Genomic DNA, 144,179 nt, shown 5'->3' on the forward strand with positions numbered 1-144,179 from the left:
ACAGGCAAATTACTCCCAGCACAACACACGATGACAAGAGCTTCGTGCCACTTACGGAGGGATAGCAAACTTAAAAAGAGAAGGTCTCCTCTTGAAGATAGTCACTGTGTTTCATTGCTCCATCTCTGCTGGTGCTGGGAGAAAAGGAGATGTGCAGGGCTGGTCTTGGTGGGGTGGGTCCCCTGTGGAGGCGTCCGGTGCTTCCCTCAGGTCCTTAGTCCGAAGAGATTGGAATAGTTCCGAGGAGAAGGCAAAAAAAGGAAAAGGGGGGGAAAAAAAAGCTTCAGCTATTCTACTATGTTAGCACTAAACTAACTAACTAACTCCCCGGGGGAAAAAAACAACAGAGCTTCTTTCCTCTTGCAGTGTTCCAACTCCCCCGCTTCAAGGTCACTCCGAGGAGCAGAGCTTTCCTGGGGAAAAACAAACCGTGCTTCCCCTCCCCTTTGCACCCAATAGATGATTGGGGGATACACGGTCACCCTAGGACACATTATTAATCATTAATTAAAATATAAAGTGCTTTCATTTTTTGACAATGCCCAAGGGTCAATATGTGAGCTTGAGATATTAATTTTGAAGAATTAAGGATTTTTAGGAAAGTTAAGATAATAAGCTGCTGAATTAGCTGGAGTAAATAGGTAAGATTTGTTTGCAGTTAACACAAGCTGGATCTTAGATAAGCTATCCCGGATTTAGTAGCTCATTGCTTGTCACCTTTATGTTTGCATAACTGCTTGTAATGAAAAACAAAATGTGGTAAATAAGATGTAAGATAGATGCAGACTTCCTGCTTAAAGAACACATTGAATACAGGAAACTGTAAGTTCTACCAAGGATTTATTTGTCACGAATGCACTGAAAACGTAGAAAGGTCAGAACGAGGAAGACTCATCTTGCTTCCTCATTTTGGGTGACCCCTCCCCAGAAGAGACCCTCAACTCATTTTAAGAAACAAACTACCCATGCTTAATAGTCTTTTTTGCCAATTAGCTTACGAAGCGAGGAATGGGAGGTGACAGGAGTATGAATATGTATTTGTATTTTGGGTATTCAACACTTTTGTAAATAAAAGGCTTTATAATTACCTGTGAATTTCGCAGTGTGTATTAGGGAACTATCCCACGTGCTGCCCGGCCGTAATAAACATACACTTTCTAACTTTAAACTGTTAAGAGAGTTTTTGTCCATCACAGTTGGGTATCAATACCCATATTTCTTTAGTAAGTCAAGCTGAAGTGAGATTCCCAGGCCCCTGAGAAGAGGGTGTGGGTAGGAATCACAGGCAAGGCTGGTCAGGGCCTTAGGACATGTCAGAGTCATGATAGTTTTCTCACAACTTATGCTATTTTCATTTCAAGTTAATAGTAAAGTTTCTTTCCACTTCTAATAGATATGGTTATTATTATTTACTGCTTGTCATAATCCGCTCATACAAGCAGGGGTCGTGATGGTTCATTTACTGATCTCAGAGTGCAAAACACAACACAGAGGGGATTTCAGCATTAAAACAAATGCACCTTTTATTGATTGACCATAGCAAATGTGATAGAGGGATTAAGAGTGAGAGAAAGAGATAGAGAAAGAGAGAAAGGGGGGCATATGACTACCAAACGTGGAGACGAAGTCCTCATGGTCCGGTTGATGGGTCCGCCTGTCACATCGAGGAGAGTCTCTCTCTCGCTGGTTAACTCAGGGGTTTTTATTATAGTCCTCAATCATGAGGGGAACAGGTAAATCTATTGAAGCCACCAAGGGGGAACAGGTAGTCCATGTTCTTAGCAGTAAGCAAGAGCCATTGTCTTCTTGGTCCAACGATCATGCCTGCAGGCAAACACCTCTCTTTGGTTAAGTCAGCCCCACGCCCCCGTACAAGGGTTGTAGGGGCCTCATGTCTCAGTCCTTGGAAGGGGACTTTGATCTCCGTCTGTCACGATGGTTGTGAAGCAGAGGGATTTTCCGTGGGGGACCACCAGAGTTACCTGAGAAAGTCTCCTTGGCCAAGAGGTGGGGAAATTCATAGGCTATTGTCGTGAAGCAGGGACCATGAAGCAGGTACAAACTTCAGGTACAGAACTACGGTTACACTGCTCAAAGCCAGTGTACCATGGCGTGGTGACACAGGAAAATGCACCTGCAGACGATTGGCAAGCATCCACCTCAACGAGGCCAGAACTGCAGTGGGGTCCTCGGGTCCTTATGACGATCATGAGGCAAACGAGGGGAACTTCAGACAGTCACTTACGCTGCTATAATCAAGAAATTATGTAGACTTTCAGCACTAGAAAAAGGATCATTCATTCAGAGTTTAGGGAAAAAAAAAAAAAAAATAAAATTGTCCCTAATTTCCTTTGGGATGAGAAAAAGGGGAAAAAAATTACACTTCTGTGAGCTAGGGGTTGGAACACACACCCTAGAGTGTGTGCCAGACAAGTCATTGAGGTCTGGTAAGTAAATATTCTTTGTACTGTTAATAAGTAAAATAAAATAAACTAAGATACATTTTAAAAATTTTGTCCCAGACCAAAACAGTCTGGGAATGGACAGGAGAGCATTTAGTATATGGATGGTTTGAACATTATGCAAATTCTTAAATAAGGATCTATAACCCAAACATTAGGTATGAGAAGACAATCTTGGAAATACAGTTTTGGGAAAGGGTTACTTGCATAATTTCTCGTAGGGATCAAAGAGAAGCTTCCAGTAAAACATTGCTCCTGAGAACAAACTACAAGAAAAGTTTTTCTCCCAGTATTTCAACTTAGTCATGAAGTGAAATTGTTTTCATCACTTGTCACTGCATTTTTCCTCATAAGATGGCCTAGGTTATCAGCAGTTTCATGTGAAAAACATGTATTGTCTTTTTCAGAAGGGTGAGAGTGTGTGGAGTGATGTGTTACGATTTGGGGACCGCTCCAAGTTAATCCCCAGCATGAATACTGACAGGTCTTTCTATTCTTCCACTTCAGATTTTATCTAATGTGGAAAAACACCAATCATATCTAAGAATCCAAAATCTACCATTTATTATTTTTCCTTTAAAACAGATTCCTGGACAATGATAGAAAAGCTTCTGTCCTTTTCATGTCATGACATTGTTCTAGGTTTTTTCTTTTAAATGGACTTCCTAAAGAAGCTTGAAAAGACCAGTTATTAAAGGCAAATGCCATGAAGTTACTGTAAGTCAGACGCTGCTGTTGTTACTTTTTATCTGTATCTTAACAATCTAAGAAATTGTTAGGAAAATTAATCCACAAACACCAGAGGTTTATGTCCAAAAATGAGACAGAGGAGTCCTTTTACTTTATTCAAATAAAGGGAGAGGCCATGGGGCATTTCCCCTGGGGTCTCTTAGATTTTTAAAGGATCCTTTTTATCCCAATTTCCCGGCCTCATTTCCCTCTCTCTTTCCCCATTGGCTGAGGTACTTGAGAGGTACAGACTTCCCAAAAAGCCCAAGACCTAAGATTCCTCTTTTAATGTATAACCCCTCTAATTTTTAATCCTTATGGGATTTACGGGTTTTTCCCCATTGTTGCTTTCATCCTTCAATATTCAATTTTATTTACAAACAAACCTATGGTTTGTTTGTAAAGGCAACTATCTTCTTTTCCATTCATCAATCAGTAGAATCCTTCCCATTGTTTCTCTTATCTCTCAGTGCTAGTTCTATCTACCAGCAGACCCAGGGCTTGTTTGTAAAGACAAATCTTGTCATTCCTCTCAAAATGAAACTGCTATATAAAATCTTGCACTTTTTTCTGCTAAAATCCGTATGAACAAGTGCCTAATCCAAAATTCAAATGAGTTCAAAGTCTGTTGTAATGCATTAATTTGGTTTATATTGTGTTTCATTGGATTTGTAATCTGTATCACGTGGTTTGTCCTTACTCAGCGGTAACCCAACTCTCTTCCAATCCCACTTCTCCCTGATTGGGTAGTGTCTTGTCCCTGCCTCTGGGCCCTGCCTCCTGGGGAAAAAGGCCCAGCACGGGTGGGGCCTCAGACTCTCTGGCACCAGTGAGCTATCGGAAAAGATCTCTGGCCAGGCAGGGTAGAGTAAGAGTAAAGCAATGTTTTCCCTTCTGGACAAAGAGCAGGCTCTTTCTTTTTGCAATTGGTGGTCATCTGGTCTTGCAAAGGAACTCAATAAGTCATCTGAGCTGGAGACAGACAAAAAAAACTTCCCTTAAGCTGCCAAGCTAAGCTAAGTGTTTTTATGTCATAAAAACTCAATAAGACTAATAACTTCAGTTGTTCCTCTCAGGGATCGCTGGTTTTATTGCTTTTGATCTTCTCAGTCATTTTTGCAGGTTGCTCTCTTACAATAAAGAGATCTTTTCCCTCAGAGGTCAGCTTATTTATTCACTTTTCTCTGCTGCATTTGCCACAACATCTGACACTTTGGGATTGTCAGGCAGCACCTGACAGCTGACACTGTACGAAGATCTGAGCTCTGACCTCCATATTTGCTTGAGAAAAGAGTAATATGGTGATCCATAATTTTTAAATTTTACAGTCTATTTGTATATCCCATCTTTTTCAGAAATATGAAATATGAAATAAATAAGCACCATTCAGGTGGCCAGAGATTCCCTGGAATCATAAAAAATTTCATGTCACTCTTCCCCTACCCAATTCAGAGAGTGGAGGGCTTCTGTTTTCCACGTCCTCAGCAGTTGTGAGTCCTCAGACTAAACTGGAGACATCTTCAAGTGAACTAGTCTGCACAATTCTGCTAACAATTTCAGGCAAATTAAGGGAGTTTTCCAAAAGAAAACACTTTCATCTGAAAGTGCCAACTATCTATTGTCTCTGTTCATTTAACTTCTAGAATTTCTTAACTATTCAGCAGATACAATAGAATCTTATATCAACTTATAAAGTCTCTGGATAGACTTTCCAAGTACATTGGGCTTCAGCAGTGTCAGCAAGGTAATGTATAATACACCAATCCATCAGTTTGAAATGAAACAATATATTTGAAAATATGTCATAACAGCCATGAATGGGCAGCTGCATTACAAGAGTGCAATGAAAGATGAAAGCAGCTGAACGAGACTTAGGAAAATGCAGTCAAGAGATTTGAAAATGTGAAGATTCTGTTCTCTTGGACTTTTTACTGTCTCTAACAGGAAAGAGATTTCATGTGAAACTACTAAAAATTAGTAGTGAGTTACTACTATCTCATCAAGAAACATTAGCTTGATGATCAAGCTTATTTTAATTTTCTGATGCCATCCCATTCTTATTAATGACAAGTCCTCCAGTCCTCCAACTCCCCTCAGTCATTTATTTGTTGTTTTATCCTTCTTACAAATAGTTTTTATATTTCTACCCAATCATTAATAAGTCAACAATATAAATTCATTCCTCTTAATATGCTTCATAAAATAATTGCTCCAACCTTCAGTGATTGCACAGGAGTGGAAGAGGGAGAGAAAAACAGCTTTTCTGTCCCACAGGAATGTGAAAATCTTCTAGCCCTAATTTAGAATGGGAACCCAAAATCTCAGCAGAAATACCAATAGTGAAATATCTCTTAAGTGGTTTGCTGTGTTTCTAGTTTACAAAAATAAACAATTAAACTAAACCTGGCTGTTTAAAGACGTTGGATAAAAGTTATCTGTATGGTCTTTTCCTGTATTTGAACAGTAAACAAACAGTTGTTGAAACTAGCCTTTTCCTACAGGAAATTGACTTCAGCAGATCAACAGTTTCATATGAAAAAAATCTTTGTCCAAGCCTGTCTTGAGTCAACATGTGCTGTAACTGAAACCTCCTTTCCTGGAGGCTGCTGTAAAGACATGAACATGAAATGATATCAAGAGCTACTTTCAGTGGATCTAAATAATGTAGAGCAGACTTTGAGGTCTGAGCAGATAATTTCAGCAGATAAGTGAAAGGCATTCAGAAATAATTGAAATAGAATTGGTCACAATATAAACAATGGAAATTTTGTCAAAGACTTCCAGCACAACTTCTAGCTAAACAGCTAACAAAAATAAACCCCCCAAAATCCCTGTCACTCTGAATACGAAGACTGCAGAGAGTAATCATAGCAGTCTAATCAAGCTGCTGAAATATATGTAAAGGTCAGGAGAAGACTAGCTGTGCTTCCTGTGTCCTAGAAATGCAACAAGGAGTTTTGCCAACCAAGACAGAGTATAAATTTATTTTCTCTCTTCACCTTCCTGTAGAATGGTTCCTTATGGTGAAAGATATTAAAACCAAAATTCTTAATATCACCTCATGATGCTGATAGGCCATCATACACCATCTTCATCAGTGAATCTCTGTATGTTATAGTAAATTTGCTTCTGTGATCATCCCTATTACTCCTGATAGACACAACATATTCTTATCTTGTCTGGTTTTCTCCTTCATTTTTTGGCAAGATGTGTTTCAGTGATGGTCAGGAATCATGCTTCCTTGCATGCCACTGCAGAACTGGTCTAAGCCCTTGTTCAGTGAGAGGTTTAGAGTACATTTTTAAATGTCAGTTGTGCAATGAGCTTCACTTATCTGACCTTTTAAAACTGTGTCAGTACCCAGATGTGCTCATGCTTAAGTGATTCATAGAGGAGGTTCAGGGAGCTAGCTGGTGGCTAGCTTTACTTTAAAATAACATCAAATCAATGGGATTAACTAATATGACATAGTGATTTAATCTGGTTCCACAAATTAGACATTCTCATATTTTAACAATTTTCTCTGCTTTACTGTTACAAACAGAATAAAGTCCAGAGAGGTATATGTAAAGTCTTTATGTGAAATGTATTTAAGCATATTTCAGGCTTTTAAAGGGCTAGTCACAGAAAGCAGGAAAGAGCTGGGAGAATCAGCAGAGATACTTCAAATATTAAAATGTGAATAATCATAGAGAACTATTTAAAATCATTTCTCTTACTACACAAATAACCTCCAAATGAGAAACAGACCATATCACTTAAGAAACTTAGTTTTGCCTGAGCATACTCAGAAAAATCGAGGAATTCTTGGTGCATTACTAGGTGGAAGTGTCAGAATTGAGAATTGCATTAAACAAAGGGTGGAGGTGTACATGAAATGAACATTCTGTGATCCAGTCATAGCATACAATATCACTTATATTCCAACAGTTCCAGATTTTACATGATTACTTTAAGGACGCCTTCTTCAGGTAACAAGTCCAAGTACCTTTCATCTAAGAGCTAAAAAATCTGACATATTCTCTGAATTACTGTTGTTGCTTCTCAGGATTTGATCATCAGAGGAGCTCAAGAGGCCTGGCAGGAAATAATATGCTGATATATAAAGAAGGTAAAAACCTAGAAAAGCTGATCTAGTTACTTGAGTAAGTGATGTGACATAGTGAATTCTGTATTGTGAGTATTGACCCTCTGCATTTTAATATTACAATTCATAACTGAGAAGAATATAGAAAATCATTATATAACTAATTATATACAGGTTGTATGAGACAAAAACTGAAGAAGACTGACTACACATATGGAGAGAGCAGATGAGACAGTTGTACAGCCAGAGAACTCTGACCAGTTGGGAAACTGAATGCAGTCAAAAAAATATTTCTTTTTCTAAAAACAATATGTGGAATTTTATGCATGTATAGGAATAATAAAGGAAATTTTCACTTAAAAGGAGGTTTCCATGTTAGCAGCAATGAATATAAAAGATATTTCGAGTAATGTTTATTGATTATCTAAATACAATTTGTCAGTGTGATATTGTTGCTAAAAAAGAAGAAAGTGATATTTGATACACACAGGGAAAATAATGAGTAGAGACAGAGAATTTCTCATCCCTTTATTACCTCTAAACAATAATTAGTACTGCAAAATCATTTTTGAAACTGCAAATGTCTCTGAGGACGGAGAAGAATATTTATAAGTTAAGGAAACCTGCCCCATAGAGAAAGACACAGAAACACACTAGGTTAAGAAGAAAAACATATGGAAGCCTAAATCCCAGCAAATGGAACACAGATTTGACAGTGTGACACTGCAGCCCAGCACTGGTAAAAGCAAGATGAATGCTTGACAAGATCAGGATTTTCATTTCATTTTTTTTTCCAGAAATCTAATGACAAAGGAGAACAACCTACTGTAGTCTGTTCTGTGTCATCCATCACTCAGCATTTTAAAACAAATGTTAGGCTTTTCTTCTAAAATATATGCCATGGTTAAAAAAGTAATTCATGCTGTAATGATGGAATCACTTGCATCAAGCCACTTAATCCAAAGTATCCTGTTCTTTTGCAATGAGAATGTGTTTCTAGGCTAAGTGCAACCTTTTTATCATTGTCTCCTGGATATATCTACAGAAAATGCATCCACTGCAGCCAGAGGGACATATACAAGGATCCTGTTCTCCTTCATGCAATGTATTTCTGCGTCTTAAATGGGCTTTGTTCCATATGAAACCAAATGCTCAGAGCAAAACTAAGGTTTAGACTAATGAAGAGAAACTGGTCTTGTGTCAGGAAGGGTCTGCATTGCCACCCATTTTACTGAGCACAAACTACCCTACAAGAGCCTAAATCTCCACCTTGGTGAATCTGAAGGTAGATTTCTGAACCTATATGATTAATACCTCTCATTTACATCACTTGTTGATGAAACATTTTCCTACTAGATTATAGGATCACTCAACAAGTGTAGATAGATTATGGCAGAACCATGGACACCATATCTCAAGAGTTTAGTGAAGAGAGATGCACGAAGGTTTCGGCTCTGAAATATCTTGCTGTCTTAATTTTAAAACTTTCGTGCCATTCTCTCAGCTTTATTGAAAATGGAATGGTTTCTATAGCATAACCCTTTCTGATTAATCACTCAATCTCATTTTCCTTTTCTGAATTGCAATAGCTCCTCAGAGAGATTCATTATACCTTCATTTTCATCTTGAGGACTAGCTGTAATTAGTTTTGATGGTTTTGTGCCTTTTTTTTCTGAAGCTGATCAGTTTTCTGTCTCTCTCTCTCTCTTTCTCTCTCGCTCTCTCTCTTTTTTTTTAAATATCAACTCATTTACCTCAAAAGCAATAAAATGAACACTCACAATATTAATTGGACTATAGAGGCATTAAGGCATTTTATTCCTGGTAGTAATGTTTTCCCATTTTATTATACCCATTTCAATAACTGTGGAAACCCTGCAGTACAATTATTGAGAGCTAGAATTCTACAGAAGCACCATTTCATGGGTTTTTGTTTGCATACTGGAGACACTGCTTTTGATCATATTAAAGAATCACAGAATTACTGAGGTTGGAAGAGACCTCAGAGGTCACCTAGTCCCACTATGCCTGATCAGCCAGGGTCACTGAAATTGCATAGGACCATGACCAGATGGTTTTTTAATATCTCCTGGGAGGGACACTCTAACACCTCTCTCAGCAATCTGTGACAGGTTTTGGTTACCCTCAGAGTGAAAAAGTGTTTTTTGATGTTCAGATGGAACCTCCCAAGTTTCAGTCTGTCTGTCACCTCTGGTCCTGTCTCTGGGCACCATTGGAAAGCGCCTGGCTCTCTCTTCTTTGTGCTCTCCATTCATGTATCTATAGTCATTGACGAGATCCCCCAGACCCTTCTCTTCTCCAGGTTGAACAACCCCAGCTCCCTCAGCCTTTCCTCATCCAAGAGATGCTCCTGTCCCTTTATCACCTTCATGGTCCTTCATTAGACTCTCTCCAGCACATCCATGTCTCTCTTGTACTTGAGACCTCAGAACTACTCATAACACTCCAGGTGTGACCTCACCTGAGTATAGGGAAAAGATCGCTTTCCTAAACCTGCTGGAAATACTTTGCTTAATGCAGCTCGGGATGCCAGCAGTCTTAATTGTGGCAAGGGCACGTTTCTTGCACGTGATCAACTGGGCCTTTGTGAGGTCTCCCAGCCCCTAGTTCTGCCACACTGCTTTCCAAATGGATGGGCCCTAGTGCTTGGGGTTGTTGCTTTCATAGAGCAGGACTTTGTACTTCTCCTTGTTGAACTTCATGAGGTTCTTGTCAGCCCATTTCTGTGGGACATTGAGGTCTCTCCAGATGGCAGCAAAACCCTCTGATGTATCACCCACGCCTCCCAATCTTCTCTAGGCAGCAAGCTCTCTGGCTTACTTTTGTCACCTATGTACTTAGAGAAGCCCTTTCTATTGTGTTTGACATATCTCAACAGATCAGTGTAAATCCCAGTGGGGATTTAGCTTTCCTAAACATATGTCTGCATGCTTGTATAGTATCTCTGTATTCCTTCCAGGCTACCTGTCCCAGTTTTATGCTTTCTATGCTTCCATTTTTTGTGTTTAAGTTTGGCCTGAATCTTCTTGTTCATCCACACAGGCTTCCCAGCATTTGTACCTGACCTTCTGCTCACTGGAATGGACTTCTCTTTGAGTCTGGAGAAGGTGATCCCTAAATATTAACCAACTATCTTGGGCCACTTTTCTTGCCGGAGCATCATCCCATGAGACTCTTCCGAGAAGACATTTGAGGAGGTCAGAATTTGCTATACTGAAATCTAGCATTGTGACTTTGCTTTCTGCCCTATACTCTGCATACAGGATCCTGAACTTCACCATTTCATAGTGACTTATCATCCCCAACAAAACCCTCCTTGTTATTGAATATAAAGCCCACCAACACCCTCTCCTCATTGGCTCCTCTTTCGCACGAGTCACCTGTCATCAGTCCTTTCCAAGACCAAACGCTTATGGCCTTTTCTGTTGTCCCCTCAAGAGATATTGGGGTGTTTGAAATCCCCTGTAAACAAAGAATGGGAAGCTGCGTCTGGTTCTCTGTTGGAGACTTCATCCACTTGTTCTTCCTGGTCAGGCATCACATAGCAGACATACTCTACATCACCTCCACTGGCCTGCTCTTTCTCCCTTACTCATGTGCTCTCAGATCGGTCATCGTCCATTACCAGGCAGAGCTCCATGTGCTTCAGTTTCTCTCTCACATGAAGGCCAATTCACCTCCCTCTCATTCTCAGTCTGTCTTTCTAAATAGTCTGTATTGCCCCCATGCAGGCATGGGAGACTCTGGACAGCAGGAAGGAAAAGCTGAGCTATTCTCTGCTCCCCAAGATAGGTATATACTGGGTATCTTGAAGGTAATGACACCTCTTGGCAAGATTTGGGAAAGCTGCAGAGCAGATGCTGGCTCTCAGGTATCTGTATCAAATCCCTTTTCTCTGAGGCTGGATGATTGATTTAAATAATCAGAGCTACCCAGGGAAAGCAATCTCTGAAAAAATAATGTTTCCATTCACTGCAAAACCTAATTTTACTCCTTCAGTAACTTAGGCCATCCTGACCTTCATGGTGACAACACTCAGCTTTGCTATCTGAAGCTTTACTGGTCAGAACCTCGAATCAAATCTATAACTGACTGAGATCTCATGTCTCTGACCACAGTGTCATTTGTGTTCTTTTGTTTTCCTAATCCACTGATTGAAAAAAAAAACATTTTAAAACAGCTATGAAAAAGCTATAGTGTCCTTATGTCTGATACCATAACTGTCATTAGGCCAGGCTGGAATCTATCTCCTAAAACAAGTCACAAAGAAAACCAAGGCAAAGCAATCAAAGAAATCTGGCACAGTACAGCAAGGAAGTCACTGGAGGAAAAAGAGAAGGTTCACATAGAACTGTCAGGACAGGAGGCCTAAAGTGTGCAATTTTGTTTTTCACTGTCACTGTAGAGAAACCACTTCTATTTGGTATGAGTTTAATAATCTCTACCAGTAACGCAATGAAAAATAAAATTACAATTCTACATAAAAACATTAATTAGCAATATGACAGTTTTGCTAAATTATTTTGCATCTTTCCTCTGTTTCCACATTACCTCAGAAGAAAACTTTTTTGAAAAACTCCAGATTTAGTCACAAGTAAAACCAGTGACTGCAAGACATAAATTGCTGCAATTGTATGTGTTGTAAGAACTTCCAGATGCTGTGCTTCTGTTTGGAAGTGAAGCTTTCCAAGAACCATGGAGAGATGTGGACTATTGGGTATGATTGGATATACTCAAGTGGGCAGCAAAAATAAGATTTGCTTAGTTTAATTAGAGTTAATTAGAAGGCACCACTAATGTGTATGGCTTGCTCTTCCAGAGCAGAAGGGATGTAAGAAATGTCTATTAACATTATATTGCTGCTGTCACCAGAGTTCCAAATGTTCCCATCAAGACAATAGTTTTGTAAGGTATTGAATACACACTCACAACTGAGTAACTGAAGTTTAAAAGATTAATTTGAAATTGTCCAGGTATCTGTGGTGCAGCAGACATGTTTCTAACATTCTGGATTACTGTTACAAGTAATAAAATTTTCCTTCTTTTCTGTAATTGCTTATTCCATTATTGCTACTCAGATCAGTTCTCCAATCACCACCTTTTCATTTTGATACATGCTCAGAGGAAATGTGCATAACAGAATACTGCTGGGCCCTTCTGAGTGATGAAAATGGCATGCAAATGCAACTAATAATAACAAAAATGCTTCTTTTTGCTTACAATAAAAAAGACCAGTTGCTCACAACTGAAAGAGCAACAGAAAATAACAGTAGTCATACTCTAGAGGCATTACAAAAAGCTGAAAATTTTCCACTCTCACCTCATCCACAAATGTTTTCAGAAACTGTCTAGAAAGGAAGCAACTTTCAGAAAAATTTCTTCTCCAACATCTTTTCATACAATTGCATAAATATATACAACAAACAAGCCTATCATCCGCTATTTTTACATGATAATTTTAGGGAAAGTTTGTCACATGAAACCAGAATTTGATGATCCTACCTATAACTTCAAGTGCTTTTTACTTTTACTCTCTCTCTTACTTAATTTTTTCTGCTTTATGACTGCTCTGGCCATGCTGTACTCTCCTGGTGAAAACTGATCCACCCTCAAGCCTGCAGGGTTTGTGAAATTATTAGGTACTATGCAGAGTTATACTTTTCGGACATGTAGGAGGTCTGATTATGCTCGCTGATCTGCAGTGGAACTAACATATAGATGACTCATATTGTTTCATTTCTAACCCACCTAGTAAGTCAGCCTTTGTAGATATGTATGCAAACAGTAAGAAAATACACCACACCCTTTTAAAAAGATCCCTTTTGGGAAACAAAGGTTTCCTGTGCTCAACCCTTTTAATATGACTAGGTTCACACAATCCTAATGGAAGTGTGTAACTAAGAAAACAGGCCAGTTAAGGAAACGTTATCAAACTAAAACCAGCAGAGTTTGCCCTGTCTTAGGTCTTTCCTAATTTTGGTTTAAAGAAGGGAGTCACAAGTGCAGTGCTTTAATTCCCAGAAGTTTCTAGGAAGCCAGGCAAATTAAAAGGGAACTGCACAACAGAGCTTTTTGTCTGCTGTTTAACTCTTGCTTTGTCAGGCACATCCCAAGAAGAAACAAACAAACAAAAAATTTTCCAGTTCACTTTGTTTTGCCTATTGCTTTTTTTTTGTTTGTTTGTCCATGTTTTTATGAATAAGTCTTTATACAGGATTAATAAAATTTTTTTATCTACATTCTAATAATTAAAAAGTTAATGCTTCAACTACCCACCGAAGCAGTTCTCAGTGTCTCTCTTGGGAAGATATCGCAGAACTCTGCTATATCATACATTTATCTCAGGAGTGTTACACACATCCCCAAATACTTCTTACAGTACTTTTAATTGGACAGGATGCTGGGCCATCTTGTCTAGACCATGCTTCTGCCAAAAAAGGTTGGACCAGATGATCCTTGAGGTCCTCTTCCAATCTGGTATTCTATGAAATTTTGTACAAACTGCATCATCTTGGCAGTTACAAATGTTATCCAATATTTTAATCCTCCAGAGTATGTTACAGAGCCACTTCCTCCCAAAGCCTGTGACTTATTAATTGCTCATCCTCACTTCTTCAGGAAAGAAATAAAATTTTAGTTGTCGATGGCATGTAACACAGGGATTTTACACTCTTCTTTACAAAGTAAATTGCAGTTTTCCCCCCAGTGCTTCCCACCTATCTTTTCATTCTAGCCCTCTTTTCCATTGCTTACCAGCTTCACTCCTTTTCATTTGCTTCCCACAAACATTCATCCTTTCAGATTTCCCAGTGACCCTGCAGAACTGCATGACTTGTGAAATGACCTGGATTTGGGTGGCCTCACACCCTCTGGAGCAGACTGTCTGCAAGCAAGAGTAACCTTCCAGGAGTCTGTCCTTGTTTTGGTTGGCACAGTGTTAATTTTGTTCTTAGTAGCTGCTACAGGGCTGTGCTTTGGATTCAATGTGAGACTGATGTTGATAACACACCGATGGCTCAGTCATTGCTCAGCAGTGCTTACCCTGAGCCAGGGGCTTTTCAGGTTCCCATGCTCTGCCAGTGAGGAGCTGCACAAGGACCTGGGAGGAAGCATGGCCAGGACAGCTGACCCGAACTGGCCAGAGGGATATTTCAGATCATAGAACATCGTATACAGTATTCAAACTGGGGGAAGTTGGCTGGATGGGGCTGATCACTGCTGGGGAACAAGCTGTGTTGGTCAGTGGGTGGTGAGCAGCTTGATTGTGCACCACTTATTTCTCCTGGGTTTTCTCTTTCTCTCTCCTTTTCATTATTATTTTTATTGTTATTACCAACAATAATACTAATGGTTATTACCATTACCATAGTGGTATTAACATTACCATAGTGGTATTATTATGTTTTATTTTGTTTCAATTATTTAACTGTCCTCATCTCAGTCCATGAGTCTTTTTTCCCTTCAGTTTTCCTCCCTGCCAGGGTGGGGAAGTGAGCATGCTTCTACACAGTACTTAATTGTCAGCTGGAGGAAAAAAATGGCTGAGCCTTATGCAGTGAGCCATCTGCTTTTCTGCCCTGACTTTCCTAAGTCATTCCCACAGGTTCACTTATGAACATTTCTTAACTCATGGTTTCTGTTTCCCCAGTTCCCCAGTTCCTTTTTCCCTACTTTCAGGGATTTTTTTGTCAAATTTACACCAAAAAGTACCTTAAGACCTTTAACTCCTGGATGTATTTGTGCTGCCAGTGTTTCCTTATTGGACCTGCAGCTGAAAAGCAGGACTTACAGGCACACATGCTGGTTAGGTCTTATTGCATGCAAACCTCAGTGAGGCTGGTCCCACCATAGTGACTCATAGTGAGTTTCTGTCACCTCTATAAATCGTGCATTGCATTGAAAGCCTGACTGCCTGATTGTTTATCCATACAATACAAGGTACCTTCTCCTTTCTAAATTAAAATGCTTTCATTTTAAAGCATCTCACCTAAAGGGATTTCACCAGCTTTAAAAGAACCTTTTTTAAAATAAAGGTTTTAATGTGACAACAGCCCATTCTGTGCCTTAGGAAAGCATTTGCAGTGTTGCAGACCTCAGGTTTTAACTACCACATGCAAAACCTTAAAAGATATGATTTAAAAATAGAGTTTATCTGTCATTCTGTAGTCTCATTCTCATTTGCCTGAATCTGTGCTCATAGTCTAGTGTAAGACCAAAGAAACTTTTCCTGCAGAACAGCAGCAACAGGTAGAAATGGTTAGTTTTTTGATTTCTATGAACAATTAAGTTCTCTCACATTCATATAAGAACAGTAGATCTTTAATTCAGGTGTATGAAAAATAACAAAAACTGGGAATTCTACCCTTTATTCTTGCTGGGCATGTTTTTCCTCTCTCCTCCTTTACGTAAGGAACCCAATAAACCAAGAGGTGACTTCCATCACACTAGGGAAGACATCTTAGGTATTTTTAATCAGCTTGAATGCACAAGGAATCCCCTCCCACCTTAAAGATCACAATCTTATTCTGTTGCTTTTCCCTCTAGTTCTAATCAAAGCAACTCCAGACCCTTCTTAAAATTTGTTTGTTCTCAAGCTGATTCTCAGTACCTTTCTAATTCTTCGTTCCTTTTATCTATGTCTGCCCTGCACTTCACAAAGGAAGATCAGAACTTCTTGTTTCTGGCAAACTGTTTTTATAGTTATTTAAAAATAGCACCTCAAATGTGCTAATGTGAACTTTTAGAAACTAGAAGTCCTGAAATAATACTATAATCCTGAAAGCCCTTAACCATGGGGTACCATTTTGAAACTCTCGTATGACACAACAATCGATTAGATCGTCATACATGAGCTAATTTCAAACAGAAACTTCTGCTTAGGAATTAATTTTCATTCTGGAGCAAGAAAATATGTCAAGAAAAGTTTCCAGAAAAAAAAAAAGTTCTTCATATGGCTAGAAATACTTGAATCATTCTGTTCTCATGTTTCCTTATTTTACATGATATTGTAATCTGTAACAAAAGTGTGAAAGTCATTTCGGTACAAAAAGAATAAGAAATCCTTTTGATATAACTGAAAGGTGGGGTTTTTCCCTAAATGTAATGTTGTCATTTGATATGAAAAACTTATTTTAGAGGAACAGTAGAATAATTTTGAGAAAAACTGTCTGTCAGAAATATTTTGACTGCTGCAGAGCTCCACCAAGTGCACCCCATGCCAGAGTCTCTGGGTATGGTGAGTTAGGTGCTGTAATGTCTGGCTCTTTCAGAACACAGGATGGAACCACCCATACTTTTAACAATTAAAAACTGGTAATAAGCAGAAAAGCGCTATGTTTCTCCTTAGAGAAACTGCACAGACCTGAGGTAATTTCTCAAATTATATTAAAAAAAAAAAAAAAAAAAAAAAAAAAAAACACCAAAAAAACCCAGGAAGCAAATAACTGAATACAGTAAAAGTTACCAGAACATGGCAGTATGTCAAGGGTGGAAGCCTACAGGAAAGAAATTACTCAAAGAAAGAACAAATGTGGAAATATTTGTTATTTACAAAAACATGTCCACCTGGACAACAGAAATTCATAGTGAATTACATCCCTGATCTTTCACATAAGTGTGTACCTAATTTTACACAGAAATACAGATTTTCAAGGATATAACTCAAATAAATTGATTTAACCAATTTAATAAATTTATTTCATTTAATTGTTTGGAGGACTACAGCCTGAGCTTGGGATTTTTTGTGAACCCAAGGAATTAGTTAGCTCGAATCCAATTTATGACTGTTATCTTTTAAAAAGCTCATCCTAAACATAAGCTTCAATTATAACTCAAGTTCTTTTTGAACTTAAATTCTAACTAGGAAATGTGAGAGCCTGAGGGTTCCCATACTTCGTTGAAACCTCAAAATCAGACAGCTAACCTCTGTCTCCAGAAATGGCATAGTAATAATGGAAAAATCAGTCTTCCCATGAGAGTTTTTCATTTGGGAATGAAACCAGGAAATGCTAAAAAAGTGGAGGTTTGGAACAACTCAGAAGTGATGCCTGATTTGATCCCGTACTCTCTCAAAAAGCATCAAGTATTTGGTCACTTCATCTACCTATGTCGCCTGCCATTGCACCTAAATGCACCTCATCCATATGCAGCACAGTATTCCCTCTATGTAGCTATACACACAGTTTGAAACATTTTCTTGATCCAATCAATTACAAAAATCAGAGGACTTGATAATCTGATTCTACAGTTTGCCAAATATCCACTCAGTTGCCCAGTGTGGCTTTTCTCTAAAATTTTACAGAACCAAACCAAACCAAACGAAACCAAACCAAACCAAACCAAACAAAGAAACCACCACCAATGACAAAAAAACTCCACCAGAAGCAGCAAGAAACCCCACATACCAAAAAAAGAAAAACACCAAACCAACAAAAAACCACAAACAAACAAAAAAACCTCCACCACATCAGAGTAATCCTTAATTGCTTTCACTAGGGTTACTTTCTTGGCCCCAGCCTCTGATCTTTCCTGCAATGGGTTTTTTTGCTGTAGTTCCAGCTACTTGCAACAGCCTATATCTATTTGAATCAATATTTAGATCTGCCAGAAAAACCTTTTCATTAATGAGCCCCCACTGGATTTTTCCCTCTATCACTTGCACTGTTATGATAAAACAAAAATAATTTTACAAACCATCCCATCTGGCAACCGCACCATTTTAAAATATTTTATTATTATAACATTGAACAATTTAATACCTTCAAACTTTGCATGTGAAAAATTTAATACAGCACACAGCCTCTGGAAGAGAAATAGGGAGGCTACCAGGAGGTAGCAATTCTATTGTGCCAACAGCCAGGTCTGCCAAGGGTACCCAGCCTTGAGGACACGAACACAACACTTGTGCTATTATTTGGAGGTACATGGGAAAAAAGGTGTTTGATTAGGCAAACTTTTAGCTACACATACCAGAGCTGAGGAGTGATTGAGGAGTATTTCTTTAATTTATTTCTGTCCTAGGTTGAAGCCTGTCTTAAAGAACTGCTTAGGTAAATGACACTTTAATTGGATCTGCTCAGTTCAAACTGGGAAGAATCCAGAAGCAGCTAGAAAACTGAAGTAATAAATGAACTTTTCAAAGCCAGCTACAGCTATCAAGCAATTTCCTGATGCATTTGAAGTGGGAGAAGAGAACGTGATAGAAATCTCAAGTGACATTCTGACTGACCTTATATATGGAGAAAATCAAAGAAATTGTCCTGAAACTGTGTAGTTAGGGAGGCAATTTGCAGGTTGTGTCAATAGTACAGTGTAGAACGTAATAAATAGGGGGGACAGAAAACCCATGGGGAGGAGTGGAAAGAATAGGAGAAACACCCATGCATAGGTACCTAACATCATTTCGAAGGCTGAGTCCAAAGTGGAATTCCCTCAGGGGCCAACCTGCCAACCAGAATTTCCCCACATCAAGTGGTTTCGTTAAGTCTTCTGTCTCCCTGGGTCAAAGCTGCCCAGGTGAACTGCATTAGAGGAGTAGAGGCTTGATTTCTGCAACTGAGCAACTGTTGTACAACAGAAATCATTATCTGCTTGCAATACCTACACTTCAAGTAAACTTTCAATTTTATCTTACACAGTGTTAGTTCTGTTCTTCTGTCTACTCCACCTAAAATTCCTTTATTAACTACTTCAAAGAGGAAAGTGTCAGACTCTTTTTTCCAGACTATGAGAAATAACAGGCTTAATGATTAAGTCAGAAGGGTCAATATCCTTTGACAAAACCCTTAAATCTAAAACATGCTTGTTAGGTGAAGCATCTACAGATAGTCTTGATAGAGCCAGATAGAAAATGTCTTTTTGCTGGATAAACTTCAATACATACATCCATCTGCTCTTGCTTTTCTTCCAAAATACTTCTAAAATAGGCTGGTATGGGGAGTTAAGCAATTAATTTTCCATTCAGATATAAACACTTTTCTTTTTTTTTTTTTTTTTTTTTAGAATAAAAAAGACCAGACCGTTCTCCCATCAGGCCCACTAGATCGTGCTGCTCAGGCATTGCTGCCCAGGTGTGATGGTGCATGCACCTCATCTGAAAGGTCATAGCCCAAGGTGACTCAAATATGCCAGGCCTTTGTTGTTCCCATTCAAACTGCATCATTACTGAGGCTCTCGCAGCTTATTGAAAAAAACTACCTGCTATTAGGCAGGGAACCAAGTTTCCTAGGGAACTCAGGAACCATAAATCAGTTTTATAACATCCTTACACCAGTTTAGATCTCATTTTCAGGTCCATATGTTCCAGTGTTTTTATTTTACATAGTTTCACTTGGGTTTGTCACACACACATACACACACATCCCCCCGCAAAAAAGCAAAAACTGTTGGAGGAAAAAGAGTTCTTTGTTTCCTTAATTTCATGGGAAACTCGACAGCTTCCAGTTCCCAAAACACAGTGAAGGCACGACATTGCCTTTGTTTGTGTGTTAGTATTCTTACCGGAGTGTAAATCCCAAAGGAGTGAATTCCGAGTGCAAGGGAACTTGGAAGAGCAGCAGAAATTTTCAGCTTCTTTCTCACTTTTTTCACGAGTCTGCCCATACTTAGGTGTTGCAGTAAAAATGGTGAAGCTTCTTCTGTCAGTATTAAGTACCACCCTCCCTTATGATGAAGGATGATAAGACACCATCCTTTACAGCCTCAAAAGGTAAATCAGTGTTCTCAAACCTGTAGCTTGTCTTCTTATCCCTGTTATCCAAAGAAACAAAACAAGTAGCCTACATGAGACTGACTTCAAAGTAACAAATATTACAGAAGATTTGTTTCCCATTGTGACTGGTCCATACATGATGGTAACATTCAACTTGAGTTGTCAAATCCAAGGGGAAGCTTTCTTAATTTGAGGACCTGGCTTTTCTGTTCACAGTCTTCACTGTAACTTTTGTTACAGATGATGTCCATTTTTTGGTGAAACCTGCATGCAATTCTAAGAGATACATGTAGGGATCACTTGGCTGTAATTTGCTCACTTGCATATCAAAAAATTTGTAAGTGACTTGGCTTTACTTTTAGGTGACATTGAGTTTCAAGCAGGCAGAGTTTCATTATTAAGGCTCTGAAAAGGTCATAATACTGAATCTATAGAAGCAGCAGTCAAATAATATAATCAACTGGCAATATCAATTAACCACTTAATTTCAATTAAGTTCTCTTCTGCAAATTCTACAACATTTAAAAAGACAAAAAAAAAAAAAAAAACCTCATTCTTAAGGCTCATGATAAATGTTTGATTTTCAGGTAATTAAATTAATCATTTATTGGTTTAGAAAACTATTTTTCAGCCTGGGAATGATGATTTTCTAAACCAGACCACTAACATGATTAGCCAAACATCTGTGTAAAAACACAGCATGTTTACTCTTCCCAATAAGCACATACAGTGAGATTATATTTATATGTTTTGAAATAGCTCTATTCAAACCAGCAGAGTGGTAGCAACATAAAACTAATGCAATTCAAAGCACTCAGAGCTTAGTTGCATTATAAATATTGACGTGGATTTCTCCCTGTCCTCACCCTGCTCCTGCAACCTTTTCTTCGGATAGGTAGTGTTGATGGCAGGTGAGGCTACTGAGAACCTCAGTCCCTGAGTGACTGACTGACCCCATCTCAATGGTAACTTTAGTTACACTTCCTGGTGCTGGATCACCTGTCTGTAGAGAATACCAGATGTTTTCTAACAGCTTTAACACAGCTAGCCAAACTCTTAGTCTTCTTAAGTTAAAAAAACTTAATTGATTTGCACCACTCATCTTCTGTATCTTTTTAATAAAAACCTGTTTGGGGCATTCCATTACTTCATTTGGAAACTGCAAAAGGTTTACTTGTCTTTAACTTCTGGGTAGTTCTGTGTAGATCCTGAGACAAAACTAATTATAGTTCTCTGAAATTTCCCCAACATGTCAAGTCTTCTGTGGAAAAGGCAAAATTTAGGTCCTTCATGAGGAATTTCACTGATATTTAGATCTGTCCATATGCTTCCTGTACTCAGGGCATCAGTCAAGGATGATAGGAATCACGTACAATTTACTCACCTAGACCAGCGAGATGCTTCTCTCCCCAAAAAGGCTCTCATGAGGAGACCTACACTTTATGCAGATCATCTACTCAGATGTAAACCTCCAGCTACACCAGTAAGGATAAAATGTGATTTTCCTGACACTACTTTGGAATTCTCTCTCTCAGAGGGAGTGCCACATAACTGCTTCCTTCTACCTGTAAAAGGGACCATTATTGACTGCTGTTCTATAGCCTAGATAGCACCTATCTGTGTCAGCTTCAGAAAAAATGGTGGTATCTGGCTAGAACAGCTTTGCAACTATACTAATATATTTTATAATAGAAAGAGAAAAGTCAGATATGTATAAGAAAAAATATTAGAGGGCTAGAATGATGTCATATGAGGAGAGACTAAAGTCTCTAACAGAGACTACAGTTTTAGGATGAGATAAATAAGAACAGACAGGTATTGGGATGGTAAAGTATTCACTGAGAACCACTCCATCTTATGCAGTTCAGAGCCAAGACACATACAGTAGAAGTCAACACATAGGGAGAAGGTACTGAACTTCACGTTAATTATGTGAAATTTATTGCCTTAAAGTATCACCATATCTACATACTGGAAAAGCTTATAAAAAGATATAAACATTCAGGTAAGACTTATTTAGGTAAATTATGTCAGCATTTGTATTTTGATTAATTAAAAAGACAATAAACCTTTATTTTCAAAGTCATAAATTAGGCTAACTTCCTCTGTGCTGGTTGTTCCCTAACACTTCCCTCCAGCTAATGTGATGTGTTAACATAATTTACTTCTGATCTCTATAGACAGGAAAGCATTTCCATGTCCCTGGAATTCAAACTCGTCAAACTATTTAAAAAAAAAATATTTATTTGAAGATGCAATCAGTAAAATTCTGTAATTGACTGTACAATCACAAACCTTAGTGACATTTAGGAAGTCTTGTTTTACAGCCCAGTTTCATATGGTTTTCTGTGATTATTCAAAGAGATATGCTAAGTTCTAACAAAATGGAATTGTTGATACCCGAAACTTACCCAGCATCAAATTTAGATTTGTTTCCTAGTTCTAAATTTCTGCCCTTGCTCAGTCACAAAGACAATCCTATTTTTTTTTTTTTTCCAGCTGTCTTGTGTATAGGTAGTTTCAAACAGTTGAAAACAGGTTTCTGCCTGGTTTTAGCACAACTTGTTCAAAACTTCCCAAATACGTTAATTCCTGGTCTTTGATATTTAAAAAGTTCCTCATATAAGATGTGTCATACCTCACATCCATAATGTGCTTTCATCCAGGAGATGTGATAGATTTTATAATGTCTGAATCTTCATGCCATAAGCTGGAAATTATTTTTAGCCTCCTTTTCCTCATATTTCATCTAGTCCTGACCAACATTTTACTAGAAAAGCAAAAGGAAATTTGGCAGACATTTTTCTTTCTATCAATCTGAGGCATATAAATGGAATATATATAAAGAATATAGATGCAAAATAATAAAGTATTGCAGACAGAAAATTATGCAATTAGTAGTGCCACTTAGGCAACTTGTGAAGCTGGGATTTCCAAGTGTAAGTTTATTTTTATTTGCCTGCCACTGAGCTACAGAAAATGAAATATTTTTAAAAGTTCTTACACAGCATCCAGCAAACACATGCAATACTCACTGATACTACCTACTTTTGAAAATCTCAGGTGTTAATTGCTGCAGTTTTGATGTGGTGATTTCAGTTTGTTTCAATGTCTACTTTGAATATGGTTTTGTTTGTTTGTTTGTTTGTTTGTTTGTTTGTTTTAATGATGACAGGGTCCTATTTTTGAATATCACGTGTTTATTTCTTGGGGGTTGGAGGATAATTTTCAGCATTCCCGCTTCAAATCCATGTGAGGTCTGTGGATGGAACATCAATATTATTTTAAACTGTGGTTGTCATTAGCTTAGCTGAGAATATGAAATACAAGCTGAAAGTTCAGAAATTAATAACCAGTATTTGTCATCTGAGAGCAAGTAATTCAGTAAACTAAGTATCTTATATCCAAAGAAGGGAAAACACCATGATTAATGAATGTACCTGATGAAGCTGTGTTTAAAGTTTCCCATATGCCGCAAATCGAGACTGTCACATTAAGACAACATTGGTTCCACACTGAACTGCTGATATTTCCGTATTACCGTCTATGATTCTAAAAGGCATGCAGAAGAAAATGGTGGAGGAAAATGAGTAGTAGAAAATAATGTTCTTGCTGAAATTCATATGAGGGGCTACACAGAATCCAATAGTGTAGGAAGTAGGTAGGAGATAAAGTAAACAGTGGGTGAGGGTCCGTAGTGACACAGAGTCCCCAGGCAGGTGCAAAGGAAAGCAGCTTTATCACAAAAAAAAAAAAGGGCCTTTTTAAGCAGTTAGGCCTTTGTCAGTTACATAGCTTTAAACCATAACAAACGTAATTCAACCAACCACCATACACCACAATGTGAATACACGATGCTTATATAACTTGTGTTTCTACCCCTAATTCAGTTGAGTCACTTTCCCATAGTCCTTTTCTACTTAGCTGAAGTAACAAGCCTGAGCCATGATTTTACAAGGCCTTCCTTTTATAAAGTTTTACCTACATACAACAGTAAACAAACTATACCATCATAAATAGCAGACTTTTTGTAAAGGAGAAGTTGTGGAGCAGAATAACTGATATAAAACTACTCAACTGTATGAAAAAAAATTAATTATCTCTTGGCATCTTCCCCACAAAAAACCACATGCAAACTCTTTTGTAATCATCTACTATTCATGTAGGTAGCAAAGCTACAATTTTTCAGGGTTTATAATATCTTAACTTAGTCATTAACCCTGTAATAATTTTACTGTTAGTACTTAACAAAAAAAAAAAAAAAAAAAAAAAAAGGTGGCCAACAGATTTTTATGCTACTGAATTTAAAAAGAAGTTAATCCCACACTGAACTTACACTGCGAAATAATAACTATTGTTATAAGCAAGTCTGAATTGCATAAATCTTTACTTATTCACACACACACACAAAAAATTAAATACAAATGCAAGCGTATTAATAACTTGTTCATGCCAAATGCCAACCTTCCCCATCCACTAAAGAAGTAACACAAATGTTAGGAAAGCTACATATTTGAAGGTTATAAAGAGTTAAAGAAGCAGAAGAATTGTATCAAATATTGAAGCTCTGAAAAAACAGATTGTACAGACCAGTGTATCACAAATAAATGATTATGCATGTAAATAGAAGAGAAAATAGTAAAGGTAACAAAGAAAGGGTACAAGGTACATATACTGTTCTTGTCAGTTGCTGTACAGGCTTGACAAAAATGAAACTAAAAAGAAATGCCCAAAGGGGTAGAAGATTATGCTTCAGAAAAAATGTTACAAAATGGCAACAGCCACAACCTATTTTGCTTATAGGAGTTTTGGCACATTTTAAACGACCACTGAGTGCCACATGAAAGTAATTTCAAAAACATGGAGCAAAGCACATTCTTCCACAGACAAGATGCTGTATAGACTGTGTCCTAGAAAAATGTGAAGCCTGTATAGAGCCATAGAATCATAGAATTATTTGGGTTGGAAGAGACCTTAAATACCATCTCGTTCCGACCTCCCTACCATGGGCAGGGACACCGTGCACTAGACAAGGTCGCTCGGAGTCCTATCCAGCCTGGACTTGAACACCTCCAGGGATGGGTCACCCACAACTTCTCAGGGCAATCTGTGCCTCACCACCCTCCCAATTAATTTTTTTTTTCCTAATATCTAGTCTAAATCTATTCTCTTTCAGCTTCAAGGCATACCTTCTTGTCCTGTTACTATGTACTTTTATAGTCTTTCTCCATTTTTCTCGTTGGCTCCTTTTAGGTACTGAAAGCCCACAGCTTGTTTATCACTTCTGTCCTTTCTTTTCTAAAAGTACAAAATGTCAGAGGTGACCAAGTAACTCACTGTATCAGAGAGCAGTATGGAGTACAAACTGTTCTGAAGAGTTACATAAAGAGTTACAAAGGATATTATTTGCTTCAGAGATTAAAATATTACCCACGGCAGACTGCAAGAAAAAACAAGATAAATTATAACTCCTGCTTAAGGGGTGAACTGATGAATTTTGCATAGGCAATGAAGAGGCATATGCAAATACACTAGCTAAGTAACCAGCTGTGGAACTTGTTCCTTTCTGTAAGCTTCTAACAAGTTGGTTTTTTCAGATATGGAAAGTCTCATCACCTTGCCAGTCTGGATCACAGGATTTCGTTTTTCAAATTCTGTTCTGTGGAAAAGAGACAGAAAGAGAGATAATTTCCCTCTTTTGTTATTTCAAAGTCAGTTTACTATATACATAACTTTGAGTCAATATAATGTAAACACAGTCAGCTGAACAAAGTGAATCCTTCATATCCCAAGCTGGCAACAAAATGGAAACAGAGGAAACAGGAAAGGTATAACATCAGAACAGTCCAAGACACTTAAGACCCACAACACCCTCAATCCCTAATCATTAGCAAATTACTTCTTATGAATATTGCCTCCTTACATTACTGAGAAGAAAGAAACCTTCCTGAGGCTACATTACTGAGAAAAAAGAAGAGCTCCCATATATACAACCAACAGATAGCACAAACCACCAGGTTATTAATTTGTTCATCAGTTCAGCACTGATACTGTAATGTGGTGCTATTTCTTTAGTTTATTTTTTTATACATCCATTATTCACTTCATAAGTATATAAGGTTAAACTGCTGTTCTTTTTGTAATGAGAATAGTGAACATTGAAAAACCTTTTTGGAAAGGATGTATGATGTTGCTGAAGGAAAGGCTTACTTCTTAACTAATGGATATATAATGTCTGCTCCTGAGTGTGCTCCAAAACAATTCTGAAGAGAAAGAGACATCTCTATAAGGTGCAGTAGATACAAGGTAAAAAGAAGATGCTTGCTTTGGGATTTGCTAGGCTTCATATCTTTGCACTTTCATTTTTATAGTTGTCTGTGAATTGCTTGGAAGGAAACATGGATTGCAAGTGTTTCAAATTACATAAAACCAAATATGCAAATACACAATTCCAGTATAACCCGAAGATTACAAAAATGTTCTCCAGTTTGGTCTCTCTTGTTAAGATTGCAATCTCATACATCTAATTGACAAAAATGTAATAAGAATATTTTTAGCTTTTCATCTATCAAGGTAAAAAATCTAAGACTTTTATTGCTAGGTTGAAAAAGCCATTAAAATCTACTGTAGACAGTTTAGCACACTTAGACAAAGCACTAGCCAAAACAAGAGATGTTCAAAACTGAGCATCACAATTTGGGACAGGTCATCAGTTGTGGCATACAGGTAGAGATATTATAAAAGGAAGGCCATATAAAATCAGGCCCTTGCTCTGCTGAATTACCAGCTGACCTGTGAGTTCCCATAAGGAAGAATTAGAGGAATGAGAAACAGTAGCATAACAAACTCTTCTTCTAGAGAAAAGTAAGTTGCACCTACAATAACAAAACAATCTGTCCCATGAGAATCCACAAAGAAATATGTAAACTCCTGAGTAAAAGAGACAGTCTTAGCACATACACACAAAAACACCTTTTAACCAATGGACTGAGTGGCAAGAAAACTACTAGACAGTTGGAGTTGAACACGAGGTCTGTGAAAACTGTATAAAATGAGTTTATGTGAATAAAGAAGGGGATTTTCCTGCATGAAGAAACTGAGTCCCGGCTGCTTAATTACAACAATCAGCAGCTGTAAATCCTTGGAAATCATTTGTGCCAGCTAAGAGTTGCATTGGAAACATTGTTCGGTTCACGTTTGAAACCTTTCCCTCTGTCTTTGGGTTATGAAGCAAAGCACAAACTCTAAGCAGCAGAGCAAAATTATGGTCAGCAAAGTACCTGTTTTTCACATTATCAGCTTCTGATATCGATGGCATCCATTGGTTTCCATTCAGAAATAAAGCTTAGGATGTGTTCATGTAAAACATGAACATCTGTCAGTCATAATTCCAATGCGCAGGACTACAAGGAATGAAAGATACCTAGTCTATGGGCAGAAAGCTGAGAATTTGCAAACAAGATGCATGTTGAAAGTTTCATTTGGACATAGTTGCAGAATTAGAAATAAATCACACTTTCTAAAAAAAGATCCTCTTCATTTTAAGTTGCTTAATGTCTGTAGAGCAATTTGAGGTGATAAGACTATGCAAATATTATGAAAAAAAAAAAGAATAAACTATTTCTATTTTCATCATTACTATGAATTTTCTTTTACTTTCCTTCTGTGTCTCTTTGTGTCCTTTAATTGTCTTTGTCTCTCACTGGTTTTGCCTACTTAAAAATCTTCAAGACAGGAACCAGTACTTAACACTGTAGCTTGATTGCTTAACACTCTGTGGTCCTAACAGCCTATCTAGAATCTCAAAGGTTACAAATATTCTATAATGTCAAGACTGATTCTTTATTTCTGTTTAAAATAGATGCAAGCATTATTTTTCAACTATGTAAATACCTATTGGTCTCTATCACAAATACAGAAACAAAATATTTTGCATTAATCTGTAATTGTAAAGCAAAAATTCTCTCTGATGAGTACAACTTGCATTTGATTTAGGGTTCATATTGAGGTAAATCGCTCTTAAGTGTAGCTAGAGAGACAGGCAACTTCTATATATGGTGGGAAAGATCACAGTGTGGCTCTTCTGCTCGTTTTGCCATTTACAAATCTCAAAAAGGATGTGCATATTTAACACAGTACACACTTTGGATTTTAGTGCTTGCTACTCCAAGAGCAGTGGTTACTTCTGCACACCAATTTTTTCTCCCCATAGTAGTAAGAATACTGCATTCATCTCTTCAGGATGTTTGGATGGGTTTGCATTTCAGCTCTGGCCTTTCCCTTACCTGTAACAAGGGCAATCATACCCAAGTCTCATAGTAGCCCAACAGTCTTCACTCTGAAATATTTGCTTTTGCTAGTGCTGCAGATAAATTTTTGCCAGCCTCTCAACTCCTTAGTTTTCTTCCACATTTGATGACATATCTCAACACCCATAGGTGTGACAATTTATGCTGGCACATGTGCAGGGACTGCCAGGTGCCTTTGAAATAGGCTTCCCCATCCTGGAGGAGGACTTGTTGTCCAAGAGTGAACATGATTTTATGAGGACTCTAACTGTGAATATCTCCTGAAAGCATTAAAATTGAAATAATGTTTCCCTTTTATGTTTTGAAGTTCAGCTTTGGCAGATTAGTATTTTAATCGAGCCAGATGGTTAAATATTCCCAAGGAACAGTAACCACATTACCTTTGGACCTGGATTTTCTGAGAGAAAACATTTCACTTGACTAAGACCATAAAGACGGAGTTAAAGCTGAACTTCAAATATGAAATACGCAGTACAGATGCAAATGGTGATCGAATTCTCAAACCGACTTTGTAATTATGTTAATGATTTGACTGCATTGTTCTAACAAGACTGATTCTGGGTTTGTGTGCAACTGCAGGGCATGTTTCACTCAATTCTAACACTTCCAAGATAATAGAAAATTATGGAAATTCTGACCTTTATTTAATTGTGCCTTGAATAACATACATAGATGTGACCCAGGAAGAAGGTATTAATGAAAAGTCTTCTTACTAGAGAAAAGGAGATAATTTCTAGAAAGTAACAAAGGAATCAAGGAACTAAAAAATTCTCACATGTACAACATACCTATTTTAGAAGTAGGCAAAGGTATAATGTCACCACACTACATTTGAAATAGTTTCATAGGTATTGTATACCAACACAAAATTCTTCAATTATATTTAAGAATTTTAAGTTTTGTTTTTCTAAATAATGCTTCCTTCCTACATTGTTGATGATTTCTCTTTTTTATAGCTCCATAAATAAAGCCTGAAAAAGATGAATAAAATTAACCAATTTATTTCATTCCAGATTTTTCCTAAAAAATCTAATTAGGGGATGGCTATATGATTTGCATATATCTGAACTTAAGTGAAAGCTTACAGTTGAAATGAGGAGTGGAATCAAAGAATCAGTGCATCACAGTGGTTGGAAGGTGTTACAGTGTGTTAATTGGGTTTATATTGTGTTTCATTGAGTTGTAATGTTTTTCCCCTGTTCCCTTTGGAAACTGTATCACATGGTTTGTCCCTGCTTGGCTGCGCCCATCCCCCACACTGGAATGTAACCCAACTCTGTTCCACTCCCACCTTGTCCCTGATTGGGTAGTGGCTTGTCCCTGCCTCTGGGCCCCTTCCCCCCAGGGAAAAAGCCCTGAGAGGGGGAGGGGCGGTCTGGAAACCAGGACGGAAGAAGGAGCTAGCTACTGGCTCTGGACTTGCTAGGGGCTGCAACCCAAATAAAGCCTTGATTCTCCCCTGTAAAGAGGCAGACTCTCTTTTGCTATCGACGATCGTCTGGGTCTCTCAAGAGAACTCTGACAGGAAGGTACCTCTGGATGCTCTCTTGTTGCGGAGGCTGAAGCTAGAAAGCCTTATAAATACGACTGCTTGGATTCTGAGAATGTGAAACCTATAGGTGGGATGGAATTGAAAGCAATTTCGATGTCTGGAGATGTCCTAGCTAACTGAATGTCTGGAAAACAGTTATATGGCCAGCTGAAGGTTACCTACAGATAGGTCCAAAGGTCAAATGGAATGTTCTGCCTCACCCCCCAATGTATGGTTGATCCCACATCTGTAACCCTCCCCTGAAGTATCAGGCATCTGTAACCCCATTGGCCCAAATCTTGTTCCAGCCCACCTTGAAGCCCCCTGATAAGGGGTCCCCAGGGGGCTGGACTCCCTCTTTGCCAGGCGCCTTTCCCTGAGGATCTTCCTCTTGGAATTTCCTCTCCCTTCCCCCCACTCCCTAGGCCTTGCCACGAGTTGTGCCTGGCAACTCTAAACAGAGGCCTCACATCCTTTATAATAAAACCTCATCTTCTAAAACCTAACTTCAGAAATCTCTTGTCCACATTTCATCTATACAGTCCTGGAGTCCAGCAAAGCTGTATCTCCATTCTCTGGTCCAAACTTCTACTTCAAAACTTGATCACCAGGTTACTGAGGTGGTATCAGTAATAATGAGATTGTTTTGATAACTTAATTGTTTAGTTGTAGTTACTTGAATGTCTTGGTGAACAACAGACCAGAATTCACAGCTAAAAGGCTGAGCCTTTCTAAAAAGTAAAATCCTGAAATTAAAACATAGATAATGAAAATACAAATTTGTTTACTTTTAATAGTCACCACAGTTCTTAATGGAATACATGAATGTTCAAGAAGTACTAAATGGAAAGCACTAAGTAAATAGTCAAAGTTCCCTGTATTTTAAATTTGTGTTTCCATATTAAAATCAGCTTTTAATGTGGCCATAATTTTGTTTTATCAAATGCATGAGGCAAGCTTCAAGCTGCAATCAGGACAGAATTTTTATTTATTTTCATGGCCAGATTGTTATACTCACACCTATATATTTACTGATAAAGTAACAGGTAATTCTCACCACAAATTCCATAAGCTAAATCAATCTCTTAATTCATAAAATATTGTTCTTCTTTTACTGGATCACATTTATATACATTTTCTATGTCAAAATCCAGAGATTTTGTAGCACGTATATCCAGACTATGGCAATAGCAGGAGTTTGTACTTATGCACAGAGCTGCCTGTAAGCACTCTCCATGCACCACTGAAAGAGCAAGCCTTACTTACAGCAGCTGCTCAATACAGCTGTGGAAGACTGTTTCTAATTTTAAAGACCGGAAATTTGGAGCTATAAAAAACAAATGCAACAAATCTGGCCAACTCCCTAATTAGGAGAGGCTACGTAATTTAGAGAGAACATACACTTGGATCAGTTGCTACTCAGAAGAGTCATCCTATTCCAATTTAATTTCTGTATTAATCTTAAGTAATAACAACCATCTAGGATAAGGATATACAGACACAAACTTCCATTCTCTTCAGTGAACAATATATGTAGATTCTAATAATAAGGCCTTGAAATAGCCTTGTTTGAATGTGTTTTTATGTTTTGATACAGAGAGCTGACTTTATATACTTCCAAAAGAAGGCTAATCTGCTTTCCACCACAGCACAAAACCTGTATCTCTAATGATATCTTGGAACATCCACATTTACTGTAAAATCTGTTTTCATCTACGCCAGAATAAATTTATGATGTCACAGTTCTACCAGAAAAAGGAAAAAAAAAAAGTAAAAAGGACTGCAGGTGCAGCCATATGAAATCGTGCTATTTAGGTAAGAAACAGGATGGAAACTTCTAGAGATGCAGCTGGAAGTGTAGGGGGTTTACAATTTACTGTAAGAAAGTGAATTGAATCTTCTTATACAGCCTGCTCTTCACCTAACTCAGAATAAGTCAGCTTGTTCTGAAGGTCTGGGCCAAATTATCAAAATGGAATTCGGTCTTTTGCATACTCTTTGTTGGTCACCTCCTATAAATAAACTCAGTAAAAAGGAAACACCCTCTTACCTACAATTAGTATTTTCTTTCCCTAGTTCTCTCATTCAATTCATCTCCGTTTGCAAGGAGAATCATTATGTATTTAAAGAGAGATGCAGAATACATATGTGTCTGGCATTGCTTTGCTTCCAGCAGTAAAAACAATAATTCTCACATTACAATTACAACAGGAGTGTAGTCATTACAATCATTTCATTATTCCATACCCAGTGATATCTGATAAAGAAGATTTTACCCAGTCTATGATTCAAACATCGATTTAGTTCAGAAGAATTTGTTCTTGTTCATAGTGTTTGTTTAGACAGAAGAGCATGACTATTGCTTATCTTTGCAACATTTGATCAAGAGAACAATGGTCTTGGAGGTAATGCACTATCTATCTAACTTGGTTGTATTGCAGGGAACACTAAAAGAGAAAGTAATTGTTTGAGTCTGATGAAGGAGATAATATATTGACATATTGGTTTATTTCCTTACTTCTCTACTAATTCAATTAGAATGCAAACCTCCCCTAGTTGTAAAGCCTAGCATAGGCTCCAGTGCCAACAGCAAGTCTGGCTTTTTGAAGTCACCATGTTATCAGACATACAGAAGAATTGCGTACTTCAAACAGGGATTCAATCCATTGGGATGTTGCTGTCCTTATCTGTAGAATTAAAGATACTAAAATTATTCAATTTTGCTGAAGGTTTAATCCCTTCAGAATTAGTTTTCATACTGAGATTGGGACTTTATTTCTCTTCTAACTTAGTGCTAAAAGGAAACACCTAAGTTTGTTACTTGCCTAAGAAGTATTGATTTTATTCTCTTTTTGACAAGTTTCCTTAAAACCACAAAGCTATCCTTTCCACTTTAATGAAACCCATTGGAAATGTTATTGTGGCAATGCTGTGGTACCAATATACGTAAGAATTTTCCTGTGCTATGGTTCTGAACCTCTGGGATTAATAGGTCAGTTGTAAACATTTGTTTTTCAACCTCCACAGTCCTTAAAGTGGCTAAATAACAATGGGATACTGTCTGTTCGTAACTGGAGTTAAGTGCATTCAGAAAGTCTGGAAGGCTGACAATGGATGAACGTGTGAGCCTGTCTCCTTTTGGGAACAAAACTAAACAACTCAAGTAGACTGAAGTTCAGAGGGATGAGATCACTACTTTGTATCTATATAACCAGAACAACATCTTTATCATGCAGTAAACATAAAGTATTTTCATACAATCAAGTTCTTCAGTTATTTTTGTCCCTTAGATAAGGAAAATCTAAAGCAGAAACTGTCTTATTCAGGATCATACATTCATTGTGAGACTTTTGTATAATCTTCCTGCAACCTACTGAGCCAATTCTAATTTCATTGATGTTGTAAGTTTCTATAAATTGCAATACTTTCCTTTTCTTCTTTACTATATTTTTCCATTGTTTTTACATTTTTGCCATATGGTCTTATACTCCATAATGTGTTGGCATGTACTGTGTTCTTTATTACCTCCATAATCCAGTGGCTTTGATTTTCTGTAGCTGTTTTTAACTTGGACTGTTTCCATTGCTCTTCTAATATGGCAGTATTAGACATACATTAGACACATACATTCCTTGTATGTGTATTAACTATGATAATATCATCACTTACACCTATACATTTGCAAGGCAACCAAATATTCCCCATTCCTTATATGTTGCTGAATTGTTTGATTTTGATTAGAAAAGTTTATTCTAAAGCAGAGAGACAGGAATCTGTGGTAAGGGTACATATGTCTGTGGCCTCTTCATCTGTTCTGTCTTAATATCTACCCCTCAGAGAACCACAGGGGTAATAAATTATGAAGATTGGCCTGCCTAAAGGTTATAGTGGTGTAGTAATACAATGAGAAAGCAAAAAGACATTATTCTAGAACACCGAGGTATCTCTCAACCAAAAACTCAATGATTTTTATTGACTGATACAGTCAGATACATTTTAATCCTGCAATTTCTTGAAGTTACCAATGCTTTACATCTTCTTTCCAACTTTACCCTGTAAAATGCTGTGCTTTAGTAGATCCCAGGTTGCAGATTGTTTTTCTAAAGTCAGATGAAATTGAGATAATTTATTAGTTCACAGAACTGATCTTTAAGACAGATCTTACCCTAAACTTATTCATTCCTGCATTCAGCCTTTGACTGTGAATTTTAAAAAGACTGAAATATTTTCCCATTTCTGGGAAACCAGGATGTGAATCCTAAACAAAAGTGCAACATTTCCACTCCCCATGTGACAGCTAAGAACTATTCTTGGGCTTTTCAGTTTCACATGAAATGAACAGAACTCAAAGCTAAACCATGCTTGTATCCTTATACTCAGAAAGCCACTGAAAACTCTTCCAGAATGTAATGTTATTCCTTGCAGACTCTATAACAAAATTAAAGTTGATCTATACAGCAGTTTTGCTATCCCCATTCAGCAGTTTAAGTACAGGATATAAAGCTTATTTTACAGCTACCTCTGCTCAACTATGAACTGAAAAAATAAAACAGGTGTTCTGTAGCATTTTCTAAAAGAGAATGGATTCCAAAGCAAAAACACTGTAAACTCCCTGAGAACAGTGAAATGTGTCAAATTACATTTGGATCTGTCTTTTCCGTTATAATTCCCATAGGAAATTATGGTTTGCAGATGGAAACTAAATGTCTCAATGAGATGTGATCTAAGTGGTCCAGAGAGGGTTTTTTATTAAAAGAGCAACTAAAAAAAAACCCCAGAGATATTACTGATTTTCTCTTCATTCCTGTTTCTCTCTCACATTCATTCAAAGTCTTACTCTAATTTATAAAGCAATCATTACTTTCCAGGGATGTTTTAATTATTATTTTATAAAAGAAATGCAGTATTTTTTTTATTAATGTGATATCCTTAAGACATACCAAATAATACATTTCATTTAACGAATCAAAAAAAGGTTGCTCTACTGCTGTCTTCACAGTTTCAAAGAAATCATCTTTTGTTGTTGGAGGTCATTGCGCACACCCAGTCATCGTAGCCAGACAAGTCACGTGCTAGAATCCCAATCAAGTTTTCAAACACTTGCATCAAAAATACATCAGGGTTATTGTAAGTGGAAGACCTCAGATCCCTGCAAAGATCTGCTTTATTCAAACTCCTTTAAATGCTTTTGCTCATGAACACCCAAACATACTTCTGTTTGGTACCACCAGTGATAAGGGTGGTAACAACAGCTTCACTTTCCTTGAAGGAGGCTTCACTTCCTATTCTCTTCCTGCTTTATAATTTCTCAAACCATACACTCATCTTCAATAAGCAATTGTTGTATTATATCTCCAAAGTTTCCAAACAAGGGCTCCTCTCTACTAAATAAACATGTCAACAAATGTATATATCACTGCACTGTCTTTGTTCATCACTTAGCTTCTCTTGATTATTGCAGCAATTTCTTGCAGACTAACTACAGGTTTATTTACTTTGGGGGACATAGATCAATTCCATGTTTTTCCATGCAATTATTCACAGTTATAATTCAAGCACCATCCTAGGTATGTATCAAAAATACACTCATGCACATTCATGAGCACATTCATACATTCATGATGCATCCATTTTTTCCCATTCCAAGGGAAAAAAAATAGATCAGGCAGATACAGATAAACAATTCACCTCAGAAGTTGTTAGACCTGACATGTCCTTATTACAGAAAGTCTATTACCTTGCTTTGATGCAAGAGGAAGTGAGCACACAGAAGACTATAACATCAGGTAACCCATCAATACACAGCCTACTATATTCTCAGTCCCCTACCCAGGGTTTATCTGATGCAAGAAGAAGTCACAGCTTTCATCAAGCCAAACAGATTTTTCAAAAGTCCAAATAAATTTTGGGTTATATGTCTTTCATTATATAGAAGCTGACAATGTGTGTGCCTGCTTCAGGAAAAGGCCTGCAACCCAAAACTGCCTCCCAGGGAACACAAAATTCAGTTCTGCTGCAGACTGCAAACTGTGACTATCAGGATTCTGCACCACACACAAAATGTCAAAGGATGGATTTCTCAACAGGTAAGTAAAATGCTGTAAAGAACCGGAACATGAACAAATCTATAAAAATCTTCAGCATGCAACAGAAGAGGACATATTCTAGCCTAAAAATTAATACAAAAACAGGATGTATGCCCTGTAAGACTTACATTTTTAATTTTTGACACAAGACACTAATATTTTTCCTGTGCAGTTTGCAGCATAAATGTGGATGTTAGCAGTTATATCTATTGAAAATATCTATTGAAATATCCATCCAAGTAATTATAACTGTTGTTATTTGTACACAATACTTACTATTAATTATCTGGCACTATTAGCTTGACTTAAGTTGTCATACCTTTACTGATTCCCAGAAGATTACTTTGGTGAAGTAAGTCATACCACATGGTTTTTCCTCATAAATAGCTATGGCAAAGAAGAGAATGTTTTGTTAAAACCATGCAAATATTACCTTTTTTCTTTTAGTAATATAGCACTGTTTGTCAACAGTCCAAGGGAATTTTTATCTTCCTTATATAACTGAATTCATACAGCTAAATAGGAAAATACTGCTGTCCTCTTTTGGGGGACCACCTCAGTAGACAGGCCTGCAAAATTACAGTGTGCTCTTTGGGTAAGCAAAGCAGAAGCCAAATGAGTGTTTCAGTTATTAGAAACATAAAGTCAGCAAGAGTCAATTGTCTTAAGTTTATTTGCAAAATAAAATGAGTTTTCCAGCTGAAAACTAATTCACAAGAGGAAGCTGAATTAGAATGTAAAGGACATGTCTGTATCCAAGATGGAAAGAAAGCATTGGAAGTACTACAACAGGGTAGAAATTTGCGGAGTTAAAAAATTAATTGGAATACACAATGAACACTCAAGGGAAGATGGTCCTGGGGCACTAGGGCTTGATTCTACTATTAGCCTTAAAGGACCCTGGTTTTAGAAAGTACTGAGTGTCCAGACTCTGAGAAGTTGGCCAGTTTAAGGTAATAGTAAATCACACACCACGTCAGTTAATTCTGGAAGTTCCCTCTTTCCTTATGGGAACAAAGTATACAGAAGATACAGTTCTGAATTTATTAGAGTATAATCCCTTCCCTAGCTCTGCTCTTCATACCTCTTTCCCAAAAGATATATTAATTTATTTCCAAAGGGATCCTGAGAGAGGCAAGAACATCAACAGCGATACTGCAAAGCAGATAATTCAGTGAGCTATCCAATCCAACCCTTTACACTCTAATGTTTTTCTTTTAACTGCTGCCAGATTTGCATATTTTACATTCACAGAAAGCAGGTTTCCCCACATAACTACTCTGTGAAGAGCAAACTTTATTTACTATATAACTTTCATAAAATAAAAAAAAAATAAAATTAAAACCCATAATTCATCACCACTTATCTTTATTTCAGAGTTGCTCATTCAAATCAGTGGATTTACTGCAGAAAAAAATTGGCATATTGTGATGATGAATCAAACTGTTAGTCTCTGATAATTTCAGGTTATTTGTAGCCAGTGAAATGGTAACTGCTTACAAAATCACTGTAGCAATCAACTTTTGACCTTGGTTTCCCTATAATATGCAGCATGATTTAGAAGAAAAATAACATGGAAATTTAGGTAGGTGTTAATCTAATGGGAAATGAGGATTATGCAGATTAGGTTGTGTAAACAAGCCTGTGACCAGCCAACAAAGAAACTATCCCCACAATTCATGACAAAAAAAAAAAAAAAAAAAAAAAAAGAGAGGAGGGAAAATATTAAGCCAGAGGAGACATAGAAACATAGAATCACAGGATGGTTGGGTTGGAAGGGACCATCAAAGCTCATCTAGTCCCATTCCCCTGCTAGTGAAGGGGTATATCATGCTAGATCCAGTTGCTTAAAGCCCCATCCAACTAGGCGTTGAAAACTTACTATGATGGGCCATGCACAATTTCTCTGGGCAACCTGTTCCAGGATCCCACCACCCTCATCACAAAAAATCTCTTCCTTATATCCAATCTAAACTCACTTGCCTTATATATAATTTCAAGTATCTCAAAGACCAAAACACATTTTGTTTGCAGAGTACAAAGCATATTGCTTAATGCAGAAAGTACTTCAGATTTACAGATCTAAGTGAGCAGTAGCTGCTTGTCACCAGAGCCATTCCATCTCTATTCTACGGATACTTCACATACACTGCAAAGATGTAAAATGTTTCTTGAAATTAGCTCACTTGTAACCTGCTTGTTCTGTATGAATAAGCATTATGGCAGGCAAAGCAGACTTACAGTAAAATAACTCAGGCAGTTACTTCACAGCAAGACCAGGCTTGGATGTGTCCAGATTTCTATTATTTATTTATTTGTTTGTTTATTACTGTCAGTACTTTTCTTTTCGAAAAGCAGGGGAATGCTTGAGGATATATTTGTTAAAAACCCTTTTCCCCTTCTCTAATCCTTCCTTTCACCCTCACAGAAATCTGCTCCGGCCAATGAGATAAAAGAGGTCCTTTAGAAAATATTTCACTTCAGTTTCAGGTACAGTTTTCTCTAGACTGAATGACAGTTTACTCTTTTCTTCTCTGAGGGTCATACTCTGGAAAGCTAGTACTTCTCAATGTAAAGTTCCTTCTCAAACTCCAGCAGTCAATATATTTATTTGATTAGGTAAAAGAACCCAAATATATTGTGTATTAAAGAGACCAAATGAAAGTTGAAAGTTATACATGAATTAAAAGAAGCATTCACACAATTATTTGCTTCAACTTCAAAGCCACACTCTGCATTATATATTTTTTTATTTAGATTTTGAGGCAGAAACCGACATGGACTCCAAAATTACCTGTGACTCCTGTATGCTTTGGTAACATTATTTTTGATTTCCATCCAGTAAGTCAGTTTGGTTTTTGCTGCTGCTATGCATCTCAAAACATCCATTGGCAAACAAGTTCCATAGTTTAATTGTATTTTGTATGAAGAAGCCCACAAGGTTAGGATTTTGTTCTTGTTAGGTCTACTTAATATTTCCAGAGCCTATGTTACATACCAGGGAAAGTGTGGTTAATAAAAAAAATCAGAAAACCAAAGACTCTTCACAGCATCTACTGTATTTCATATAAAATCTATGATGTATTCTTTGGCACATGAATAATTAATTTATTATTTTAGGGCTTTTTGGTGCAAATTTCCATCCCCTTAGATCTATGTTTCATTAATGGATTATCTTGGTTTGTCTTCCAGTATTCATAACTGTGAGTTACATATGCACACACATGCACACATACAGCACACCTTTCTACTACTCGACTTTTTGACCATGGTTTTCAGCTAAATAATAGTAATGCATGCTTTGCAGTAGCCTTCCCAGTTTACATGCATGATGTGAAAGTAGGTGAGCATGATCAATGTTCCATGGACTCTTTTCTTTTTTTTTTTTTGCCTATGTAGGAAATAGTTTTGGAAGAGTATACTACCAGGGATATAGTCAGTTATCTTCACGGAGCATCCAAGAGGTTCTGTGTGGCTTTAATAACATATGTACAGATGTAGGACTCCCACTGTCCAGACCTATAAAGCCAATAAAAAGTGGCAGGCTCCTCTATTCTATTTATTTACTGTGGGTTTATAACCTGGGTTCCACCCTTAATGTCCTTGATACTGACTGCATTGGAAAAAATCCAAAACAAAGTAACTTATTGAGAAAGGATCAAATCACTTCCCTGAGCTCAACAGTCATATTAGACACCTTAAAGCAAAGCTGTTTTCAGGCACCACAGTGAATAAAGGGTCAAACATACCCAATATGGCCAGTATTCCATCCCAGTCCACATGGACAAACTGGTGCATGGGAAACCTGGGGGAGTGCCTGATTTGCATTCAAACATCAGTGTAAAAAATCCACCAAGGAAGGACATTGACATTATTAGTGGAGCTTCTTATGTACAATACGGTCAGAGTGAACTTTGCCTTGGATTCTTTTTCTTTGGAACCTCCCCTAAAATAAAAGACAATCGAAATAAAAATGACCTTTCTTCCGAATTACAATTATAAGCCAGCTGCAGTAAAAGTGACCCTATGACATCATGTAGGTTTCTTGTAAACTTCATTGTCCTTATCAAATGCTTGACTTCTTGTCAATCTATCCCAGCCTCAGAGGAGGACTATAAATAGAAAGCAGTTACTGCACACTTCTGATCCACTACAGCAGCCAGGAATCCTGCAGTTTCTTAAGAGAGGAACATAACACAGGCACTTTTTCCCAGGCACTTTTTTCACCCCAGAGAGGGGAAATAAAACTGAGGAAGCTGATCATATGACCCTGAGAACTGAAATTATTGCTCTGATATGACAGTTTTTGGTGGGATCCTAAGGAACAGTATGCATTGGTGACATTAACTGCAGTCATTAACTTTTGCTCTTGATCATCAGTCCCAGGAAATATGTGGCTTGCAGCATGCCTCATATTTACTGCTGCTGGTCTAATAAACAGTTGACCACTACAAACTATCTTCCATTTTGGAAGGCCTGTGGCTGTCAGATGCATCATGTTTAGTGGGAGAATTTAGCAGGAATTTGTAGTCAGTTTTCAAAAAAGGAGAAAGGTTTGAGACAGGTTTCTGTGCTTTCAGGTGTATTTTGTGTTACTGTCTGTAAAGCTGTTAAGACAAGATATTTTCGGGGACAATATAGTTGCAGTTAATTCTTTCAGCCCTTTTTTTCCTATGACTTTAAATCTCATGTATTTTTTCCTTCAAAACCAACTTTTTAATAGGCTAGTGTCTATATAATGACTACCAGCACACAGACTAATAATTTTCACAGCAACTCATGACTCATGCAAGAATAAGGTATCTGGTTGAAAGTTCTGCAGCTGGAAATATTCTTTTGCCTTTAATTCTCTTCAGTCACCAAAAAAAGCAAAATATCCTCACAATATTTGGGCCTGAATTTGTGATGGCACTCAAAAGACCAAGTCTGGGTTACTAATGTTGACTCAAAAATTCAACATTAGTCAAAGTCAAACCGTATTTTGGAATTGCTCTTTCTCTTCCATCAGTTTCAGAGCTGGATCCAAATTTTGCTCTATATGTCACAGTTCTGGCATGATCCAGCCAAAGGCAGGTCAGCAGATCAATTCAACTGAATTTACTGGTGCACAAGTATATTCTGAAGTCATTTCAGAACAAGTCAGGAAAGAACCATGGAAATATACAAGCTTACAAGCAACTGAATCCATCAAAGACGCTGAAAGTTTGAGCAAAAATAAACAGCTTCCCAGGTGAGGGATTATATGCCACCCTAGAGTACTGACGGATGGATTGCATTGTAATAGATTTCACTTTAATGCAAGTTTGCTTTCTGGCTTCTATTCAATTAAAACACTCCCATGTTAACCAGGCAATTTAGCTCTACTGCTCTTATTACCATTAACTTATAAACATTAAGTGAGATTTGCCCTGGAGACTGCTCTTATGTTACTTACTGCTAATGTATTCTTTCACTCAGATTTGTAGGGGTTTATTTCATGGGATGGAATGGGACAAAAATGTCTCACTGTTGTTGGTAATCGCAGGCTTGTGAGAATGACATTTCATGTCTTTTTGAGGCATGAAATTGTGTATAATAAGTTAATCAGTATTTCCATGGTGTTCCAGGTGTCAGGGAGCAAGGGCCAGGCAGTGCACCCTCATCCCTGTGACACTTAACAAGGTGTGGTGGCAGGGACCCATCAGGCTGCAGGGACATGCCTGGGATGTAACCTGGCTGGCAGGCTATGTGGCAGGAAAGACCTTCTAGAGAAAACCTTACTCTTAATGTCACACTTAGTTTTCATCAAGGATATATATTCTCTGTCAGTGAAAGGTGAAATTTCCCAGAAGTCATGCTTTAAAAAAATTACTTGGAAACCCTAGTGCATGAATTACAAATGATAATCATCTCCCCTAAGAAGCAGATACATTCTCCATAAATAAAGTGCATTGCACAAGTGCCAAACAGAGCCAACTTTGCTGGTTTTTCATCATACTATATTGTCTGGCCATTTTCAAATTCCATCAGATAGCTAGGCATCAATTACTTGCCTGTATCCTTGAACACTGAAATAAATGCTTCAAAAGGGACACCATGAACTATATATATATATTTTATTCCAAAGCTTTTACTTTGAATAGTACTTTACAGAAGGGTAAAATGATGCATTCCATTTATAACAAATATTTGGAAGAAAAACAGACACTTTTTTTCCCTCCAGCTGCGTATCCCCATGAGCAAGAATAGCATATATTCAACAAAAAGGACTATGCTCTATTTCTGTCTGTGAGCTGGCTGGTCCAGTTGGTTACTGCATTGGCCTTTTTTCTCTGAACACTTTGATTTTAATAATAGCTTTGGGCACAACAGAATATGAGTATGACAAATTCATCCTAAGTGTCCTGACTTGTGTTACAAAACCTCTGTACAATATACAGTGTACTTCAATATACTAGGGAATTTAGAAACCAAGGGAAAACATCAGTCTATAACTTTTGCATAAATTAATTTACAAATATAATAAAAATTTAAATGAATACTTACATTGATTATATGATTTTGACACACTTGTTACAGGTACTGTAAAATGTCTGTCAAGTGTTACATCAGCTGGAAACATTTTTCTCAAGAAAATATGTCTGTTACTTTTTACTTCTCCTTATATACATCTTTCTAACCTATATAGAAATCAAGATAAAGGGGAATAGGTAATATTTTTCATTTGCTAACATTGATAAATACCAGTAACATTTTAAAGGAACTTTTATGCTGCTTGGTGTATTTCTGAAGGGCAAAAATCTTTTAGACTCTGTAGACTGCACTGAAAATGGAAGAGAATTAAGAATTGCAGTGGTGGAAATAATGTTTGACAGACATTTGTTTAAAGCCATCAAATGAAAATGAAGGTTAACCCCATTAAAGGAGACTGTTAAGACAGGCACGTAGCTGTGGTCCAATAGGAAAAGTTCTTATTCTTTGAATTCCCCAGACTCCCGTCCTTGTCATTGGGCTCCAAGGAATTTGAGCCCAACAGAAAGGATGCACTGCTCTACTTCTTACCACAACTTCTCCCTGAAACTTCTCATCCTGGCAACTGGAATGATATTAACTGCACAAAAAAGGACACCTTGAGTCTCGAAACAGAGAGCTGACCCTTTAGTTACATCCTCTGAGAGCCATGGAGTCCAAACTCTGATTTCTTACCATAAAGTACACTGGCAGAAAATTATCATGTTCATAACACTCTATAAATATTATACAATTAGAGAATGTAAAACAGAGTTTGGACCCATACAATTAACCCACTCTAAACAAGTGAAATCAAGACTTTCACGTTTGTGAGCCTGAAGTGAGATATCCAAGTTAAGGTACTTGATTTTTAAGTCCAGAAAAACTGCAATCTTAACCCACCTCTGTTTCAAACTGCTGATAATGTTGTACTCCTGACACAAAAATGCATCATCTTTCAACTGTACTTCTCCAGACTTTGGATTTCACATCATTCCATAGACATTCTGTGGTTAAAACTGTAATACAATAGATAACACTAGACTGCGACCAGTGATACTTGTGGGGAAAAAAAAAAAATCAAAACAAAGCAACACAAAACTAAAAACACAAGACCTTAAAAGACTGATGAACAATGTCAGTTTTTCAACACAGAATTAACTGCTTTATGGTCTCTGGAACACACATTAGTTAAGTTGCACTGTTTATAAATTTTACTTGATTAGCTGTGCTTCTTCTCTTGCATTTAATGTTCTTGAACTTCTGGAACCTAAGACAATTAATCATAGAAATCCACAGCAGGGCAAAACATTTAACAGACTCAAATCAAACAAGTTACATTTGGGAAACTTCAGCAGCGTGATGCAGATTTAGGCCTTTGCCTTTCCAAGATTTCATCTAACTGTATTCCTGCTCTTTACCAGGGTTTGGGTTTCATTTTTTAAATGAAAGCCTCACCGGCATCATAAACTATCATGTTGAATCCTTTATGTAAGTAAATACTATAATGTTGATTTTCCTCAGCAAACCTCTCCTGTTTCATTACTACACTTTTGCAGTATTAGAAGCATTTGTGACCTATTGCTGTCCTTGATTTGGGCACTAAACTGCTACCCTAGAGTATACATTGACAGTACTGCATATTACACAAAACACCATATCTTTCAGTCTTGTAATCTACGACTGTATGCAGCCAGAGCCAGAAGCATTTTCCTTCACATTTTTGCAGCTAAATAAAAATAATTTCATATTTCAGATTATATACAGCGTGTAGATGGAAACAATCCAGTGATCAATCACCACATCTGAAGTACTGAAATTATGAATAATGGTTTGATTTCCTTATGCTCTTTTTGGGAAAAGAAAGTGTATATAGTAGATTTATCAAAGTATTTTGGCATTAAGTATTAAGGTTTTGGTTATTATAAAGGACTTGCCAGTTCTGCTATTCTGCTCAAGAAAGTACTTCTAAAACATGTGATTTTTGGCCTAGTAAAACCAATTGGTTGAAAGACAGAAAAAAACAGATAGTCTGCAGATATTCTGTCAACGTGATTGTCAAATACAGGGTGTTTTCTCCAAATGTTTTAAAAAGTAGTTGTAATGCCTAGATTAATTCCTAAAAAGTGTAAAAATCTGCTGGCAGAGCTCTTCACTTAAAATAAACTGGGACAAATTACGGAGTCCAAGAGAACTGGGATTCACTCCCTGCTGACAGGAAATTCATTGCAATCACCTCATAAGTATTAAACCCTAAGCAATATCTCCTTAGACACTCAAACTCATGGGAATGAGCTTATTCAAAATCCCAGCATGGGCATCCCAGTACACAGGTCTCTAAGATGCTGATCCTATAAAGTTTCTATAAACTGTGACCCTCAATTACTGTCCTAAAAAAGTATTCCCTTCGTCAAAACACAGCAAACTCAAGTCTTGCCAAGTGAGGCTTTTCAGTCTGCAGAGTGACTCCAGATCGCCCCATGTAGTACTTTACTATAGTGCCCCATTAGGACATAACAAGGTTTCCTTATAATCTGACTTGGCTATTCCTTCAGGTCTGCTGGCTCTGACTTGTGACCGTGACACAACTGTGTCCAATATTTTCACCAAAATAAAACACAAAGCAAGGCACTGGTTGTCTGTTGTTAATACCTTCATGCCTTTGAAAAAGTATCCATGCTGACCTTAAACAAAGTAACATACTTTTATACAAAGTCAAAATTGCAAATAAACCAGAGTTATAAAAATAAATAATTTATTTAAATAATTGGCAAAAATCTTGATACTTCAATTTGACTTTTCTTTTTTTCCTTACACTTCTCTCTTCATTCAGGTTAAAATTCATGCAAAAGGCAGAGACCAACTTAAAAATCAAAGTGTAACTTTGCATGCATTACTTTTTTAGAAGCAAACATTTAGTTTAATTAGATTTCTACAGCTCACTCAAGTCCAAGCCTCATTACAGTAATCTGAATAAGAATGACTGAATGAGCTTTCAAATTTAGTCCCTATCCAAGCTCCTAACAAAACAACCTGTTTGTTCAAATCTCATGAAATACTTAGGTTTGCTTTTACAACAACTGACCAATATTACCTATCAAAATCTGAATACTTTGGTGTTACAGGAGTCTGAACAGACACAGGCACACTCCAAGACTGCTATCAGTGCAATATGCTATCTCCCAATAGTTCTTGGTTCCAATGAAGCTCAGCTCTGTGCTCATATGTACCTCCAGTGACTCCTCATGCACATAAACCAGTGGGATTCCCTCTTTGCAGTGACAGGAAGCCATATAACTTTTTCTGGTTTATACAGAATTTCTTTATGCATCAGATGTTGAGAAGATATATCCCTCACACTCAGTCATGGAGTCTCCATAATGTATACAACTCTTATCTGGAAAATAGCAGCACGTTTCCCTCACAGTTATGTTACAGTCCTGTTGAAGAGTAGGGAGAAATAAGGTACATATTTACATACAGTTGTTTTTGAATTACAAACTAAGATTGTTTTTATGAGGTGAACAATTAAATGTATTGTAATTTCCTAGGATTTAAAGTGATTTGTGTCAGTGGAATAATCTGTGTTCTCGCTCACTGTTTTTACACCTATGTAGTTCCCTGGTGTGCTCTCCAAGAATAGCTCAGCTAGTTTCCAAGTCACTCAACATATGTCACTTTTAAGCAGATATGTGCTAAAAAGCTTCAACTGTTGTCATTCTGAAACTTTAATGGTATTGTACCTGTCAAGCAAAAACTGCATTCTCCTGCTGTTCTGAGCAACAGGAGAATGAAGATGACAAATGATCTATGTTAATGTTAATCATAGATGAGAAATACAATGGCACTCTTCAGAAACTTAGGGCTCTGCTTTAATGGGCACAGGCTCCTTATTTCTCCCTTCTAGCCCATTAATTAAAAAAAAAAAAAAAAAAAAAAAAAAAAAAAAAAAAAAAAAGAGAAAAGAAAAAAAAAAAGAATAACTGCAAATAAAAAAGTAACAACAAAGAAAAACAATTAGCCAATGGACTGAATCAGGAAAAATCTGTATTTCCCATTGGTTTTCTAACTGCAGTAATTTCCAATCATTAGATTGTTGGAAGTATGTTCTACATCTCAGTATTTTTTAAGCAACTTGTGATCATTCACTTTCTTATGCTTATACCATCCTTCCAAGATTATTCTCTACTTAGGGCACTGAAGAACAGAGATCTAAGGTAACTGGGAGCATGATCAACATCCTTTATAATTTAGATGTCTACGACATTGTAGCTGAGGCTACAGTGAAACTGTCACTAGGATCCATAGTTCTTTGAGAGCATTTCTGACCATTAATCTCACCAAAACCAAGAGTCTCCTTTAGAATGTGATGAAAACAAAGTATGAGACCCTATTATCTTGCAGATATCTACAACCTAGATACAACACTTGAAAAAATATCCCGCAATGAAAGATTTATACAGAACTCAGTTATATCTGAACGTCAAACCTTAAGGAGTAATTCCAGCTATGCTGCTGCCATCCCTGCAAGTTCCCAGCAGCTTGTTAGTCTTGTCTGTATACACACACTCCCAGGAAACTCTACAAAGGCTCATCTTCTACAAACTCATTTGAAGCTGTCTCCATTCCAGCAGTCAGGCCATCACATTAGCGATGGTTTCTGCATAAGGCAAAATGGCACATCACTCAAAGCCGAGTATGGCCCTGCATTGATGTGTCTCCAGACACTGCTGAGCAGAACTAGCTTTTGCAGCCAGCTCTAAGCAGGGTGGTACCACTATACTGCCTGTGACCACATGGCTCTGCCTCCACTCCCCAAATGTTTTGGCACAGTTGGTGTTGACAGATTATGCCTATTGTGCACCATTACTATTTGTGTCCTTTCAAAATGTTCTGTTGAGAGTTTAGCCAAAGAGAAGGTAGTAGCCACAATGTTCCTCAGATTTCCTACTGTGAAGATAATTTGCTTCTCTTATCAAATCCACAGAGCTGCTTGAGGGTCTTAGCTTCTTATTTCAAAATTCTCTTAGAGTAGCAGAAACAGACCCTTTAACTAAAACTCTATAGCTTTTTCTATGTCCACTTCTGACTGTTAAAACACCAATGCATGCTAATAGGTATTTCTGTCAAAGCACATTCAGAGCTCCATTCTTCTTGTATTCAGAAGCAATGACAGTCACTAATTGTCTTTTTTCTTCCAAACCACCCATGAGTTAAAGAAAAAAGATAATGTTTTCTTTTTCTCCTATGGAACACAGACTTTGCAAATACAGCTCAGGACCTTTCATTTTCTGAAATACCCTCATGCTTTTGATGATCAAGGCTTAAGCAAAATAATGTCCAGCATTGCAGCATTACATCTTGCAAAATTCATACTTTCTTCAGTTTCCAAAAGAGCCAATGTATTGGAGCAGGTGGACACCTGCTCCCAGGATCCACACATGACATTTAGACAGGAAGAGACATCACCTACACCAGATAAAATTGGGCACGCCTGTTAAGCGTTCCTGTGAATGCTCCAGAATTCATCTGGATGCCCAGCCCATGTAGAAGGGCATTTACACTACATACATTCACTTAATTATAGGGATGCCAGAAATGAAAGAGGTTGTTGCTTTCCTGTATGAATGTTGGACAGATGAAGACAGCATGCAGGATTTCCTCACCATTCCTTACCAATGCCCCAAGGGATATTTGCTACGAACCTGCTTATGGTGAAGTCATACTCCTGAAAGAAAGCACTGAATTTTTTGTGTACTTAACCATGTTTGTCCTTATCCTGAAGGAGCTCTACCTCCTTTGGCCTCCTGCTATTTTTCTTGAAAGAGATGACAGTCCTCACTGCCTTTGTCTTGGTCCTGCTAGTCACCATCTTCTTCTGTTAACTCTTTGCTGAAGCTCTTATACCCCATGGAAATACACACTTCCACAGTTGTTACTGAATGCAAAAAAATCCCACAACTCACAGCAATGTCAGCTATCTGTTGCTTCTCTTTTTGCCTAAATATTGCTGGGGATTAACAACTGTTCCAGTTCTAGGAAGGATTTTGAGCAAGTTATTTTCTTTTTTTTTTTAATATCTTTATTCCTGACACTCTGTTGTGATGTCAAATTAATTTGCAATTAATAAATGAGCCAGATTCTTGGTACCAGATGTGATTTTCTTGCCAATGGAAACAGGCTTTGGGGGAGAGGTCCATGCAGCATAAATTAACCAATAACTCTCATCAACACATAGTACAGCCTATGTCAAAAGATTCAACAATTATCATTCTGGGTCTCTATTAATGTACACAACTGTTAAGAACTAACTACTGCAGCTGCTTTTTTCCTAAAAAACACTATAAATATTTCTCAGATTTAAACCACTGAGACTACATTAAATAATAAGTGTTGTTTCCCATGCACTGTTTCAACTTCTTTGCCCTTCTTCAGCTATATAAAAAACAAATGAAAATCACACTTGGATGAGGAAGACACACCTTTTTCACCTCCAAAGCAAGGACTAGTGTCAGAATCCTCTCCCCCTACTCCATGGCACATGAAGTAAAATCTCCTATTTCTATTTCTGTGGATCTTACATTTTTTTAATCTCTTTGAACTAGAGATTTTAAACATGGCATTCTTTTAAAGACCGCAGTACACATCTGGTGGTATAAAGTCATCAAGATTTCCCCTTCGCTTAGTAGCCAGGCCATTTTATAGGGTAATTTATAAGGAAGCTTATGAATTAAGGTGACTGATATCACTCAGACGACTTGTTCATTAGGTGGACATGATTTCAAATGAGTCAGAAACAGTCCAGAATTTAGCCCAAACATAACAATTAGGTTGAAATGAATGTGGTTTTTCAAAAGTCAAAATTTTTGTTATGTGGCTTCCAAACCGAAGTTTTGACACTTGCCTTGAAGCTTGCTGAAGTTTAAGTAAATGAGGATTAAAATGAAACTCCATGAAGAATATAAGATTGTTTGGTTTTGGACACAAAAAAATGCTTAACCAAACAATATTTTGGATAAAATGAGAGGGCTGGGCATTTAAACTGACCACTAGCTTTGGTGGTCCAATGTATTTTAATACAGAAAATAACAGTTAAATAGAAAATTAAACTGAATTGCTTAATACATTATTTCATTCTTCTTTTTTACAAAGAGCAGTTTCTGCAAGAATATAGAGAATTAGGAAGAATCTTTGGTAAAACACAGGAAACACTTTCGAAATGGAATCATTCCAACATCAGAGTAATGAAAAAACAAGTTGGTGCCTTCAACCCTTGTGAAAATGTGAAAACAGACCAGTGCAGCTTATAGGAGTTATTTATCTATATAAAATGTATGTAGATAAATAATCTAGTAAATTCAGCACTTCTAATTTGATTCAAGAATGGAAATGCTTTTAATATTCACAGACCTAAGTGTCAAACATGGAGCCAGATTTTTAAAAGAGAAAATCTAACTATAAAATATATAGAACATAATTACTCGGCCATTCAACTGTATTTTATTCGTGTGCATAAGGGATGGAAAAATGAAAAGTCACTTGTAACAGACATTGCACACTTGTCATAGAAGAGCTCTGGACTGAAAGTCATGTTGTGAAAGGAAGGTTTGCAACACAGAGTTCTTTTGTTTTGAACCTATGATCTTTATTTCAACTATTACATATAATATAGAATAAGAATTCTTTTATTTCCTCCTACTTCTATTCCAAGTTTTGATGTTCATACTTTAGTTCCCACACTCTTCACAGGCAAAGAATTATTTATATAAAATACTCTGAAAGGCACCTCAATCAACATGACACCTTTATATTTATTTGCACAAATTGAAGTGAGAGTGGGGAGTATACAGTGAACACAAGTCCTCAAGAATAATAATTATAAAAGAGGAAAAAATAAAGAGTCTGGCATATGAAAGTTTCTTCATTACTTATTAGTATATTTATAATCAGCCAATTTCCTCTCACATTTTCCAGCTATGTAAAGTAAGACCTGTACATCCTCCCAGAGTTTGTTAGTAAGAAGTAAAATTCTAAGCAGCCATGCTTAAAGGAATTTTATAAACTATTTTATAATGTAGCATGATAATTTCCTTGTGCAGATAGTCACTGGAGACATAAATTGCTTCTTTGCCAGAGCAATACTTCCCAGTTTTGATAAAGATGATTTTGACTAGCTTCTAGGAAAAGCTGCCACCTGGTTACATCCATAATCAGTTCCTTTGCCAGTGATCTCTCCAAGTCACAGGGCTCACAGATGAAAACCTTGAGTGTCCTGCACAAAACCTCAAGAGATATCACTTCCCTCACAGTCAGTATTACACACATACAATTTTGCAAAAGTTTACCAGCCACCTTTACCCACAGGAAAGTAACTTTACCCCCTTTTTCAGACAAGGGGTCCATCTGCCTGGAAACTCTCCTGTTTCTGGAAGCTGTCTACGAATTCCTTGCTGATGAGACTCATTGTAAGTAGAGTTTTCCACCAGCAGCACTCGTGGTCAAGACAGAAGCAGTGACTTGCAGCAGCAGCAGCGGGCAGCTCTTCATTCACAGGAACATCTGGTTCCATTTCAGCAGATCTGAAATCTTTATGACACATTCCTCTCTTTATCCTACTTTCGTAGTGTTTAGGGAAGAAAGAAATGAAGAAAAAAAAAGCCCAGAAAAAGAACTTACATCAAGATATCACTTCTCTTGCTGCACCATACTACCAGTGTTATCATGGCAGATGTCAATGCGACTGGGATCAAGACCAGTGTTAGGAGAATTTCATCTGGTGGATCTTCCCAGTGAACCTTTTCGGACGTACAGTTTGAAAAGAATTGTTTATGAATTCCAGTGATAAAGCCTTCTGCAAGAGGGTTTGGCCAAAAGCAACTTGCATTGTTGGCCTCACGTTCTGTGCACTGGGTAAAGTTGTCATAATATCTGGGAATAGAAGAAAATTAAGAGAAGTTGAAATAGAATGTATATGCATATTACACTTACAGAAAGCTACAGAGGGCACCATACAAAATTGCTATCATGTAGATACTCCACTAAAGGACCTCTAATGGAAGCTATGGCTACTCACTACACAGTGAGACAGAAGAACTAACTCACATGTACTAAGGCAAGTGAGAGACTTCATGTGAAGTTCTGAGATCACAGATGGAGAACAGTCAAACCCTGACTACAGCCAGGACCTCCTAATGCCACTTAAGTACAAACAGAACTCCCTCACTAGAGACATCTACAGGTACTTTTAAAAACATGCACACAAATGCATGAACAGGACACAAGTGCCAATAACAGGACATTTTGAACAAAATATGGATATTTCATGCCTCAACTGCCACTGGACATGATGCTGCAGTGAAAATTATGATGCGACACTAAGACTGAACCACAACATGCAGTACTGTGTAAAAACTTTGGTTCTGTTGCAGTCTCATGCAGTAAGAAAATAATGGGAAAATAAACACACAGAAAGTTAGCTTTTGACAAAATTCCTCTTCTTTCCAACTCCAGCGAATGCCAGCAGGGACTAAATAAACAAATAATTTATAATTACATGTTTGCTTTTGAAAGACTGGGAATTCCTTGTAATTGTGATTTCATGTGATTTCAATGCTGCATGTGCTAAAAATTACCTGTCCAGGAATAATTTATATTTATGAGAATTGGCTACCCCTCAGGGGAAAAAAAAAAAGAGGAAACAATAAGCCTAAATGAGTAATGAGCAATCATATGGGGTTTGTGGTGTTAAGCCAAAGAAGTTCAGGAAGTGAATGGATTTGGGGGAGGAGATAGGAAATTACAAAGATGAAGAGTGTCTGGTCAGTGCATGAATAGAGCAAGATATAAGGAAGCTGAATTATTGTCTGTTGCATTTTTTTTAGTTCCTGAGTGACTCATTAAACTCATTTCAAAGTGGAATTAAAAATAGAGCAGAAGTCCACAACACCTCCAGGGACAGCATCCTATTATAGGATCTGAAGACCCTACAGTCTCCCTTACAGTCCACGTAAATATGGTAACTCCTGATGAATGACTCGTTATGACATTAAGTCCTACAGGGGACTAATGTTTACTCAGTCCTTTGCTGCTAAAGGAGAAGTGACATTCAATGTTTCAGCCAAGACTCAAGTCTACTGTCTATCTGTCAGGAGAAATGTCTGCCTGCCCATACTACAAGCACACAGGTTGGGAACACAGCCTCCTAAGCATCTAAATTCTCACAGCTGTGTGCACAGAAGAAGAGAAAGCCTCACAGAAAGGCCTTCGCATGTTCCTTGCAGTTCTCATTCTCAAGGAGTTTGAGCCAATACTGCTTCATTCATACACAAACACACTGGACAATCTAACACTAAACTCCAGCATGAAGATGCATATATGCACAACGTACGTATATTTTAAGCAAAGTGACTAGAAAGGAAGCTTTTGTGACATTAGTAACCACACGAAAACAACAGGAAATAAGCTAAAAATAAAATACAAATATCAGCAGTCTGCTATTTTAATAGTGTCATTCTTCTGTGTGACCAGATTATATCCAGTCTTTATGTCCTTGGACTAAATTAGAAGCTGGAGATATCTAAGTTGAATGTGGGAGATACAGTCCCAGAGGACCTGAAGAGCAACACATCTGAAGGCAAGGCTACAAGGTTCAGCAGGCTACAATGCAGAGATGAAGGAGCATCCAGCTGCCCACAGGTCAGTGTTCCACCTGGCACAGACCCTAGGCAAGACTCCAGAATGCTGGACTCTGGGCCATGCTCTCATGGGCACCCTTGTGCCATCAATGGCTACTGTTACAGCCCCTGCAATAAGAAAACCAACAATAAATCCAGGTGATTTCTGCATAAAACCACCCTAAGCTCAAAGACTTGATGATGTAATTATTTTTTCCTCTGTGTTTAAAATCCTATAGAAAATTCAGTGTTATACCAAGAATTCTGTAGACTTTCTTTAAACGTTAAATTGTGCAAACAAAAATATTTCCCACTGATTTTTGATTGCAAATACAACATAGGTAGAAAATGCTGGTTAAGTGTTGCCAAAAGACCAGATAAAAATAACATGTGACATACACTGTATTTGAAATACTGAATTCCTAAGAGCTGAAGTAGAATAAAGGTGTTATTGTAGGAGTTGGAATTCCTTACAATTTTTCCTTAAAACCTTCTCTCATAAAAAAAAAAAAAAAGAGCTACCTGCACTATAACTCTTAGTTCACACAATCACACAATTCTGAGAACGTACATAAAGGAAAATCTCAGCTGCTGGAGAATTGCATGTCTGCCTGTAAAGTTGAATTCACTTAAACATTTATGTAGTTTAGTAATTTAGAGTTTATGCACCGCAACAGAAAGTTCATATTAAAAAAAAACCAATATCCTCTGCATGGCACTGTGGAACAGCTGCCTCAGAAGGGAGCAACTGCATTCTCATTACTACAGCAAGGATGTTCTTGTAGCTGATCAATTGGTTTGCCAGTTGTTGGGCTTTTTTAAGAGGGAGATGGGGGTTAATAGATATTTAATTCTAGTTCAATTCTCCTGTGCTTAGTTCTTTCATGCCTTATGTAATTCTCTTTATTCAAATGGCAAAGGCTGGAATATGGAACCTTTTCACTCTGTGTAACAAAATGACTATGACAAAGATGTCCTGGCCTCTGACTGGAGATACTTCAAGAGAAATGCATTAAAGTTACACAACTTCTGAAAGGAAAGAACAAGAAATGATAGCTTCTGTCACCAAGACACACAAAGAAATCACAGACAAGCGCAGACAAGAGATTTTCGCAGAGGTTCCTCTGATCCAGCTCCCAGCTGAAAGAGCGGAGAGAAGAGAGCCCTTTGTTTATTCTTTTACTTTTTATACATTTGTGGGTCTAGCAGAAGATTGGCTTTTTGGGGTTTCCACCCCTCAGCTTCAGTGGCCAGACAAATTGTTAGTTACAATTGTTTTCAGGTTAGAAATATGCAAACAAAAGACAGAGAATGAAAAACAAAGGATTTGTTTATATTACTTCTGTGGGAAAGGTAGAAAAACTGCTCTAATATTCTACAGTAACTAAAAGATCTGACTCCATTTATGAAAATCAAAAGGCTAATAAAGAAACTCAGAAAAACTAGAGTAACAAGCTTCTACTTATTCCCAGAACAAATAACTGGAGAGCACATTGGAGCTCAAGCTCCTTCACCTCTCAGATTATAAAAGGGTGCGGGAACATTCTTATTCTTTGTGCAGAGACACATTTTCATCTCTTTCAGGCTAGCTACAAGGGATCTAGGTAGTACTCAGGAAAGGGATATTGGCTGGGAGCCAGGTCACAAGCTTTGTGACAAATGTGCCAAGAAATTAATATGAGTTTCAACTCAGCCAAGTAGCCCAATAGACAAAACCCAAAGTCTAAGCATAGTCTGAGCAGCAAAATTCATATAAAGATGTGCTTTACCCTGATATGCTCAGACAACTGTACTTTCTATTGAGGGACCAACTCCTTGGTCATACTGCACATTATTGAAAACGCTTTCAGAGAACACAAAAAATAATTCCTTTCAGAGCAATCTCTGACCTATAACACATTTGTCATGAAGGACAATTTTCAATATTCTAGAACAATACTTAATTTTCAGAGCACACACACTTTTTCCTTCCACTAAACCAGATAATAAAAACTGTGTCACTGGTTTGGGTTTTTTGGGGGGTTGTTTGTTTGTTTTTTGGGTTTTGTTTTTTGGGGGTTTTTTTTGTGTGTGTGTTGAAACTGTGGAATATTTTATTTTGTGAGTATTTTACCCATGAGAAAACACATTTTTATGTATTACCTATAACCAAGAACCTGGACAGCAAGCAATTATTATGAGAAATGGTAGTGGACACATTTGCCTTAATGGGACACTTTCATGGAGTGTCCACTCAAACTATTTAAACAGACAGTAGGGTTTATTACATCAGTCTCAGGATACACAGCTGCCTCTCACTCAGGGCACTTCTCAGTCCAAGTGGGGTTTGAATCTCATCAGTAGTTTCTCACATCTCCAGGGAGGAATGTGGTACATTCTTGCTCTTTTTTCCTCAATATCCCTGCGCAGGACAACTGCAGAGATGACTGGTTCACAAAAACACAAAACCCACAGCCCTCTCCTCAACATTTTCATGAGACAAAGAAAACAAATAGATTGTTTAATTAAGAGTTTTAACAAAATAGCATTTTCCAATACAAAATCGTTATTTGAAAGAATTGCAAACAATTCTCAAAAAGCTGAATACCACATATATGCTACTTAAGACAAACATTTGAGGGCATTTTCTGGCTGCAGCCAGTAGACCCACTGTCAGTTCCAATAGGAGAATCTTTCCACCTCTCCAGCACTCATGGATAGACCACCACAGAGACACTCAGCACATAAACAGTAAGGAATGTTTTGCTGAATGTTGCTTAATGAGGAGGACCAGGAATTAAAATCCAAACCATCACACTTCCACTATCCCATTTTAATTAGATCAGTTTCATGATTTCTGATATAATTATAGAAGGGTAATACAAGACACATATAAGACATTGTGAGTAATTTTTATTATTTTGAGTCCGCAAAGTACTCAGAATACAGTGAAAAATCTCTCTAGCATAATTGAGTCTTGATGCAAACTAGGTAATAGATACACCGGGGACGCTCACTCCTGCTACTCTACAATCCCAGACAGCAACCTAGAGACACTGTTCCAGGACACTACAAGTCATATGGTGTATTTTAATAAAGATGCTTTAAAACTATTTGTTTTCCCCCAGGTTATTCAACAAAAATTCCTTTATACACAGTCACATATTAAAATGAATTACCATCCTTGTAACCTCCACCCAGACTGGAATACGAAATGCTGAAATGTAAAAATACTAACAAGAAATATCATATAATAAGAAAGGCTTTTCTTACAACATTTCCACATGAAGTGGAGGCAGGAAGTAGCATAAAACCTCACACAAAATAAAAAAGCCTATTCTTACGTGAGATGCAGCCAGATTGTACAGAACTTCAGGGTGTAACAGCCTGGATGAATTTCAAATAAGGATCCAAAGCTTCAAATGATAATTTCCTGCAGTTTCACCACCCTGTTAAAAAGGACAGCTTTAATTTATATTGATTAGGAGCCTATAAATATGGTGGAATATTTCTGAGATTTTCTCACTCAACATCTCTCCATATTTGTGTCTGTGTTTCACCATTCTTTTAATCACGTATCTTCTGCCAAGATGAGTATTCTGACAGTCACATTTTTACCTCCCTAATCAGATCAGATCTACTGTTGTGCAGCTCCAATACAGAATTCAGCCTCAAGAAAATAATGTGCTACAAAAACATAAGGAAGGAAATGAATGGGGGAGGGGGAAAATTGGTTTAATGACAAAAATAACAAAGTACAGTTTACTCTCATGCCACTAAGTAATGGACATTGTGACAGATTTACTCACTTGGGTCAAAAACAATAAACAGATTCTGGTATCCTTTGAAGGTAATACAGCTATCCACCCTTAATTTCATATCAACAGCTTGTCTGGAAAATGCAAAATGGTTGAATAAACCTAACTAAATACCCAAAAATGCAAAACTATTAATATATTGTTGTTAATTCCCTAAAGATACAGACAGAATATGTAAATATACAAGAACAACTGTAGATGTAAAGCAGTTACTTTATACAATCCAATATCCATGTCTAATGAACAATAGAAGCCACTACATTATGCAGATGTAGAACAAGGAGGTAAACATAGCCTGACGTCAGGTACTACATCATTAAAATCAAATATTTAGTAGCACCAGAATTTTACCAAGCCAGAAACTTCAACTGGCAAGTAGGCTTCACCTTCCACCCACTCCTGACCTAGATTTTAATGATTACTTAGTTGTACATTTGGCCCATTTTTGTAGAGCACCCAGTAAGAGGGGAGGTAGTCTCTGAAGCCATCATTAAATCATGTCTTCAGAAGCCAATCCCATAATTCCCCTGAATCAGACAAAAATCAAAAGAGTAAGGCAAATCCTAATCCCACAAACACTTATATCCAACTTCTTGTAAGCACATTATCTCATAAGTAGCCATCATTGATGATGTGTTGAATTGATGAAGTGCCCTTAATAGCATGAATAAAACCATTACATACCTACCCCTTACAGTCAAACACATCAGGCTTGTGATTCTGTCAGAGAAACACAAGTTTTAAAATCTCTTCTTATGGATCAAGTTTCAACGTTTTGTCAAGTTGGTCAACTAGTGAAAGCCCTTAATTTTCTTAGGCTTCTCACTAAAGGAGACAGCATGTTTCTGGGGGCAAGCATCACGTTTTTGTAGACATCAATATTTGAAATTTTACAACTAAAATTTTAAACCTTGTATTAGGCAAGCAAGAAGCATTCCAAATTCAGATCCAAACTATGAGACCATCTTTCGATCTCCAGTAAACACTTTTCAGTGCTGAAAATGGCAGATTGCACGTCTGCTACTTCATCGGCTTTTTTCTCTATTATAGTCAGTTATTTCTCTATTCAATTCAAATTAACTTCACAATAACAGGGCAAAGGCAATACCTGACTAATATCTGGATTTTTTCTTTCCTATCAGCTGTGCATCTCCCCTCAGTGTCATTAAGAAAACAATTAGGCATTTTCTGGTGCATATTCTCCATCAAAGGCCAAGCATGACAGAGATGAGAGCCCTGAAAAGCCAATAATATCCTTTGAAAGCACATTTCTTCTATTTACGGTCAGGTTCCATTTCAAATCAAAGTTCCGTATGCTTAGAAACAGTCAGGTGGAAACACTGGAATAACTGTAGGGCATGATGCACAAGACAGCTTTCTTAAGACTTCCCTGCCAAGGAAGGGAGTCCAGGACAACTAGTACCTTCTACACGCTTAGTCCCACAACTGTTCTGCCTAGCAAAAAAAAAAAAGCCTCATAAAAAAAAGGAAGCTAGTAAAGCATTACACTCAAATCTGTCACTGTAGTGATGGAGAGACATGCAAAGCAGTATGCTATCCTTGTACCTATCTCAGCTCAACTCCTTCCCAAAAGCATTTCCACCTGAGTCACCATGGGTGTGCACAATCCTCACTCCAGTCAGCATGAGCGCAAGTGCTATTGGTGCATGCAGGCATTTGGGTCAGCCACCGGCAGAGTCACCTGTTGAAGTGGTTCTGCTTTCTCCCAAATATATCAGTCACTTTGTTCATTCACCTTGTAAAGTTTGCTACAAATAATAGCTTATTTGTTTCCACTCTTCTCAGAATGTTCCAACTCCATGATAAAACCATCATTCCAACACTGCGTCTAAAATTAAATGCTCAGCCAGCTTCAATCCAATCATCCAACATCTGGGGAGGAGCCAGAGTCAGAAGGGAAGTTGCTAGCTCAGAACTGCTCTGAGCTCACACCACATTTCAGGAGCACAAGGCTTTTCTTTCCATCCAGATGAACAAAGCTGATAGGTGAACAGAGAAAATGTGGCTCAAATTCAGACTGGTGCTCCACAGCTGCACCTCCAGACAGCCACTCAAAACAAGCAGCCATGAAGATAATAATTTTTCTGACCAATAGACAAAAACTTACAGGAAAAGAAATAACAGAAGAGCCCTTCCTCATTCCAGCTTACATCTACAAAACACTGCTTCATATTCCATTTTTATGAGAATATTAAAGAGTATTAAAGTGGTCATCTGCTGAGTGGAAAGCTGTTATTAGACTCCACTTAGACCAAAGTAGCACAAGCCTTTTATAATATCACAGCACTATTTCTTCAAGTGGAAAGAGGGGAGAGAAATATCTGGTAATATGCAGCTTGTGAAAATAGAAATCATCAGTCAATCCAGGCTTACACTTTGAGAAAACACCACTGTAGCTTCTCCACAGACTGAAAAATTAAAAAAAAAACAAACAACCAAACAAACCAACAATTAATCTCCTTCTAAGTTGAACTTCCATCATCATTTTCATAACCCTCCTCACATAATTTCTATGAGCATGTAAGAATGTACACTTTTCCTGATTATATTATGGAAAATGTTTTACATAAACTTCAAAAAATTCCTGTAATTAAAAAAGCCACTTGCTTGGGGAGGAGAGTGGCTGTTGTGTTCTGCACCAAGCAGATCAGAAATAATGGGAATCAAAAATCAATCACTAATTATAGATCCTTAAACTTCAAGATTATGTCACCTACTGGACTAGTTAAAGAATAAATCCTTTTTGCAGTCTTGCATAATAAATGAATTGTGTGAAATTGCAATCCAGGCACAGATAGTTCACAAATGTGACCAAAACTGATGAAAAATTAACCATAAAATCAGAGGAACGGTAACAACATTAGAAATTGATTTAAAATTAAGCATAAAGACTGCTAAGGAAGAAGCCTAATGTAGAAAAGTTCTGGTTATCTACTATACAAGTACATGATTATGTTTAGCATGACTTTGACAGCAATAGCATGTTCACCATTGAATGTGGTATTTTTTTCCTTCTTATGTCTTCCCTCTTACTTGTGGTGGAAAAGACCACACTTCTTATGTAACTTCATGTTGTGCTTCATGGGCTTCCCAAGACTGTTCCAACATGTCATACACACAACAGAAGCAAATTATGGACCCTAAGGGCCTTACTCCTTATCAACAACTGTGCATGAAAGATTTGAGAGTTGCAACACTCCCTGGAGTTGCTCAAGGGTAAGCCAGCAACCTCCTAAGCAGGTGCAAAAAATATTATATCAGGGGATTTTGGACAATGTCCAGCCAGACTGTCCGCAGACCAGAAGTAGAAGGACCCAGCATGAGATTGTCACCTGGGAAAGGTAGCTGTTTCTCAGCTCCTGGATCTTCTAAGTCCACTCCTCTTCTTCTTGGGCCCAGCTGAACTCTACCTCAGTTTGAGGAAGAAACAATGTAACATGGCACATCACCCATGAAAAGTTACAAACCCTTGACATAAGAAAGCTGCTACAAGGTCTGATAATATTTAAGCACTGTGAGTAGCAGAGTATTTTCTGAGCCTTTATCAAACTCCTCTTTGGCTAATGAAAATGATGACTTATTTTCACAGTAATGGTTAAAAAGCCAATCTGTTTTCCCTGCATAGAAATAGCCAACAGCAGAAGGAACCTTACATTTTTGCACCTACTTTTTATAAGTAGTAATACTAATAGCAGTACCCCTGCATACTACAAATCAGTCTAGATAGATATATATACTCCCCAGCAACAGGAAGCAAAAATCCATGACAGATTACAGTGCAACATGGTAAATTATACCTAATATAGAACCATCTTAAGATCATTGTGCTTATTAAGCTACCTTCTTGCAGGTAAAAACTGGACTCAGTGCCTCACTGATGACTCCCAGTCCTACAGGCAGACATAGAACTCAATTCTAGAATGCTCATTTTAACGTTTCTATGTTTATTGGTATTAAATGGCACATTTTAGCAGTCAGTGAAATGTAGGAAAGATAGTTGCATAACTGAGAGAAAGGCAAAACATCGATTTCTTGAAAGCTGCAAAGAATTGTGGTCATAATTGTTCATCAATGCACTATGCCTTGACAACCTTTGATTTCCTCTCTTTCTATACTTAGCACTTACCTCAGAGAAAATGTTTACTTTTACAAAGCTGCCATATCGCTATTAGTTTTATAAGCACCACAGGCTCCTCATACATTGCCTTCAAGTTTGTCAATGCAGCCAGCAACACGTGTCTGCCTTTTGCAGATTACACAGGATGAAGAAGGTGACTTATCTGTTTAAGCATGCAGAAGACTGTATTTCTTGTCTTGGAACTACTTTCCAGTACTGAATTATATACTATTCTGTAAAGATAAATAGAAACTATAGAGCCTTGGCAATTAACCATGTAAAGTAAGATTTTAAAAGAAGTATTATAACATAATAATCTTCTGTAATTGAAACAAGACTCTGAATACAAGGCTTATTCATATTAATTCATATCTATTGTGTTGTCAACAGTTAACCATATGAATAATACCACATGTAGCCTGGAGCGAGAAAATCTATTTTTTCGTCTCTGCTGAGTTGATCTCCATTATTATATGTTCCTGGTTGATCTATTTAGAAAATAAGAATGCAGAAACTGTTTTGCAAACCAGAAGTATGAGAAAAGTTTGCATTAACTTTTTCTTTTCATAATATTCATATTTTTATTTTCACTGCCTCTAAAAATATACTGTCCATTATATATGCATTGCATAATTCATACCAGTCTATCAAGTTATACCATATTATTTTACCACCAAGCAACTTTACAGAAATCTTATGGTTTTTGTTTTTTTTTTTTTAAATACAGCCTTTTATAATAAGCTCCATAGAGACTGTTTTCAATTATTGATCTTACCATATTAAAATTTTAAAATGTCATGAAAGGTGTTGAAAGGCATATCAGCTGACAGACCCGAGATTTAACAGCAGACTGCTTCCTAATATCACCTCTAATTTGCTCACATTATTTTTTTCCAAGTGACTTAGACGCATTATATTCTTAGATCTTTAACTATTTGTTAGTTGACTTGGAAATACGACGCTGACATACTGATGCCACCTTGTGAGTGTAAGCTATCAACATTAGTCTAAAGCATCAACTAAAGCACACATCAATTTGCCTCACAGCAACCTTGTTAAAATATTTTTACTGGGGTCTCTAGGTGACATCGATTTCACCAATATTGAAAACTCTTCCAAAACTTTAGGAAAATATTGGTATTCATAACAGTGACCTCTTGGCAAATGCCAAGAGATTTCACTCCCTCTTTCTGAAAAAAAAAATATTCAGGGCAAATAAATGTAACAGGTGTTAAAACTTGCTGAAAAAAGCACTTGAAAAACTGAAACTTAACATTAAAAACTGAAAAGTTTTCAGCTCTTGATAATGAAAAGGTAATTCTCTTCCTACTTAGCAGCAGGCTCAGAAGATCCTTCTCTTTTTTTCATACTAACAGAACTTTCACAAAGATTTGCAAAACTATTGCTAAATTGAAGAACAGAAAGATTTGAGCTCTTAAACACCTTGAAAATATGGATAATAGGCTGAAAAAGCACATTATTCTGGCATGATATGGTCATGATATGTTTTTTTAATGGAAGGCCCAATGTCTCCCATGGTTTAACAAAGAAAGAAATATCATCTGTGACAAGTAACAAATTCCAGTTGTTTTGTCTTCTCCCTATTCCACTGCACGAGTGTCCCTGAATGGTGGCTCTTGTAGAATGTGATTACAACATGTATTGTGGCACAAATAACAAATACATAGCTTTAGTTCACCAAATCTGAGTTCTTCGTAGTTAGTGCATATAATTCAAAAGCCTCCCAAAATATTGGTAAATTTCTCCCAATCCTCCACAATAAACCCATTTACCAATTTCAAATGAGCTCTTCAAAGCAGGTTTTGTTTGCAAAAAGCAAGATTTTTCAGTGTCTAAAATGAAAACCCAAGAAGTCTCATCAGACAAAAAATAGTAAGACTTTGCTAGTTTGTAGCATAACACGTCTGTAATATGCTGCAGAACAAACGGATGGTTTTGCATTTATAAGCAAAACGCTCTGCAGGTCATCACAGAATTTGGAAATGTCAGTATTCTTAATTTAGCATTACAATTTAGAAGTCAGAGTAATTCACTAAAAATTCAACATGCATGAATGTTTTTCACCACACTTCTGCATCATGTAAGATGGCCACAGCAAACATCATTTTAGAAATGCATTGCTGTAATTCTGCTCTAAAGAGAAAAAATATTAGAAATTAGTATCCAAAGCATTTCCAATACGTCACTTGGGATTATCAAATATAGACTTTATTTTCACAGCCATGTATTATATAAAATGCCTGTGCCTCTTCTTTATAATAAAGAAGATAATTATAAGTGCACTAAAGAACCATATTTCAGCCTCTGCATCCATCAGAAGAAAAACAGTTACAAGGCAATGAAGTATTCCTGCCTCATGTCCAACCCCGGTGACTGAATTTAAACTAGCCACTATTTATATTCACCAGGACCTATTCTTATCTATACAATATAAATAAAGTCAATACATTTCATAAGAAACTATCTGAAATTCAGTTCCTATGGAAGATATTCTACTATAGCCCCATTACAGGACCAACTGTGCCTTTGCATTAACTTCATAGCAACTACGATAGCTGATCCCAAAAGAGCACATGATTGTACACATTCTCAGCACAGCCCGGTACCTGGCTACTCCATGAGATTTTATAAACTTTAGGTTTCTTTCATTACCAATGTTTTAAATAATAGATGGCAAGCATTATTACTTCTGCAATGAAAAATTGCTGTTTTCAGCTACCAGCATGATGGCAACATAAGCACTCAAATACAATGTTCTTTTCCATTGTTTCACTTCCTCACACCTAATTGATTTATAGACTGCTTTGCTTTTGAAAAGAAAAGCATGAGTCACAGAAGGAAAATAGTATGTTCTTGGTGTAACAATTACCAGTGTTTTTTACCATTGCTGCCATGACCTCTAGGAGTTTTTAGATGGCTTTTTTAGTACAAAACGACTTTAAGTTTTGATATGTAAAGAGGTGAAAGAAATACAAACATAAAAAAGATTAAATACCAGCATCATCTTCTCAGCTTTCACTGAGAGCTTAAAAAAAAGCAGCAACTCTATCTGTATGAGAAACTCAAAGGAAGACAACCCTACCAAAGAAGACAAAATGCTGGTGTCTACCACACCAGTCCTTTTTCTATAGCTCACTGAACACTAAACTGTAAATCAGCTACACTGACATGAGGCAACACAAAGTGCAGGATTACTCAACCTTCCTTCACAGAGACACTAAACTGACAAAGAATATTTTCTGCTATAAAATCTGGACTAACAAAACTGGGAGGACTTACAGCTGGCTAAATGTTGGATTTTGACCACCCTTCTCAGTTAGAGCTTCAGGGGAAAAATAGATAATGCTCTTCAGACGCATACAGAACTTCAGGCAACAGCATGGCAGAAAATTGCCCAGAGACCAGGCAATATGATGGCCTTTTGCTCAAGCACATTTGTGATTTGCAGCATTTTTATCATGACTTTGCCCAAGGTAAACCATAACCAATGTACTAGTCTGTCTACAGGGATATGGTTCCCAACACAAATAGACACCTCCCTCCTACCTGACTGACACAAATGAGGAAGGTCGGGACTCCCTTTGATCAGTACTGTCCTGGATCTAAAATTTCATGTGCTGGTCACTCGAATATCCAGTTTCCAGCAGCTCCAGGTAGCCTTTCGCATGAGAAAATCACATGTAAAAATCCAGAATCAAGACTTTTCTGATATTTAAAAGAATAAACCAAAGGTGTCAGTTTTCTAGTTGTGAGGCCATTACCCTGAGAACATATTAGCCCACACCAATCAATGGCTGACCTCAGCTGCAAAACAAAGTCAGTGGTTTGTCTGAGATTTTCACTAGGGATTTGTACTGCAATTTGATGCTAGGGAATATGCCAACCTTATCTGGAAGGAAATGGAAGAGGTCATTACCCAGGAAATGAGAAGCCCAAGATACTCAATGACTTTTTTGCCTTGGTCTTAACTGGCAAATGCTCCAGTCAGACCCTTCAACTTGCAGACTACAAAGCAGGAATTTGGAGGGTGAAGAACTAGCCACAGGAGGAGATCAGGTTCAAAAAATATGTAAGGAACCTGAAGGTCCACAGAACCAGATGAGAGGCATTTGCAGGTCCTGAAAAAACTGGCAGAGGAAGTGGTTAAGTCACTATCCATCACATTTGAGAAGTCAAAGCAGTTCAGTGAAGTTCCACTGGAAAAGAGCAAACAACCCCCATTTTTAAAAAGGAAAATTAAAAGGAGCACCTCTCCTCTGAAGACAGGCTGAGATATTTAGGGTTGTCAAGCCTAAGAGTAGAAGAGGCTTTGTGAAGACCTTACAGCACCTCCCAGTACCTAAAGGGGACTAAAGAGAGCTGAGAGGGAGAGTAGTGACGGAACAAGGGGGAATGGCTTTAAACTGAATGAGAGTAGGTTTGGATTAGATATTAGAAAGAAATTCTTTACTGTCTAAAACAGATTGCCCAGAAAGCTGTGGATGCTCCATCTCTGGAAGTATTCAGAGACAGATTGGATGAGGCTTTGAGCAATCTGGTCTAGCAGAGGACGTTCCTGTCCACAGCTTGGAACCAAGTGATCTTTAAGGTCCCTTCCAACCCAAACCACTCAGCAATTCTATGGTTTTCACAGTACATTCCTCTTCTGTAGAAGTTTTGTCATTAGCAGCTGGATGCAATCACTGATCAGTGTCTAGATCAGGCTTCGTGCAGCAGTCAGCGGGGAAGATGAAAAAAATTAGATAACCAAGAAAGTTACTCAGTTTGGAGGGTTCTTACATACAGACTCAGCCAGCAGAGGTTCTTAGCTCCAAGCTTTAGGAAGCGTGGGCAGATAATTTAATTTTGGGCTGCTCATGTTTCTTCCATAGTTTGCCTTCCCACTGATGTTAATGTGATGTGGCGTTCTTTTATGTACTATTTCACTAGTTTCTTTGAATACTAGGCACTTTTACAGTTAGCTTAGTTGGGCCAAATTCTAACAGGCAAAACTTCTACTGACTTTAAAATTGAGCAACAGGATTGCTTTTCCAAATTACATCAAATTTAGCCATACAGGGTTTTTTCCTTAATTTTTTTTTTCAAATCTTCAGCATCTGTACAGAACATGTACAGAACATGGGTGGACTTTCTCATCATCTTCAATGACACTAAAATTATTTATAGAATTAATATTTCATGTAAAGTGTTGCAGGAAAACTACGCTAAGGCTGTACAGAAAAAAGAAGTTATTTACACTGGGCACGGACCTTGGACCATGCACGCAGCAAAGCAGCGGATTTCATCAGGTACACGTATACCTGCAATGGATCTGCTTCAGACATGCAGTTAAAGAAAAGGTTTGCCCTCTCCTATTCTGCTATGAATTGAAATTTAAAACATCAGAAAAATTAGACTTTTAACATCTTCCAGGCACTGTAAAGCAATGTCACACAGCCACTGCCTCACAGCAAATTAGGGACTCCTAGAGCTGTGAAAATAGGTAAGAAGAAATGTAGGGATTGGAAGAAGTTTGTTACAATCAGTTCTTTTTCTCAAACAGAAAATCCAGATCTGACACGTGTTACATGCACTACTACTTTGCTAGAAATCCCTTCCAATACACAAATTGCTATTCCACCCTTGGACTCTAAACCCACAGCTATTCCTTGGCTAATAAACACAGAATGACTGACTGGGAGTTCCCAACGTAGCAGGTATGCAACCCTAGACACTTGTGAGATGGGTGCTGCAACAGTAGTAATGGCTTAAAATATGAGAATATCTCACCTGTAACAGATGACACAATCTGTTTATAGATGTAATGAATTAATACAAATATTTTAAATGAAGATTTGGTTCCTTTCCATATTATACGCACTCACTCTTAGTGAATGAGTTTAGAATAGTGGGTTTAGAACAGTGACTACTAGGCAGATTGTGTGGCCTGTATTATGCAACAGTGCAGACACGGCCACAGCCATCTCTCTGGCCTCAAAATCACTGAAATGCTGGTAACTACACTCAGAAATATTTGGAAAATGGTGATGCAGAAGAGAGAAGACTGGTGCTTGGGAGCAGGCCAAAAGCTTAACAAGCCACCAAAAATCATCTTTAATACACTTTGGTCCCACATTTCCATAAGGGTTGGGCCGAGGAGACACAGGGAGATTTGTTTAGAGACTGTTTGTTGTAACAAATTGTTTCGAGGATCCAGCTAGAAGTATTTGAAAAACTGTTTCATGAACTAAAAATAGAAAGTAATCTAAGCAGTTACAGTAAAGAACATTTTTCCAAGTTCATGTTAGACAGCTCTAGGCACTCCCGCTTTCATCTGGCCACTTGCTTCAGAAATTAGTCATACCTGGCCTCTCAACTGTAGTCCCACACCAGGATTTATCACAGCACACTAAAAACCAAGTCTATCTGTTAATAATGAATTTTGGCTTGTGGAGTGTAGTTGATTTTACATATTCAGCTGTAGCTGCTAAATATTAAGAAGATAACACAACAATATAACACATAGTTATTATATGCAATGCAGCACTATTAACATACATGTTAGTATAAGCAGACATAACAGAACTATTACACATGAAAAATAAAAACCTTCCAGCAATTTCCAGTCTTCTGGCAAATGAAAAGTATATTTGCTTTTATTAATTCCCCATATAGCTTTCATCCACACTTTAGTCTCAGTTTATTTGTTTGCCATGTACCATAACTTTGAGTCTTTTAAACAACCTCATTGTATTTTCATCTACAGAGCTCTCTCAATCATCTAAAGGCCTCAGCGAAATGGTGTCTAGGCAAATTCCTCTTCTGTCAGTGAATACCTCTGGCTTGGTATTGAAGTTTTTACCTTTCTTGCAAGCTGTTTGTGGCTGGCCTTTATATTCTGATGTCCAAGCTAGAACCACTGAAATTCACCATGTCTAAATGACTTAAAATATTTCAAAATCCCCACTTTGATCCCTAATCATATTTAAGCTTTCAAATACCTTTGGACAATTTGACCCAGAGTACTTGTACCCTAACTAGCTGTGAATCCTCATAGAAATATGCAAAAATTAATAGGGAAACGTTCACCTAATAGTGCTTCTATAAAACTTGACCTGAGAATTTACTGTTTATATGTGATCATCTAACATTTCCAGCAAGATCAGCTGTGTAGGCTAAAACTCTTATACTGGTTAGCAGTACCAGCTGCCACACACAGAAGCCTCATCTGTTCAAAATCAGTGAAAAGGCTGCTTTTTAAAGAACACAAGTTTGTTAAGAATGTCAGAGATGTCAGAAAATCTTAAGAGTTTAATTGGGTTACAGCAAATTAGAGTCACTGCAAATTCTCTCACAAATGTTTGGCCAAATGGTGAAGCACTACAGATTATTGCTATTTACAATCCCATAACCAAAGGACAGCCATTTACTCTGAACAGCTAAAACTCCTCCATGAAACATGACATTTAGAAAATTAGCACATTTCCATTAACTGTTACATTTCAATATAATTTACAAAGATTTATTTCTAAGTGAAAAGCACCACATAGAAATTACTACATGAAGAAACAGCTTATTTTATACAAAACTCACATTTTTAACCCACTATCTGATCCAGGCTGATTAATTGTTACTGTTGGAGGCTAGATATAAAATCAAACACAAACTAATACTAGCAGGTTTAAACATGTGAATTTTAAGTGCTCATGGCTAGACATGCCTGTTTCTCATTAATTTGTCAGATTACTCCAAGGTAGTAAGTGTTTCTGTCCCATCTCTCAGGGCTCCTCCAATGAGCTGGAATAAATTAGCATGTATATGTCCCTGCTCATGGCAGGGGGGTTGGAACTAGACGGTCTTTACAGGCACTTCCAACCCAGGTGATTCTGTGATTCTATTTGCTTTTCACAGAATGCATGACATCAAACAACAATGCCCATTCTCAAAAATAGTAAAAAGTAAAAATCTTAAAGGTAGAAACACATTTGCTGCTTTTTCAGTGCAATGAACCCTTACGATAAGTTTGTAATCAGACCTCTAATGCTTGATTAATCCTTGATTCAGGAGATAAATTTTAAAACAAATTCCTCCTGCTACTCTCTTCTAAAGTAGAATTTGAAAAATAAATAATAAAAAAAAGTTTTTTAGAAAATGCATATTATATAAAAATGTAAAATATTTTTTTTCTGTAAGAGCCTTGAATTCTTCTGGTACTGCTTTCAAGGAAAAATGAGCAAAGCCTCAGACTGATTAACTTCTTCATAAAAATTTTCTTCTACAGGGAATGAAAACGACATCAAACAGTGAGCACAACTGAAAAGGATAAAATCAAGGTGGATTCTTAACTCTGACTCAGAGACTTCAGTCACCTCCAAACCTTGAAAAATTCATGCACCAAAATATGTAAATTACTGAAGAAGTTTTAGCAGAAGTCTTGCAAAAAGCTGCCTGTTTTTTCACCTGCATTAATAAAGGCCCAGTCTAATATTCTGGCTCCTATAGGTACTTTTCACTGCTGCAAGTAAGCCCATTAGTTGAAGTCACTTATCAATAAAAAAAAGATATCAGCAGAGAAATTTCATGATTCTAAAACAATTGTAATGAAGATAAAATGGAGGAAAATTACAATTGTAATGAAGATAAAATGGAGGAAAATCCCTCAAAATAAATAAAACATCTTGTATCTAGATGAGTTATAAAATTAAAATTTGTTGTTCCATAATTTACAGATACGTATTAAATAAATTTAGCAGTACCAGCACTGCAAGAATTTTCTTTTTTGTTGTATAAACACACTTCTCGGTCAGATTTGACTGCGATTTCTGCAAGCTGGTTTAGAAGAGCTAACCTTCTCTTACTCTTCCCCACAGCTGGAGAGAGCTGCATGAGTGCATCTTTCCCTCCAGTGCCGTAAGATTTATGAATCTACCTTTTAACAGATTGCAAGATTTTAAAGTCATCAGGATGTGTAAATAAGTGTGCTAAGAAGGAATAGCATCTAAACTGACAATATGCTGTCAGATTATGAAACATTATCAACAGGTAGGAAATTTCAACACAGTTGTTGGTGCTAAGAGAGTCATGAGGAACTGCTGTAACACAGCACTGCAGTCCAGCATCTCATTATCTGTCGAGTCTGCTGGTGATCAGCTAGTTAAAGTCTTGCATCACATGACACGACACTAAACAGGACACAAGACCAATGATCCTATGAGTACATATCTGGGGCTCAATGACTCTGTAACAGGTGTGGGGACAGCTGGCTTGGGGCTACTCAGCCTCCACAGCTGCCTCCAGAAACAGCACCAGCACAGTTTCAAATGCAGGAAGATGTTCTGCTTCAGGATGGCACGTACCATACCAGCTCTAGTTCACTTGAGTCTTGTTTTCTGAAGTGCTGAACACCTGCAGTTTCCTCTGATTTCAGTTGGTGTAGAAGATACTCAGCACTTCTAAAAACCAGGCATTATGCATGAGAAGACATGGTCTTAAGAAGCAGATGCTCCACAAAGCCAAAAATGCCACCAATTTCACAAATCCTGTCAGTTTTCTCCAGATCAGAATTTGAAGTGTGCAGCTTTATAGAGATGTAACTCTCCAGTAACTATGGAACCGGAAGAGAAATTAGAGAATAATAATGCCACTCTCACTACTGTCAGCCTTGCAGTATTATAGACATCCAAATAGAATGGGGGGGTGCTCACTCTCTCCATGCTAGCTGGCAGGCAAAGAAAAATATGACAGCAGGTTCAATAGGACAAACCACTTTAAATTTGGATAGGGCAATTTCACATGAGGTGAATTTCTGAAACAGTGTCATCTTACTGAAAAAAAGGAAATCAGAGGAAGAAACTGCATGGCTGTCAAGAGAGAGAACAGCATGATTCTAAAAGCATTATTGCTTTAGTGGTTTCACAGAAAAGAAATTATTTAGGGAACATTTGCTTAAAAGGCAGAGGTATACAGATTAAATGTAAACACAACTGTCTGTAGTAACGTGATACCAGCTGGTATTAAATAGCCCATGGGTTAGTTTTCATTAAAGTGGTTTATTTTGCATAGTTTGAGTTAAGAACTGGGTGTCTCAGTGTGCACATGGCCTTACTGCAGGGCTTAAGAGCTACAGCTTAACCCTCTGCAAGTGGCAACAATATACAGAAGCTTTTCTATTTTCTGGAACAGGAATATTTTATATGCATTAGGGGAGAACTATTAAAACCGAAACTAACTCTTACATGATAAATTCTGTCAGGTTGCACCACTTTCTTGAGTCCACTTTCTTCATCATCTCTTCAAAGGATTTTCCACAGGCAGGCAATTTTTCTAACATGAGAGATTCATTGCAGAGCTCAGTCTGTTGACATACACCTAGGAAACATCAGAAGCACCTTTAATCACAAACACTGAAATAGAAGCACAAATACATCACTCAAATTTGTTCACACAGTCCAACTTGCTCCTTACATTCTCATAAGCTTAGCATTTAATTTTATAAGCAATTTTAAAAAATAGACAAAATATGTATTTACATAAATATGTTAAAAATATAACTTGGTATAAAAAACCTTAAGGTTACCATATATAGTACTGCATTTTAAACCTAGCATAGAGGAACCTACCTGATCATTTTTCTAATCTGACTTAGGTACTACTCATACTAACTCATTACCACCCATTTGCATTTTTAGTTAAAAGCTAATCGGACCTCCCAATCCCAAATTTTAGTGTAGAAAGAACTTTTCAAGCTTACAGAAATGCATCACATTCAACTAAATATGTTACAGTGAAATTACTTTAACATTTGAAATATTTGAATGTCTCACCAGCTAAAGGGTGTGAATTTCCACAATCACAGCTTTTTCTTTAGTATAGCCACTAAAAGAATTGTCTACAGATTAAGTCCTGTGAGGAGCAGCTGATGGACCTCAGGGTTTAGTGTGGAGAAAAGGAGCCTCATGAGACCTTATTGCTCTCTACAACTTCCTGAAAGGAGGCTATGGCCAGGCAGGGTTTTGTCTTTTCTCCTAAGTAACAAATGACAGAACAGCTCCAAGTTGTGTCAGTGGAGGTTTACACTGGATATTAAGAAAAATTTCTTCAACAAAAGGGGTGGAACAGGCTACCCAGGGAGGCGGTTGAGCCACCACCCCTGGAGGTACTTAAAAGATGTGTAGATGTGGAACCTGGGGACAAATTTTAGTGGTGGACTTGGCAGTGATGGAATAACAGCTGGACTCAATGATCATAGAAGTCTTTTCCAACATAAATAATTCTATAATTCTATGAATTAACTACAATTATCAAATGCTGAAATTACAGCATATTGCTACTTGCAAACAAAGAATTAACCTTGACTTGAGCAAGCCTGTAACTTTTTCAGCCTATAACGCCAACTCCAGTGTATTTCATCAGTCAAATGTTTTTCTCATCCAGCACATGCCTGCATTGGAGTACAAAAATAATATTTTGATATTTCTTATAAAATTGAAATTCTGAAAAAATTCTCTTCAGACTAACGTGTTTGATTTTGATAAGCCTGAAACATTTTGTTTTGATCAGGCCATTAAACATGTCTCGATTTACCTCTATAGATGCCACTATTTTGACCATTCTTCTGTATAAAAAATGCATTAACATTGAAAATTACCTGTAAATATATATATATATAAACATCTTTAATAAAAATGCCTAAATTAAATTAGTCAGAAAAAAAAAAGTGTGATATTTTTTCCCTTCACAGCAGCTCAAATCTAAGAATTGCACTTACCTGAACAAAACTGCAACCCTAACAAACTGGTATATCAGGCAATCCCCCTGAGAACTCTGGAGGAACAGCTTTTTTTAAGAATAAAACCAAGGAGAACAGACCATTTACTCCTAAAAAAAATTTTCACTGAGAACACATTTACACCGGTGAGAAGAGATATTTCTTTTGCTTCTAGTAGTTACTTTGAAAACAGGATCCTACCACTGCTGGAAAGAGCTGGTGGTTCTAATTTTGTGTGGTAACAGCCAAACACATTGCCTGAGGCCAACTGAGGCCAAAATCATGCTGGACTTTGCTTGGTAAGAAAAGAAGTCCCCATGGCCCCATTCCTTACTATTTAGTAAAGAAAACCCCAAACTCTAAGGCAAGATTACTAGTCTCACATAACTAGTTTCACATCATAACCCAACCATTACTAGTCTCAGGTTTCACATCATAACTCAACCATTACTCAGAAGCTTGAGTATCTCCATTTGAAATGAGGCACGTGATTGTAAAACAGGCCTGAAGATCATTTCACCTAGGAAGAAGCCGGCTCCTTTGGAGCCTGGGCAGGAGCACCTTGCAATTTAACATCAACTCTCACAGCTGACTCCTTAGCTCCTGATCACTCTCTCCGTGATGCTGTATGACAAATGACAACCATCTCATCTGGCAAAATAAACACTTTGCTGTCACATATTTGCCAAAAGCAGCAGGCCCAAAATGGGACAGCTGCACCTAAAACCTGAAGTCTAAAACTTCCTACAGACCATAAACTTCTCCAGGTGTATGGTTCACTCACTGGGACCTAATCCTTGCTCCTTCATCATGTCTGACTGTCAGTGCTCTTAAAGCTGACATGGAGCCCTCATCCATGTTGGCAAAAAGTCAGAACTACAATCAATCACCACTGATAGAAATGGCGAAAATTACCACACAGGCACAGCATAATTTTATTCATGGGATGTTAACATGATAACAAGGATCCTGTCTACTGAAGTGTTCCTGTCAATTCATCTGGCCACAGCAGCAGTTACCACTTACACTTTCCACAGCTAGACCTGCAGATGAATGCTAAAGATGTGCAGAATTCAAAACCGGGTATGAAAATAGCATAGCTCGCAACTTAAGTCCAGCACCGATGCTTTGACAAAAGTTACACAAAGATGCTTTTTCTGGCAGGTTATTCTAAATAGCCAGCTATCATTTAATTTATATCCAAATCCAACACAGTATAAGCTTTTCTTCCACTTTATCGCATGTGCTGACAATTTACTCCAGCCCCTTCCCAGCAGGGTCTTCGAATGGGGTTTCGATGGCCTTGGTATTTTTGGTTGTCTGTGTTTAAGACTTCAATCTTTTGCAAGGTCATAGAAAAAAAAAAAAAAACTCTCTATCAGTCATTTGAGAGCAATCTGATGACACAAGAGTTTCTGTCTAAACCCCTGGCCAGAAGATTTCAAAATGATGGATAATTCTGTGGTTTCACCATCACTATTGAGAATGACCTTTACAAAACACAACACTCTCTTTGCATACAGCCAATAGACAAGACCAGTTGTAAAAAATGCATGACAGTTGACTAATTGAGATGAGATAGGATGGAAGTGTTTCTCAAATGTCAATCATTTGAAACAGAAGTTTGAATTATTTTTAAGTAAAGCTCACCTGCGAATCCAAGTGTCATTAGACCATTAACTAGGAAGGGAAAAAAACAAAAAGAGATGAGTTAGATACTTCCGCACTCCTATATAAAAGGATTAGTGCAATCACAAGCCAAGTAGATGATAACTAGGTTTCAACAGAATATTCAAAATGTTTATTCAAACATTAGTTTCAGTTTTCTTAAAGAGTGTGTCTGAATGAAATAATGACCATTTAGAGAACATTATGTTTTTAAATTCCTTTTTATCTATCCTTTAAATGGCTGAATCAAACTTGTTATGGGTCTGTATATACCACTCCTTCCTCTAGTTTCTAGTATTAAGGATTGGGGACAGGGTAATTTTCACTCCAAGATTCTTAAGGGTGAAAAAGCTCAAGAAGATAAAACATTCATTTAAAATATAGGTGTACTGCACATTCTAACATGTATAGAAAAAAAAAATCCTTTCATTGTTAAGCAAACACAACCATAAGTGAGTGTGTACTCTCTTCGTTAAAAGCATATTGCTGTGTTTAAGTCTCTAGCTTTTGCACAGTGAAGTCAAACATTTTGAAAAACATTACAATCAAAACCTGTAAGCCTCTTATGCAGAAGTTATGCTAACACAGGTATGTCAGAAGAGCACCCAAATGGAAACAGGCTGTACCAACAGAAGAAGCCTTCTGATTAGTGATTTGCAGTATATCCAAATGGATTAAATCAACAGAAGTCCACTGTGTTTGCACAGCTCCAGCCATACCCAGGATTTTGTAATAGCTAAGGGGGACATGGCTTCAATTATTTTCTATGTCCCATGGCAAATCTTTATAGTGTTAACCTCATATCAGAAATTCAACTAATGATTTCACACAGAGGGGTGCCTCCCTCTTTATACAATACATGGTACCCCAGTAAAATGAATCAAGATATATGTGGCAGAGTATCAGTACCAATCATTAATCTAGACCATGGTCACTGAGATATGCTAAACTGTCAATTGAATTAACTGAAAATTATTGTGTACATGCATGCAAGAAGAATTTAGATCCCTCTAAGGAACGTATTTTTCTTCCAGAAAGCATTAATCTCTGTCTTAGTTACTGATGAGCCAGAACGTACTGTGAAGAGCAGGAACCCACACATCGGAAAATTGTCCTGCATCCAAACGTACAGAGATGAAACTCCATAATACACTCGGATGGCTGTATCTCATTCAAATAGAGCACTTTTCAGGGTATTAGCAGAGGTACTAATAAATATACTTGATTTACTGCGTAGGTTTTCCTTGAATCCTCATTTGAAAATGTGCCTTATTCTCCACAGAAGACTGAAGATCACATTAAAAGCACACACTTTATAGTGAACCCAAACCCACCTATCTGTGTAAACAGTGTAGGGTGCACACAGATACCCCAGGTACTACCCTGGAAGATCACAGACCTCTAATTCTTATTCTATCAATTCCTAACACTACGCTCTAGATCTTTCATAGTTATGGCTGCTGTAATACTCGCAAGAGCACAGCAATACCGACAAAGAGAGGGTTCACAACTAGAAAGAAACAGACTGCCCCAACTATTGGTGAGGAAGGCTATGAAAAACCAAATACTGAATAAAGGTTTACAGGTCAGTGCTCACAAATCCTCTTGCCCACAAGAAAATGTGTTTTTTGCATTTTCTGGTCTGCCCATAACAAAATAACACAGGATGTTTTCCACCTATTCTCAACCAAAAGAGTCCATATACCTTCAGAGAAGAGTAAAACAGCCATTCAGATTACCATGCACCACCCCTCTATTCTCTTTCTGCTGAGATACTCAATTCATAATAAAGATTTAATTAGGAGACTACAGCATGCTGCCCATGATAGTTTACACAAAAAACTTTCCAGTGGCTCTTTTAAGATGGAGCAAGCTTAGTTTTTTTCTTGAAAGGCTGATGCCATGACATCTCTCATTAGAAGATTCATAGATGAAGCAAAATGGGTAAGTGTTGAAAGACCCCAAAATAAAACAGTTGGCATACACTCCCACCTCAACTAACATTTAGGGAGAAAAAAGGAGCTTCAGATTAACTGTACTAGCTGCCTGAACTAGCTGCTCACTTTTTTTCCTCCATACACAGTAGCAGCATGTGTGATCATCCCTAGCATCAGCTGAATCAGATGGGAAGGGAACAACCAGGTTAGAGCCAGAGCAAGAGGTGAAGCAAAGTATCTTCAAATGAAGGCTGAGGAAAAATAGGTTTGAAGGGCTTTTGGAAAGAAAAAGAGAAGATAAACAAAGTAGAAGAGATTAATGGAAAGTAAGAAAACTGAGGGGAAAAAAAAACACATTTTTTTTTATTCACAACTTTCTTCAAGATCTTGTATATGAAAAATCTCATCCTAGACCTTCATTAGAACCTCTTATTATCTACTCTCTATACTCCTTTTGCAAAATGACATCATTCTGACACTAAAAAGGGACTCCAAAATGAGATTCAGAGACATGTAGAATCACAACTGGGATACATGACACAGTAACTGTCATGTAATTTTGTCAAGTATATAAGCTTTTTGTGTGAAATGAAAACATTCTATACTGTTATTATTCATTGATATTTTTTCAAAAGTTTAAAAGAAGCACTGAATGTCTGCCTTGCAAACTACTTCACTAAATCAGAAGCAACATATAAATTGCTGTGTGTCCTCCCTACTCCACCTTTCTCTAAACATGTTTTAAGAACAATTCTGAAAATCTTGCGTAAATATATGAGTGAAATGTCACAGTTTTCCCATGTCTGCATGTTTCTTCAAGATGTTATTACTGACAGTATAGTAAAATATCTTGAGTGGCTCCCATAATTTCTCAGAATAGTTCTTATTTTAACAGATAAAACTGCTGTATGCACCTTTTAAACAGCAATTGTTGTAATGCATTAATTGGGTTTATATTGTGTTCCATTGGTTTGCAATGTTTTCCCCTGGTCTACTTGGAAACTGTTATCACGTGGTTTGTCCCTGCTCGGCTGCACCTATCCCCCACACTGGAATGTAACCCAACTCTGTTCCACTCCCACCTTATCCCTGATTGGGTAGTGGCTTGTCCCTGCCTCTAGGCCCTTCCCCCCAGGGAAAAAGCCCCGGGACAGGCAGGGCTTCAGGCTCTCTGGCACCAGCGGGGACGGGGAAGGATCTTCAGCCGGCAGGGGCAGGACCCCAGAATAAAGCCGCGATATCCCCCACCCGGACAAAGAGCAGGCTCTTTCCTTTTGCCATCGGCAATCATCTGTGTCTCACTAAAGAACCACAACAAGCAATTACAGCAGTCTAATCCTGTGGATATTCTTCAAAACTTGTGATGTTTATTCAAAACATCGTTTTTATGAATCATAATTTTCATAAGCAAAAAGAACATAAAAGGACCTTGAGTTAAACCTCATGTCAAGAGCCTACCACTGTATCTCTTTTTAAAGGCAATCCTGCCAATTACCATCATCTAATCTTTCTCTACATCAGGATAGACATCCATTGGAAGTTATGGACTAACCAAACAGCTACTTCTCTGCAGAACTTGAAGTGTCACTGATAGCAGCACACAGTGTATTGGATTATGTAACCTAAAAACGTGTATTCTATTTCATCTGTTGAAAGCTGCTTTTTAGGAGATGTGTTATGCTCCTTACTCCAGAGGGGAAGGAGGAAAATACCTTCTGATAATGGCCCAGCCATTAAAACCAGGTGGGGCAGTGTTTCTTATTTCTTTCACCACTCCTTCATCCTTCAGGGAGACATTTTCTGATAATGGGCCATTAGGGCCCACCAATGACATGACACGCATTACACCATCCTATTGTGAGATGCTCCACACAGTAGGGGAGGAGCCAACTGTTCCTAGCTAGATAAAAACTAGGACTAAAGGACACAAAGTATCCTGTTTTTCCACTAAATTCCCAGAAGAAGACTAGACCCATCTCGTCATCACCAGACTTTCTACAGGACCATGTCTACTCCACAGAACCACAGCTATTACTCCAGGAAGACTTATTTAGACTCCTTCCAACACCCTGACCACCAGGGTGCCAGGTCGTATCCCTGACTCTGTCAGAGTTTTTTCCAGGATCTTTGCTTCCTTGCTTGTTTGTTTGTTTTTTTTTTTTTTTTTTTTTTTTTTTTTTACTACTACATTTGAATTTTCCTTTTTTTAAAATATTCCTAGTAAAGAACTGTTACTCCTACTTCCCATATCTTTGCCTGAGAGCCCCTAATTGCAAAACTATAATAATTTGGAGGAAAGGGGGTTTACATTCTCCATTCCAATGGAGGCTCTAGTTTTTCCTAGCAGACAACTGTCTTTCAAAACCAAGACACATAGACATGCCATAACTGTCCTGACATAAGGTTCACAAAAGTAAGTAAAACCAGAGGTTGAAATGGGAACTGCTGCTCTGCAATCATGCATATATGACTTTCTGGAAATACAGGTGAGAGACTAATACTCTATTATTAATATAATCTCTATATATCCATATAATTTTGTCATACTGATCAAATCTCAATACCAACATTTTTCAATAAACCTGATTTTAAATACTGAATAAGCCAATTGTACAGCAGTCTAGTATTTCTCCGGGTATTTATACATTGAATGAAGCTACCTGTTGCACAGTTACTACTGAAGATCACGTTAAATTCAACAATCTTTTATGCAAACCCCAAGTCATACTATTATAGGTGCTCTAGCAGGAATGCACAGACACTTCAGGGTATCTAATGCAAAAGAAATTCCCTGTGGAAACTACTTCTCCTACGCTCTCACACAATGTGAAGAGGCATCCTACTACATAAAAAAAACCCCACTCATTACAATTGGCATAGGTGCTGCCTCTTTCTCTTGGAGCCCCGACTCTGTTTTTGCCTCAGCTAGCTTGAGACAGAAACCACAGCTAGAAGGATTTTTCCCTCAGGGTCTTAAAGATCCCAGAGGCTGCAAACCTTTTTCTTTAGAGAGAGCATGTCCCCATCAATGGCAAAAGGAAAGAGTCTGCTCTTGGTCCAGGGGGAATCATGGCTTTATTCAGTCCCTGCTCCTGCCCCTGCAGGATCAGGAGCCCAGTCCAGTTCCCATCCCAGTCCCAAGAGCCAGAGAGAGAGCTTCCCACATGGTCACAGGGCTTTTACCCAGGGGGAAGGGGCTAGAGGCAGGGACAAGCCACTACCCAATCCGGGATAAGGTGGCAGTGGAACAGAGTTGGATTACATTTCAGTGTGGGAGAATGGGCGGGGAGAAGGAGCAGGGACAAATCTCGTGATACATTTTCCATGGGAACAGGGTGGTACAGAAGAAACCATTACAAAACCCAATATAAAAATTAAATACAATATAAACCCAAATAATGCACAACAGCATGCAGCGTTTCTTTATTATCTGTTTCCTGGGCAGTCACAATCTTAAGAAATTCATTTCACTCACGTCTGTCTGAATACAGAAGGACAAGATGAGCTAACACAAGCATCATGTGGTTGCTTTCCAAAGCCTTTTCTAAAACTCCTCTATTGGGGTCAAGTCAAATGTACATGGCCAAAACATGACACACTCTGAACAGGCTAAGAAATCCTACACCTTGATGGGAAAGTCCAGAGGCCACTATAAAAGTGGAAGGAAAGGAAAAATAATACTATTGTTACAAAAACTACACCACCTGTAACTTTTTAAATACCTCTCTGCACAATATACGTGGCTCAGAAGGTCATCTTTTGTTCTCAGCTACCAAATGTCCTTTTGACATTTCTTCATGAGAGGAGTGGAATGGGGAGAGGGGGACAGGGAAAGGATGCAAGAACATCACATAGTGTGAAAGCAACCAAGGAGATGAGGCAACTGAAGTTCATAGAGACAAGCAATGACAGGAACTGAACACAAAGGAAGGATGTGAGGAATAAACAGAAGCTTGCAATAAATATAGTACTTGAAAGAAGTGTTACACTTGAATTCAAAACTGGCCCAGAAAAAAATGTGTCTCAGCATATGGAGTGGCAGGAGCAAGGTAAACCTGTAGGCATGGTGCACTCATCTGTCTCCAGATTCAACAAGCTTTCTTGAGAGCTAGCATAACATGGAATTCAGCTTTGCATTATCTCCTGCTTTGATGCTGAATCCCTTTTAATGCTCTTTTTATCTCCTTGTGTCAATGGTATTATATTTCTATGGCTATATAAGCATATATAGCCATAGAAATATAATTTCCAAAACTAAAACGGCAGCTCAACGCTTATTTTATCACAGTTTGAGGCACTACATTATTGTTTTTAAATTGTGAAGGTAACTTCAGACTGTTAACTATTTTGGACATTAGAGTCTTCTTCCTGCAGATCAAGAAAAGCATGAAAGGAAGCAAATTAAGCTTTTTTTATTTCATCAGTAGAAATCAACAGGGAATGTGTCTGAGGGCATCCACTGTTCCAACCCATTTTGATACAGAGTTACCCAGCTTTCCAACGACTGCAAGGAAATGTGACCATTACTCAGAACTCATGCTTCAACGGCGAATATTTCAGAGTAGCAGTACAAATTATCGTCCTTTACACTGTTTTTTGAAGTCCTCAAATCACTGCTGGCAGCATATTAATTACGTGCCACAATTTCTGAACAGTCTGTCTACTTCCAGAAGTGTTGGATGGGTTTTCTACTTTGAAATTGGTATGCTCTATTTAAATAAAAATATAACCAGTATTATTAATAAAATATTTCTTTCTCTATTAATAATTAATAATTTATCAAATAAATAATTAAACATACCTGTTCAACAACTAACTTGTGAAGGGATTTCTTAGTTGTACATTAAGATCTGTATTGTGCTGGAAGTTGTATGGCTCAGCCTGAAATTTAACCATGTTTTCTTCAAGCTTTTTCTGTCCCATTACATTTTTGATGAAGCAGAATGTAACTGAAATGTAAAATACTCTTTTTTACAACCACTGACTTTCAGACAGTGAATAAACCAAATATTCCAGGAGCAGAATCAATTGCTTGAAGCAAACTTTTTTGACACTTTTACAAAAGTGGCATACACAAATGTGATTCTTTACTTGAGATCCTCATCTTTCTTTCCAGAAAGTAAAACTGAGGAAGGATAAGAGAAGTATATTTGTTTCTAGACTAGAAAGAAATCTGTGACATTAGAAATGGTTTAAAGGTGACATTCAGCAACAAGTGCAGCATCACCAGCTGGTCCAGGGGGGTGATCGTCCCACTCTACTCTGTGCTGCTGTGGCCCCACCTCTGTAACCTTACCTCAAGTCTTACGTGTAGCTTTGAGCACTGCAACATAAAAAATACATTAAGCTATTAGAAAGCATCCAAAGAAGGGTTGCAAAGATCAGCTAACAGAGTCAGATTGAAAAAGACCTCTGAGATTGAGTCCAACCTATGACCTTGTCAACTAGACCAGAGCACTAGGTGCCACATCCAGTCTTTTCCCAAACTCTTTCAGGGACGGTGACTCCACCACCTCCCTGAGCAGCCCAGTTCCAATATCAAATCACCCTTTCTGTGAAGAAATTTTTCCTAGCATCCAACCTAAACCTCCCCAGCACAGCTGAAGACTGTGTCCTCTCATCTTGTCACTGGTTGCCAGGGAGAAGAAACTGACCTCCACCTGGCTACAGCCTCCTTTCAGACAGTTGTAGAGAATGGTAAGGTCTCCCCTGAGCCTCCTTTTCTCCAGTTCCTTCAGCCACTCCTCACAGGACTTACCCTCTAGACCCTTCATCAGCTCCACTGCTCTTCTCTGGACCCGTTCTAGCACTTCAATGTCCTTCCTGAAGTGAGAGGCCCAAAGCTGCACACAATACTAAAGTTGTGGCCTCAACAGTGCTGAATACAGGGCGTGAATCACTTTTCTACTCCTGCTGGCCACACTACTTCTGATATAGGCCAGGATGCCATTGGCCTTCTCAGCCATCCTGGCTCATGTTCAACTGCTGACCAGCAACCCCAGGTCCTTTTCTACTAGGCAGTTTTCCAACCACTCTGACCTCACCCTGCAGCGCTGCATGACATTGTTGTGGCCAAAGTGTAGGACACTTGGCCTCAAACCTCAGACCTATTGATCCAGCCTGTCCAGATCCCCCTGCAGAGCCTTTCTGTCCTCCAGTAGATCAACATATGCATCCAACTTGGTGTCACCCACAAATTCACTACGTGTAGACTTGATCCCCTGATCCAAATCATCATTCAAGATGATAAACTGGGCCCAACACTTATCCCTGAGGAATCCCACTAGAACCAGACACCAACTGGCTGCAACACCACTGACCACCACTTTCTTGCCCCAGCCATCCAGCCAGTTCTTAGCCCAGCAAAGAGTGCTCCTGTCCAAGCTGTGGGCTGCCAGCTTCTCCATGAGCATGGTATAGGAGTCGGTGTCAAAGGCTTTGCTGGAGTCCAGATGGTGAAGGGGAAACCATAGGAGAAGCTGCTTAGGTCACTTGGCTTGTTCAGCCTGCAGGGGACTGAGGAGAGACCTCACTGTGGTCTACAACTTCCTCATGACTGGAAGCGGAAGGCCTGGCACTGATCTCTTCTCTGTGGTGCCCAGTGACAGGACCTGCGGGAACGGCCTGAAGTTGTAAAAGAGGAGGTTTTTAAGTTATTAGGAAAAGGTTCTTTACCTAGAGGACAGCTGGGCACTGAAACAGGCTCCCCCAGGAAGCAGTCACAGCATCAATCCTAAAAGAGTTCAAGAAGTATTTGGACAATACCCTGAGGTACATGACGTGATTCTTGGGGCTGTCCTGTGCAAGGCAAGGAGCTGGACTTCAGCGATCCTTGTGGGTCCCTTCCAAGTCAGGTTATTCTATGATTCTATGATACAAGGTAAAAGGAAGAGAGTCCCAGACAATTACACACATCAGGAGGTGCCTACGGTCAGCAGAGGCAAGCATAACACTTCTAATAAACCCAAATTCACTGAATTAACTTCTATGTATGCTACCTAGGACATAAGGCAAAGACTCTTATTCACCATGTATAGGCCTGCCAAATGCTTTATGCTCCTTGTTAGCATCTAACTTCTGCCTGCAAGACCTGGTCTTCTGAGTCTCAGCATACAGTAGTTGCCACAGAAGTGTTTAACATCTAGAAGAAGCAGACCATAGTTCTTAATGATTTATGACTACAGATAAATGTACTTCTAGCAAATGGAAGTGAAAAATCTTTTTTTCACCCCCTTAAACATCTATACTTTTTCAGGTTCACTACAGCCTTGTCAGGTACTTCTACTGAGGCCTCCATTTTACATGAACTATGGAAATAATGACAGAACTAGTAAGAAGTCTGTCTCAGGTCACAAGCAGAAACCAGCAGCAGTCTTAACTACAATGCGAACCAGCAGCAGTCTGGTGCCAGTACCTATTTCACCACTATCTCCTCTCAGAAAATGTTACCAAAGCAACTGAAGAACATAATCTCTCTGCCCAAAAGATAATTGTGAAATGTTTCAGCTGTGCAATTTATGGGGAAGGTACATCAACTAATGAGATAGCATAATTCTGATTCACTGGATAGCTTGCAATTACTGTTGAGAGACACACACACCCCAGACCACATGAAAACTGTGACAGCCCCTGAAGTTGGACATCTCCATCCAGGACCTCAGCTTGACACTGTATCACCTGATCACCTGGAAACATGTATTTAATCCAACAGCTGCTCATTATTGCAACTCAGATGTCTGTCATTAATCCAAAAGGCAGGAAAACACAAAAGAAAATGTGATAAGCTTTCCCTACAATAAGGAAAAAAAGTCAGCACAATACAGATTTTATTCCATACATAACTACGTGTGAAAGAGTGTGAAACACCAGTCCCTCAAGGCCAATAGAGGCTCCAGTTTGCTCCTGTGAGGTAGCCTGAAAGAGAAGTCAATTTTTTATTTTTTTTTTTTTTTAACAACTTTGGGAAGGGGAAATGACCCTTGAAGATTTCACAGACAAGGGTCACTGCACACTCCCTCCTGAGGAAGTGTTTAAAACCATGGGATACATGAAAACATTCAAAGTTCCTTCTTCCCTTGACAGGCAGAACATTTAAATCAAGATACTACCACCGTAGAAGACCTGGAAAATTTATTTTTTCCTTTTCTGACCAGATGACAAAAATTCCCTGCACATCCACCTTCTCTTGATGCTGCATGTACTCCTCTTCCGGATTCCTAATGCTGTTATATACCATGTTGAGGCATTATATCAACATGATTCCAGTGAAGTCACATTTTCTTTCAATTCTATGCCTACTGTGAAATATTAGGTTGGCCTGCCCATGCAAATGTGGGGGTTTTTTTCTTCAGCAGTGTAGCCTGACTACTAGGGTTCCAGGGCCCTGGGCACTCACCTACATGATCACAGAATATTTTAAATGACACGCTGCCATGAAGAACTCACAAGAACAATGAAACACTAACAACATTTCAGAGCTTCACATGTCTATTTATACTGCTGTATATGTACCTGCACATAGTAAGTATGAGCGGCTTTTTACAACAGCACCCTTGCTCCAAGAAATAAACACTGAAAACAAACCCCTGCATGGCAGCATGATCCCTGGACATCATAATTTTTCCTAGGTGTATACAGGTATATAGGAAACTGCAAAGCAACAGATTCTGGCATAGGAAATGACATAGGCCAATCTACTGAAATAAATCATTCCACCAGGTGCTTATCAAGCCACTCTAGTACAGCCCTCCTCAGCTGGACAGGAGAGAAAATATAATGAAAATCTCATTAATAAAGGACTGGGAGAAATCACCTAACAGCTACCATCATGGGCAAGAGACTCAATGTGGTAAAATTAATTTCATTTATTGCCAGTAAATATCACGAGTAGGGCAATGAGAAATAAAACCAATTCTTAACATACCCCTATCTCTCCTTCCCAAGCTTAATTTCACCTCTAATTTCTCTACCTCCTCCTCCTGGAGCAGTGCAGGGGGATGGGGAATGGGGCTGCAGTCAGTTCATCACACATTGTCACTCCTCCCTCCTCAGGAGGATGGCTCCTTACACTCTTCCCCTACTCCACTGCTGTATCCCTTCCACAGGAGACAGCTTTCCACAAAACTCTCCAACATGAGTTGTCCCCACAGGCCACAGTTCTTCATGAACTGCACCAGTGCGGGTCCTTCCACTGGGTCTCATGTCCTGCCAGGAGCCTGCAAACTTCCCACAAGGTCACAGCCTCCTTTAAGCATCCATGTGTTCAGGAATGGGGCCCTCCAGGGGCTGCAGGTGGATCTCTGTTACCGCATGGTCCTCCATGGCCTGCAGGGGCACAGCTGCCTGACCCTGGTCTGCAGCACAGGCTGCAGGGGAATTTCAGCTCTGGCTCCTGCAACATCTCCTAGCACTCCTTCTGCACTCACCAGAGTTACTTCTGTCACATGTTCTCACTCCACACTTGCAGCTGCTCTTCTGCAGCAGTTTTTTTCCCCATCATAACTGTAATCCCAGAAGTGTTCCCACTGCCACTGATGGGCTCGATCTTGGCCAACAGCAGATTCAACTGAATTATATTGTTTATTCTCTATTCATTTATGGATCAGGGTTTGTTTAGCTCCAACACTATCAGTGGACCTGCAAAACAGTTTACCTAAATCTGCCTGCTTTCATAGTCTCAGAGATGTTCCAAGACTGGTATTTTCTGTGGCTTTGCTCCCACATGGCAGGCAAACTTTTTCACCTAAAGCCTGAGGGAAATCCTCCGAAGGATTTTGGAGTCATGCAAGAAATAAGCAGAGAGGCGAGGCGAGGCGAGGCGAGGCGAGGCGAGGCGAGGCGAGGCGAGGCGAGGCGAGGCGAGGCGAGGCGAGGCGAGGCGAGGCGAGGCGAGGCGAGGCGAGGCAGAGGCGAGGCAGAGGCGAGGCGAGGCAGAGGCGAGGCGAGGCGAGGCGAGGCGAGGCGAGGCGAGGCGAGGCGAGGCGAGGCGAGGCGAGGCGAGGCGAGGCGAGGCGAGAAGAGAAGAGAAGAGAAGAGAAGAGAAGAGAAGAGAAGAGAAGAGAAGAGAAGAGAAGAGAAGAGAAGAGAAGAGAAGAGAAGAGAAGAGAAGAGAAGAGAAGAGAAGAGAAGAGAAGAGAAGAGAAGGAGTATTACCCTCCTTCTAGTTTTGCAAATGTGTCAACAATACTTTTACTCATGAAGTTATAAGGAATTTAATTTATTTACATAGCTGTGGAGTAGTACACTCTGACACCACAAGGAATCCCTCCCATCTTCCAGATCTTTTATAGAACAAGATAAAGAAAGTTTTACAATAATTTCTGGGCCAAGCCTAGAACATCTACTCAAAGACAGATATTCTTCATAAAGGTTTCTAGTGCACATTTCAAGACTGCAAGAATCCCCCATTTCCTACAAGAGGTGTTTATTTTACATTGTTCCTACCAGCACTTTTTATTTCTCTGACAAGTTTTGTTTTCTAAATCCCTGCATGATAAAGTATGAAGTAGCTGGGAGGAAAAGAAATGCCTGTTCAATATTTAGGTTATTTGGCATGGAACAGCATGAGCCATATAGCATCAAGCATCCTTATGGTGTTGCAGTGCACATTCCACCTGTTCTGTACTGTTCCATCCGAAAGGTAAGACAAAGAGGAGTTAGAACCAACTTCAACTAAAACTCACTTAAAATAGTAAGTCTAAAATGTCACATTACTTCACAGAGAGAGATTCCTCTGCCCATTTTCAAAAGTATTTAAATCCAAAAAAAGAGCACTAACATTTATTCCCAAAAAACTTAAAATACAGAAAGAAAACAAATATTTTGAAGAGCCTCATATTCTTTTTACCTTTACTTCACAGCGCTCTGACTTTTTTGCAGTTTCTGGTTTACACTGGAGTGAGTTAAATAGTAATTGTACCGATGGCTATTTCAGCAATATTATCTCTACTTCATTGTGTGCCACTAAGTGTTTATGGTAAAAAATTCCCACCCCAAACATAGCCCTGCAGGTATGTTCAGCAGTCACATTTACTAATGGCAAAGGTTACCATTCCTAAATGCAAATCTATCTAAGTCCACTGGTCAAAAATAAGAGATTTACATTATTTTTTAACACAATACAGCAAGTTCTGACTTTGCGTTAGCTTGAAATACAGACATAGCTTATTAAAAAACCTAAATATTGATCTGCTTTCTAAAAATAAAACAGCAATAGAGGAGATTTCACACATACTCAATGACAACAGATGACTCTATGGAAATAAAGGCTTTGAGCATCTCTTCACTGAAAGCCAAAACAAATTTATTTTTTCTATGTCTTTTGAAAACATAAGCTTAATGGTTTATCACTGTAAGTTTACAATACAATACATTGCTAAATAGATTTAAAGATACCTCTTTTAATATTAAATTGGACAAGTTATGTTCTTCATACATGGAGATCCTTGAGGAGTAAAGCTGGAACAGCTCATGAACTCAAGAGATGTGGAAAGACAGCTTTACACTTGTAGCCACTTGTCAAAAACACGCATGAATAGAAAATCTCTTCCACAGCCCCATGTGGCTACCAGACAGCAAAATCTTGACAGGAAGAGAGACACTGAGATTCCCTTCAAGCAAAGGGCCACCTCCACTCCAAAGCTACAGAAGGTGTGTCTACCCCAGAGACAGTCACAGCTCTTCAGACAATACGAACTGCAAGCTCAGGCTGCCACAATCAGGAGAACAGCCCTGAGGACACTCTCAGGTCACAGAGAGTGATTACAGATCAAAGCTTAAGTCCAAGCTTTTTGTCCTATTGATGACCACTTGAATGACTTCTTAAGGTTTCATTTCCTGTTCCAGTATCTCCCCATCTCTTCACAACATTTTAGAGTTGTGCAATCTCTTCCCCTTTCTGCTAAAGACAGGAGGGCCTCCCAGAAAAAAGGCTGCACACCCCATCAAATATCAAACTATGTATTTTGAGACAACAACTACACAATAATATTTTATAACAATCAGAGTTTCTAGCATGAGTGTCTCTGGACACAAAAGGATGCAAAAAGATTCTTTCACTTGTGACATTTGGAAACAAAATTATTTCACACGATAAGTGACAGTCATTACTAAGCCAGTGTTAATTATACTACTTATTCTGACACTGCCCACAGATGATGTTCTGTAAAATAAAACCAATTTAGTCACATTTATTAGACTGTGAAAATCTTAAGACAGATGCTTTATTGTAGGGCCCAGTGCTTCAGCCCAGTCCTTTGCTCACCCAGCTTAACCTGGTTAGATGCGAACAAGATGCCCTTTCATCAGCCTGGTGCTCTGCTAGGGTCTCAGCAGCGCCTACCACATCTTCCTCTTCAGGTGAGAGTCCCCCTGGCTCAGAGCATGGGGGAGCAAGTGACACCCCATCTGCAGAAGACCATCAATCATTCTCCATACAGGCAAAATTCTGCATTCCTGGAGACAAACTGAGGCCAAAGGCTGTTATGCAAGCATGCCCCTTTTCCAAGACAATATGGTAGATCATGTTAAGCTGCTCTGAAGACAAGGGATCCTCTCTACCCTTTGGACCATTTCTAACAGCGCTGCTGCATTTTCTTTTGAGGTTTTTAGCAAGGAAAAAAGCTGTCTCTTTTTTTCAGACTGGTTTCAAGGAAACCAACATATGAAGGGAGATTAAGCCTAAAAACTTCTGAAAGGGCACCTTTCTCATATTCCACTTTGGTACTCCTTTGCTACTTCCTCATACTTGCACATTTCCACAGAAGACTTAAGAGTCCTCCAAGCAGTATTCAGGTTGCTCTACATATATATTCATATTAAAACAATGCCAATTTTTTCCATTTATATTTTCCAGTTTATCTCAATGCAAGCCTGGCTGTGAAGAGATTCTTATTTAAGAAAAGGCAGGCTGTTTCCATAAAATACAAAATAATACACTTCTAAAATTCTGTTCTGAAATAAAATGGTTCATGTGACAGCTTAGCTTTCACTAAACTAAAAAGGTGTGAATTAAAACAGGTTTCATTATGCTTGTGAAAATTAATCTCTCTGAGCCCTAAATGAAAGCACAGTTTGTTTTCTTCATGTGTCTCTCAAGTACTAATTCCAATAGCCAAGACACAAATGGTAGCAAATGGTGTAATGGGACCACTCATTGCAATTTTTTCCTTGGTAAGGCAAACTGGAAATTGATTCATTTGTCTGCAATTCAAGCCATGAATCATCTCAGTTACGAGCAGATAGGTGGGGGAAACTGAAACAAACACAAACGGTACAAAAACTATTGGTGGTGCAATGCTTAAACACAATTCAACTGACAAAACCTCCCATAGTTCCATTTGAGCTCAGCTCAATCCCCTTTCCTTCAAATCATGCAGTTTGTGTGTTTCTGCACCTATAGCATTACCCGTCCCTCTCAGTGTAGAACTCTATCTCCACTTCATAGTCTCTTGTGACTTGCCTCATATGCAAAACAAACCTACAGGCAAAGCCCTGAGACACCAAAGGTATTTAAAACCTTAATGAGATCTTACTAATTTAGGAGCAAAAGTTAACTAGCTAAATGGTTTCCAGGATTAGATCTCATTGCTATAAATAAGGGGTTTAAGGCCCGTTTTCTCCTCCATACTTTCAGCCTGGAGCTACCTTCAAAAATGAAGTGCCGTTCCTCCTGAGGGCTGGGACCAAGCCAGCTGGAGATTAGCATTCGATGATGCTTTGTGCTACCACCTGCAGTCCACTTGCCACCACAGGGACAGTCCTGCTATTCACCATCTCAAGGGAACTGGTATGAACCTGTCCCCTGTTGCACACATAGATCTTAGGAAAGAAGCAACACCATCCCGAATAAAAGAATCAGGGGACACAAATAGAGTGAAGGGTGGTGGGAAGAATGCCTGGATCCAACAGCGAATTGGAACACAGGCTGCATTTACACCAGATGCTTTGCTTTCAGGATGTATATTGGTGGGGCCTGCTGCCTGTCTTCCTGCTTGCCTAGTGTGTAAAATCATGTCTTTAGAAAATGAACCATCATTTTGGTAGAGAAGTGTTTTTGTTAGAACTCTGTGGTCTGTCTCAGAATAAGATGTTCTGTTTTGCAAAGGTTTATTTGTTTTACACACTCACATTCATCTGGGTCTATTAAATTCAGAACTCCTATGACAGTATTCCCCTTCTTTGTTCCACTCTTTGCAGCTGCAAAACAGCATGATATTCATAAGAAAATAATGGAAAAAAACCCCCTTGATTTGGTTTTAAAACTTTAACCCACTAAAATTGTTTCCTATTGGGTAATTTTTTTTCATCGTTGGAATCCAAGCTCTCCCAGACTTATATATGCCACGTTTCACACAAGTGGAGCTCAGGACCTTACAGAATTTGGACTTTTATACACAGCTTTTTCATTATTGTTTGCAGATGAGGTATAGTCTTTAAAACAGAAAGTAAAAATGTAATTGGGACCAGGCAGTTTCCAACTTTCCAGCTGCTCACCTCTGACCAAAGCACTAAGCTTGGCTAACCCCTGTGAAAACAAGATTATGAAATGCAAAAACTTACTAACAGTCTTTGAAATCTGCATACAAAACTGCTGCAGATAAGGATCATACCATCTCATTTGATATGGATTTATAAAAATATATTAAGAAAGGTTACTCTAGAATTTAAAAAATACCCAGCTTTACTCTGGTAGCGTCTTTTAACTCAAATACAAATAGTACCACTGAAATGCAGGTTTTGCATAAAGAATGAAGGAGAAACGTTTGGGCAGGGATTCCAAAACAATGACCCATGTAAAAAACCCACTTTGCCTGTTAAAAGTCTTGGTCAAGACCTTACATTTTTCCTTACCTCAGTTTCCATACATAGAAGTAGAATAAGAGAATTTGGTATGATGGTAAATACAACACTATTTCTTAGATTATTTCTTAGGTGCTTAGATTCTACAGTTAGTCTTCTAAGTATCTACAGCTCTGCTAAGGAAATCAGAGGATTTCACCTGACAGCTGGTGTTTCCAGCTCTGCCCCATTCTGGATGTTATCAGCATTTCATAGAACTGATGATATGCTTGTGTACCAAGTACCTCAGCTGATGCATTCTTACTTGGCAAATCTCCTACAATCACTGAGTGAACACACTGCTTTTTTTGTCTGTCCTCGCTAAGGATGGACATCACAACAGGTAGTTATGCATAGAGATAATGTGTTAAGAGTCCTAGGCACAAAGATACAGAAAATAGTGGTCTGAGTTTACAGAAGTACAGTCCCACACCCTACCCAGACAGGCTTCCCACTACCTTCAGTGAGCTTAACACTGAGGAATGGTGGTTTCACATTAATGACAGAGGTCACAGCTCTCTGCTTAATCAAAAGAAACCCTTAGGAATGACCATTCAATTAAAGTAAAAATCATTCCAAAATAACTGGTTTTAAAACTGTATCTGTATTCCCAAAGAAGAAATTTAGTTTTCTACCACTTTGGGCTTCTCTTCTTAAAAAACCTGATTTCACATCCTAGAACTCTACGGTTTTTCTACTAGGAAATCAGTCTCATTTCATTAGTTCTTGATTATATCTACCCTTTCCAATTCCACGCAAAAGTAATGCATTATCAGTTAACAGATATTTTTAAAATCTGTTGTGTGGGGGTTATTCTATTAGGAATGGAACTAGCACAGTTAAAAATGTCTAGCACAATTGATTTATCTGCCTCTCTGGTGGAAAATGTCCTTCTGTAGCTTCATGAGGCACAGGGACACTGTTCTTCACCCTAGCAAATCTCTGAAAAGAAATCTCCAGTGGGCAATTTTGCTTTGCAAAAATCACAGCAACATCAAGACTTCTCCCCATACAAAAAGATTACTGCCTAGTTCCCTAAGTTCAAGACTGCATAAATCTTTAATGCATCAAGACAAGTGTTGGTCATTTTTTTATTCCTTTTCAGCTAAGGAATAACAGAAATCTGAGAAGAAGCAGAAATCTGAGCAACTAAGGTTAGATTTTAGAAGTCCTCAAGCCACAAAGAATCAGAAACTTATGCATGTGACATGTCATTCTTCTGACAGACCAGCTCAGGATGATGCTACCAAACACAGTCAATACAACTGTCCATTTGTTTGTGGGTCTTTTTATGGAAAAATGTGCAGTGTTTACCAGCTTTGTACTTTGGAAGGGGTTTAAAATAGCAAACAAAGTTCTGAAGTCCAGATACATCTTCTAAAGGTACCAGGCCTGAATTTTTATCCCTTCAGTGTGATTCGCAGGCAATCAACTATCTCTTGGTTTACTGCTGAGTGAAGACGATCAGAGCAGACTTCAGGCAACCCTGGATGACTGCAACACATTAAATCTGAGAGCCCTAAAACAATCTACCTGAAAAGGAACAATAAAATAGTTTTTCTAGTAGCTGAGGTACTTTGAGAGAAAGATCTGAAGGTCACCTGTGCTTGATAACTACGTGCTTGGAACTCAACTACTCTAACAGGAATCAGCCCTTCAGTTGGCAGGAAAAAACCTTCCACAAACAGACAAACACACCTCCCCAGACTCCATGTGAGATCCGACTAACGCTGGAAGTTTGAGATCGTTTTCCCTGAGGCCTGATCGCCCTGTTCGGGAACTCCCCCCGGCGATGTCGGCGCGATGTTGAAGTGCACCAGCGGCACTGAAGCTGTGCCCAGCCTCGCTGCCCTCCCGGCGCGGCCGGAACGCTCTCGCTGGGAAGCCGCCGCTCTGCTCGGGATGGAGAGCCCCGCAGGAAAAGCGATCCCCGCTGCGTCCTGACCCGCCGGCATGGGACGCCCAGAGAACCAATCCCAAATGGCCGGTCTAGCCAAAGTGGGGGCACTCCCACCTTCCCCGAACTTCAGCCCCATGCCCCAGCAGAAAGCACTGATCTCGGGGACCGCGCACAAACGACAATGCTCAGCCGGTTCCGAGCAGCAGTCCCGGGGCAGCAGTGGCGAGCCCCACCGCACGGTGCCGGGACGCCCCTGGCCAGCCCCGCCAGCCACTTACCCCAGAGCAGCAGGACGGGGAGCTGCCGCCGGCGGCTGCCCTGCGCCTCCATTCCGGAGCGGACGGCGGCAGCGGCGCCGAGCGGCTGTGGAGGACGGAGCCCGCATGGGGCGGCCGGTCGGCACCCCCACAGGGCCCGAACCCGCTTCAGCCCGCCTGCCGGGGAGGCTCCTCTTCGTGCCTCGGCGTCCAGCCCCGGGCGGCGGCGGCAGCGGGGGCGGGCACGCAGGGGAGCAGCTCCCCCGCCCCCGGGTACTCCCAGCGCCGGCGGGGCGGACCGGACCGGGCCGGAGTAGGCGCGTGCGAGTGTGCTCTGTGCGGGGCCACTGCAGCGCGGCCGTGCCTCCCCCTCTTCCAACAGCCGTGGCAGGAACGATGCCGCTGCCAGCCCACCGGTCTGTGTGGCTGCCTAGGGGGAAGGCACCTACCCCGCACGGGGAAGGTTCTGGTCTTAAGTGTCCGAGGGATTCAGGGACTCTTCACCCCTTGTCCTGGGAGCCAGAGCAGCTTTTCCCCTCCCTGGGAGGGTGGGGGTGAAGACATGAGGAGCTGAAGGGCCACCTGTGTAAGCCCAGCCGCAGCCCTTGCACGGCGCCGACTTGTTGGAGTGCTCAGTATTTACAGCTGAACATGGGCTGTGAGCTGATCTGACCACAGACAGACCCCAGAGCAGCCTGGAGTTCCAAGATGCTAAGTGTATTTTTATGTTGCCATTTCATCTTTGCCTGTCTCTTTTCAGACATGGTACAGCTCCTGATTTTCATCAATATTTAAAGGCTGTGTTCATGGGGTTCTCTCTCTAGGAAATTAGCATCTCCATAAAGAAACAGTAGACTGGGAAGCTGCTAAAGGCGAGTTTTCTTACCTAAAAATAATAGTATTGCTCTGTAACAAAGACCCAGAGTGTTCTTCTGGGTACATGGGCACTCCACCTCAATAACTGCCTTTTAGTAGAACGTTAAATCACTGCCATTATTAAAGGTCAAATGTACCATAAAATTTCAAATTTCGAAAGAGATTTTCAAGCCACCCACAAGAACAAAGTATCTCAGGTATCAGTCAGGTTGTTCACGTTGACTTTGGAAACACTTTTCTAGGCAAGCATACATACCCTTTTGGAGTGGGACCATAACACAGGAGCAGAATTATGCACTGCATGTGCCTTTGTAACCACTGTTTTCAGTACACAACCTTTGTCTCATTTGTGCTGTTATCTAGGCTGGAGGAAATGGAAAACTTTGGAAACCACAGAGAAGGCTGGGAATACAATGTTGAAACAGCTCTGCAGAATTTTAAATATGTCACAATGAACCTCCAATCACTTGTGTGCCACTTCTTACACTTAGCTGGAAGCAAATCTTGTAAAATACCATAAACCATAAATAAACCGTAGCTCAGGGAGATCATCCTTCAGCAGAGGGGCTGCCATTTCTGCTTTGTAAGGAGTGTTTGCAAGCTGCTCCTGCCAGAAGGAAATGCAGTGAAGTGACAAGCGTGAAGGCACATACACCACAGACTTGTTATAGCATTTATAGCATGCTTTCTAAGAGTAAGATCTTGATTTTCATCACAAATTCCTTTTCTTGCAAATCTGAAAATACAGTTAGTAATTTCAATAATTTAGACTGGTCTTCAGGAGGTTAAGTGTTGTTGTGCATTATTTGGGTTTATATTGTATTTCATTTTTATACTGGGTTTTGTAATGGTTTCTTCTGTACTCCCCTGTTCCCCTGGAAAATGTATCATCCCAAGGTTTGTCCCTGCTCCTTTTCCCCTCCCATTCTCCCTCACTGGAATGTAATCCAACTCTGTTCCACTCCCACCTTATCCCTGATTGGGTAGTGCCTTGTCCCCGAGTTTAGCCCCTTCCCCTGGATAAAAGCGAAGACACCACAAAAATCTGACCTTTTGGCTGGGGGAAAGGGACTGGGCTCCTGGCCCTGTGGGGGCAGGACCACAGGAGAAAGTCTGAATAAAGCCCTGATTCCCCCCAGTTTGAGTGCAGACCCTTTCCTTTGCCGTTGGCAGAGACCTGATCTCTCTAAAGGAAAAGGTTCACAGCTGCTCTGGAATCTTTAGGGCCCTGAGGAAAAATCCTTTCAACTGTGGTTTGTCTCTCAAGCTAGCTGAGGCAAAAATGGAGCCAGGGGGCTCCGAGAGAGACAGACACCACAGTTAAGCATCATGCTTTATATGCAATATTATATGTTTAAGATGTTTTAAAGTACAGTATATTATGTAGTATAAAGGCAGTATTTTTTGTAACACACATGGAGATAATGCTGACAGGTCTTTTTATATCAATTGCATTTGTTTTCTTCATCTGTTTCAGATGAAAAACTGGCAAAGTGAATGTTACTTCTTTCATCTCTCAAGATTCAGCATGCACTTCCCATTTTGTGCTTGCAGCACACAGTTTGAAGGTGCAAACGGTAGAAGTAGAACAAATGGACTATAGAATTTATAGGTAAATCTACTTATGCAGCCTGTTGCATTGGATCACAAGCCAGCTATGCTAGGTGATACCTTCACCAATGTGGTCTAAAATTAGTAAGTCTGATTCACATTTGAACAAAACCGTGACAGCATTAGAATGGTTAGCAAGATGGTTCAAAAAACTGAGGCTGTTTGCAGTTTTTCAGTAAGACTGCCCACTCCCCCCACCCCCCTTGTATTGCAGTAATGTGAACAGATTCACTCCAGAATGATTGCAAACAACCTTTTTGTTCTGCAAATCTGCCTTGGTAACATCATGTAGCTACACCAGCAGCAGAAATCCAATTCACCTTTAAATCAGAAATACTATAAATGCCCTTTGCTGTACAAAGCTCTGAATCCCCTTCCTGACACACACACTGATAGTGACCTCAGAACCATAGTCTTTTTTAATTTCCAGACATACAGCCTCCAGAGATTACATTGACACTTTCTCAGGTATGCTGAAGATTGTGCTGCAATCACATTATTTCAGGTGTTTTCTAAAATGCTTAAATCTGCTAACAAGACACTGAGTAAAAGAAAATTTAGCGACAGACATGTAGGTAGTTGTTTCAGTATGGAAAGTTCCTGAGGAATCCATGGTGAGAAGAGTCAGAAGTCAAGCTGGCCAGGACAGGTATTATTGCCAGCACTACAGGGTTCAGAATGGTGCAGGATAAGGTAATAAACTTTCCTGCACCAGAGTTGAACTGATTCAACAAAAACTAAAAAAATAATAAAATAAATTAAGAAAAAGCTGGAGATATTACACTACAGAAAACAACATTGCCTTTGCACCTCAAGAATTGGCCCAGAGAGAGTGGCTGCGTGCTTGTATGCTTGACTGCTTGACTTTGCCCAGTGTCAGATGAAGGCTTTCTTTGCCTCTTCCTAGCAGAACAATTTTGTATAAAAGACACATCAGGATTTCAAGACAACGTTTTAATGTGATTACTTGCTAGATTGAGATTTGAAAAAGTAGGCTCAGTTCGCCTGTGGTTTTAAACTAAAGTAGGTCATCCTTCCTATGTAGTGTTCCTAGAAGCTTGCTATTTCTGCTCCAGAAAAAAAAAAAAAAAAAAAATCTGCAGGTTATTAAAATAATTCCTCTCTTTTTACCATCAATATAGAAAATGTAAAAATATGATAAACCACACCCCTGTCCCTGTTAAAAAAACAAACAAACCAGCTTATTTCTGCAACTCAAAGGCCCTACTGTGGTATACTGACTGTACATAATACCCAAATTTAGTTTACATCAGTCAGACCTGATGAGCTGAAACTCTTTATGCCTATATTACCTGAAGTGAAGGAGGAGAAGAAAGAACAATTTTTATGTAAATATTTTAGTCTTTTTTACAGAAGAACAGTCATGGAATACAGAAGCAGACAAATATCTTGCCAGCCTTTTAAAGCTTAAATTTTAAGCCATGAATGGATGTGCTCTGTGATTTCAGCAGGGTTTCCATGTTCAGAGCAAAGCATCTAGGGAGCATTCACATGTTCCAGATTGCACTCTATTTCAAAAGTTCTGAGCTGTGAGTATTTAGCACCTCTAAGACCTCTAAGTACCTCTTATTTTATATACCTGGCTCTGACATGACAGCCTTCCCACAGCACAGCATGTGGACTTTGTTTGAAGGAAGTGGAATATTCAATTACTTTGTTCACATACTAGTTTCTAGTACAGTAAATTGTCTTGATTAAAAAACAAAACAAAAACAAAAGCCAAAACCAAAAACAAAACAAAACAAAAAAACCCCAAACACACACACCCCCACAAAAAAAGGAACTTCTGTACCCTATGCCATCAACACCAACACCTACCAAATAAAAATTACAGAAGTGTCATGATGCAGGTCAAGGGAAAGCAGACAGGTTTTATGGAATGATGGCAAATGCCTCTTCCCTCTCTCTGGAGAGAAGCTTCCTGGTCAAGGGTCCTCCACCAAGGTACCCATCCCTTGTTTTACAGCCAGCAGTGCAAAACTCTTCCATCAAAGGACCTGAGTGCAAATCTGTAGGAACTGGGATAACTTGCTCATTCCCATGTGCTGTTCTTTTACCAAAAAGAGTATCGCAAGACTATTGGTGACTGTATGTCATGCACATCGTAGTTTTCTCTTCCTGCTTTGCACAGCTATTCTTTTTCAACATCAGGTAGAAGCTTTGTTATAACAGAAAATCTCTGTAATTTGGCTGAGATGGGAAACAAATCATGCCTTCATTTTTAATGTAAATGTAAACATAAACAAAAGGCACACAATGCTCTATTCCTTCTAGACTAAATAAAGCCAAAACTAATTTTAAAGGTTTTAAACACTTCACTGTCGGTTATTTTCTAGAGGCCCAGACTTTCTACTCAGAAATTAATTTTGTTTTTCATGACAGGCTGAGAAGTTTGGAAAATGCCAGGAAAGATTATATAGACACTCTCCCATACACAGCTGTGTCTCTGAGAAATAACTCAGCTTGGAAAATCAGGGAGAAAGATGCAATAAGAGAAGTGGAAACACACTGTTGGGTTTTGTGCTGGTTTAGGTTGTTTTGTTTTGTTTTGTTTTCCTTTTAGAAATAATAACACTGTTAGAATTTATTTTCATGCAAAATCTTACAGTGCTGAAGGGTGAGATGCATCTGAAAGAACATTCAAGGATCATAACCATTTATAACCATTGGAACTCAGCTGACTCCATAGAGATTGGTGAGATACCAATATAAACTGCAAGAAAAAGTAGTATAGCCTATTTGAGTTCTGTCTGAGCACAGGATTTCTGATTCCGTATGTGGACTCTGATCAGTGCAGTTCTGAAGCAGCATCTCCTTACATGAAAACAGACTATTGTACTTCCTAGGTGAATGAATGACTGGCTTTAGGGCTGAGCAAGACAGATCCTAGGGCACTTCTTAAATGAGAAATTCCATAAATCTCCATTCCATGGAAAAATGCAGCACTATATAAAATTGAAGATATTGCTATAGTAAATAGAATGTTATTTGGTGGCACAAAATTAGTGCAATAGATAACATTTCTAAGTATCCTGTCCTAATTCTTAGTATAATCCTTCTAAAGTAAAAATTAAAAAAAATAAAAAAATAAATCATAACATGTTTTCATTAAGGCTGAGTTCAACCTGCTACTGCATTCACACATACTGCTATCATAACAAATCATCCTATTTTAATCTTGTCATCTTTACAGCCTCAAGGCAACCCCAGTTTATGCATAAAACACTCACACCTCTTTCACTGACACATCTCACAGCACTTGCTACAAATTGCATAAAATGTGAAAGCAGGCACAAATATTGCCTCCTGTACTACTTCACCAATTTCCCTTGGAGTGCCATGGCGCAGAGCCCCAGCTTCCATTACTTGAGGAGAAGACTCAGAAACCTTCTCCTTCATCATGCATTCACTTTATTAGTACTACCTTCTTTACTCCTGATTGGGAAGAAATGTACAGAAAATGTTTTCACTTATTAATGAGTAATTTGGAGAAAATTTGCTGGCAGTGTGCCTGAAGAACATCACTGATTATCACTGCCATTTAAAAAGGGAAGGGAGGAAAGAAAGGTGGTGTTTCAGAGATACCATTGCTTGTGTTTTCCATCTCTTTCATAAATCTGTCCAGGGATTGCAAATGTATCTGTCCACAAGGGTTCTTTTCACCGTTTGACCACATACTTTCATGTCTTGGGATTCGCTTCAAATGATCACAGTAAAGGAGACCACTTATTTCCCCCACATAGGAATGAAACTACTGTTTGCATTTACAAGTGCATCAATTAAAGGTTTAATTTAATTTATTGCACTTGCAGAAAGGAGAGCATCTGCTCAGGTTCGGCTGACCTCAAATGACAGCATATCTCAGTGTGACAAGTGACCGTAGCTCTCATTTGAAAAAATGATGTTTCAACTGGGGCAGCAGAAAAATAAGAACAGGACATGGGTGGGAAGAATGGGTTGACAATTTATCCAGGTAGCACTCACCATCTTTGCCCTATATCCAACAGCAGTATAAGCTGCTGGGACTGGTGTGCTCAATCACTGATTCACAGAGAACTGACCTAAATTTTAAGGAAATTCCTATTATTATGAAAACTAAAGTGCATATTTATGCATTAGTTAACATGAAATAATATCAATCCTCAAATGAAAGTATAAATTATAGAAGAAAGGAAATATTATCTTTTAAAATGATTACTTTTTATGAATGGCTTTGTTCATCAAAAATTTCAATTTACAGAATATGTAGCCCTTAATATTGAATTGCTGTGAGTATGTCTCAGTGTTTTTGACTCTAATAGTAGAATGATCTGCATCTCATGGAAGTATCAGTTAAATCTTACTCAGGATCTCTTCTTACTATCACTTCTTTTTGCTTTAAATTTAGAAAAGATCAAAAACAAAAAAGTGAGATAACAATAGTTCCCATAAAAAATTTACTAGATTTTTTTTTTTTTTACATGTAAGGGAAGTGAACAAATAATATAGATGGCCAAAAGTGCTTTACATAATCTAGATTAACTGATATAGGCAGCTATTTTGTTGGAAGACACAGATATAAAATATTCCAAAGGTGAGCTATCTTTGTCATTGTCTCCAGAGATTTCTAAGTAAGAGGAAGGATGTGAGTAAGTGGATGACAGACACAGCAGGTAGTGTATCACTGGCCCACATGCACATTTGACATCTCTCCATATCAGCTACTGAGTTGCAACTCAGTGATTTCAGGTGGAATTTACTGCTTGATCTTAGCAGGCATAGTACAATGCTGCACTAGAGAAAGTGAGACCTACCAGAAAATCTGAAATCTCCCACAGTCCAAAAGTCAGATCAAGATATCAAGTTCACAGTAAAGTCAAACAGTGTAGAACACGTCAAAGGTTTTTTACACTGCTGTTGCAAGACCATCATTTGCCTTAATCATACACTAGAGCTTCAAATAAATGTGAGTTTCAAAACCAACTCCAAACAGAATAACCCAGAACAAAAATAATTATAAAATTACACAATTATAATTCCCCAAAAGTGCTTAAAATGCATGTCGGGGGGGAAAAAATAATCCAAAATATTTAACCAGAAAATCAAAACCTATTCACACTGTAAATTAGGCAACTATTTTTAAAAGAAATTATTACTTCCAAATATTTTAAACTTGCTATATCTTCTATACATATGTCCCAAGTCTTCCTCTATCAGAATCAGCACTATTAACTTTTTGTCTACTCTTCAGAATACTGTTATTCTAATTCTGAATAAAGTAAAGGCCTATGACTGAGCTTATGGTGAAAGCTGGGTTCACAGTTTGAGACAGAAAGTCCATTTCTTAAATGAATACATTTCCTTTAACAGATTCCTTGTCATATTTCTTCCTTTCTGGAAGAAACAAATAAAAGGATCTGCCCTGGTTTCAGCTGGGATAGGGTTAATTTTCTTCTTAGCTGGTACAGTGTGATGTTTTGAATTCAGCGTGAGACTGGTGCTGATGACACACAGATGGCTCAGTCGTTGCTTAGCAGTGCTTACGCCAAGCCAGGGGCTTTTCAAGTTCCTGTGCTCTGCCAGTGAAGAGTAGCACAAGGATCTGGGAGGGAGCATGGCCAGGACAGCTGACCCGAACTGGCCATAGGGATATTCCAGACTATCAGGCATCATGTCCAGTATATAAACCCGAGAGAGCTGGCTGGGAAGGGACCATCACTGCTAGAAAATGGGCTGGGCATCAGTCAGTGGGTGATGAGCAATGGTGTTGAGCATCACTTGTTTCTATTGGGTTTTATAGGCCTTTGCCTGTCTTTTACATTACAATTGTCAATAGAAATAGTAGTATATTTTATTTTGCTTCAATTATTAAACTGTTCTCATCTCAATCCATGAGCTTTGCCTGTTTTTACAAATCTCTTTCCACTGAGGTGAGGATAACCGGGTAGCAGCTATATGGCTCTTACTTGCTGGGGTTAAACCACAGCAGACATTTTTGGTGCCCAGTGGAGTGCTCAGATGATTGAGATAACAACAAATGTGATCACAGCTTGTTAAAACAAATTGTTTCAAGGAGCCGTTGAATTGGTTTAATTGTTGCCTGCACGTGTACTCACAGGCGCATTGTAGAACAGTGTTCTTGAAGCGGTGTTCCCACATGGTGATGTTAATGGTCGATGGGGTCTGGGCTAAAGTTATAACTCTTGTTCTTTGCAGGAGTGGTTTATGTCATGGTAGAATCGCGGGTCGTGAACCAAATCCTGTCTGTGTGCTTGGCACTGCATCACCTCTGAACCTCGGGAGCCATCTAGTGGGAACTGTTAAAAAAATCACACATTTAGCTGTTGCTCGTAGCGTCAAAAGGACCTTAATTTCCTGAACGTTTCTTTGTTTTTTTCCGGGTTTGCTGAGTATGAGTACGACAGTTTGCGAAATGAGCTCAGAAAGCCCAGGTGAGAAATTGTTCTTCAGATAAACACTCTCAAGGATTTACATTAAATTCGTATGTGTAAGAGAAGGGCAGGGATGTTTTTTGCAATAATAACACATAGATTTACTTTTCTCAAATATTTTTTCTGGAACCTAAAAATGTTAGTTAATTGTAGTAGAGTTTCCATTAAACTCCAAAGATTCTGATATTCTTAAAGAAACTATGGAATAATGTGCTGTTCAAACAGAAAGTGAGACTTCAGCAGGAAAGCATTAATATTATCTAGACATCATATTAATGAATTTCCTTAATCAAATAAATCCTTTGAAGATAATTTTGTTCACCAGATAAGAGAAAGCAATTATTGGCAAGGAGAGGATGTGGGTCACAGCAGAAAGGATGTCATGCACCAGCAGCGAGGGACACCCCGTAGTAACAGCTTGAACTGTTATTCCTGCAGTCGCCTGCGAAGAAACAGTAGAATTAATCATATACAGCGATTTAAAAAATGCTTATAAAACTATCTCTTTTAATAATACAGGTAACAACAGGACAGATCTGATGTAAAAGTGGCAATTTTGGTTTCCAAAATGCCACTCACAAGTTTAAGTTCATCCTTAAGTTCACAAACCAAAGTGTTGATCTTTCTCATGCCTTCCTCTCCCCTTGCCTGAGGTGTGACTGTCCATGCAGCTAGAGCTCTCATTCTGTCACATACTCTATTAACTCAATTCACAATAACACTTTTGCCATCAGTGCCAGGCACCCCCACCATATCATCACATTAAGAAAATCCTATTGCCTACAGTTTTGGGTTTTTTTCAAATTTCTTGTCTTCACTTAAAAGATCCTTCAAAATCCTCCCTGACTCTGCCTTTTGCTGACACCTTAGTACACTTATATTTGTATACTAGATCTCCTAATTCCCAGACAAAGGTTTCCTGACTATAAGAGCCAAAAGAACTCATAGACTCAGAGGTCACTACAGCTTTGGTCAGGTGTGCTATCATGATGTACACAATCTGCCTGTTGAAGTCTCCTCAGCTCCTCTGCTCTACTCTGCTGCTCCCACACAGGGGAGCCTATGCAGCAGATGTGCCCCAAGAGGCAGCATGTTACCTGATCCCCCCTGTGCCATTAAGAAAGCAGCTGGGCCCCAGCCAAATTGTTCAAAAGAAGTTCTGCCCTCTGCAGAGCAGAGGTGATGCTCCATGCTTTTATGCAGGTGTTCAGAGATGCCCCAGAAACAGGAGGATCAAGTAGGACTGCTGCAAGGTAGGTGATTTTTCCAATACAGTCAAATTACAGCGAGGAAAATGGCATTTTGTTCTTCAGGGGGGTTCCTGATGATTCCCATGTGTGCTGAAATAAACACTGATTGAAGAATTTTTCATTGGATGTGCATGGTGCCTGTAGCTCTGGGAAGGCAAAAGATAACCCTGCTTTACATTTTCTTCCAAATCTACCTGGCCAGCTAAACATGCAGCCACTCCCTTGCCTGGTTTTATCAAAATGGGCATAGCATAAATAGTTTAATCTAATGAAGACGGAAGAAGAAGAGGTTAACCTGGCCTGTGTTCACAGAAACAGGCTCAAGGACAAGCACGTGCTTTTATATTGGAAGCTCTATTGGACTGAATCTCAGGCTCAACTGAAACCAATTTGATGGCAACTGAAATACACAGAGAAAAAACCTCAACACTTACAGAATCTGAAAAAATTATTTAATTCTCAAAGTATTAAAAAGGATAACTGAAAAGTAACTGAAATATATTTTTTTTTCCATTAAATGAGTATTTCTGAAAATAAATAGCATCAAGGTAAGCTGTAGTGTAATAAAATCAGATCAAAGCATATGGTTGAGCAGCCTCTGCTATATTATGTTCAACATAAAACATGCAGCCTCTGCATGTATTATGTTTTATTGGACACAGGGAGAGATGGGAAGCAGCAGCAGTCAACAGGGCAGCAAGTCAGGAGCCCTTCCAAGCACAGGCTCTTTTGCACAAGGAAGAACCTCTGGGGAAACGGAGCCAAGGGAATGGTGGAGCTCATTTCCAGTCCAAGCTTCCAATGGTCAAGAGGGCCAAAATATCAAACCACTGCAGAAAACAAAAACAAACAAACAAAAAAACAAGAAATACAACTTTTATTAAGTGTTAATGAAGCTTATAGTTCTGTTTCATTAGGAGCAGGTTAGCTGATGCTCAAAATAAAAAGTAAAATAATGAGAAGCCCAGCAAGGTTGTCTTTCAGTCTGTAAAACTTTTACAGCAAACAAATAAAACCAATGTTGTATGGTGGATCTCAGGCTAAGAGAAACGTCCAGCCCTGTGAAGAAGAGCATGGAAAAGGAAAAGGCAGCAACTCAGTGAATGATTTCCCATAGTTCACAGCCGAGGCAATAGGAACAAAAAAGCACTTCTGACTGAAAGACTGGGAAGGAAGAAAAAAAATTACCACCTTCATTTTGAATTCCAAGAACAGATATATGCCTTTAGATGTTTGAATATTCTCAGTTCTGGATTTAAAATACTTTAAAGTTGGAGAGAGGTGAAGATTTGCTCGTCTTCCACAGAGAGAAATAATTTCTCTTTTTTTTGGACAGTAAAGTGGTGTTCCCCTTAAAATCCAGTGATCCTATGTTGCCTAAAGTCTGTACATTCTACTTGAGATTAAAACTATCTTTATGATTATTTTGTAAAAATTTCTTGGGAAAAATTAAGCAATATCAATGCAGCTGTACCCTAGACAGCAAACTATCTTTAACTTTAGTACCTGGAAGAATGATAGAGAAGGTCATGCTGGGTGCTATTGAAAGTCTTTTAAAAAATAATTCAATCATCTGTCACAGTCAATGTGTTTTCTTCAAAAGTAAAGCTTCTTTGTCTAGGTATAAGACTGTTAAAAAAACCCCTACAAAATAATTCTTACAGTTGCTGCTTTTAGGAGTATCCAGAGGCAGCTTTGAATTTCTGGTCACACATTTGCTGAAAAAGGTGTTAAATTTATGTTATAAATTATTATCCTATACACAATAATTTTCACACAGGGTACTTTTACTTGAAGCCAGTATGGAGAAAAGCATCAGGTACAATATTCCTTCCCTTGTTTTTTTGCAAGGTAGTTCATACAGTCCTGCTGGTTTTGACGGATGCATATTTTAAAGAGAGAAAGGGGAACTTTGTAAGCGAACTTCACACTTGTTCAGAAGAATTGACCTGTAGTCCATAAATTTGATTTTAAGTATATTAATTTAAAAGGTGTAGGATTGTATTGGGAAACTTGTTTCAGTTTCATGTATGACAACTTCCGTGTTTATTTGCCTTTTTCTATTGATAGGCTTTTATGTTGTTGAGATAGCTGTCTCCAGCTGCTGTGCTGCTCCTTTCACAGTAAAAAATCTTACTATCATCTTTTTTCCTGTTGCTTTTTTAAACTGTTCTCTGTGTGGCCAAAACATAATATGAGACTTAAATTTTGAAGAGATCAGATGTAGCAAAGGTCATTTATAAAGATTTCTTACCTGTTCTTCGGTTTCATGAAGTTTTTCAAAGTGAATATTTATTTTCTATGTACTAGGTATTTCACTGAACTCAGTACAGTTACTGAATAGGGGAATTTACAATTTCAACAGCAGAAAGCTCTTCTGGCAATTCTTACCCCGCAAGAGAAAGATTTGCAAGCAACTGGAACAAAATGCATCCCAGTAAATGAAATTTAAATATGCTAATGAATAAAAAATACAATATGGTGAATAAAGCATGGTACTGAATAAAACATGGTGAAAAAAATACAAATTTAACAGTCTCTTTCTTTATATTGGAACTAAAAATTTAGCCTTTAGCTTCTCTGTGATACACATTATTGCATTTTGTATTTAGAACATGTGCTTGAATATGGTAAGAATGATTTTGGTTTTATCCTGGTTTTGTTTTTCAGGTTTTTTTCCTACATGCCTCTCTTCTGTGTCTTTCACAAATAAATCTCAAGGGACTTAGAGTATCCTTCTTCAGACATTTAAAGGAACATCATGAGCAGATGTAGTAGGAGGGAATTGAATACAACTCCATTCACAATGCATCACACATTTTCACTCCACTGACAGATGTGTGGTTTCAGTGTTGTGGTAACTCCTGTCTGGGCAGCTGTCACAGTGTCCAGTTCGCGCTGACCAGCGTGGCCACAGGCTAGCTCAGTGTCTCACTGCAGCAACGTGGTATGGTCGGAACAGCAGGCAAGCGCGCCACTTCCTCCCTGTGGGAATTTGGATCCCACCGCCAGCGATGGGCACGTAGATGACGTAAGCAACCCCGGCAGCTAAGAGAAAGGCGGACTCTCCTGAGCAGGATGTAACGTAGGTTTATTGAAACAGAGGGAGCGCGGAGCTCTGCACTCTGCACCTGCTGCCCAGGAGAGACCCTGAGGGCAGGCGCGCGGCAGTTTTTAAGGGGGGGTGGAAACGGGGGTGGCGACAACCGGTCAGCCAGTCACAGGAATCGGGGGGTTAACCGGGGGTGTGAACCATAGAACTGGGGACCAACCAAAAAATGATGGGAGGAGGTCTCCCGGGCCCCAGCCTATCACTCGACACCCCTCCCGGAGTTTTCTAGAAGCCAGGGAAGGGTCTCCGAGTGACAGACAGGGCGACCTCAAGGAGAGAGGGGGGGGGGGATTGACAGCGACAGGTGCAGGGAAGGAATGAATGAAAGAAAACGTCTGGTTTTACAGTAGACAAAAAAACCTAACTCATAAGGGAAAACCAATGCAGAACACAGGGGTATACAATGGACTCAGCCATTATCAAAATAACTTTAAAATCTTACAAAAATAACTTAATAAAAACAATTCTCACACCACCACATCTCCCCTTGGTTTTTTTTCAAGAGGAGTGGGACTGGAACGGAGGAGGGAGGTTAGTGATGCTGCGTTGGGTACCCCAGTCCATGCTCTTCTTCATCCAGATCTTCTCCGTCATCTTCCAGGGCCTCTTCCAGCACCTCCTCCAACTCCAGTCCTTCCTCCTCAGGGCTCTCCTCAGTCGGCACAATGATATGGTTGACTGAGGGGGAGTGTGTGGTGGCAGAAATTAAATTATACAATATCCTTTTAAGTAAACCGAACACAAGCATAATTAATAACAAAATAAACAAACACAGCAACACAGTTTTTATGATGGATGAAGCCCAGCTGGAGATTCCCCAATTCGCGAAGAGTCCGCTCAACCAGTCATCTGTCACCAACTCTCGCATCTGTCGGATGGCAGTGTGGACGTCCTTGGCTTTCGATGACAAGTTCGCCAGGGTGGCCCACACGTTTACTTTTGGTTGCGGGACCAGCCATCCGACAACTGAGAGACACAGGCTGAGCGATATCAGGACTCCGAGGGTTAGGTGGAATTTCCTCGGAGTGGGGAATCCAGTCTGGGTGGTTGCTATGTTAAAACTAAAAAATACTAAACACAAAGTTATTCAGGGTATGAACAGTAGGGGAAAGGAAACTCCGCCCAAGATGTTGCCCCTGTTTCCTCTTCCGCCTCCACGCTGCGTCTGCCAACTGCGGACTGATGACTGTTTTGGATCCTGAGCCCTTAGGGACGTAGGGCCTCACCCACTTGGATGGAATCCACCTTGGTCCCGTGGGGGTGGACATGCAAGCGTATCCACGTCCCCACGTGACCAGGTCACGTGGCCCTTCCGTCCTTCCGGACTCAGGATCCCTGACCATGACCGGGGGCCTTTCTCAGATGGAGAACAAGGAGCTTGCCCCAAAGTGCCTTATGATTGGTGGATTGAGACCTTCAAAGGAACAATTAAGAAAGTTCATGGTAAAAAGTGCCCTGGCCAGTCTGACTGCTGGTGTTTCTGCTTTGAGGACCCGCTGTTGTTGATGCAGAACTCTTGATGGTACCATGGGTCCTCTCAACCATGGCTTGACCTGTGGGGGAGTGGGGGATGCCGGTCTTGTGCTCCACCCCCCATTGCTGCAGGAAGCTGCAGAGCTCCCTGGACTTGTACGCCGGGCCGTTGTCAGTTTTGAGTTCCTTCGGGATGCCCAGGAAGGAGAAAGCGTGGATAAAGGTGTTTGATGGCATCCCCCGCTTTCTCCCCTGTGTGGGCAGAAGCGACACTCTCCACATGTGTCGATAGACACATGTATATACTTTTGGCGGCCAAATTCAGGGAAATGGGTGACATCGGTTTGCCACACCTCACAGCTTCTCAGCCCCCGGGGGTTAACCCCCGCATGCGAGGTTGGCACTGCATGCTGGGAGCAGGACGGACACGCGGCCACAATTGCCTTGGCCTGTTCCCGTGTTAGGTAGAAACGGCGAACAAGGCCAGGCGCATTCTGATGGAACAGTTGATGACTGAGTTTTGCCTGCCCAAAGATGTTCGGCAGGGGGGCCATCTCGTCAGGGGCAGCGAGGGCATCTGCCTTCCTGTTTCCCTCCGCGATGAACCCCGGCAATTCGGTGTGTGACCTAGTGTGCATCACAAAGAAAGGTTGCTCTCAGTGGGAGACTAACTTGACTAATTTCGAGAGCAATTCATACAACACAATGTTGGACACCTCTTGAAGGATGGCCTGTTCCGCTCTGGACACCACCCCCGCTACATATGCGGAGTCTGTAACCAAATTGAAAGGTTCGGGAAACCTCTCAAAGGCCCTAACGACTGTGACCAACTAAGCAACCTGAGGTGATCCTTCCACCTCAGCTACATCAGCCTCCCACTGCTGAGTTTGAGGGTCCTTCCAAGTCAAAACTGGCTTGTGGGACCTTCCGGACGCGTCAGTAAAAACTGTTAAGGCTTTGAGTGGCCTTCTGCTGCGAACCTCTTTTAATGATAATACAAATTTGACGTCCTGATTAAAGATTTTGTGGGCAGGCCGATGAATTGAAATTTGCCCAGTAAAGGAATCCAGAGCGAACTGTAAAGCTTCATTCTCTTGAAGCAGGTGTTCCAACATTGACTTTGAAATTTGGCCCGATCTCAGCCCGATTGGGATGTGAATACACACAATGTCACAACCGGCCAATTCTCTGATCCGGAACCTTGCCTTCCGGATCAGCTCAGCCACCAACTCCTGCGGCCGGGTCATCCTTTTGGACCTCTGATGGCTCAGGAAGACCCACTCTATGATGGAGAGTGGATCTTTCCTGTCTCGGTCCTTTTTTGGGATGTCTTTCCACTGAAAGATCATCCCGTGGAGGTGCGGCAACTTTCCCAGTATGATAAACTTGAAAGGCAGCTCGGGGTCAAATCGATGAGCTTGCCTTGAGGACACAGCATCCTGAATTCTTTCCAGAGCCTTTTTTGCTTCTGGGGTAAGGGCCCTAGGAGAACTGAGCTCCTCTCCCCCTTTCAATAAATTGAAAAGGGGGGCTAGGTCTTCGGTGGTCAAACCTAGCCAGGGCCTTACCCAATTCAAAGCCCCACACAGCTGGTGGACATCCGCGAGGGAACTTACCTTTGTTTTGATGGCAAATTTCTGCGGAACAATGGTCCGCTTGCCGATTTCCAGCCCGAGGTACTTCCAGGGTGGCATCTGTTGAACCTTCTCCTCCTGCAGCTCGAAACCTGCAGCAATCAATGCATTGATTGTCAGGTCAGGCGCATGTGTGAGCACATCGTCAGTCAGGGCGCACACCAGGACATCAGCCATATAATGATGGATGATGGCCTGTCCCGCGGCTGCGCGGACAGGGGGCAACAAGGAGGCAACATACCACTGGCAGATGACTGGGCTGTTTTTCATCCCCTGAGGGAGTACCCACCAGTAATAGCGCTTCCTTGGGGCTTCTCGGTTGATGGTGGGAACCGAGAATACAAAACATGGGGCATCATCCGGGTGAAGAGGAATTTGGAAAAAGCAATCCTTGATGTCAATGATAGCCAATTTCCAATTTTCGGGGAGCATAGTTGGGGAAGGCATTCCCGGTTGGAAAGATCCCATGTCCTCAATCACATTGTTAATTTGACTGAGGTCCTGGAGGAGGCGCCACTTGTCTTTCCCCGGTTTCTGAATCACAAAAACCGGAGAATTCCAAGGGCTATCTGTTTCTACAATGTGTCCTTTTTGTAGCTGCTCCTCCACGAGCTCCTCGAGCGCTTTTAATTTTTGTTTAGAAAGCGGCTATTGCTCCACCCAAACTGGATTATCGGTGAGCCAATTAAGTTTTTTTTGTGGGACGCTCTTCAATGGTCGCTGTAGAAATATCCACTGAGGGGTTGGGTATGTCAATCTTGACCCCCCCATTGAGCCATGAGATCCCTTCCAAGCAAGGGTTCCTTATAATTTAAAACAAAAGGGCGAATATTTGCCAATTGCCCCTTTGGCCCCTTAATTTCTACCACGCTCTTCGACTGTCTTGCCAATTGAAGCCCTCCAACACCCTGGACGTGTCCAGCTACATCCTGCAAAGCCCAATGTGACGGCCAATCTTGGGCTGGCACGATCGTCACATCTGCCCCGGTGTCCAAAAGAGCTGTGATGTTCATTGTCTCCCCGCCCACCGTGAACTCGCATTCTACCCGGGGCCTTTCTTCAGTGATGGCTTGCACAGGGCAAGCCACCGGGACTGTTGATGTGTTCCTCGGTCCCTGGGTAGTGATGATCTGTGCGATTACTTGACCTTTTGGGAGAAAGGTCAGCGGATGGGTGCATCGCAGCCAGAGAACGAGATTCTCAGGGTAGTTGACTAAAATCCTTGGGAGAATCTCGATCTCTTGCGGGGTGTACTTACAATCCCCGATGACGACAAGTTCCTTCCCTTGGACTGGCCAGGTGCTTTGCTCCTTTAGGTTTACCGACAGGAAGGTCCAATCCACGCTTTTCAGGTGCAAGGCTTTGGTGAGCTCCAACCTGAAAGGTTCCTCATTCGAAGTTGTTATTAGAATATGTTTTGACAGGTCATGGTCAGTTAAAATTGTCTCGTCCGGTAAGTCACGTCCAGTGGAAATGTCATTATTTGGCAGCGTTTCATCGGCGCTCTTTCTTTCTTTCCCCTCCCCCACTGCCTGGTCCGCCCTATTTGTTTCACCGCGCCGGGCAGACCTGCGCTCCTCCCTCAGTTTAACTGACAGGAGTTATCTCCCGTCCCTCCCATTCTCCCACTTCCCCCGCCTCCCCCTTTTTTCTTTTTCAACAGTTCGATAAGGGAAAACCAATGCAGAACACAGGGGTATACAATGGACTCAGCCATTATAAAAATAACTTTAAAATCTTACAAAAATAACTTAATAACTTAATAAAAACAATTCTCACACCACCACAGGCAGCCTTAACTGGAGCTTAGAGGACTGTCTCCACCTCAAGGTGGTATGCAGTTAAGGTTTTAGAGAAATGGACTTGGATCCACTCAGGTCTGAACTCAGTGAAACTGACAATAGTCTCATAAAGAAGAAAAGAGAACACCAAACAGGACTCAATCAATATCTGTCCGTACTTGCAAAGTATAAGGTAACTTTATATGGCTAGGTCATTGTAGGTCAATCCTTCTCTGATAGCTGCATTCCAAGTCCCATGCACATGGAAAAAGGAAGAAAGAGCGGGTCAAAATCATAATCACACTGGTGAGGCAGAAGACATGCAGGAACCCTTCTGAGAGAGGACAGAAATCTTTGTCAGGCAAACACCAAAATGCTAAAGCTTGACCTATATTTAAAACCAATGATAACAACCGTAATTAAGAAAGAAACTAAAGCGAAGAAGGTGGGATATCTGAGAGCACAAGCTCTAAAACAGCCATAATGGTGATCCTCACTTTACACCAAAACCAAAGCTACATATTTCTGCTGGCCCAGGAGCCAGCATATAGACATGAGAATGAAAATGGAAGAAAGGCAGGAGTTTGTGAGGTTCAGAAAAAGGAGGAAATAAAGTAAATGGGTGAACTATGGCAAGAAGAAAGCAGAAGGAGAGCTACATATACAGCAGAATTTATAAGGCATCTAATTATTCTGAAATAAGAGCTGTCTATTTTGTGTGTACTGAAAAAGGCAAGGACCAACTGTTGTAGCACAGCATGTTCCAAAATGGCCAGCCTTCACCTCCAGGTATAACCTGTTAGATTGGAGCGGGGAAGAATCACTACCCTTCCACAGCTATAGTACAGTGTCCTCTCCTGTGGGCCTGATACTTCTGGTCTAAGAGATTTTAGCCTACTAATAGTGCTAACTGTTTCCCAAGGGAAAAGTTGTTGAGAAAGCTTCTTCTCCAAACAATCTTGGCAAAACAACTATCCTTTCTCAAAACAATCTTTCTCTAGGTGGTGTTTTGCTGTTTCTCTAGTTTAACCAATGGAATTAGAGAGGTGTCATTACTATTCACCAATCATGTTAAGTCTGTATCGGAACACCTTATAAAAGGTAGTAAGAATTAGGCAATAAAGCTTTCAATACTCCCTACCTTCTAAAATATTTTGAGTCTTTCATCTTTCTTTCGTGTCCTACAGCGGCATCTGGTGAATCCCGACTGAACTACATCTGATGAACCTCCGACTGAACTGCAGCTGCGGGACAAGGTAAAAAATACCTGGATCCTAGAAAGGTTTCGGTGATCCCGGCCGCGCGGGTTTCTGCCTGCACGTTTTCTTCCTTCGTTAAGGAGGCAAATTTTGGTCGCCGGGACACGTCCCCCAGCGGTACGCAAAATGTTCATTTCTACGTTAGCTCCAGCAGACAAACTGATGATAGAAATGTGGCAAGACATATTACAATGCCACACAGTAGAAATTCCCAGAGGCCATTTTAAAGCATTGCATCTCTGGAAAATGAAACGTGGTGGTTTTTTTCTCTAGTGCTGAAAAAGCGCCATCGAAAGAATTATGGCAGCCGGTAGGGGACAGCCTGTTGGAGTCTCTGTACTCTGGAAATATTGAAGCGGCAGGTTTGTTTGTGTCTTGGAAATTCATCACGCTGCTCCGAAATTACGTAGAGAACTCTTAACGCCGAAATTTTGACCGAGGAATAGACCTCTGAAAGTGGTACTGTGGGGGGGGGGAGGGGGGGGCGGGAAGAGTGATTTGGACTATGTTCTTGTGGACATTGAAAAAAACACCAGAAGCTGCGACGGACTCTTAAATCTGGCTGCGCATTGATCGTTTTCCCTCCCGCCCAGCCCAGCGCTCTGAATTCATCCGATTTTTCCCACTGAGGGTCCGAGCTGTGGATGGGAGATTCGATGCCCGTTTCCCGGATTGCGGGCGGCCGGCGGAAGTAGGAAGGGCTCGAGACCTTCGGGAGTCCTCCCCACCCCGCTCCGCGGGCGCCGCTCCACTCTGCACTCGGGGGGCTGCGCGATAGCGGGAAGCAATCCGTTCCCCATGCTTTGCCCGTGGTAGAGGGGGATGGAAAGCCGGCGGCTTAGTCCCCGTCGGTGGAGGAGTCGGGATCACAGAGGACAATTTCTTCGATTTGTCCCAACTGTGGGGCTTCCGCGCTGTTTCCTCTTCCCCCCGCGCCGATCGGGGAGGGGTCGGTCCCTGTTTCCATGCCGTCCCTCGGACCGGCCGCTGTGCCTGCAGCGGCTCAGGTCGCAGGTGGGGCCTCGCCTATTGCGCAATCTGCCGCCGCCATCGGGGGAGCTGGCGGAACCCCCACCGACTCCTCGCTGCGGTTTGTAGGCGATCCTGCCGCACCGGCGGGCGTGGTCTCTTATCGACTCGCTGTCAGACCCAGCCCCCAAGGTGGGCCGGCCCGCTCCTCTCCGGCCAGTGCGGGCCGCGCCTCCAGTACGCCCCTGGGCCACGCCTTCCCCTGCGCCGTCTCTCTTCGCGGTGCCGGGTGCAGAAGGCGTTGAGTCTGTGCTGACGCCGCTCTCCCCCGCACCGGGTCTGGATACGCTGCTTGGGTCCGCGTCTGCCGTGGGGTCTTCCGCGCCGGCGTCTCTAGCCGGTGGCTCTGTTCCGCAGGCGTCTGCAAACCCCGCCATGGCTAGCCGGCTCCTGCGGCTGCTGCCGCGGCCCCGCACCCCCCACCCCCCGGTGGTCCCGGGACTGCCGCGTCTGCAGTCCCTTCTGTTCTGGAAAAAAAAGAGAGAGAGTCAGAGACTTGCTCTTTTTGTATGTTTCTTTATTATCAAGCTTGGCCTTGGGGGAGAGCTTGCTTGCTCTCTTGGCAACGCGGAGGAGGAGGTACACACAGCTTCGCTTCACAGCAAAGCTGGGGACTCCCACCCCCCCTCACGGGCTTTTTCCCCTTGCCGGGGAGTCCGTTTCGCTTCGCTGATCAGGGGTCATCCAGCGATGGGGGACTCCTTCTCAGGTCACGGCGACTAAATAAAACTGCTTCGGCGGACCCCCGTACCTTTTGCACTAGTCTAAAGTGCGACTTCAGTCCTGGATTTTACTTTGGTTTTCTGCTTTTTAGAGTCTCTTGTTCTTGAGTTGTTCCCAGAATTCCAGTGTTCTTTTTATTTGCATATTCAGACACTATCCGGCGAATGGGAGCAGAGATACAGGTAATAAGGTGAATTCTTAATTAACAAACAAGTAAATAAGGTGATAAATCAATATTAAAACAGGAATAAGGCAAATTCTTTATACAGAACTAGCATTAACAATCTTAATGAAATTACTTAACAATTAAGTAACTAAAACATAGATTATTCGAATAGAACTTATTTATAACAACTCCCCCCTCTATTTCTTTGATCGAGCTTTAGCTCGCATCAATTTGTTACCTCTTCTTCTTGAAAATAAATTTTTCTACATTTTTGGAACTTTTCATATATTTCTTTGGCATTTTCATGTTCAGGTCCTTGACTCTCTATCACCATCATTTTGGTTTGTTTTTGACTGGTTGCTTTAGGGATCTGGATACTGGCTTGGACTGTGGAGGTAATAGTTCGAATTAGATATGGGATTAGACAAGGTAAAAACATTAACCCGGTGATTGAGCAAATTATCATAAACCCAGCTTTCTTCCACCAATCCCCTTTGAATGACCAAAAACTATTCCACCAGTTGGTGTCCATTAAAGGAGTCCACTCTTGATTTCCCACATAGGCTAGCTTTCTGATTTCTTTTGAGATGTTTTTAATTACTGCACTTTTATCATCAATTTCTAAACAACATTCAGACGAATTAAATTTACCACAGATTCCTCCTTCATCTGCTAAAAGGTAGTCTACAGCCAGACGTATTTGGTATATTACAGCTCTTGTTTGTGTTAGTTGGTCACTGATGTGGTCTAATGCTAGAGCTGTTCGGTTAGATACCATTTCTAGGACAGCCTGGAGCCTGATGATTCTATTTAACATGTAGATTGGAGTGCGATACCCCCAGGACCCGTCCTGTGCCCATGTGGCTGGTCCATAGGTTTTAATGATTTCTTCTGGGGTCCATATTTTTCCTTTCCATTTTTGGTCTCCACCAATTGTTAGAGTATCTCTTTTCTTTCGTTCGACTTTTCCCAGATTGTCATATACTGGGACTCCTAGGTGTGCTCCTAATCTCTTGGGTAATAGGAAGAAAGCTGGCTTTATGATCCCTATTGTACAGCTTCCCGACCAATCCCCAGGTAATTTTGTATAAGCAGTATCCCCACAGATCCAGAACAGGTGATTTGGAGCTTCCCAGTAATCTTCCCTAGTTTCAAAAGGCTGTTGCCAAAACCGAGACAGTTCTTTTATTCCCCAAAAAGGATTTATAGCTTTGTCAATACATTCATATAATTCATACCTCTCATTAAAGATACATTTTTCTGTGTTCTCAGTTGACCAATACTTGTTAGGCCCTTTGGGAACCCATTTAGCACTTAAGTTTATCACTATTATATACCTTTTACACATTAATTTTCCTACACGGGTTTGATACCTGGTTCCTGTCCTCATGATACATTCTTCCCCAATGATTTTAGATTTGAGATCCCACTTCTCTCTTCCTCTTGTTCTTAGACTTCGTGTATTCTGTTCAGTTTGTTTCCATTTTAGAATTTCTAGAGGGCTTAAACTAATTCCCTCCCAAGGCCATATTTCAGACATTTGTGTACCTCCACATATCCAGCACTCGGTTAAATTTAATTCTCGACTGATTCTTTCTACTAAGTCAATGAACAGGTTTTTTCCTGATGGGATGTCTAGGCTTTTTTCAAATTTTGTTGTCAACACTTTTTCTTTGATTATATCTCTTAATCCTTTTTGATCTGCTTCAAAGCATAACCAAGTGTCTCCTATAGGACATTCCCCAAATAGGCGCTGTGCATAACTAGCTGTGTTTTTTGTGGTCCAATAAACTTTTCCATCCTCTTGGCAAGTATTCAACTGGGAGTGGTCAAAGCAGTTTGGGTTCACGTTAGTATGGACCCTGAATAAGGATCTGAGATCCTCTCCATCGTACACTGGATGGTAGCAGTTAGTACAGGCTTTTGTTTCATAGGTGTGCTTTATGGACATCATCAGTACGATCCCTCCCAAGAGTCCGGTATGGGCCATCCTTCCTGGATCTCTTGCTCCACCCGGCCTTGCCTCTTGGAGTGGAGAGGTCTCCTAAAGAACCCACTTACATGCTTCCACTTCCCTTCCCTATTAATTTAGTTGCCCTTAGAGAATGTTCTGTAGGAGATCTACCTTTGTTTTCAAAAAAAAACTTATACTCTTTTAATTTATCTATTACTTGAATTTGTTTAAACTGCTACTTATAAAACTTAACAACTTTTAAAATTAACATATAAGAAAACTTAAACTTATTTAAAACACTATTTATAAAACTTAAACAATATTTAAAATTAATACAAAAAAACCTTAACTCTTTTTTAATATATCTATTACTTAAACTTATTTAAATTGCTACTTAGAAAACTTACAATCTAAAAATTATTATATAAAAAGAAACCTTAAACTTCAAACTATATGTAAAATTAATACAAAAAAAACTTTATACTTTTTTTTTAATATATCTATTAGTTAAACTTATCTAAATTGCTAATTACAAAAAAAACCTAATTTAGGTTTACATAAATTAACTCTTATTGTGCCCCCCCCCCCCTTTTTTTTTTTGAGTCCACTGATTTGGGGAGAAGCAACTGAAAAAAAGGTTTTCACAGTCTCTGTTATCTCTTATTTCTTTTTAAAGGTTAATTTCAAGTCTTTCGGGTGCGGTGTTACTGTCCACTCGGTTTCATCCGGTGAGGGTGCTGAACTCGGGTTCTCTCCAGGAGGGGGTACTGGCCCTTTAACTCTGGTGATGTGGGTCCATCCTTTTTCTTCAGTGTGCACTGCTGTGTGAGTTGTTAACAGTACTTGGTAGGGACCTTCAAACTTCGGGGTCAGCGGGGTATTAGTCCACGTTTTGATCAATACCCAATCTCCAGGATTGATATTATGCACGTTTGCATCCAAAGGGGAAGTTTGAGGAAGATAGCCTTTCTTTCTGAGATTTTCTAGGGTTTGTCCAATGGTTTTTAGATATTTTCTAGTGACTTCCTCTCCTTCCAGGTAGTCTTTAGAACTATAAGGAGATAACAAAAAGGGAAGCCCGAATAACATTTCATATGGTGACACTCCTAGATCTGCTCGTGGCTGTGTTCTGATTCGTAATAATGCTAGGGGTAAGCATTTAAGCCAATTTAGTAGAGTTTCTGCTATTAGTTTAGTTAGTACATTTTTAATGGTCTTGTTCATTCTTTCTACTCTGCCTGAGCTTTGGGGATGCCATGGGGTGTGTAACCTCCATTTTATCCCTAAGGCTTGTGTTACCTGCTGTAGAATTTGTGCTGTGAAATGTGGCCCTCTATCTGAATCAATATTATTTATCAGCCCATACCGAGGAAGGATATCTTCTAATATTATTTTTGTTACTACTTCTGCTGTTTCTCTTTTTGTAGGGAATGCTTCTACCCAGTGGGTAAGGTGATCTATGATCACTAACAAGTGTTTGTAACCTTGAACAGGGGGCATCTCAGTAAAATCAATTTGCACATTCTGGAAGGGCCTTAAGGCTAACTCCCTCCCTCCAGGCTCAGTCTTCCTCATAACTTTTTGATTTATTTTCTGACATATTATACATCCTTGAGTAACTGCTTTTGCTAATTCGTGTACTCCAATACATAGGTTTTCCCTTAGGAAATGGTCACATAACCCCTGGGTTCCCCAGTGGGTTAGATTATGTATTTCTGTAAGTATTTTTCGGGCTAGGGCTTTATTCAAGAATTTCCGTCCGTCAGCTGTTAACCACACTCCGTGTTCCCCCTGGTGTAATCCTAATTCTTTTATTGCTTTCTGCTCTTTTTCACTAAACACCTGCTCTATCTCTTCTTTTTCTTTTCTTGGTATTTTCTCCAATTTGAGGATTTTTACTGGTTCTCCCGGTTCTAAAGCTGCCTCTCTGGCTGTTTTATCAGCTAACTGGTTTCCTCTTATCTCGGGCATATTTCCCTTTTGATGCCCTTTTATGTGAACTACTGCAATTTCTACTGGTTTTTGTAAAGATTTTAACACTGACTTTATTAATTCTGTGTGTATTAAGTCTTTCCCTTTTGAATTCAAGTATCCCCGTCCTTCCCAAATTTTCCCAAATGTGTGCACAATAACAAAGGCATATCTAGAGTCTGTGTAAATGGTCCCTCGGTCATCTTTAAGTAAGTCCAGCCCTCTCTTTAGTGCATATATTTCACAGCACTGCGCTGACCAATTACTTGGTAACTTTCCCTTTTCTAAGACTTCCATTTTCTCTCCCTCAATCACAGAGTATCCGGATGTTCTTTTCCCTTCCACCACTCGGGATGACCCATCTGTGAACAATACTCTCCCATATGGGAGGGGTGTGTCTTCTAAATCTTCTCTCACTTTTGTCTGCATATCAATGAGTTCTAGGCAATGGTGTTCTATCTCTTCAGTGGGCTCGCCAGAGAGAAACTGGGCTGGATTTAAGCTTTTTGATGTTGTTAGTTCTAGGTTATCTGTATTTATTAGTATAATTTCATATTTTAGGATTCTAGAATCTGTGAGCCACTTTTGAGCTCTCTGGCTTAAGATTGTTTTCAAATCATGTGGAGTATGTATCTTTATCTTTCCCTGTAATGTTAACTTTTGAGCTTCTTCTATCAGAATAGCTGCAGCTGCGACTGCTTGGAGGCAAGCCGGCCATCCCCTGGCAACTGGATCTAACAGTTTTGATAAAAATGCTACAGGCTTTCGGTATCCTCCCCATTCTTGGGTTAAAACTCCATATGCTATTCCTTTCTCGGTGTTTACAAACAAATCAAACTCCTTTTTAAGATCTGGTAAGCTTAAAACTGGTGCTGAGGATAATTTCTCTTTTAGATCTTGTAGCTGCTTCTCGTCACTCTCTGTCCAATTCATTGGTTCCTGGTCTATTAATTTATCATAAAGAAATTTGACCCCTTGAGTGTACTTATCTATCCAGTGCTTGCAGTATCCGAACAGGCCTAGAAGTTTCCTTACGTCTCTCTTAGTTTTTGGAGGTGATATAGATACTATTCCTGAAATTCTTGCAGGGCTTAACCTTTTACTCCCCTTTCCAATTATGTGTCCTAAATAAGTGACTTCAGTTTCTACAAACTGTAGTTTACTTTGAGATACTTTTAACCCCTTTTCTCCAAAAAAGTTTAGAAGTTGAATACTTACATCTTTAACTTCTTTTTCTGTCTCCCCTGATATTAATAAATCATCTACATATTGCAAAATTTGAACTCCTTCTGTGGGACTAAACTGTTCTAATAATGTCTCTAGGGCCTGTCCGAAGATATTTGGCGATTCCGTATATCCCTGCGGTAACCGCGTCCACCTTAGCTGTTGTTTTCTTCCCCTGTCTGGATGTTCCCATTCAAAGGCGAACCAATCCCTACACTCTTCTGCTAGGGGACATGCCCAAAAAGCATCCTTTAAGTCTATCACTGTGAACCAGGTATGCTCTCTTGGAATTTTACTCAGCAAGGTATAGGGGTTAGGTACTACTGGGTGTCGAGCAATAGTTCTTTTATTAATTTCTCTCAAATCTTGGACTAATCTAAACTTTCCCTCATCTTTCTTTATGGCCAATATAGGGGTGTTATGAGGGGACATACAGGGTTCTAGGATATTCTCTTTTAAAAGATGCTCAATTACTGAAGCTAGCCCTTTCTTTCCTTCTGGTGACATTGGGTATTGCTTGACTCTGATGGCGGGGGTATCTTTTTGCATTTCTATCTTAATGGGAGGGATATCTAAACACCCATACTTTCCCTCTGTAGCCCACACTTCTGGATTTATCTCTTGTATATCCCCTTGGGTCAGTTTCATGCTATGCACAACCATTTTTCCATCTTTTGGGATAACTCCTACTCCGAGCTGCACTTGTAAGTCTCTGCCTAGTAAATTGGTTTCTGTATGTGGTAAATAAAGAAAATCAGCTACACAATACTTTGAGTTCCCTTTTATCTCTACTCCTTCAATTATTAATGCTCGAAAGGGCCTCCCTTCAGCCCCTAACACTTCACAAGTTTTTGTCCCGATTGTTACCCCTGTTGGTAATTTCCTTAAACTTGACCTATCAGCTCCTGTGTCTACTAAGAATTCATATTCTTCACTTTGGGGCCCCACATCAAAGTTTACTAGAGGCTCATCTTGTTGTTCCATGGGGTCCCCTATTTTATAGAGCCTCTGACACCCCTAATCTTCCCCTTTCAGCACCCTTTCCAGGGCATCTTGCTCCCTTGCAATAGCTTCATCAAGGGATAATTTCTTACAGTCCCTTTTTAAATGCCCTATTTCACCACAGTAATAACAAGTTCTATTCTCTCCTGAGTTACTTCTTTTTAAATTTACCCATGGTGGTACTATGGGTGACTTTGGTTCTTTAAATGAGGGTCTTGGTCCTCCCTCACTAGATTTCAAAGAGGAGTTTCTCTGGTTTTCTGCTACTCCAGTACTTTCTCTTGCTACAGCTACCATAATGCGAGCCTTGGCTCTAGCTTTTTCTTCTTCTCTCCTCAAGTAAACTTTTAAGGCTTCCTTTAATAATTCATTAATACTTTTCTCCTGCCAATCTTCAATTTTTTCTAATTTTCTCCGTATATCTGGCCATGACTTTGTTACAAACTGCACTTTTAGAATTACTTGTCCTTCAGGACTATCAGGGTCTATGCTTGAATATAATTGAAAATTTCTTTTTAATCGGTTTAGCCAAGTGGCAGGAGTCTCATCTTTTTCTTGGGACCCATCAAAAGCTAATTTAGTATTATTCCCTCTGGGGACAGATTCTCTTATGCCTCTTACTATCAAGGACCTATAGTCTCTCATATTTTGTCTTTCTTCTTCTCGATTTGGGTCCCACCCCGGGTCAGCTATCGGTAATTTATGATCTCCAGGTGGCCCTAACCTATTTTCCCTTTCCCAGATTCTGATACTTGCTGTTCTGATCATTCGTATTTCCTCAGGGGAGAACAAGATGTTTAATATAGAATTTAACTCTCCCCAGGTATAAACATTGGGTCCAAGGAATTGGTCTACCTGTGTGGCAATACCTATGGGATCTTCAACTAAATTTCCTAACTCTTTCTTAAATCCTCTTACTTCAGAGGCTGTTAATGGGGCATTTACAAATCCTACCCCTCCAATCACTCCTCCCATAGGCACTTCTCTGAGGGGAAAAAGTCTTTCTGGCTTTAAGGCTTTTGATCTGGTGTTACAATAGGGTCCTTCACTTACATTATCAACTGATAACACTGTCTGGGTTAGGAATGCCTGGGGATTTCCAGGAGAATGGGATGACTCATGAGAGTCTGTAGGGGTTTTGGTTAACTCCCAATTAGGGGGTGGCAGAGGAATTACTGTAGGTGAGGGGGAGGTAGTAAAATTTGTAGGAGGAGAAGCAGAGGATTGTACTGTGGGAGGAAGGGGGGCTAGGGAAGAGGTTGTGTTTTGGGAAACTGAAGGGGTTATAACTGGGGCTAAAGAACTTTGACTGTTGGAAGGAGGTGGCAAAGGGGCTGTTGGGAGAGTAGGGGGAGAAGGTACTAAGGATTGAGGAGAAGGGGTGTTAAGGAGGGGTGATGATGGAACCACTGGGGGAAGAGGAAGAGAGGGTTCTGAAGGAGTTTGAGTTTGACTCGGGGAAGTTAGTAGGGGAACTGGGACAGGATTTTGAGGGACTTGGGGCACTTCTGGGTAAATTGGAGGGGGTAAATGGTCTAGAGGGTCCCATCTTTGATTAGTTTCTTTCCTTTCCTCTTTCTCTTCCTTTCTTTCACACTTTTCTTTTTCTTTTAATTTGCAGACTTTTATATTCTCTTTACTTGTGGCTCTCTTTTGCCAACAAGCAGCATAGGCTAATTGATTTACATCTGGATCTTCCTGAGTTCTTAGGTACTGATTTAACTGATAGCACATCTACTCATCATGTGTTCCAAACCATGGCCACTCTCCTGGTAATTTTAATTTTGGCCAGACTTCTGTGCAATAAAACACCATTTTAACCTGATCTAGGCCTTTTGTGGCTTCTAAAGAATCCCATTTAGCTAAAAGTTGTTCTAAGGGACTACCAGGTGGAATACTCTTCACTTTGTTATTTTCCTTTTCGGATTTCTTTTTCTTACTAGTACACTGTCCCATTTTCTTTAAACTGGAAAAAAATTCAAAGGTGCCCTCTACTGATGGGCAACACAGGTTTTTAAGCAAAAAAAATTCTTCGGCTTTTCTCACTCTGCTTCAAATCTCCTGACTTAATTCTTGAACATTTCAACAAAAAAAAAACTTCTAAACTTTATGCTTTTCTACTTTTTCCTACACTTTTGCTTTCATTTAGGGAACAAACTCTCTCTTTCTACTCACTTTCTCTAACCTTCTTCACTTTCTTGGACGCTCACACTTTACTCACACCAGGGGCTCAGACTCTCTTCTGACCCCTTTGAGGTGAGTCCTAATGACCTCACCTCCTATGTACCCCCGCGCCTTGCCTCACCCCTGAGACTCTGGACACGCTTTGCGGCGCACGACAGGGTCCCTAGTACTGGCATCCCCTTCCGGGCCTCAGGGCCTTCCCACGCCTCAGCCCCCGCCGGGCCGGACACCTTCAGTCCGAACCCCGGACTAGACTGCCCTGTCACTAGTACCGTTCCCCTCTTCACTTTTTGAAACGGAGGTAAGAGGTCAAGACTCCGCACGGGTTACCTGGGGGGGTATCCCTTCCTTGTTTCCAAGGATCAACCCGAGCAGGGCCCGACTCCTTTGCCTTCCACCAGGACTGGCTTGACTACTTCTCCCCAGCGAAGCAGCCTCGGCAAGAGGGATGAGTGTGTGTGTGCAGGATGCCCGCCTTGCCTCCAAGCTGACTCCCCACCCCGGTGTCCTCGGGCTATGGGTTTACGGCCTCCTCCCTGAGACCGCGGCAGCACACCCTCTCCGGTGCGTCTGGCTCAGTCCTGGGAAGCAGGGACTCTCATGAGCTCTCGGCACCCGCAGTGTCTGGGGACACCCCGTCAACCCTGGTACGGTTTTCCCGCCCCTGCAGGGATTCTAAACTCTCCTAGGCTACTCTAGCATTTATGGGGGGACCTGCCCCTAATGCGTGCCACTCACACTCTATTTTCCCCTGCATGCCCGGGGGGGGTCTTTCTGCCCCTAAGGAGACGCCTCACTCACCAGTTTCTTTCGCTTCCCCCTTTTCCTGGCCGGCCCCCTCGCGGGGGTCCGAAACCGCAGTACCGAGGGGTCCACACTCAGTTCCGGGGGTCCGAGCTGCCGGCCCCCGACTCTCTCACACTCCCATTCGCACGTCTCCTTTACCCGCCGCCGGAATGCTCACCCTCCGGCGCTCCTCCTCGTTGCCGGTCCCAGGCTGCTCCCGCTTCGCCAGCTGTCCCGGAGGTCCGAAGAGCGAGCGGCCGTCCCGTCTTCGGTCCCTCTTCAGGCGTGGCCAGATCCCGGACGAGTCTCCAAAATTGTTCTGGAAAAAAAAGAGAGAGTCAGAGACTTGCTCTTTTTGTATGTTGCTTTATTATCAAGCTTGGCCTTGGGGGAGAGCTTGCTTGCTCTCTTGGCAATGCGGAGGAGGAGGTACACACAGCTTCGCTTCACAGCAAAGCTGGGGACTCCCACCCCCCCTCACGGGCTTTTTCCCTTGCCGGGGAGTCCGTTTCGCGTCGCTGATCAGGGGTCATCCAGCGATGGGGGACTCCTTCTCAGGTCACGGCGACTAAGTAAAACTGCTTCGGCGGACCCCCGTACCTTTTGCACTAGTCTAAAGTGCGACTTCAGTCCTGGATTTTACTTTGGTTCTCTGCTTTTTAGAGTCTCTTGTTCTTGAGTTGTTCCCAGAATTCCAGTGTTCTTTTTATTTGCATATTCAGACACTATCCGGCGAATGGGAGCAGAGATACAGGTAATAAGGTGAATTCTTAATTAACAAACAAGTAAATAAGGTGATAAATCAATATTAAAACAGGAATAAGGCAAATTCTTTATACAGAACTAGCATTAACAATCTTAATGAAATTACTTAACAATTAAGTAACTAAAACATAGATTATTCGAATAGAACTTATTTATAACACCTTCGGTATTCACCTTTGGGTCGGGCGGCGACACAGCCGTCCTGAGGCAGGCGTTTAGTCGGAGCAGAGGACCCTGAATCGGTGGTCCCTCTTCGAGCAGTAGTCATTGGACGCTTCCTCCGTGCCAAGTTACGGTTCGCTCTAGGGACCCCAAGCGTTTTTGGGATCAAGTGAAAGCCAAAGCTTTGCAAATGGGGGACTGGGACGTGGTAGACCATCTCGTGGGGTCTGGAGGTAGTCTTTCTGGCTTTGCAGGTACCGGAAGGAACATGGTATCTGGTGCTATGGATATGAACCCCAGCCAGATGTCTGTCCCTGCTTCTGTGATATCTGTGGAGCTGGACCAAAGGAATAATATCACCTTGCAAGGAGGTATCCAGGCTTTTCCTGTATTTAAGGCTTATCCTGGTTCAGGACAGCCTGACACTCACCATGTCATATCTTGGAAAGCTATGATGGACCTTCAAGATAAGGTGGCTTAATATGGTCTGGGTTCTTCTGAGGTAATACAGATGATTAGAGACATCAGTGCTGACCTGTTAGCATCATATGATACCAGACACCTGGCTCCGGTGTTGTCTCAACCTATCCAGCTTGAAGTTTTTGAAGCTAACTGGAGGCAGCTGGCTATAGGGGTATGTATTGGATTATGTAACCTAAAAATGTGTATCCTATTTAATCTGTTGAAAGCTGGTTTTTAGGAGATGTGTTATCCTCCTTACGCTAGCGGGGAAGGAGGAAGATGCCTTCTGATAATGGCCCAGCCATTAAAACCAGGTGGGTCAGTGCTTCTTATTTCTTTCACCACCCCTCCATCCTCCAGGTAGACATTTTCTGATAATGGGCCATTAGGGCCCACCAATGGCATGACATTACACCATCCCATTGTGAGATACTCCACACAGTAGGGGAGGAGCCAACTGTTCCTAGCTAGATAAAAACTGGGACTGAAGGACAGAAGGTATCCTGTTTTTCCACTGGATTCCAGGAGGAAGGCTGGTCCTATCTCATCACCTCTGGACTTTCTACAGGACCATGTCTACTCCACAGAACCACAGCTGTTACTCCAGGAGGATTTATCTGGACTGCTTCCAACACCCTGATCACCAGGGTTCCAGGTCGTATCCCTGACTCTGTCCGAGTTTTTTCCAGGATCTTTGTTTGCTTCCTTGCTTGTGGAGTTTTGTTTGTTTGTTTGTTTTTTGTTGTTTTTTGTTTGTTTGTTGTTTGTTTGTGGTTTTTTGGTTTTTTGTTGTTGGGTTTTTTTTGTACTACTTTATTTGTATTTTCCTTTTTTTTAAAATATTCCTAGTAAAGAACTGTTAGTCCTATTTCCCATGTCTTTGCCTGAGAACCCTTAATTGCAGAATTATAATTATTTGGAGGGAAGGGGGTTTACATTCTCCATTCCAAGGGAGGCTATAGTTTTCTCTGTTAGACAGCTGTCTTTCAAAACCAGGACAGGGTAGCAGCACAGAATAGTCAATTGTTTCCACAAAACCCCAGGTATGGGGTTGGAAGCGATCAGTTGATAGGCGTAGGCAATTTTGCTAACCCTGATTTTCAGGCTACCTGTCCTCCTCATGTGCTGGACCAGTGCCAGAAACAGGCATTTCAGCACTGGTAAAAACCAGTAGAATTAGGTGCTTCAAAACAGAGGTTTGTGACTATAGCCCAAGGATCAAAAGAGCCTTTTTTGCAGTGTCCTAGGGTAACTTTATGATGCTTGTATCCCCAATCGTCTGTTCTGTTTGTGCTGTATATTGAGTCCTGTGCCTTTAAGACTGGTTCTAAGAGCAAAGAGAAGCGCAGAGTTTGTTTTGAGAAAACTGCCTGACTCCTCCACATTCTGCTGCGGACAGTGTGTTCGGCGGAGGCTTGGAGAGACTGCAGGACAGAGATCTTGTTTTGCTTTTAGTTAGTTTCAGCTAGCTAGGGCAGAGAAGTTCCCTGGACTGTTTTTTTTTCCTTTTTCTTGGAACTGTTTAAACCTGCTCTGGACTGAAAACCCAGGGGAGCACTGGGGGCTGCACCTGCGGCCCACTGGGGCCTGGACCTCGGCATTTTCCAGCAGTGCCGGAGAGACTGGGACTGAGGAGAGGCACTGAGAGAGAGAGCCAAGCTACACCCACGGCAAGGACTTTCTCAATTTGCCATCTCACTTCAGAAGGAGAGGTTTTATTGTTTCATATTATTCATTCTTTATACTTGTATGCACTTCATTTGTTTAGTAAAATAGTTTTTCCACTTTTCTCCAAAGGGTTGTTTTTTTTTTTTTACCGGACCGGTTAGAGGGAGGGGCCACTTGGGTTTGCTTCCTTAAAGGGATCCTATACAGGGGTTTTTTCCCAAATTTGTCCCAAACCAGGACATGCAGTTTGTTGAAAAGCTTTCTGCATCTTTGGAGAAGCAGGTGGAAGATGAAAATTTGAGAGCACTCTTGCTCAAACAGCTTGCAAAAAGCAACTCCAATGCAGCTTGCAGGAATTTTATTGAGGCCCTCTCTGGGGATTCTTCCAGACATGGTCCAAGCTTATGCTAATGTAGGCACCACAGATTATAAGATGGCTGCCTTGGCTACTACTTTACAGTCATCCTGGAAAGGGCCGAAGGGCAGACAGCAGAAACAGGTGAATGCACAAGCCAGCAAAAAGCAAGGAAAACAAAGGCAGAAAGGAAAAACTCCCTCATGTTTGTGTGGCCGGTGTGGAAAGCCAAACCACTATGCAGAGGCTTGTACGACAAAACTCCATGCCAATAGTCAGCCTTTGCCAAGTTTGGGAAACGGGAAGCTGAGTGCTCAGGGGAAATGCGCACAGACACAAAAACTTCCCCAGGTCCCGATGCCGAGGCAGGCCTGCTTAGCCAGCTTGCAGCCAGCACCCATGGCTCAGCTGGAGTTGATGTCTGCACGGCAGCAACAGTCATCTTAGACACTTGCAAAGTACACAAAGTTCCCCTGGATACCTTTGGACCCCTGGGTGAAGGCAAAAGTGCCTTCTTTGTTGGGAGGTCTAGTGCCACCCTTAAGGTTATCATTGTGCATCTAGGACTTACTGATGCAGATTTTACAGGACAAATTTGTGCTGTGGTTTACACACACACGCACCCCCCCATTACTATCTCTGCAAAAACTCGCATTGCTCAACTTGTGCCTTTTAAGTCTTCTGTTTCTAGGACAGAGGACTGGTGTTGAGGGGGCGGCTGCTTCAGATCTACCAGGCCATCTTAAGTTCACTGGACTGCAATCCTGACTGACAGACATCCCGAAATGCTGTGTACTCTGTGCCTCCCCAGTGCCACCCCATCAGAAATTCACCTTCGAGGCCTGATTGGCATGGGCATGGATGTGACCATCCTTTCCTTTTCTGTGTGGCCTCCGCAGTGGCCTCTAGATCCTGTGGAGTCGCCCATCGCAGGATTGGATGGAACGGCATGGTTTTGTGAACCAGTAGCCTGTGCTAATCGCAGACTCAGAGGGACAGTCATCTGTGGTTTGGCCTTATGTCACTGTGGCTATTGCCAACCACTGGGGGCGGGATGTGCTGGCGGCTTGGGGGGTGCGGATTGGGACTAATCTGCTAGGTTTCATAGCAGAAGGTTGTGCCAGGGCTGACAAGTTGGCTAACCTCATGTGGGTAGCACCTCAGCCTGATAAACTCGCACAAGCCACGGCATCACATTTATCACATTCTATTATCAGAATACACATACTTTGCAAAAGCAGTTTCAGTTGACCCCAGCTCGTGACATTGTCAATTCTTCTGGTGACTGTCACACACTTGCTGCGCCTTTACCAACAGGGGTAAACCCCAGAGACCTCAAGGCCTTGCAGATTTGGCAGGCAGATGTAACCCAAATTGCTGAATTTGGCTGACTCAAATATATGGACTTGTCTGTTGACACTTTCTCTTCTGCTATGTCGGCCTCTGCTCATACTGGAGAAAAACCTCACTATGTCATTGCCCATTGGAGGCAGGCTTTTGCTGTTTTAGGCATACCTTGTAATGTGAAGACTGACAGTGGTCCTGCTTACGCCTTGCAGAAGGTGCAGCAGTTCATGCAGTTGTGGGGTGTTTCACACAAATTTGGTATTCTGCATTCTCCAACTGGTCAAGCTATCATTGAGCACACTCATGGTACCTTGAAGTGGGCGCTTGAAAAACAAAAGCAGGGAATGCAGGGTGAAACCCTGCATAGTTGATTGGCAAAATTTGTATACAATCAGTCACCTTACGGTGCCACAGAATTCAAATAATCCTGTCATTTTGAACCATCGCTTTTGTTGCAGGCTTCGGGTGAGATGCATCAGCCTCGAGCGAAGGTTCGGGTGTGAGATTTAACCACCAAGCAGTGGGAATGCCCATGTGAGCTTATCACTTCAGGTCATGGGTATGCATGTGCATCCACAGATACTGCAAGATGTGTTTGTCCTGACCTGCAACCACAAAGGCAGACTCAGGCCAACAGGCAACCTTCAAACCGTGACCAGACTGAAAGTCATCAAGTGGATGAATCTTTGAGTGATGACTCAGATGCAGAAGATGCAGATGACCATTTGGATGGTCCCTCTACAAGGAGACACTGAACATTTTGCTCTTCTTGTGTTCTACCTTGGCAGCTTGTGCTAAAAATCTCTCTGACTACACTGAGTCAGTACCCAATTGAGGTTCTGTTTGATGGTTTGCTGAAGGAACCTCTTGTGCTGCACTTGTTCTGCTTTCTGCAAGGGCCATGTGGGGAGGGGAACAAGTGTTCTTTTTCCTTTTCCATTTTTTACAGAAAAGGGTGAGATGTGGGCCTGATACTTCTGGTCTAAGAGACTTAACCTGCTAATAATGCTAACTGTTTCCCAAGGGAGAAGTTCTTGAGAAAGCTTCTTCTCAAAACAATCTTGGCAGAACAACTATCCTTTCTCAAAACAATCTTTCTCTAGGTGGTGTTTTGCTGTTTCTCTAGTTTAACCAATGGACTTAGAGAGGTGTCATTACTATTCACCAATCATGTTAAGTCTGTATTGGAACACCTTATAAAAGGTAGTAAGAATTAGGCAATAAAGCTTTCAATACTCCCTACCTTCTAAAATATTTTGAGTCTTTCATCTTTCTTTCATGTCCTACAGCGACACTCTCCCAGCAAAAGTGCCACGACTCATCACAAAGATGTGGACATCTGGAAGAGCAAAAGTCAAGTAACTTACATCTGACTGAGAAGTCATGGGTCCAGTCTGGGATGAAAAGAATGGCAAGGTCAGAGGGAAGAAAAGGTGGAGTAGAGGCAAGGATAGAGGAACATGTGGAATTCTGTCCAAATATAAGCAAGGTCATATGGAACCCAATTCTGTCATTTACTATTCACAATTCCTTAGTTTAGCAACTTAAGACTACCTTTTTATATTTTTAGTGCTCTGTAAACATAAACAGGTCATGACAATTCACTTTTAATTTTACCATCATACGTTTAATCAATAAAACATGTTAGAATGTAAGCTGATGTAAAAAAAAAAATCGTTTCAATTAATGCTGTGGAACCCGTAAGCTTTGCTTGCTACTCAGTCCATTAATTCTTGTTTTGTTTGGGGTTTTTTTTAATAAATTAGGTTAAGAGTTGCTTTCAAACTCCTACTGTAGATAAACAGAAAGCTTGACAAATCAGCTCTGTCTAAATGAAAAAAAAATTTTCCTTACCCTCAGATGATGACGCCCAGTATTGTTTCAAATAAACTGTCCTAGTTATTTTAATGTTGATCCTTAATACTACAATGACACCTTCAGCTCCTCCTACAAACATGCACTTTGTCATGTTTGATCCAGTTTTCATGAACTGTTAAAGTATATTTAATGGCAGATAATTGTGCATTAACCTGAGGGGGTTTTTTGTGGGGGGGTGGTTTTTTTATTGTTTTTTTTTGTTTATTTGGGGGGGTTGTGTTTGTTTGTTAATATTATTATTATCTAGAAGCTAACCAAGTCTCTAGTTGTACAGGTGAGAAGCTGAGTAGCACTTGTTTAACACTCAGGACCCAATTATAGTACCCTCCCCAGATGTGCGTCTTGTTGCCCTTACTGTCCTGACATCCGCTTGGCCCCTGTATCTATGCTCCAGTGCTGCATGTGTGGAGTCTGAGATACTGTTTACTCTGTCACTCTAATACTTTCCTTGCACTAAAGCTTGACAAATAAATGCGATTTTTCCTTAACTGTTTGCAAGTCCGTAGCGAATACACAGTCCTGATAGAACACCGGCAATGTTTTACACTGATGAACTTCTACTTACTCAGAACCAGCCTTGTCTCTTTTCCACATTTTTAAATCACCATTGGGAATTTTTTGGGTTTTTGCGTGTGTTTTCAGCACTAGTCTCTTTTGCAGTATTACCACAATCCTAGACTTTCTTTAAAATGGGTGAAAGGAGCAGGGTACATTCTATCAGTCAAAAAGCTGATTTCAGGAAGGGAGTACCTTGGGGCACTAACCATCTATCATGAGAGGCATGGCTGTGCCTGGTCTGCCTTTCTAAAATACACATTGCAAGAACATCAGCAGAGTCCCCACAGACTGCTTAATATTGCTGGGTAAGTGGGATGAGATTCCCTGCTGTCAGCCAACTATTTGATTTGCTGCCTCCTCAGTATGGAATTTTACTCGTCACCAAGAGCAATGTATTAAGACAAATTCTGGTTATTGCATTTGCCTCTGCAGAAGAAAGAAGCATAGGGATACGGAGGCTGTTACATATCCTCCATTACTGGGAATTTACTGCATAAAACACAGATTGGTGAATTCAGGTTATGAGGAGGGGAAAAAAATCAGTTTAGGGGTCACATGTGAGATATGTGCACAATATTTTGAACATCTTGCTGGACTTGGGAAACAACTTCCCTGTTTTTTCTGCAGGGGTACCAGACCAGCTTGACAAATCTAAGGAAACCTGTATAAGAAATCAGCCAAACTTAAACATCTATTTGATTTACCGAGAAAAAGTAGATTTGTATAAAATTATGTGCTATTGTGTCCTCTCGTCTTTTATGAGCAAGTAGTGCTTGTGTAAGGTATATGCAATAGATAATAGCATAAGTTGCAATACCTCAGGTGATTAGAGGCTATTCAAATAATAGTAAATTAAAGAAAATTCACAACTGATGATTGAAGGTGCAATTCTAGAGAAGAATTTAAGTTCTGATTTGGCAGATCATCTCATCATCACTTTACAATTTTACAAATTTAACTCATTTTGTTAAATGAAGTAGTGAACTTCTCTAAAGTCTCTTTGAAAGACTTGATCAAGTAAGCTCCCAGTTCATTGTTTGTCTCCTGAACAGCTGCATCGTAACTCCCAAAGAGTGGCGTTGAAGCCTTCACATCCTCTCTATTTGCTTTGAGTAAAATGAGGTTAAGCTCTTCTGCTACCCGTTCATATTTTTGGTGATCAAATCTGCAAAGATCGGCATCATCAATGGGGTAGGTGATTCCAATAGGGTAGCAATCCTTTGGAATTGGGAACTCCACATTTTTCAGCATTGGCAATTCACAGAGAAATGTGAAAAGGTGTTTAAGTGCTTGGGATGACAGTGGGTTTCCAATAAACTTAAACTCCTGTAGTTTCTGACAAGGACTTAAACCTAAAATCAACATGTTTACATGAGTGTCTTGGATATTACAGTCCTCTAGTGTAAGATTCCTGAGCACTGAAGAGCAGTGGCTGAGGAGCTTAAAGAATGCTGATGGAAAAAGCTCAGGTATATCGTGACCACTCAGGTCCAGGACTTCCAAGTGATTGGCATGGAAGCTATTGGCTAAAAAGGCCATATCAGCATGGTTCAAGGAGCAGTTAGAAACATCCAGCATCTTCAATGGAGATTTTAGTGGGCTGCGGAATTAAAGAGAAAAAAAGTCTTATGGTACAAAATGTTGAAAAACTACGTTTACAAAATTTCATGCATCTGGCCACATTATGAATGCAGCCATCTACCACATTATTTTTTCAAACCTCTCTTAAAAACAGAAGCACGTGCCAACAATAGTAAGTATATTTTCCTCCGGAAATTAGTTCCTGCGGTGTCTCTCTCTCTCTCAGAGCCCCGGCTCTGTTTTTGCCTTGGCTAGCTTGAGAGACAAACCACAGTTGGAAGGATTTTTTCCAGGTCCCTAAAGATCTCAGAGCAGCTGCAAACCTTTTCCTTTAGAGAGAGCAGGCCCCCATTGATGGCAAAAGGAAAGAGTCTGCACTTGATTTGGGGGGAATCCGGGCTTCATTCAGTCTTTCTCTTGTGGTCCTGCCCCCGCAGGGTCCAGACCCCCATCCCTGTCTCTGTCCCCAAGCCAAGAGAGAGATCCATGTGCTTAGCCTGGCTTTTATCCTGGGGGAAGGGGCTAGAGGTGAGGACAAGCCACTACCCAATCAAGGATAAGGTGGGAGGGGAATAGAGTTGGATTACATTCTAGTGTGGGAGAATGGGCAGGGAAAAGGAGCAGAGACACATTTTGGGATGATACATTTTCCAGGGGAACAGGGGGGTACAGAAGAAACCATTACAAAACCCAATATGAAAATTAAATACAATCTAAACCCAAATAATGCACAGCAACAAGTTCCATTAATTATCTCCTTCATTGCATGACTCCACTGTGCTAGTTTAATGGGGATTAATTTAGTAACATTCTATATATCTATTTTTGACCCAGTTATGTGTTGTCAAGTGTCTGTGACTTGCTGAATTAACAGCAGATCATTACTACCATAAGAGCATTGGTAACTGCTTCTTGTAGAAAGCTGCTGTTATTCCAGGGGTTTAGATAATTTCCATTAAGAAAGGGTTAATTTCAATATGTAAACCAATCATTATTCTTACAGGATATCTGGTTTTGTTTTTAGCTTTTTTCTGCTACATTTTTAAGTGCCCAAGAGGTTTACGCGTTGTAAACTTTGTGTTCTGGAGTTGCAAAGAGACTTTCTGATTAAGAAGGCTGGAAGAAGTATAACGGAGATTATACTCAGATATTCATTAAATATAAAATAGTTGTGACAAATGAAAATCAAGACATCCCTTTCATACATACTACATCTTAGTGAGACTTCTGCCACAGGGCTCAACTGGATCAAGCTTAGAAACTTGAAGTTCATTTCAGTTGCATTAATTAATATATGCAGTATGCTACTTGCAAATTTTAAACAAAATGACATCTTGTATGGGAAGAAATTTAGACCAAGGTGATTTGTCTGGATGGAATTTTATCTACCTTTCTTTTTTTTTAGGTGGTCTGAAAATGAACTTATTTCCTATTCCAGTGTGAATACTGTTCACTGGTAGTTTGCTAGCTTTTTGCAGCTTGGCAGTTTTCCACAGGAATTCATAATGAAGATTCATATATCAATTTAACTTGCAGCATAGAAAAATATCAGCTCTCTCTTGGCATAAAGAGACACACAACAAACAACTGAAATCAATGAAAATCTACTGTTCTCCTGCCCTCCTTAGAATACAATATCTGTGGAAAAATATATTTACTGACTGTTCTTTAGAGGACAAAATTCATTAGATAATCTTAAAAATACTTGGAATACAACTCAGGACTTACACCAAAGGCCAATGCAAACTGATTAATACATAAGTTCAAATAAAAGATGTCTGGGTATACCAGTCTCTTATGTGGTTGCTAAAAGTGTATTCTCACCAGACGGACTCTGGAAGACTAATTAAAACTTTCAATTTTCCAAAGTGTATTAGGTATTCATTGGCTGCCAGTTCTCCCCAGCAAATGATCTTTCCTAGCTTCCTGCTGCCCCTTCCCCCCCACACCCCAAGATACACTCACTTCCTTATTCTCAGAGATTCACAGCTTGCTGGTGTCACAAAGTGCTCTTTTTTAGTGTGACTGAAAGCAGGATAACCACATTACCTGAGAAGTTTCTGTATTCTTCCAGTGAGTATAGAAAATGACATACTCAGCTCAGTGAGCTGCATCATTTCTCCCATCTTTTCTCCAATGTTAGTTAGCATCTGTTCATCTGTAGCTGTGAACTTCCGCACATTAAATGTCCGTGCTGGCAAGGTCAAGGACATCAATAGAGGGAAGTGGATACTGTTGAAGAGGATTTCCAAGTGTTCCATTTCCAAGTGAACATTATGAACTATTTCCAGTTTGTGCAACAAGGAGGGATCGGTGAGCTTTATGATACAGAAGAATTTCTGCAAGGTTAGGTTGTCAGATCTGAATGCCACACAGCAGATTTTCAGTGGACAACTGCATTTCTTCAACAGGGCCTGCACAACCAGCTCATAGTTCCTCTCTGTAACAAACAAGTCAATTAGCACATTGATACTTATTTCAAAGGTACCTGGGTTGCATTGTGCTTGTTGCAGGTAAGCCAGCAGTTCTGAACAAAGCTTAGAGAGCAGCTGTGTCCTGGCCCACCTACCCATTGTCTTCTTGCACTTACAAAACTGAACTTCAACATCTTTAATACCCGTCAGGTCGACCACTCTCAACTTTTTCATGCAGAGAGAAGACTGATTCAGCACGTAGTCTCGCAGCCCTGTTAGACAGCTTTCCAAGCACACTGAGCATGTTCTATATCTCAGGTCATCCTGGCAGTCCAGAGTAGCTCCCAAAAGTTTTCCCATGTTAAAATCAAAAAGTGGCCAGTTCTCTACCAAGTCATGAATCACTTCCCCTTGCTCCAGTAAATAGCTGGCTTTAAAAAGAAGCGGAAAAAGATCATGGGCAACAGCACCAAGACTCTTCCTGGCAAACTCCGCATTTGACACAAATGCTTCAGCACTAATGAATCGGAGAGACTTCATTGTTGTTCTGGACTCCTTACTGTCATGGAGAGTGACTTCTATATTTAACTAAAGATCGTGGTTGCTTATGACCTTCTATTTTTATCTGCAGCTGCTGTTTGCTGCTAGCAGAAGCCTGGGAAGCCAGAGTGAACAGTCACATGCTGCTTTCTATTTTAGAGCTATACTGTGAGTCTGCAATAATAATCTGTGAGATCTTTAGTCAGAGAGTTTTTAAGCCATTGTATTTATATCAAAGATAACTCAAGTAAATACTGACAGCTACCCTACTGTTCCCAGCAGGAGCAGTAAGATCAGTGCAACACACATACATGAGAATATTGCTGTATCTTTTTTATGCCATACCAAAAAAGCACTCAGAGTTACACTTAAACACATAACATGATCTGTATTCCACTTTTTTTTCCGTGAAAGATGCTATGCTAGGGGTTCCCATGCTGATTTCAATGGGGATGATTTCCCAGAGTTAGCGTAGGACTTCTCCTAAAAACTACAGCCATAGGGAAAGACTGAGGTACTACAGTCATTGAACTGCAACAGTCTGCCTCCATTTTGCCCTACCTGTAAGCAAGAAATAGCTGATACAGTTGCTACAGTGGAAAAGACAAAAGACTAGAAGAGCTCAGAGCTTTGGTGACCAGGATACTTGCTTGTGGTAGGAGACTGAAGGTTGATTACAATACAAGCTGAATAAAACAGAAGCTTAAAACCCTCTCATAACTTCCCAGGCATGTTATTGCTCTTGCTTTGAGCATCAGATGGCCTTTTCTTTCCTGTTATATGAGAAATGATGGTTCTATTGTGATACTGAATGGAAAAGTATTCAAAATCTATCCAGGCTAGGAGAAAAGGCCCTGTCACCCAGCCATCACAAGAGCAGAGATGATGTTTCTTTCTTTCAATCTGGCACCTCGTCCCAGAGGAAGCAATGATGGACACCTCCCTTACCTCTCATGTGTATAGGTAGGCAGCCAGTGAGATGGAGACTTCCTTCCAGCTGTGCTGATCCTGCTTTTCCAGACAATTCCACACCTGTTTTCTGTGAAAAATTCACACCACCCTTCAAAGATTTGGTTTCTTTTTTATTTTCAAGTAAACTCCTTATGGAATATTTGCATATTTTGTCAAAAGCAAAAGAAAAATCCCAAATATGCTTTAAATTACAGGGAAGGGACATCTTTATTAGATGGTGTCATTCTGAGGAAGCTTTTTATTTTTGCAGACTTTTGGTTTGTATTGTTTTAATTTTGCCTTCAAATAGATGAGTGGTAAAAAACATACAAGGAGAAATAGATAGAGCTTGACAAGATATTAAGTATTTTTCTCTGTTTTTCAACTCCAGTTCATGTGTATCAGATGGTGATGATGTAGGTATTATAGTATTTTGTGCAACTTTATGAATACAGAAAATGGATACATATAACTGATCCCTTTATGATAAGAAAAATGTACAAATTGATTGAAACTGTTGTCAGTTTAGTTTTATTGCCTTTCAAAATGGAACAAGCTAGTCCTGAAGATTTTATCTATTTACCTAGTACATCTGGACCGCTTTATCTCCCAACCTTTAGGTACATTTGGTACCTAACTGTACTAACATTTGGACCTCTTTATCTGTTTCCTGGTGTGTTTAGACTAGAGATCTGAAAGTCCCAACATAAATTACTCTACTATTGTCCCAGACTTTTATTAAAATACAGCAATAGGAATACTGCCTGGTTGTGTCAGGATGGAGTCAGAAAGGCCAAGGCTTGGCTGGAGCTGAACTTGGCAAGGGAAAGAACCATAAGAAAAAACTTCTATAGGTATTTCAGCCAAAAAAGAGAGGTCAAAGAAAGTGTACTCCTCTGATAAACACAACCGGGAAACTGATAATAACAAACTAGGAGAAGGCTAAGGTCCAGTTGTTTTGCCTCAGTCCCCACTGAAAAATCTCTCTTCCCACACATCTCAAGGCAAGGACTGGGGGAGCAAAGTCCCTCCCACTGTAAAAGAAGATTGGGCTTGTGACCACTAAGAAACATGAATGTCCAGAATTCCATGGAACCTGATGAGATGAATCCCTGAGGGACTCCTGAGGGAATTGGCTGACACAGTTGCCAAGCCACTCTCCTTGAAAATCTCCTTGAAAAATCACACTCCACTTGAAAATTCATGTCAGTCAGGGGAAGTCTCAGGTGACTGGAAAAGGGGAAACATTGTACCCATCTTTACCTTAGAAGGGTAGAGGAGATGATCCTGGGGACTACTGGCCTGCCCACCTCTGTGCCTGGGTAGATCCTGGAACAGGTCCTCCTGTTAGCTGTGCTAAGGCATATGGAAAACAGGGAGCTGATTTGGGATAATCAGCACAGCTTCACCAAGGGCAATTCCTGCCTTTCCAACCTAGTGGCCTTCTGTGATGGAGTGACTGCATCAGTGGAAAAGGGAAGGGCTGTGGCTGACATTTGTCGGCCATTCTATGGTATTTGACATGGTACCTGACAAAATCATTCTCCTTTAATCGTAGAGAGATGAATTTGGTATGTGGACTGGTGGATAAGGAATTGGCTGGACGGCTGTATCCATCCAGAAAGTGTTGGTCAAGAGGGGAATGGAAATCAGTGAGAAGTGGTGTTCCTCAGGGGTCCATATTGAGACAAGGACTGTCTCAGTCAATGACATAGTGGCAACCAGTGCACCCTCAGCAAATTTGCAGATGACATCAAGCTATTACAGTTGACATGTGCAAGGAATGAGATGCCATCCAGAAGGACCTGGAAAAGCTTGGAAGTAGGCTCATGGGAGCCTTATGAGGTTCAACAAGACCAAATGTGAGGTGCTGCACCTGGGTTGGGGCAACTCACTGTCTCAACACAGGCGTGAGAGGATTGAGAGCAGCCCTGAAGGGTAGAACTTGGATTGCTGGTGGAGATAAACCAGCAAGGTGCACTCACAGCCCAGAAAGCCAACTGTATTCCTGATTCCATTAAAAGCAGTGAAGCCAGCAGGGACAAGGAGAAGATTCTTTCTCTCTCCTCTGGTGAAACCTGACCTGGAGTCTAGACTTCCATTATTTACCTGTCTAGGAGCCCTTACATCCTTATCTCTGCACTTTTGTATCAAAAACTATCCAGCTTCAGCAGTCTGTCTAACCTCGTGTTGTGGTTTAAATCCAGATGGCTACAAACTCCCATGTGGCCTCTCACTCGCTCCCCCCTCCCCAGGAGGATGGAAAAGAGAACTGTAAAACCCATGGGTTGAGATAAGAACAGTTTATTAATTGAAATAAAGTATATTAAAAAAACAAAAACAAAAAAAAAAAACAAAAACAAAACAAAAAAAAACCCCACCACCACAACAACAACTACAACAACAACAACAACAACAAAACTCTAAACAAGACCCAAACTACGTTCATGGTTCCTAGCAATGGGACCATACTGGTTTCAACATCTCAAGAGTATTCAAATTTTTCAAAGTTCCCAAATGCCACTGTAGTTAGCCTAGAGAAGGGGAAGATGTGGGAGAATATAGATGTGATTGTTAACAGTTCCCACCAGATGGCTCCTGAGATTCAGAGGTGCTGTAGTGCCAAGCAGGCAGACAGGATTAGGCTCATGACCAGCGATTCTATCACCTCACAAACTGTCAATAAAAAGTGCAACTAAATTATAACCTCATCCCAGACACCAAAAGCGATAAACATCACATCAGTGGACACACACTGCAATAAGCTATTGCATAACACAACTCTGAGAACAAGGGCAATAGCCCTGAGACCAAATTAGCCTTACATATGCAAGTAAATTAGTAATATTGTTAATTGCTTTCCTAAGAGTATTTATTGTGAAGCTCAGAACTCTGCTACTTTCTACAGAAAATTTCTGACTTGCCAAGCTGTCATGAAAAATTTGAAAAGTCCATGACATTTGTGGTCTTAGACTCTGATCTGTGTAGATGAGATTTTACATCAGCTTCATCTACAAAGAGCTAAGGAATTTATCATGGCAGGCATAGTTGCACAGGACAAGTAATGCTAATGATTGAAAAAAATTATAGATTTTAAAGATTATAACATGAACATCATAGTAATTATTTTGCATGAGAATAAAATAAAAGAACAGTTTTCACTAAAAAAAAAATTGCTATTAAACTTATCACAAAAAAGAAAAAAAAAAAAAACAAAGGGCAATTAAGTACCACACCATTGCTTATACAAATTGACTGAAATTTACTGTTTTTTTCAGCTCAGTCTTCCTCCTCTCTGTCAGAATGATTATGTTACTCAGGTATTAATCAGGGTATTAATTTGTTAAAGATTTGATCTTTCTCTTCCATATTTAATGAACAATCATCTGGCACCGGTTGCACTCCTTTTTTGTAATATTGATGTTAGGGGAAGGAGAGAAAAAAAACCCCAAACCATATTTTTTGCATCTATTTTTTAAAAATAGTGTTCTCTTGTGCTGGGTTTTTTAGTTTGGATTTAGATTTTGGGTAGGTGTAGAAGGAAACAGAACATCACCTCTACCTTGTCAAGCAAAACCTGGTGATCTTGCAGCTTTCTTACTTGCTCCAGTGAAAGCTGTCCTTGATCTAAAGAGCCAAGGTATTTCTCTTGCACATTTACAAACTACAATTTTATCTGCATTAAAATGCAAAAAACTTTGTTTCCCTGTTCAGCAAACCAAACATACACTGTTCAGGGGAACGGTGCATAGAAATTAGATGGCTTGTTGAAGTAAGATTATACACTTAATATATTACCTCATACATTTCTCTCTTAATAAATTCTGCCTCTTTATGTTACAACTGAATTGGGCCAGCTTGACACATTGACCTGATGACAATAATTTGTTATGCATGTTAATAAATTGCTCATATTAATATTAATAGCACTGCACACATATTGTCTCTGAGCAGCATTATGCAATAAAGAGCAATATACATAATGTCAGATAAATTCAGCTATTTAAACAGAGAAAAATAAGTTTAAGGTACAATTCCTAAAAAGTAATGGTGACCTGGTCACAATCTTCCCCAGATTTTCATGCTTCTTCAAGATTCCCCAGCTGCCAAAGGCATTTATTGGACAACAACAACAGCCTATGGACTTCCTCATCTACTTGATCTGCTTACAAACTCCATGGTATCTCTTTTGGATAGGGAGAAAATATCAACGGAATTTATCTGATGTGGACTTTGTCAGAGAGCAAACTGCATCCTTCAGGAGGCACCAATCCCTATTTTTCTAATTAATGTCACTGCAAACAAGCCAGTAACTACAAAATGTAATACTTTATTCAACTTGTCAAATTAAAATATACCTCCTCAAAACAACAGTGCAGTCCTTACTATGAATATCACACTCTCTTTCATTTGTTAAGATGCAACAGAAAGAAAGAAGTTCCCTTGTCTAATTGTCACTCAGAATAAAATCAAGAAAGCAACTTACTCCACCCGAAACATCTTGGTCTGTTCAGTACAGCACCTCGGCCCATAAATTTGAGGTAAATTCCATGATGCTGAAATAATTCCTACTAAAATAAATGGCCATTGATGGAAGTTAATTTAAGTTTTACGTAAATTCATTCAGTCTAAAACATAATTAATATTTATTATTTCAAAGTACCTTAGAATATCTCCTCTTACAAATTAAAAAAATAATTATTAGAATCTCTTCATTCAGTCTTTAGCTGAATTTAAATACTAGTTAGCATCACTAAAAATGTCATATTAAGAACTACAGATGTGTCTTAAGATGCATCTTACTTATTACTATTAATACTATTTTTAATACTATTTTTCTGAAAACACCACTGTTACTGTCACTTTAATAAGTACTTTACTTTTCTTACAATATTAATAACCAACACTTTTAGCCAGTCCTACATGCATTTAATAACAGAGGGATGCCATATAATGCAAATAATAATACAAGGGATCTTAAAAATTGTTCATCAACAAAACATGCAACAATAATTCTCTGGGTATATCATGTTTGGATTTTTTCAGTGTCATACACTCCGATACTGTGATATGAAAAGCTGAATGATAGGAATATTTACAGTACTCAGTGTTCACAAGCCTCTTTAGAAAGCCACTCGGGTTTCAAAAATAAATATTTTAATAAAATGCAAAATTTAAAATAAAGATTGTAAACTAATAATTTCATGGATATCTCCAAGACCTTATTTATCTTTTCACCTACCATTTACATAGCTATCTGGATACGATCCTGAGTAATGTGCTCTAGGGGAACATGCTTGAGCAGGGACATTGGACTAGATGACTTCCAGACCTCCCTTTCAACCTTACCCAATCAGTCATTCTGGCATTCTGTGATTTTGTTATAGTTATATATTCACCTCTTCCTACTTGTTGCTTTAGAGCTAATTTATGCATTAGACTATGACCTATGCTTATGGAATGGCATGACAACAGACAAATTCTATTTCAGATCAGGAAAAAATACTTTTTCTTCCTTAAAAAAAGGAAAAAAAAAGTGTAAATGCAGGAATTTCACTTTGTATATTAACAATAAGACTCCAATTAATTCATGCTATTCACCTCAACAACAATTATTAGTGTATTTCACACATTTCTGATTCTGTAAGCATTCTAAGCTTAATAGGTCTCCTCACATACTGGTTGTATAAATCAGTGAAGAGTCTCTGAAAGAGTCTGTTGCTCTGACATCAATCCAGCCACACACTAACTACTGGTTAGTTGGGGGCATGGAGTTTACTGCTTAGGAGACTTAAACTGCTGACCTGAGGCTTTGATTATTTTGTTTCCATGTACTGCTTCTTCATTTGGCTGACCATCTACTGGGAATTTTACTGATTGTTTTCACAACGTCACTCATCACTGATGCAACAGCCTTTCAGAAGAAACATGCAGAAATCTTTGTGCCCTTTAAAATCTATCCTTTTCAAAGTGCATCAGCATCCTCCTTTCTTATCTGGTTAATTCCATAATTTCTCGATCCTGTATCAGTCTTGATGGCCCTGTTGCAATACATACTTACACTAGAGGGTGACAGGCACATGTAGCATAATCGAGGATAATACTGGCCACTCCAAGCAGGCTGTGATGATACCAAGATATTTGTAAATCAAAGTAAACAAGTGAATAAGGATGAGAAGAATGTTCTCAGAGTAAGCAATAAATACTTCAGATTGCACTGACAACATATGGCTCCCACCATACCTTAGGAATCCTGCTACGTTTCTGGAGCTGTGGTACAGATTATCTAAAATACATTATATAAGCAGCACCTGTAGAAAACCAGGCCAAAGAGTGTCTGTATCGGGGAAATCTTGGCAAAGATAACAATGTACAAGAAAAACACTTTCTTATTAAGCTGAAATACCAAAGAAGAAATAATGGCACTTCATGCTGTGTCCTTCCATAGAGAGAAACAATAAAAACTGAATAGCTAGACAGAACCTTAACTCCTAATAAAGCCTTGCTCCTACTGTTTATGCTGACTAAACATAGCCAGCAGCTCTGAAAAACCTAGAAGCTGTGAAAAAATAAGATATCTAGTCAGGTCTCACAAAGATGTCACATTTCTGAACATTTTCATTCCAACAATAATCTCTTATGCACTAACAAGAACTAGATCTGCAGTACTTTACTTAAAAAAAAAATTTTTTTTCCAATAACCACTCATTCCTCAGTTACATCTCTGTATTAGTTAAATAATCTTTTTCTCTAACATTTATTTAAGTTGGTTGACTTGTCTTACCTGCACAACAGGATGTACATCTTTCCTGATGTACAGCTGTGTATTTTAACTGGCACAGGACTATTTGAGTGGATGTGGTTTTCAAAGTCAGGAAAAAATGCTTTTTCATATTCAGTGGCCATAGTAACTTCTCCAAGCAAGGCACAGTGCTCCATTTCCAAGTTACTAGATGGTCTGGGGGGCTGCTTTGGTCCCAGTCAGCAGAGCAGCTGTATTTACTGGTGCTCCACAGTCTTACCCTCATATTCATGGTACATTTCAAAGATCAGTCTTCTGCAACAAAGGGAAGCTGACCATAGCAGTCTGTAACTCTTCAAAGATTTCAGGGCAAGAGTGTCAATAATGTATTCGTTTGACCACTATCTTCTCTCCTGCTTTGATCTTACATGAGAATGTGCACTTCCACATCCTGCTTCTTTTTGGATCATGCATGAATTAGATTCAAAAGAGCACTAAACCAGTGAAACAGAGCAACAGAGGACAGGTGAAGGACTGAAAGAGTTTATCCTGGAAATGGTAACAGGGCAAAGCAAAGAACACAAAGAATCACAACTCTTTCCTGATTGCAATGTTTTTCTGCCTCTGAATTGCCTTCTTATCTAGGCAGTTGGACAGACACTGAATAATCTGATACACTTGATTACCTTGAACTAATTTGGTCAGAAAAACTTGTTCCGTTTCAGGTTCCAAGGATCAAAGAGAGAAGGAACAGATGGAATGTGCAGGCTCACAAGATTCCCAGGCTGATGGCAAGCCCAAAAACAAATGCTGAAAACATTTGCAAGGGAATAAACTTTGAAAATTTTAAAGTAGTTCACCATCCATGTTT

At 39.7% G+C, this 144,179-nt stretch overlaps 2 protein-coding genes across 4 annotated transcripts; both read right to left on the reverse strand.

The window, feature by feature from the left end:
* Window positions 1-49,914: 49,914 nt before the first annotated feature.
* Window positions 49,915-93,516, reverse strand: RAMP3 (receptor activity modifying protein 3). Of its 3 annotated transcripts, XM_040070223.2 has the most exons (6): window positions 93,420-93,516; window positions 74,449-74,478; window positions 71,267-71,399; window positions 51,890-51,949; window positions 51,100-51,351; window positions 49,915-51,009 (listed from the first exon to the last, which is right to left on the reverse strand). In XM_040070223.2, the coding sequence occupies exons 1-6, from the start codon at window positions 93,469-93,471 to the stop codon at window positions 50,994-50,996; spliced, it is 543 nt and encodes a 180-aa protein (XP_039926157.1). In that variant the 5' UTR covers window positions 93,472-93,516; the 3' UTR covers window positions 49,915-50,993. The 3 variants fall into 3 exon arrangements, with proteins under 3 accessions (XP_039926157.1, XP_039926168.1, XP_039926180.1); XM_040070234.2 differs by lacking the exon at window positions 51,890-51,949; XM_040070246.2 differs by lacking the exon at window positions 51,890-51,949 and having other exon boundaries at window positions 49,915-51,351.
* Window positions 93,517-114,392: 20,876 nt separating this feature from the next.
* On the reverse strand, window positions 114,393-135,631 carry LRRC14B (leucine rich repeat containing 14B). The gene is made up of 6 exons (XM_040082629.2): window positions 135,231-135,631; window positions 134,711-135,101; window positions 124,825-132,680; window positions 124,486-124,610; window positions 124,064-124,204; window positions 114,393-117,769 (listed from the first exon to the last, which is right to left on the reverse strand). Exons 1-3 carry the CDS (start codon window positions 135,613-135,615, stop codon window positions 132,035-132,037), a joined length of 1,422 nt encoding a protein of 473 aa, XP_039938563.1. The 5' UTR covers window positions 135,616-135,631; the 3' UTR covers window positions 114,393-117,769; window positions 124,064-124,204; window positions 124,486-124,610; window positions 124,825-132,034.
* Between the last annotated feature and the right edge of the window lie 8,548 nt (window positions 135,632-144,179).

Source organism: Hirundo rustica, chromosome 1, assembly GCF_015227805.2.
Source record: "Hirundo rustica isolate bHirRus1 chromosome 1, bHirRus1.pri.v3, whole genome shotgun sequence".
NCBI classification, from domain to species: domain Eukaryota; kingdom Metazoa; phylum Chordata; class Aves; order Passeriformes; family Hirundinidae; genus Hirundo; species Hirundo rustica.

Excerpts from the sequence above, each read along its gene's own strand:
- RAMP3 (XM_040070223.2), bottom strand. The coding sequence starts at position 93,471 with ATGGAGGCGCAGGGCAGCCGCCGGCGGCAGCTCCCCGTCCTGCTGCTC. Across the intron at positions 71,400-74,448 it reads AATGACACTTGGATTCGCAG|GTGTATGTCAACAGACTGAG; the intron begins GTGAGCTTTACT and ends GATGTTTCCTAG. Across the intron at positions 51,352-51,889 it reads TTGTCAAAAGCTAACTTTCT|ATATTATGACAACTTTACCC; the intron begins GTGTGTTTATTT and ends TTCTATTCCCAG.
- LRRC14B (XM_040082629.2), bottom strand. The coding sequence starts at position 135,615 with ATGAAGTCTCTCCGATTCATTAGTGCTGAAGCATTTGTGTCAAATGCG. Across the intron at positions 135,102-135,230 it reads TAAGTGCAAGAAGACAATGG|AGAGGAACTATGAGCTGGTT; the intron begins GTAGGTGGGCCA and ends TGTTTGTTACAG. Across the intron at positions 132,681-134,710 it reads AGAATACAGAAACTTCTCAG|CCCACTAAAATCTCCATTGA; the intron begins GTAATGTGGTTA and ends TTAATTCCGCAG.